This window comes from Rana temporaria, chromosome 8, assembly GCF_905171775.1.
Source record: "Rana temporaria chromosome 8, aRanTem1.1, whole genome shotgun sequence".
NCBI classification, from domain to species: Eukaryota; Metazoa; Chordata; class Amphibia; order Anura; family Ranidae; genus Rana; species Rana temporaria.
Genome location: NC_053496.1, coordinates 124,572,494 through 124,716,672, shown reverse-complemented (window position 1 = coordinate 124,716,672; position 144,179 = coordinate 124,572,494). Strand labels below are relative to the sequence as shown.

General features: G+C 44.2%; 2 protein-coding genes across 4 annotated transcripts in view; one reads left to right on the top strand and one right to left on the bottom strand.

Moving 5' to 3' along the window:
• The window catches only part of KAT6B (lysine acetyltransferase 6B), a 203,023-nt gene extending 168,849 nt beyond the window's left edge, over positions 1-34,174 (top strand). For both annotated transcript variants that reach the window (XM_040320659.1, XM_040320660.1), the window contains exons 13-17: positions 392-623; positions 2,959-3,118; positions 9,954-10,208; positions 13,125-13,374; positions 29,083-34,174. In XM_040320659.1, the coding sequence (XP_040176593.1) occupies positions 392-623; positions 2,959-3,118; positions 9,954-10,208; positions 13,125-13,374; positions 29,083-31,730 (3,545 nt within the window). In that variant the 3' untranslated portion in view covers positions 31,731-34,174. The remainder of the gene's footprint in view (positions 1-391; positions 624-2,958; positions 3,119-9,953; positions 10,209-13,124; positions 13,375-29,082) is intronic.
• Positions 34,175-35,098: 924 nt separating this feature from the next.
• On the bottom strand, positions 35,099-119,387 carry LOC120909042 (dual specificity phosphatase 29-like). Of its 2 annotated transcripts, none has more exons than XM_040320657.1 (4): positions 119,321-119,387; positions 54,648-54,867; positions 49,987-50,207; positions 35,099-37,921 (listed from the first exon to the last, which is right to left on the bottom strand). In XM_040320657.1, exons 2-4 carry the CDS (start codon positions 54,821-54,823, stop codon positions 37,680-37,682), a joined length of 639 nt encoding a protein of 212 aa, XP_040176591.1. In that variant the 5' UTR covers positions 54,824-54,867; positions 119,321-119,387; the 3' UTR covers positions 35,099-37,679. The 2 variants fall into 2 exon arrangements, with proteins under 2 accessions (XP_040176591.1, XP_040176590.1); XM_040320656.1 differs by having other exon boundaries at positions 119,204-119,363.
• Between the last annotated feature and the right edge of the window lie 24,792 nt (positions 119,388-144,179).

Below are 144,179 nucleotides of genomic sequence, written 5' to 3'. Positions count from 1 at the left end.
CTTTTGACCGTAGTGTACTACAGGCTGCCGTATAAAGTCTGGTATCTATTTTTTTTTTTTTGGCGGGGTGTCTCTCTACCCCTCCCCTCAAGACTACTGCTCTGGGGTGTCACAGTAAGTAAGAGAGAATTTGGCGCTTGCTTCAAAACTTAAGTAGTTCCTGTACTGTAATAGCCTAACTCTGTCTCGTGATGTACTCAAAAGGATTTCACAGGTAAGTATGACGAAAAAAATCCTATTTTTAGGATAAAATTTAAAAACAACCATATAAAGAAAATGTAATGGTTCTAATTCGGAACATGTCACATATATTATTTTTCAACATAAGTATGCCTAGCTAGTACCATATTTATATTATGAGTGTTCTAACCATCCTGAAATATGTTTGCAGGTTACTTGCTTTCACGGTGTGAGGGACAGGCGGGCTCTCCAGAAAAACCTTTGTCAGATTTGGGCCGTTTATCTTATTTCTCATACTGGAAAAGTGTTGTTATAAACTATCTGTCCACTCATCATGAGAAACAGATCAGTGTGAAAGGGCTTAGTCGAGCTACAGGAATGTGTCCTCATGACATTGCCACCACCTTGCAGCATCTCAACATGATAGACAAGAGAGGTGACAGGTGAGTGACAGACCAAGAAAGTAACATTTCACTGTAATAACCCTCTGCCATTTCCCATGATCCTTATGGAGAATTCTTTTCCATTGAAAATGTTGGTGTTCATATCCAATGACAGTGTGTCTGAGAGGTAGTCACCAAGGGTATATCTGTAGCCCTAACTTGACCATGCAGCTTCTGAAAGACACATCAACAATCTAAATGCGCATTAGAATTATTTTCTGATTTGATTACTGTATATAGTGCAGGCACATATGAACAAAGTGTTACAAGAGCATTTTGGATATTACTTAAGTAATTGTTTTAGAGCAAATTCAATTTTAAAAGTGGAATTACTTTTTAAATGCATGCCTTTTCTAAGGAGCCCTATCACATATTTCACCCTGGAGGCAACTGGTATGCTTGTTAGAGGCCACCACATAGTGGGTATTGAGACAACTGTGAAAGGGATTTCAATAAAGGACAAGTTCACCCTGCCTCCCTTAGTACACTAAACTGTGACACCAAACTCCTACAGGTCCATACTTGCCCTTAGACTTAAGTCTGGACCTACCTATACTGCAAGTGCAAGAGGGTAAATATGGACGGGGGGGGGGGGCATTGAAGGAGAGAGAAGGAAGAAATAGTGAAAACTGAATTGTCCTTTTAAGCAGTTAACTATTGCAAATTGTCCCTTGTAGTATACGTTTGTTACCTCTGCCAGTAGTTCAATACATTTTTCACTGCCTTTGACAGATTGACAAACACTGTTTGTTCGGCAATGAATTCTCAGCAATGTTGTTAACCTATAGACACAGTAGTTTAGATGGAAGTTAAAGTGAATTTCCTACCTAACATTAACTGTGTTTTAAAATATAGAAAAAAGAAGTGAGACCCCTTTTTCCGATAGGCCGAAAAGAGAAGACTCCCGATTGGCCGAGGGGGAGGGAGTAAAAGGAAACCTGTGGAGAGCAGGAAAACGGGAAGTTGCCGGGGGGGGGGGGTTGTGCGACCAGCCGGGGAGGGTGTAACCTTACGGCTTCATGCAGGGCACACTACTGTGTATGCGCGAGGCCTGTCAAAGAAGGGTATCATGTCCCCCTCCCCCGAAAGGTGCCAATTGTGGCACCTTTCGGGGGAGAGGAGACAAATGAGCGGAATTCCACTTTAAAGTAAAACTGAACCCCGGTTTGTTACACCATTTTCTTGCATAACCATAATTTCACCAGGATCCAGGGAACATGATATCCGTTTTATACTTTAACCACTTAAGCCCCGGACCTTTAGGCAGCTAAATGCCCAGGCCAGGTTTTGCGATTCGGCACTGCGTCGCTTTAACAGACAATTGCGTGGTCGTGCGACGTGGCTCCCAAACAAAATTGGCGTCCTTTTTTCCCCACAAATAGAGCTTTCTTTTGGTGGTATTTGATCACCTCTGCGGTTTTTATTTTTTGCGCTATAAACAAAAATAGAGCGACAATTTTGAAAAAAATGCAATATTTTTTACTTTTTGCTATAATAAATATCCCCCAAAAACATATATACATTTTTTTTTTCCTCAGTTTAGGCCGATATGTATTCTACCTATTTTTGGTAAAAAAAAAAATCGCAATAAGCGTTTATCGATTGGTTTGCGCAAAATTTATAGCGTTTACAAAATAGGGGATAGTTTTATTGCATTTTTATTTTTTTATTTTTTTACTACTATTGGCGGAGATCAGCGATTTTTTTCGTGACTGCAACATTATGGAGGACACTTCGGACAATTTTGACACATTTTTGGGACCATTGTCATTTTCACATAAAAAAATGCTGTAGGAGTTAGGATTCACCTAGTGTGTGTTTATAACTGTAGGGGGGTTTGGCTGTAGGACTGACGTCATCGATCGAGTCTCCCTTATATAAGGGATCACTCGATCGATACGCCGATTTTACATACGGCTCTCCCCGTTCTTCAGCACCGGGGAGCGATTGCGACGGAGCGGCTATAAACGAATAGCCTCGCTGTCATCCCAGATCGCTCCCCGAGGGAATCCGCCCGCCGCACGCAGCGGAGGGGGTCCCGATCGGACCCCCCACCCGCTAGAAGGCAGGGACGTATATATACGCCCATCTGCCTGTCCGTGCCATTTTGCGGACGTATATAGTCGTGCAGGGGGCATTAAGGGGTTAAAGTTTTACCTTTTTATAAGATTTTCAACCCTATTGTAATATCTGTGAATGACACGCTTTCAATGGCACAGTCTCCGGTAGGGCCTATTTTTTTGTTTGCCATTGTTAACCATTTAATTGTTACTGTATAAACTATGCCTCACAGTCTGCTTTTGACATGAAGGTGATGTTTTTGTACTTTTCGCAGGTTTGTTGTTGTTCGACGTGAAAAGTTATTGACAAGTTTTATGGCCAAAGTAAAAACTCGGGATCAGATAAATGAGGTTGACCCTGACTGTCTCAGGTGGACGCCAGTCATTTCGTCTAACTCTGCAGTGTCTGAAGATGAACATGATTCTGAAAAGGAGGTACACTAGCCTCTGAAAGATAACTTGGCCCAAACCCATGTCCGTTTACGTTCATGCTGCTTGATAGAATTAGTCACTGGCTACTGACATGTTTTAAGTGCTATTGCAAGGCAGTATTATGTTTTGCACTAGACTCTCTTTTATTTTACATTGTATAGAATTAGAAAAATTTTAGGATTTCTATTGGAGAGAAAAGTGTCAGCGCCACAGTCTTTTCAAATGGCCTTAATGATGATATTACTCCTTATTACCCATGGGGGGGGCTGCTAATGTATGTAGATCTGCTGCATATCTTAAGCTTGGGTCTCCACTAAGAAAACAATTTTATGGAATACAGACCCTCAAATCCAAGCACCTCGTCCCTTGTATAAAGAAACAATAATAGAGGGGGAAAAGGGTACCAAAAAACCCTTTTAAACGGCGCTAATCAAGTATAATGAACACAAGTAGTATAAGAATATAGAAAAATAATTTTATTTCATAACAATAAATATATAAAAAACATTGAACAGGTAATACTACAAAATATCAAGATACATGGGATGGAAACAATATAATATACTGTGCTGCTATATATGCACCCATTATTACTAATTCACGTTTTCATCCCCTGTATCCCCCTGTTTCTTGATATTTTGTAGTATTACCTGTTCAAGCTCCTGAAGAAGCTCAGTTTGGAGCGAAACATGTAGAGCGAGCAAATACTGCAACAGGTCTTCTTATACTCATGATTTGAAGTTAACAACTCAATACCCGTCGGATGTTTTTTATATATTTATTGTTAAGAAATAAAATTAATTTCTCTTCCGTTCATAGACAGACACAGCCTTCTTTGACATTAGGGTTATGCTTCTTCCTACCAGGCGAGTTTAGGCAGAATTTAACAGCACTTAAAGTGTTAAAACCTTTCCTCCGTGCCGCTCCTCCCAGGGGGCGTGGCTCCCCCAGGCATAACCCACACCCTGCTCTAGGAGCCTCAGTCTTTTTCTGCCTAACGACAGGAGAGGAGTCGGGCACTTCTGGAGTCCCTGTACTCTGGAGTTTTTTTCTTGCGATTTTTCTCGCTTTTATTATTTTGTTCCTGCATTTTTGAATCCTGTGATTCTTCTATCAACAGCCGACTGGGTGACAGGCTGGGTCTTGACTCTTGTAGTCCCCCCATGTTCGGCCATCGAGCGTGTGACGGCCCTTAGCTCAGCTTTGGGACGTCCACGACAGGCCCCGTTGCTCCAGGGGCGGCCAGGGAACTTTGGTTCTAGGGCACACATATGACCGGTCTCTATGGCTTTGTCACAGTGTGTCTGGCCGACAGCCATGCCGTTTACGGACGTTGGTTCTGTCTGGGATACCGGGTAGTCGCAGGACGGGTAAGTAGTGGCCCCTTACTCAGGTAAGTGGTCTGGCTGGTGTTTTCCCCGGGGAGGTCAACTGAGGGTCCGCCCTGCTTTCCTCTCTCCCCTTCCTCTCCCTCCTTCCCCTGACTGGGTAGTGGCTGTGAAGGGGGGCCTCCTGGGTTTTCTTTATTACCACCGGGGCCCTTTTGTTGTTGGGGGACTGTGTTGTTACTCTGGGGGGTGCTGCTGTGTGCTGCTGTGTTCTATGAGGTAATTTTTACCTCAGACGGTGGCCATCTTGGAAATCTCTTGGTCTCTTGTGACAGTTTTAGTGCTGTGAAACGCTGTGATTCTTCCCTGAGGTGACACACATCACAGCCAGCACATCAGAGCACACCTCAGGTTTTCAGATCTCTCTGCAGCTGGGTGGGGTGGTGAGTACCAGGGGCCCCCATGCTTTGCAATAGCAGCAAGGAGGTGACCAGTGGGAGTTTTTTGTCCTGCCTTGCAGGGTGGGTGACTCAGCGCTGACACTATGAAACCTGAGCCAGGTCTCCCTCTCCAGCTATGCCTGAGTTAACCCTTAACGCCCCTTCCCCTGCCACATCTGTTATGTTGGCTGTCCTGGGTTTCTTGCCGGGTTTGAAGCAGCTAGTGCCCGGATGGGGGTTAAAAGCGCCCCCTCCCTGAGCCTGCTTCTGGGGATGTCTCCGACACAGAATCGCTGTTTTTTTTCTGGTTCTGTTATGTCAGAGGCTGCGGGCTTAACCCTTATGGATAGTGAGGATGACTCTGCTGCAGTCAGTTGCTGGCAATAATTTGTTGGAGCTCTTGTTTGTGCAGTGCGTGAGACTCTAAAAGTTGAGGATGTGGCGGAGACACCTCCGTGTCAGTACCCTTTGGAGTTCCCCAGACCGTCACGCACCGCCGAAGTGTTTCCTTGGTTCCTTATTTGGACAATATGTTATACAAGGAATGGGATGCACCGCAAAAAGTTTGTCAAAAAACTTTGCAACCCGTTACCCCCTTGAGGGGGGCTTTAAAAAAAAAAAAAAAGTAGGTCTCTTCTCCGCCAGTGGACCCCCCTGTGTCCAGACTGCGCAAGGCCACCACGTTGCCTGTGGAAGGGGCTCCTGCATTTCAGGATCCCGCTGATAGGAGAGTGGAGGCCGTGGCCCGCTCCCTATTCACGGTGGTGGGTTCGGCGGTGAGGCCGGCTCTGGCCGGGGCCCTGGTCAGGCCCCGACTTAAAGGGCGAAGCTCCTGCTGCAGGAGCTGGAAGAAGGGGCTTCCGAATCCTCTAGGGACCTGGCTGAACAATTGGTTCAGGGTCAGAATTTTCTCTGCGAGGCAGCCATAGATACGATCCGGGGCTTCCGTCTATGCAGTAGTTCTGCGCCGCCTTGTGTGGCTGAAGAGCTGGTCTGCAGACTAGTCCTCTAAGGAGGCCTTGGTGATGGCCTTTAAGGGTAAACGGTCCTTTTGGGACTTCCCTGAATGGCATCATTGAGGATGCCACTGTTGGTAAGCACATGCTGTTCCCACAGGAAGGGCTAGGGACCTCGCCCTGTGCAAGGACCCTCCTTGCCTACCTCCGAGCGTTTTTTCGCCTGCCCTGTGCGGTGGGGGTAGGTCTACATGGTGCTTGAATCCCCGCTGTGGGGTAGCAGCGCACCTGATACCGCATGCCTAACAAGTCTGCGGACATGCCTGCTTCCGCCTGAAGGTCTGCTCCCGCCCGTGTCTCGGGTGGGAGACTGGCTTCGCATTGTGAAGTGTTTTCCTTGGGGTACAAGATTAAGTTTCTCTCTTGTCTGCCATACAGGTTTTCTCCCTCCAGCCTCTGGCCTCCTCCGGTTCGCCGGTTGGCTGTCAGGGGCTGTCCAGGATCTTCTGGTCAGGGGAGTGATTGTGCCAGTTCCCTCGTTGGAACGGTCTCGGGGTTTTACTCCATTCTGTTTGTGTCCCCACGGAGGATGGGGCCCGGTCAATCCTGGGCCTCAAGTCCCTTGTTTGTTTTGTCAAGGTGCAAACTTTTAGGTGGTGTCGATTCGCTTGGTAATAGCGGCACTCCATCAGGGGGATTTTCTGGCATCCTTGGATGTCATGAACGTGTACCTGCATGTTCGCATATCCTCAAAGCACCTAGAGATTGTGTGCTTTGCGGTCGGGGGGGACCATTTTCAATTGGTGTCCTTCCCATTCAGCGGGTTTTCGCCAAGGTACTCGTCCCGATACTGGCCCGGCTGTGACAGCGGGGGTTTGTTATCATGGGATGTCTGGACGACATTCTCCTACGAGCTTCTTCGAGCTCTGCATTGGTGGAGCCGTGTCTATCACGTGTCAGGCTCTCCGAGTGTTCGGCTGGTTTCTGGATTGTCCTGAAATCAGGGTTGATTCCGTCTCAGGGACTGGAATACCTGGGACTAGTCCTGGATTCCGCCGGGGCAGGAGTGTTTTTCTCCTAACGGAAAAACTTCAGACTCTGCTATCTGCTGTGCAGCAGTTGCCGACCCAGAAGCGGTCATCTCTGCGATTCTGCAGGAAGGTACTGGGTCCGTTGGTGGCCTCTTTCGAGGCGGTTCCGTATGTCCAATTCCACACCAGGGTACTACGGTGGGAATTGCTGTCACGTTGGGACAAGCTTCTGTCATCTCTGGATTACCAGATTTAATTGAGTCATCTGCTCATGTCTCCCCTGGTGTGGTGGCTGGTGTTTCCGGTGCTTTGGGCCGGAAAGTCGTTTTTCTGCAGGCCACTGGACAGTGGTCACGACGGATGCCAGCCTCTCCGGTTGGGGAGGGGGCACCCAGTCAGCCCAGGGGCACTGGACTCAGGTGGAGTCCTGCCTACTGATCAACGTTCTGGAGCTCCGAGCAATCAAGCTTTGCCTTGCCAGGTGGTCCCTGGATCGACAGGTTGGGATCCTGTCCGATGACGCCACGGCCGTGGCATAGGTTGATCATCAGGCACACGGAGTTCTGTTGCAGCGACGGGGGTCGCGCACATCCTTTCGGTGGGCCGAAGGGTCCGTTCCGGCTCTATCGGTCGGGTACATTCCGGGAATACGGAATTGGCTAGCCGACCTCCTAAGTCGCACTACACTGGGCCAAGGAGAGTGGTCTCTCCACCCGCAGGTGTTTCAGGGTCTGTGCCAAAAAGTGGGGCACTCTGGACGTGGACCTTCTAGCGTCCCGTCTCTATAGGTAGGTGCCACGGTTCGTGGCCAGGTTTAAGGACCCGTGGGCGGACGCGTCGGGCGCGTTGGTGGCTCCTTCGGGTCACTATCGTCTACTTTACACCTTCCCTCCTCGGAAGCTTCTTCCTCGCCTGCTGCGCAGAGTGGAAGCTGTAGGGATTCTATCAATCCTGATTGCCCCAGATTGGCCGCATCGCTCCTGGTACGCGGACCTGGTGCGTCTGGTGGCAGACGCCCCCTAGCATCTTCCCCTGGGAGTTGACCTTCTGTTACAGGGTCCGATCTTCCACCCTGTTTCACAGCCAATGGCTTTAGCGGCGTGGCTGTTGAGAGCCAGGGGCTGAAGGACCGAGGCCTATTGGGCTTGGTGGTCTCTACCGTGCTGCCTGCAGGGAAGTCTACCTCACGTTGGATTTACCATCATACATGGAAGGCCTACATCTCTGCGTGTGAGGAGATGAAATGGCACCCTCGTACATATGTGGTGTACAGGGTTCTGCTGTCTTTACAGCAGGGAGTGGTTCGGGCTCTCGCCTTAAGTACGGTTAGGAGCCAGATTTCTGCTCTGGCTGTTTTTTCTTGCAGCGACCCTTGGCGTAGCACTCCTGGGTGCGTACGTTGGGTCAGGGGGTCTGGCAGGTGGCCCCTCCGGTGCGCCCTCCATTACCCCCATGGGACTTGAATTTAGTCCTTTCGTTGCTTCGGGATGCTCCCTTTGAGGACATTCGGGAGGTTTTTTGTTTATTGTCACGAATGGTGATTATTTCTGGTAGCGATTACCTCGATCAGACGGGTGTCTGTCTGATCTGACGGCCTTGTCTTGCAAGGCTCCCTACTTGGTCATCCGTAAGGATGAGGTGGTGCCGCAGCCGTTTTTCTCCCTAAGGTCGTTTCGGCTTTTCACATTGATGGGGACATTGTTCTTCCATCCTTATGTCCTCGGCCAAATGCCAGGAGGAGGCCACTTTGCATCCTCTGGATGTGGTTCGGGCCCTTCGAGTGTACTTATATGTTACGGTTCCGTTCCGGAAGTCGGACTCACTGTTCGTGTCGGTGGCTGGCCCTACAAGAGGGCCTGGCAGTCTCGTCGGCCACCGTTCCTAGGTGGTTCCGACGGATGGTGCTTCAGGCCTATGCCCTAAAGGGGTGTGCGCCCCCCTTTCGGGTTATGGCGCATTCGACCAGGGCGGTCGGGGCCTCTTGGGCTTTCCGGCATCATGCCTCTCTGTTACAGCGGTGTTCGGATGCATCCTGGTCGTCAATCCACGCTTTTTCAAGGTTTTACGAGGTGGATGTGTGTGCATCTTTTGATGCCTCCTTCAGCCGCAGGTGTTGCGGGCGGCAGTTTATGATTGGAGTTTCTCAGTTGAGCAACTCCGGTTTTTGTTTGGGGTGTAACCTGGTTTGCTGTGTTGTTTTCCCACCCCTCGAATTGACACTGCTTGGGGACGTCCCTAATGTCAAAGAATGCTGTGTCCGTCTATGAACGGAAGAGAAAATAGGATTTTTGTACTCACCGTAAAATCCATTTCTCTGAGTTCATAGACAGACACAGCACCCACCCCTCCTTGGTTTGTACTGCTTGTTACGGACTGAGGCTCCTAGAGCAGGGTGTGGGTTATGCCTGGGGGAGCCACGCCCCCTGGGAGGAGCGGCACAAAGGAAAGGTTTTAACACTTTAAGTGCTGTTAAATTCTGCCTAAACTCTCCTGGTAGGAAGAAGCATAACCCTAATGTCAAAGAAGGCTGTGTCCGTCTATGAACTCAGAGAAATTTATTTTACGGTGAGTACAAAAATCCAATTTTTTTATGTTTTTATACTACTTGTGTTCATTACACTTGATTAGCGCCGTTTAAAAGTCCCCAGGGTTTTTTGGTACCCTTTTCCCCCTCTATTATTGGGTCTCCACTAGTTACTGCTGTCCTAACACCAGGCTTAGGTTAATCAATTTACCAAAGACTACCATGGTTGGTTTCCGGGCATTACCTTAGCATGATAACTGTGGTGATACTGTAATCATAAGGCTCAACTGCACACTTGGAATCATACTGCAAAAATATGTATTCATCCTGTCGGAGACATGGGCTTTCACATAGTATTTAGTGTATACCTGTCATAACCTAATTCTACACGAGTACATTTCTAACATATTGCAACATACAGCAACAGTATTTTTTTTTCAGAAAAATCTATAGATTTTCTTATTTAAATAGCAGTGCCTGAGCCTTAGCCACGTGATTTTTACAGTGTCTCTTTAAACTACATGTATTTATGTTTGAATATGTATGTGTATTGCTGCAGGCAGAACATCTCATGGAGCAAGAAAGCTGTAGGGAGCAAGAACACCAGCACTTTTACTCACAATCGCACTCAAAGCAGTCCCCATCACAGGATGAGGCTCTTAGCACCTGCTTGTTTCCCGCAGCAGAAGCCCCAGCAACTTTAGAGAAGGAAAAGACCATAAAGCACAACCAGAAAAGCTGCGAGGATGAAGAACCGCATCTAGAAGTTACACCAATGCTTACCAAACCACAGACACTTGCAGTGAAGAGAAAGGTAAATGATTCACAGGAAAAAAAAGATTTTAACGTTTGTACGTACAATTTTTTTTTCACATTGTACAAAGAACTGAAAATGGTAAATTATTTATAAAACATGCCAATCTGATATGATTTTGGCCAGTTATTGCCATCCTTATCCTCCATCCCAAGTATTTTGATGCTGCAGCAGTACATTTAGTCATTTGTTTGACTAGGACAGTTTTTTGTATAGTCCAGTGTTTTATAGATTGGGTACAAGTAGATGGTCATTTTCTGCTCATCTGTCTGAATACTGATTAACAGAAAAACTGCTTCACAGGCAGTATGACTATAAAGTGCCATATTTGCACTTCTGTGCAGTCCTGGGATCTACACAGACCTGGTGAAAAGTTATTTTTTTTGCCTGTCTGGTTACCTCACTGCCCCCAGCCTGTTACTGGACAATAAAGGAGCAGCAGGAGGCTGAGACAGGCCATCTCTATGCTCTTCTTCTTTTACAACATTCATTATCAGGGCATGTGCATTCAGCACCCATGACTGGCTCCCAATGCTGCTCCTCCCTATCTGCCTGCCTTTCACTGTATAGGGCATGCCAAGAGACTAATACAAAGTCAAAATTCAGGTATTTACACTAGTTGCATTTTGAGGTACTTACTTTTTTAAATGAATACATATGAACCATCACTTCTCCAGATAATGCACAGTACATTGTTTTATTAAATAAATAAAAGTAGATGTGATTGTCCATGACAGGATTACAAAAACATAGACTTTGGTACAGACTCGAAAGCCAGCTCTAGTGTATAATTGTAAAGTATACCTAGCATTTTTTTGGGGGAAACCGGTCAGCAAGGGTAGCCTACATTTCTTTTCTGTCAGGACTTGTTTACCTAGATCAGCACCTAGAGAATATCTGTGGCAACACCTGTATACATATCACGCAGGGAAAAAAAATTACTAATGCAACAAAAATACTGTATTTTGTGTGATTTGAAAAGATGTTACTATTGCAGTGTGTCCCATCAACTAGCCTACTATTGTTGACGACGCAGTTATCTGCAGTATATGATGTTTAACCCCTAAAACAGACATGAATAAGAGTTTTCAAAGCAGAACATTATTCCAATGCATTATTCAACAATCTTATAAGTACAAAATATAGAGGTGGAGTGGCATCTGAGCGTTGGTCCAGCCCTGGTTATGAAAGATCAAAACCAAATATTATGGTTGGGATAGTGAGCAGCAGCGTCTAAGCCCAAAGGTGCAATATAAAACTAGCAAAAAGACAGGGAGATAGAAATCAATCTCCATATCCCTTGGACACATAGTCAAAATGAAAATAAACCAAGAAAAATCTAAAAAAAATCTGGGAAAATAAAAAACATAGCAAAGAAAGAAAGAAAGAGAGGAAAGAAAATAAATAGATGGGAAAAACGACCCACAGGAATAGATGAGAGGAAGTAGAAAACAACCAAAAGAAGATCAAGAAAAGATCCCCTCATTTCGGTAAAGACATGAGACTGAAAAAACATGAGTCTGACTGAAAAGTGCTCAGTGTAAACAGGGGTATGAGGACTGGGATGGGATAAGTATAGTATGGCTACCGGTTCCCCGCTGTGCACAGGGCATGTGCGCCTGCTAAGCCTCTTAAAGAAGCCGATGTAACAGTAAATTGTTTTGCGCAGGGAGGCCGACGTATATGTACTTGTGTTGGTCGGAAAGTAGTTAACCACTAGCTGACTGCCAGAATGGCTCCCCTGCACGAATCGCTGTAGCTGTATGGTAGACGCTTTAAGGGGAGCCAAAGTGCGTACCTGGCGGCCGCGATGTCCGCTGGGCACCCGCGATCGCTTGTGACAGAGCAGGAATGAAGATCTGTGTGTGTGTGTGTGTGTGTGTGTGTGTAAACGCACAAATCCACAACCTGTCAGGAGAGGAGACAGATCGTGTGTTCCTAGTACAGTGATGGTGAACCTTGGCACCCCAGATGTTTTGGAACTACATTTCCCATGATGCTCATGCACTCTGCAGTGTCTTTGAGAATCATGGGAAATGTAGTTCCAAAACATATGGGGTGCCAAGGTTCGCCATCACTGTCCTAGTATATAGGAACACAGATTGGTCTCCTCCCCCAGTCAGTCCTACCCCCCCCCCCACAGTTGGAACACACAATGAGGGAACATGTTTAACCCTTGATAGCCCCCTAGTGTTTACCCCTTCCCTCCCAGTGACATTTATACAGTAATCAGTTTCTATTTATTGCACAGATCGCTGTATAAGTTTCAATGTTTTTAAAAAAGCCATGTTTGGAGGAGTAGGAATGCTGCCTATGACCACAGGTTTTCATTATGCACCATTACGACTTTCTAGACACTGGCATCCTAACAATCAATGACTTCATCCGTTAATAAGGAGGATGTCTGTTGTCTCCACAGCATCATTGTTTGACCCTCCTCTGCCCCTCTCCCTCTGCACTGGGGCAACATTAGCTGACTAATGGAGAGAAATTGAGGGAGAAGAGAAACCTTGGGATACTAGTCGGTACCACTGTGCAAAAGTGTATTTGCTTTGGAAGAATAAATCACCTTGAACGTTGGGAGTCCTACATGTGGATGTAGCTGCATTATGTAAAACTATTTAGAATATTTTTTTTTTTATATTTTAGAATGAGGTGCCTTGAGACTGTCCATAATTTTAAAGGGTGCCTTGACTGAAAAAGGTTGAGAAACACGTTTCTATATATTGTAATAAGGCATTATGACATTGATATTATTTGATATAAAAAAGGTATCTTCTGACCACATAATTTATTAAAGACCCTAAAGATTTATCTTGGATGTGTGCAACATTGAAACCATGATCAGAGTTTTTATTTAAATTGGTAACACTTCCTTGTTGCATAAATATACATTTTACTATTTATTTTGGACAGAATGCCTTCACCCCTAGAAGAAGACGTGGAAGGAAACGGCGTAGAATTAACAGTAGTGTCACTACAGAGACTATCTCTGAGACCACTGAAGTGCTAAATGAGCCATTTGAAGACTCTGACAGGAGCAGCCCTGAGCCGCAGCAAAAGGAAGTAAACCAGAAAGAAACCAATGATAGAAGAGCCAACCAACATCCGGTTCCCAACAGTACGACAACCAAAGGACGTAACAAAATGGAAGAGCCATGTGCAAGTATGTCTATGATTTTGTATGGTTTCTCTTTTTTTCTTTTATATTTTAGAAGAGATATGGCATATATAACAGGCTGCATTTCACCATTCACAGTGTTGTAGGAAAATCTGAAAATGGCTTGCCTGACATTTGTTGAGCTAAATAAACTGTTTGCATTAAAGCGGTACTAAAGTCATAGCTGAAAAAAATAAATAAAAAGAGGGTCCCTCCTGCAGGTTTGTCATAAATTATTATTTGTATGCTGTGCATTATAACACTTGCCTGCAAACGGAGCGATGTCACCGGTCCCCTGATATTTCCATCTCCGCCCACTGTTCCTTCTGGGTTGGTATCTTCAGCCGCTTGAATGTTCAGGCTGCTGCAACGTCACTCCCGTGCATGCACACAGATGTCACATCATTGCGGCATGTTGAGTGGGCTGTAAATGTGATCTGAGCTGCCCATGTGCTGCTCAAATTACATTACCTGCTGACAGGCAGAGGGGACATTTATGACAGAAGAGACCACTAGGGTCTCTTCTGTTATAAAATATTGTCAGTCAGATTTGAGCTAACATGACTTAAAGTGGTAGTATACTCTGTACTACCACTTTCACTTACAGGTAAGCCTATAATGAGCCTGTAAGTATAAAGAATATCTCCTAAACCTGTACGGTTTAGGAGATATTCCGCCCGCAATGCGCCGCTGACTGCAGCGGCGCATGCGCAGCGGGGATCTTCAGCTAAAGGCCCGGTAGCCGCCGTACAGAAGTCTCCTGCGACGCATGCGCAGGAGTGACGTCATCGCCGCTCCAGCCAATCACAGCGCTGGAGCGGCGATACCCGGAAGACACGCTGAGGAAAGATGACATCTCCCTCGGCGTGGACCAGGTAAGTTCCCCTAACCTCGTTCCAAGGTAAGTATTTCATAATGAGCTAGTATGCGGTGCATACTAGCTCATTATGGCTTTTGCTTTACAGGTATGAAAAAAAAAAACACCAGCGGCTTTACTACCGCTTTAATTTATTAAAGTGTACTATATATCGGGGCAAAATTTATAATAAAAATAATTGAATACATCTCTGCAATACATGCTTCTCTCCCCATGTTTTATCCCTTTACCTGCAAGTACAGAAAAATACCTGTTGATTCTTGAGAAAATTCACTGAGCTCCTAATATGTTTGAGCTGACAACGCAGTTTGCTGCACTAAAATTGCAAGGAATGGTGTCATCCATGCCCAGTTGTCCTCTACGAAACAACAGAACACTTTGGCGTCTCCTCATCTCTGAAATGTGGAATGCGTTCTGTAGGACAAGGAAGGCCGTGATCATAATTGTGCTTGAGATAAGACTGCACAGGACAGCACTGGATTTCTGGCAGTATCAGCAGGTATTTTTGGCACTTGTAGAACAGATATAAAAAAAATAAAACTTTCATTAGTATATTTAACCGACGGGAGCAAATAAATTTGTAAGGTTTTCATACACTTTTTGATCTATATTTAATGTTATTCTACAGGTAATATTGTATATGGTTCTTGGGGAGTAAAAGAAGATATGAACACTAAAGTCATGGGCTCATGTTGTCAGTTGATGTTTTCCTGTGTTTGAGGTGTATTTGATAAACACTAAAAACACAGGTCAGCAAACTTCTATGCCATTTATTTGAGCAGTACACATGGCAGTTGCAAGGCATTGTATGACCCGCTTTGCGTTGCGCTGTATCTTTGCAGCATGTTTTACTGAAATGCAATTAAACTGAAGACACCGCAAAGCAAACGCAACCCTTTGTCAAATGTTGCATTTACAAATGGCGCAAGCCTCCTCGACTTTGGCCCAAAAGACAAAACCCAATGGCTGAAGTACAGTTTCTTAGCCCATCGTTTAGAGCCCAAGGTTCTGGGGATATAAATCGCCTCTCCAGGGAACTCCCTGACAGTAGTACTCTCAGCTCTAGACCATCTGTCAGGTTTCTATTTGCATAAAAAGAATAAAAATCTTTACTAATTTGCTATGAATTCTTAAAAGCATATGACCTACAGTGGGGAAAACAATTATTTGATCCCCGGCAGAGTTTGTAAATTTACCCACTTACAAAGACATTAAGGATCTATAATTTTTATTATAGGTGTATTTTGAATGATAGAGACAGAATATATAAAAATGCATGATACAAATTAAGTTGCAGTTCAGTTCATAAAATAATTATTTGCTCCCTAAGCAATACATGACTTAGTACTTGGTTGAGAAACCCGTGTTGGCAAGCACAGAGGTAAGCCGTTCCTTGTAGTTGGTGACCAGGTTTGCACACATCTCAGGAGAGATTTTGGTCAATTCTTCTTTACAGGTTTCTTGCCTGGCTCTTGGCAACTCGAAGTTTCAGCTCTCTCCATAAATTGTCCATATGATTAAGGTATGGAGACTGGCTAGGCCACTCCCTTAATGTGCTTCTTCTTGAGCCACTCCTTTGTTGCCTTGGTGGAATGTTTTGGGTAATTTTTATGCTGAAAGACCCATCCATGAACCATCTTCAGAGGGAAAATGTCTCTCATCCAAGATTTCACAATACATGGCCCTGTCTATTGGCCCCTCAATGCGGCAAAATCGGTCTGTACCTTTAGCAGAGAAACCACCCCAAAGCATCATGCTTCCACCTCTGTGCTTGACTGTAGGGATTTTGTTCTTCGGGTCATAATCGGCATTTTCTTCCTCCAAACACGCCAAGTCCCCCTCCTCAAGAAGACATGGGTACAGTCATGCCAATGAACATCTAAAAAGATTCAGAGAAACATTGGGAGAAAGTGCTGTGATCAGATGAGTCCAAAATCGAGCTCTTTGGCATTAACTCGATTTGCCATGTTTGGAGGATGAAAAATGCGGACTATGACCCTAAGAACACCACCTATACAGTCAAGCATGGAGGTGGAAACATGATGCTTTGGGGCTGTTTCTCTGCTAAAGGTATAGGCCAACTTTGCCACATTGAAGGGCCATGCATTGTAAAATCTTGGATGAGAACCTTCTTCCATCAGCCAGAACACTGATGATGGGTCGTGTATGAGTCTTCCAGCATGACAATGACCCAAAACATACCACCAAGGCAACAAAGGTGTGAGTCAAGAAGAAGCATATTAAGGTCATGGAGTGACCTAGTCAGTCTCTCCAGACCTTAATCCTATAGAACATTTATGAGCTGAAACTTTGAGTTGCCAAGAGACAACCAAGAAACCTTAAGGATTTAGAGAAGAGCTGTAAAGAAGAGTGGACCAAAATCCCTCCTGAGATGTGTGCAAACCTGGTAACCAACTAGAAGAAACGTCTTTCCTCTGTGCTTGCCAACAAGGGTTTCTCCACCAAGTACTAAGTCATGTTTTGCTTGGGGCATCAAATACTTATTTTACTCACTGAACTGCAACTTAATTTATAGCATTTGTTTTATGTGGTGTTTGTTCTGGATTTTTGGTTGATATTAAATCTCTATCGTTTAAAATACACCTATGATCATATATATAGACCCTTCATTTTCTTGTAAGTGAGCAAACTTAAATCTGCAAGGGATCAAATTAATATTTTCCCCATTGTAAAGCCCATTTCAAAATTTGATCCCCAACATTCAATAAATTACATTAAAAGGAGCTTGTTGTTGTTAAACATGATTTATATAGTGCCAACAGTTTACACAGCGCTTTACAATGTAAAAGTGTGACCATACAGTTACAATACAATAAAATACAAGAGAATTAAGAGGGCCCTGTTCAGAAGAGCTTGCAATCTAATAGGTTGGGGCAAGTGGTACAAATGGCTGTAACTGTGGGGAATGGGGTGATGGGAGATTAGTTGGAGGCATGATGGGCTTCCCTGAAGAGATGAGTTTTCAGAGATAGCCAGACAGATTGAGGTAGAGTGTTCCATAGGGTGGGAGAGGCTCTGGCGAAGTCCTGGAGACGAGCATGGGCGGAGAGGAGACCAGGGAGCTTGAGAGCAGAAGATTGTTGTTTAAACTAAACTGCATTAATCACGTCAATACCGGGCACCTTTACCCCCTTCTTGCCCAGGCCAAGTCTTAGCTTTCAGTGCTGTCACACATTGAATGACAATTGCACGACGGTCATGCAACACTGTACCCATAAGAATATTTTTTCACACAAATAGAGCTTTCTTTGGTGCCATTTAATCACCCATAGCTTTTTTATTTTTTGTTAAAGTGGAGTTCCAGGCTTTTTATGTTTATTAAAAGTCAGCAGCTACAAAAAGTGTAGCTGCTGACTTTTAATAAACAGACACCCACCTGGTCCAGCGATGCGGCTGCCCGGAACGTCGTTTCTCTCCCCCTCCTCTCTGCCGGCACCTCCATTGACACTCTGGGCACCCGGCCGTGACCGCTTTCGGCTTCACGGCTGGGACCTCACTGCGCATGCGCGAGTCGCACTACGCTCTCGGAGTGGAAGGCGATCTTCTGGGACGTGTTCCAGAAGATCACCTAGAGGGAGGGGCTGCCTAGATGGTGGTGGAGTCGCCGCCTAGAAGTTGGACGCCCCAGTTTCCACTTTTTTTTTTTTTCTGTTATAAACTTTTGCAATTAAATAATAAGCTATAAGGGTTTTATAGCGTCCACAAACTATGGTATATGTATCTAAAAATCTATCAATACTGATGGCCTATTTCATTTCTTGAGGTTGTAAAATGTCAGGACAGTACACATACTCCCAAATTACACCTTTTTGGAAAGTAAATCTTCCTAAGGTATTAAGTAAGAGGCATGGCAAAAAAATTTATTTTTTTTAAATCAGAAGAAAATTTTATCTGAACACATTCAATCATACATGTTCCATAAACATAAAAGAATGCAAAGTTGTAATATACATAACCGTAGAAAACTAATAGGCAATTACAGATGCCAACTGCATAGAGCTCAATAAAGAACATAAAGCCCCACCTAGTGGCTGAAAACAGAAATGATAGTGCCAATAGATCATTAACCCTTTCAGGTATTGTACAGGTAGAGGGGGGAAGGAGAAGAGCGGATACACACCTGCTCTCCTCCCCTTCTTGCAGTGACCTGGAAAGCGACGTCTCTGGCTTCACTTCCGGGTCACATTCTTGGTGTCCCTGGCTTGATTTGCCCGTGTAGGATGTTTTTCAATGCGATCGGAATTGCAAAACAGTGGAGTACAGGGGGGGGGGGGGGGGGACATGCAGGGTCTTTTAGACCCTGCATATCTCAATAAAGAGAACCTGTCACGAAAAAAAAAGGTAATACAATTTTTGAGGCCCATCCCCACATATACACGTGCACGAATGTAAACGCAGGCGGTGGGGCACCTACACATAAAAATGACGATTGCAATACACATGTTGCATATCTCCGCATACGCCGGAGTGAGAGCAATAATTCTAGCGCCAGACCTCATCCATAAACACTAAACTGATACCTACAGCGGGCCTTTGAAGCATTGCCTATAGAAAATATATGGTACTGAAGTTTGACACACCAAAAAAATTCAAGGTTTGGCATGTTGGGTATCTATTTACTTGGCACAACCTCGTCTTTTATATATTACTTTGGGTCATTTATTGCATTTGTTTGCCCTAAAATTCACATTGGTGTGTTTATACTGAAATATTGCAGTAATATCATGTGACATAAAAAAGTGGAACTACCACGATTTTATTCTCTAGGGCAGAGATTTGCAATTAGCGGACCTCCAGCTGTTCCAAAACTACAAATCCCATCATGCCTCTGCCTTTGGGTGTCATGCTTGTTGCTGTCAGGGTCTTGATATGCCTCATGGGATTTGTAGTTCTGCAACAGCTGGAGGTCCGCTAATTGCTTATCCCTGCTCTAGGGTGTCTGCTTTCAGAAAATATATGTTTGGGGTTTTGTGCAGTCTTTAGGCCTAAAATTATTTTTTAAACGTGTGCAAAAAACGCAAAACTGGCTCTGAAGTCGTAATTTTGTCACAATTATTTTACACTTTTTTTTATTATTATATACTGTCACCAATGCAGTACAGCTGGGACACTGACCGGCGACCGTATGTAAAAATACATATATAATATTTATTTTTTCATATTCTATGTTCTTTTCCTTTTATTACAATTTGTTTTCCTAAAACAATGTGACGAGCTATACAGTGTTACCATAGTAACACTGTACTATGGGGAAGTGATCAGGAGATTTTTCTTTTTAACATATGATTGCTTATACCAATTAATTTCATTGGTATAAGCAACCATTTTTACTGAATGAAACTGATTCATTCAGTTTCTTTTGTTATTAGCTGTGATTGGCCATCACATGGTACAGATGGGCTGTGATTGGCCCTGTCTGTAGCATGTGATCACTGTGACCAATCACAGCTAGCAAAACAATTGTATACAATGGATGGCATGAAAGGAAGCCATCCATTGTTTACAATTGTCATGTGATCTGCTGTGATTGGTCACAGTGATCACATGGTATTGGCAGTGGGCCGGTACAGTGATCAGGCCCCAGGCTTGAAGCCCCAAAGGTAAGGAGGCTCTGTGCCTGAAAATAATTGGGGGGGGGGGGGTATAGAGACGTGGCATAGGAGGTTTTCATGCTTGCTTATGTTTTATAAAAAAAATTCTCTGGTGCATGTTAGGAGCTATGGCTCCAAGCGCTCTGATGCTTTACCACTAGAAAATTTGTTACAAAAGTATTTTGTCTGTGGCAGGCTCTGACCTTTTTTCCTTCATTAGGAGTTTTATGCGCTCTATGGAGGAGGATACGATTTCTTCCTTACGTTCCAGTAAAACTGCTCTCTGATGAGCCTTCCACATCACAAGCTGTTTCTCCTTCTAGTGAACGTGACTCTGTTTTTTTTTTTTTTTTTTTTTTTTTTTTTTTTTTTACTTTCTCTAAGTACTCACCTTGCTGACATTATGGCAGTGAGAAAAATCAGCTTGACTGTTAAGAACCAAAGTGGACATGTCTCCGCAGGCACGAATGGATGTATGAGAAGAGCTTTTGGTACTGTGCCTAGGTCCCAGGCTGGGAACAGAGATTTTCTTGGTGAATTCAACTTTATGGCCGCCTTTTAAAAAATTGTCTTATTAGTGGTTCGTCTGCCCATCTGTGCCCTGTGAAGCATGTTAAGGCTGACACTGAGCCCATTTTTAGAGCCAATTGTAAAAAGTCCAGCACTTGTGTGACATTTGGGTCCAATGGGGGGAAATTTTGTTGTAAAGCAAATGTGAATTTTCTCCAAATTCTGTTGTAAGTAACATTTGGTGGTGGCCTTCCTAGATTTCACTAAAATAGAGATTACCTCTTCTGAGATGCCTTGCGCCTGTAGTGTGGCTGATTCAGCAACCAGGCCGTCAATTGCAACCTGCCCGGATTGGGATGATACCACTGGCCCTGCTGCAGGAGATCTCTCTTCAGTGGCAGACGTATTGGGGGAACTGCCGTCATCTGTAGGAGCAGAGGGGACCATGGTCTCCGTGACCAAAAGGGTAAAATCCAGCCTCCGGGGCTGAGGGGCATGCGCCGCGACAGTTTTTCTGGTGCTGTCCACCATGCTAAGCCCTGGCGGATCCGTCTTGGTATGCGGACTTATTGGTGAAGTGATACGCCATCCCACTGGCTCAGAAAAGTCGCCTGGAATGCCCTTGTATGGAATCTTTCCCAGGGAACTGCTGGGATCGCTGCGGTGAACATTCCCAGAAGCGTCATACAGTCCCTTGCCGACAGCGATGAGGACTCCCTCAAGCTGTTTACACGGGCTACCAACTCGGCTGTTTTGCATCTTAGTAGCGACACATGGCCTTATGCTTGAATTGAAAACAAGCCCTAGGTATTCCATCTCCTGGGAGGGAATCAACTGGTTCTTGTACTTGTTGACAATCCAGCCGAACTCGGATAGAATCTTCCTCACCACCTCGCGTTGTGCTGTCCACTCCTCGCTTGCATGGGCCACTACCAAAACGTCATCTAGGTAGTGGAAGATCTTTATGCCCCACAAACGTATTATGGTGATGATAGCTGGCAAGATCTTGGAGATACTCGAGGTGCTGTGCTGATCCTGAAGGGTAGACATTTGAATTGGAAATGGTCTTCCCGTACCATGAATCGCCAGACCCCATGCGATGGGGTAAATGATCTTGGAGGTCTGCAATTGGGAAGGCTTCTCTCCCTCTGCAGTCCTGCCAGGTAAAGGAGATTGGCCCATGCGTTTATACCAGCATGATAGAAGATGCTTTGCCAAGCTCAGGGTGCATTTTGGGCCTGCATGTAGTCTGCAGTGGCAGAGAAATTATATTGCACAGGTTACCTCACAAGTATGTGGTTGTGCAAAATTCTAAGGCCTATTAAGGCAGCTATAACAGAACGTATGATGCCAAATACCCACGCAACAAGCAACACCCCTAACGATTGATCAAGCGTAAATCGCTCGTTCATGAAAGATGGTCCTTTGCCATAATGGCAGAGCGTAAATCGCTCGTTCATGAAGGATGGTCTCTTCCCATAATGGCAGAGCGCAAATCGCTCGTTCATGAAGGATGGTCTTTTCCCATACTGGCGGAGCGTAAATCGCTCGTTCATGAAGGATGGACCTTTGCCATACTGGCAGAGTGTAAATCGCTCATTCATGAAGGATGGTCTTTTCTCATACTGGCGGAGCGTAAATCGGTCGTTCATGAAGGATGGCCGTTTGCCATACTGGCAGAGCATAAATCGCTCATTCATGAAGGATGGTCTTTTTCCATACTGGCGGATTGTAAATCACTCGTTCATGAAGGATGGTCCTTTGCCATAATGGCATAGCGTAAATCGCTCGTTCATGAAGGATGGTCTCTTCCCATAATGGCAGAGCGTAAATCGCTCATTCATGAAGGATGGTCTTTTCCCATAGTGGCGGAGCGTAAATCGCTCGTTCATGAAGGATGGTCCTTTGCCATACTGGCAGAGTGTAAATCGCTCATTCATGAAGGATGGTCTTTTCTCATACTGGCGGAGCGTAAATCGCTCGTTCATGAAGGATGGCCGTTTGCCATACTGGCAGAGCATAAATCGCTCATTCATGAAGGATGGTCTTTTTCCATACTGGCGGATTGTAAATCACTCGTTCATGAAGGATGGTCCTTTGCCATAATGGCATAGCGTAAATCGCTCGTTCATGAAGGATGGTCTCTTCCCATAATGGCAGAGCGTAAATCGCTCATTCATGAAGGATGGTCTTTTCCCATAGTGGCGAAGCGTAAATCGCTCGTTCATGAAGGATGGTCCTTTGCCATACTGGCAGAGTGTAAATCGCTCGTTCATGAAGGATGGTCTCTTCCCATACTGGCGGAGCGTAAATCGCTTGTTCATGAAGGATGGTCTTTTCCCATACTGGCAGAGCGTAAATCGCTCGTTCATGAAGGATGTTTTTTTCCCATACTGGCAAGAGCGTAAATTGCTCGTTGATGAAGGCTGACCGATACCTCGTCAGAAGACCAATTTACAGCAACAAGTTCTCTGAACTTTATCCAAATAAGATGGCTGATGTATGTTTATGCATTGCACTTCTAGGGTGGATGCTTCCCTCTAGTGTCTGGGACAGCAAGTGTCTTCCAGAGATCCTATGGATAAAAAAAAATTGACTTGTTCACACCGGATGCAGTCCAGTGCGTTTTTTATTCTGCATCAAGAAACGCATAAACAGTGGCAACTTTGATTCCATTTACTTAGTTCACACCAGTACAGCTTATTCTAGTGTAGTCCACAAAAGTAGAATGTTTCCTTGTTTCTGTATGAAACACTTCTGGAAAGTGGCAAAAAACACATTGAAAATGCATCAAAAACACTCATGCAGAAACACATCTGGAACATAGTAATTGTGGCAATCTGGCCATCAGACTTAGGCTGAACCTCTACACAAGCCTTTGACATTTCTTATGATGGGAGGTTGTTTGGCCAAACACTGAACAAAGCGAATGACAGGAGGAAAAGTTCAGGCGGCGGTGGCCACAGACTAGTAAGAGGAAGCCGCCATCCTTCACTCAAGCCTACCGAACTTTAGAAGATGCAGGCTGCAGATTTAACAGATCACAGTGGAGAATTCCAAAGTTGACCACTTAATTCATCCACTTTTTGTTCACCAAATCTCCAGAAGATAAAAAAAAAAAAAAGTTTGCAAGATTTTCATACTGCTACAAGGCCATTATGACAGTGATGCCGGAAACATAGAATCATCTGTGGATCTGCGCATCAGAGTTTTCCAGGGGCAGATGGCGCTAAACATGCCCAGCAGCGGCCCTCGTCAGGACGGCATCTTGTCGTGTTTTGTTCTGCAGCCATCGCGGTCTGATCAGCTTTGCGGCCTGGACTGGCCATTGATTGGGATCTATGTACTATGCGTGACCCAGACGCATGCAGAGATTTTGAACGGTGGCGGGACTTTTTCTTCCGCAAATGTTTTGTTTTAGGGCTTCTGCTCCTATAAAGACAAAACACCTCCTGGTGTTGCACTCTTTTGTTTTGTGACCCCCGTAGACCCCTCCTACCTTTCTGACGATCTTCGTGCATTTTGGGGCTGTGGTGAGCTCATGCTGTGTTGATGAAAGACAGGACATAGCCAATAAGCTTCTTTTTTTTTTTTTCTTTTTTTTTTACCTTGCATTGGTAAAGGAATCTCTCGGGGTGGCAGTGGATTTGTGAGAATATGCCCTTGTTCACATTGATGCCACTTTGAAATCGCACTACTTCACTTGAAGTAGCGCGATTTCAAAGTAGCAAGGTCAGCGCGATTTCAGGTGCTACTTGATAGACATCTGTGTGGCTTCATACCCAGATGTCTATTAAAATCGCACCTGTAATTGGCAAAAGTAGTGCAGGAATTACTTTTGCAAATTGGTGCGGCGCTGCAAAATCGGTGTCGCACCGATTGGAACAGTGCCACTGCCGCCTAGAGGCTGCGACTTGTCATGCGATTTGATTTCTCGAATCGCATGACAAATCGCTCCAATGTGAACCTAGGCTATCTGTTTAGCAGGTGTGAACAAATGAGGTTAATCATTTAGTGGAGACAGCCTAGTGCACACTGAGACAGCCCAGCCACCCCTCCCTCTGTGAAGGAGACTCATCAGAAAAACTCTTCTTACTAGCTGTAGCAAACAGCACTGGATCCTCTGGCTCTCTGAGTTTTATATTCAGGCTATACCTGACACCCGCCCAATAGAAAAACACAGGGAAGGAAGCCAGCGCGCTCCTAAGGCGCGGATATTTAGAGAGCATGATAATACAGCAGTACCACAGCCCAGGAAATGGTAAGCTCTTTAAGCCTTAATCTGCCCACATAGCTCCTGCACATGGAGCGTCCAGTGTAATAAAAAGGAACTACCTTTATTGTTCCGGACCTTCCAGTCCCAGGAGAGGCTTGAACCTTGGTGTGTTGGTTCGGCAGGGTTTTTTTTTTTTTGTCTGCGGCTTCTTTCTTTCAGTGTGTCTGGTGGCCTGGAGTCCGACCAAAAAAAAGGAACCAGAGCAAGGGAGGAGGGGCCCCCTATTTATCAGCTAATAAGAAGGTGGTACTGGAGGACCGGAGGTAGGGATTAACCCATTGTGTGCTGACGTGAGGCTGGCCAGGAAAAGAGGCATGGAGGAGATCAGCTATGAGGAAAGATTAGGTAGGAAAGATGAGGAACTGAATTTATTTATTCTCTCTTGAGAAGAGGAGAATAAGGGGGAGATATGATCAACATGTATAAATACATAAGTGGTCCAAATACTGAACTTTGTGTTGACTTTTTCACTGTAAGGTCATCACAGAGGACAAGGGGCACTCTTTACGTCTGGAGGAAAGGAAATGTAATCTCTAAATACAGAAAGGCTTCTTTACAGTAAGAGCTGTGAAAATGTGGAATAGACTCCCTCGAGAGGTGGTTCTGGCCAGTTCAGTAGATTGCTTTAAAAAGGGCCTAAATTATTTCCTAAATGTACATAATATAACTGGATACTAACATTTTAGAGGTAAAGTTGATAGAGCGAATATCCAATTGCCTCTCGGGGGATCAGGAAGGAATTTTTTCCCCTGCTGGATCAAATTATTACATGCTTTGCTGGGGTTTCCTCTGGATTAAAAGTGGGTTAAGAATTGTATATATGGGATTGTATGATTTTTATTTTTTCCCTTGGTTGAACTAGATAGACTTTTGTGTATATTTTTTTTCAACCTGACTTACTGTGTAACTATAAGTGAGTAATAGCAACCAGCAGTTCATAATTCTATTAAAAACACAAGGGGAGGCGCCTCTGGGTGCTTGCATATCATAATTCTGTTCAACCTTTCCAAGTTGGTTTTTCCAAGCATTTCCCTTGTTTTCTTGGTTCCCAATCTGGAAAGAATTCTGGTTCTTGCTGTTTTTCAGCCTCCACAGAAGTTTTAATGTTTTGCTGAGACATCCTTTCAATTAAGTAATTAACTGGCAGTCTGAGAAATGTTCAATTGCTTGGCTTTTTGTAGGCTGTTTGTGAAACACAGGCAGTTTCCTGTCTCACTCGTTTGGGAATGTATTATGAGCAGAAATCAGAATGGCATGTAGCAATTCAGGCAGCTTCTACTGTATACATGGAAAGTATGAATACACTGGAGTGTTACTGTCTTGTAGGATGCTGTGATTCGTTTGCAGGCTTGTATGACAATGGATGCGCTATTTTAAAGCAGTAACAAAACTTTTTTTTAAAAAAGAAAAAAAAAACTGGTCCCCCTACAAGTTTAAATCATATTGTACTAGTATGCACTGCATACTAGCACATTATGATGGACTTGCTTGCTAACAGAGCCCTCCAGTGCAGCACTGTTAGTTTAATCTTCGTCGGGTTTCAGATCTTCAGCTGCTTGAATGACTGGGCTGCGACGACATCACCCCTGTGCATGTGCATGGGAGTCACATCACCGTGGTACACAGAGCTGGCCTTAAATCTGATCTAAGCTGCACATGTGCGGCTTAGATCACATTACCCACTGACAGGCAGGGTGGATGTTTGACAGATGAGACCAAGAGTTTTATAGCCACTTTTATGCTGCTGTATATCCAGAATCTATATCACATGTCACAGTATAAGCGTAAAAATAGTGCTGTAAAAAAAAAGTGCTCAGTGACAGGTACACTTAGCTGAGAGGCAATGAACCTAAGATCAATAAATAACGAATTCTAAAAAATGAATCCAGAGAAATGCTCGATAAATAATCAAATGCTTGGTAAATAAAATAATGATATCCGTATGGTGTATGAATGAAGTGAAGGAATGCTCAGTGAGGGGTGAAAAGAACAAGTTCCTATAAATGCATGCTAATTTTGTAGAGAAAATACATGTGCATAAATGTAATAAATGACTGATGATCAAACAAAGTAATGTCCATAAAATATAAAGTGCAGGATGAATAGGTGACTGTATAATAAGTGTCAAAAAATAAGGCATGAAGTGCTGATAACAGGTGATTTACTGACTTCTGTGCAACGTAGTGTGTGGATGTCCCCTTACCATACCGCTGTAAGGTAACAGTATGTGGGTATATCTTTCTATGGAACCAATGATATCTCCTGGCAAGCTCCCTGTCAGGCGTCTCCGGCTCCGCTGGTGTGTGTCTCCTATCTGGAATCAGAGTCCCCTTTTTTTATCCCTGGTGTGTCTGTATCAGGTAAGCATCACAGTGGGGCATGGGGGAATGTAAAGAGGGATGCACGATAGTGTAGTAGTTTCAAATATTTATTGGGTAACAGTAACAAATAAAACAGGATATTCACACTAGAAAGTATCAAACGGGCATGTAAATACGAGCAGCGAGCTTGCCCACGTCACTTCCAGTGCCTAATGTTCCTAACGCGTGTTCGTCACAGTCACGTGACTTCATCAGGGGTTAACTAGAGGCTTTTAGGAAGTGTATTTTTAAATGGATGTTAATTAGTATTTACAGCAGCCATTTTGCTGTAGTTTCGGTCGCCAGAAATGGAATAGCGGACTTTTTTTGTTGGTTCAGGTTGTCGGAAATAGAGCGGCAGCCATTTTTTGGGATGTTCAAACCAAAACCGTGACAACATTCGTTTGGTGGCCATTTTCTAGTGGCTCAAATACTGGAAGAGCACTGCTGGCCAGCAGTTATTATACAGTCACATTTATTCATCCTGCACTTTATATTTTATGGACATTACTTCATTTATTCATCAGTCATTTTATTACATTTATGCACATGTATTTTCTCTACAAGATGAGCATGTGACACGTTTTTCACTTTTTTATGATTTGTGATGCATTTATAGGAACTTGCTCTTTTCAGTGCACCCCTCACTGAGCATTGCTTCACTTTATTTATACACCATACGGATATCATTATTTTATTTACCAAGCATTTGATTGAGCATTTCTCTGGATGATTTTTTTAGAATTTGTTCTGTATTGATCTTGGGTTTAATGCCTCAGCTAAGTGTACCTGTCACTGAGCACTTTGCACTTTTTTTTTACAGCACAGCACTATTTTTACGCTTATACTTTATTTGGGTTCTGACATTACCTTCCGTGTTTGCAGCAGTACCTTTTATTTATAGATTTGGTTAGCGCGGAGATATCATTGTTTATCACATCACAGTATATTCCAGAGATTTTTTTTTTTTTTTGGACTGGAGCAACAATTTGTTTACATTTTGGCAAGAAAGCTGTAACTTTCAGTCTCAATAGAATTAGCAGAAAGTGACTCGATTCAAATGACATCTTGCAGATCCTAGAAAGCTTTAATCCAAGTTTGTAAAGATGATAACAAATTAATATCATATAGGTTAAAAAAAATCCTAGTATATCTAGCTGCAGCAGTATGCAGTACAAGTAGTGAATGGAGAATAAAGCACACTGAAAAGAGGGTGGAACTAGCTTTACTGAGCACCTCCTAGCTACAGAGTGAGGAAGAGACAAAATCATTAGACCGACAATACATGTGTAACATTTTATCCTGCATATTGGATATTCAATAGTATATTTTAAAAAGATTGTTTCTTCTATTCAGTATAATCTTTTAAGCATCACCTGGATACCGGATGAGCTATGAGACCAGCAATAGAATTTGTGTTTAAAAATGGAAGTGTAAGTTGTTTTTCTCTGCATAGTATAAATAAGTACCATATCCAAAACATACATATAGCAGCACCATCTTAGATGTATAGCATTTTTAGGGTGTGCCCCCCCAAGTATGTTTTTGTATATCCAAAACATAAGCACAAAGAAGGTTGTATTGTGTTGATCTTGCCCATATCCAGGAATTGACTACCAGAATCATTGTGGTGTTTTGTTACAAAAAGAACCTTTTAGCCTCCTCCAAATGTTATTTTTTTTGCTGCTGTGACCTGACTTCCTATCATAGAGGGTTTGTGTTCCCTCTGCTTGGTCCTACTGTATGTAGGAAAAAAGCCACACTTGCTTTTGTGTCACTGTACATTTAACTTTTAGTTTTTTTGCTTGAACTTCATTGCTATCACCAGGGAAGAAAAACATTCCTTGTGATAGCATGGGCTGAGACAAGTTCTCTTTATGGAGAGATTTTGGGTCTATTAGACTACAACGCTCTCCTCTGCCCTCCAAAGCAGCCTATTAAACAGATCTGTTTGATCGGCTGCTTTAGAAGACAGTAGCGGCTTGTTTTCTAATTTGTATTGGATTCTGCCTTGCCTTATAGAACTAATTGTAGGTGCTTTTATTTATTTCTAATTGCTGCATATTTGTTTCCACACAGATCATGTAGAAGAGCCCTTACCAGAGAATTTGGTTAACAATAAAGTTCCTGAAAAAAATGTGCGTCAGCCTGTACGAAAACAGGGGTGGCCTAAAGGAGTTAAGAGAGGCCCTTCTAAGAGAAAGCATAGTGTGGATAGAAAAGCTGGCTTTAAACTTAACCTCTATACGCCTCCGGAGACACCTATGGAGCCTGATTATCAGGTCCAAACTGAGGAGCCTAAAGAGGAGGCTGAAGTTGAACCTGAAGCTCATCACGCAGACCTCTTGCAAGCCGCTGAAGAAAATGAAACTCAAGTTGAAGAGGCAAGAGACTCTTTTGTAGAGCTACCAAGTCCAAGTAGCACCAGTCTGGAAAAAACAGATGAAGAAAAGAAAGACTTTGATGATATAAGACCAGAAGATAAAAAAGATAAAGAGGATCAAGAAAAAGACAAAGCGAACGATGAAAAGGTCAAAACAGTAGAGGAAGATGAAAAAGATGATGTAGAAGAAGGTGAAAAAGACAATTTAGAAGATGAAGATGAAAAAGATGAAGAGGAAGATGATAAAAAAGATGAGGCTGAAGAGGAAGATGAAAAAGATGATGCAGAAAAGGACATTCAGAAAGTAGAAGTAGATGGAATCCAGGGGGAGGAGGAAGAGATAAAGCAAGAGATAAAGCAGCCATGCATTGTGGAAGAAATATGTGAACCTTCTGGGACTGAGCAGAAAAAAGATGTTGCAACTGTAGAAGAGGAAGAAGATGAAGAGGCGCAGTCACACAATGAGGATCATGATGCAGATGATGAAGATGAAAGCCACTTTGATCCATCAAAGAAAGATGTAGAAGAGGAAGCTTTCCAAGCACCCTTGGGTGAACAGTCTTTTTTAGAGTTCGGTATAGAAAATAGTAACTCACCTCAGCCAGATGTATCAAACGGTACTCTAGTGAAGGTAGTAGAGCAGGATGAAAAGTCACCAGAAGAAAATGAACTTCCACAAGAAACACCAGAGCAGGTCATTGGTCCTGAGGATGTTCCCACAGAGGAAGTAGTGCCCGAGCTACCTCGTGAAGGCGGAGATGGATTGGATATTGACTCCGAAACTGCGCAAGCTGTTCAGTCTCTGACGCGTGAAAGTGAAGCAGAGGAGGATGCATACAGAGACTGTTCAGACTCCCAAGAAGCTTGTCATAGTCTGCAAACGTATGCCCATAGCCCAGCAGCAAGTGCAACAGAGGATTGCCATAAGTCTGATCACAGCAGCCCAGTGTCCTCTGTCCATTCACATCCAGGTCATTCTGTTAGGTCATCAAGTAGTCCAAGTGCCCCTGCTTTAGAGAATACTTATGCCCAGATCAGCCCTGATCAGACTGCTTTGCCTGTTCCATCTTTGCAGAATCTTGAGGCTAGTCCAATGATGGATGTACCTTCTGTATCTGACCACTCACAGCAGGTAGTGGACAGTGGATTCAGTGACCTGGGAAGTATTGAGAGCACCACTGAAACCTATGATAATCCAAACAGTTATGATTCTGGTATGGGAGGAAGTAATTTACCCTCGCAAAACAGCTGCACGTATAGCGGGGGAATGACACCCGCCAACTTAACGCAAAGTAGCTGTGCTGTAACACAACAAATATCTGGAATGAACAATAACTGCAGCATTATTGGGTCTCCCCCTCCTAACCCCCCTTGCAATGTTAAGTCTCCACAAGCTTGTGCAGTGGAAAGACCACCTAGTAGTGGCCAACAGCAGCAACTTACCCCTTGTGGAATGGCAGGAACAGGTTTCACTTTGCCAGATATCTCAGAAACTGGTGGAAGTGGACTTGGTGGGCTTTATGATAGAATGGGACAAGGGGACTTTGGATCTGGACACTACCCACAGCCCACTGCCACATTCAGCCTTGCCAAACTTCAGCAATTAACAAACACCTTAATGAATCACTCCCTGCCTTACAGCCATACCCAGGCCGTAACATCCTATGCAAATGGTGCCTCCCTTTCCTCTCCTCTGAGCAACATGGTGCAGCTTACCCAAAGTCCACACTCTGTTTCCCCACAGTCCCAAACATCAATGAATAATTCCCGAAATCTCACACCTCCCCCTATGAACTTGCCTCCACCACTCCTCCAGCGCAATATGTCCAATGGACAAATGGGGCTTTCACACGGTCAAAGGCTACAAACACAGATGGCAGGCAAAACTCACATGTCTATGCGGACCAAAGTATCTGCATTGCCACCTGGAGCCTCTTCTGGGCCCCACCCACCACAGCTGTATGGCCACCCCCCACCTCCACAGACTATGGCCATGCAGCCTCCTTCACGTTCTCTCACCATGCAGCGTGGAATGAATATGAGTGTCAATCTAATGCCAGCACCTGCTTACAATGTCAATCCGGTAAACACACTCAATGCCATGAGTGGCTACCGTGTATCTCAGTCCATGATGAACAGTGGCTATCATAGCAACCATGGATATATGAATCAGAGCCCTCAATACCCAATGCAAATGGGCATGATGGGTAGCCAGCCTTATGCACAGCAGTCGATGCAGGCCAGCCCTCATGGCAACATGATGTACTCAAGCCCAGGGCATCATGGGTACATGAACTCGCAGATGCCCAAACAGTCGCTTAACGGGTCATACATGAGGCGGTGAGCTGCCCTTACAGGTACCAGCATACCAAACCCCTTTTCCTTAACACTGCAGCAGCTGCATAATGGAATCTGCACTACAGAACCGAACACAGACTGAAAGCAGTCATTGGAGACAGACTTATTCCCTTGTCCTTGGTTTTTTACATAATTTCTTGTGCTTTTCATTCCACTCTGCCATTCATTCTCGATATGCCAGTGACAATTAGATATGTAATTATGTTTATTTTAATTTATTTTGGTTCATTTATGTTGCAGTGATGTTCAGGAACATTTGTTGGTGCATACAAAAAAATGTTTTAGGCAGACCTTCAACATCTGTAATCCATGTTGCTTCTTTCAGGAATACACACTTTAGGCTTCATTTCTTTTTTTTAATCACTCTTCTCCCTTCTAGATTTTTGAGACCTCATTTTATCTCTGCGTGCATGTGAATTTTTTTTTCTGGGCCCCATGCATTACCGTATATAACTTTTGTTCTCTCGTGATTTTTAAATCAGGTTTAAGTTATTGATAACGCAAATTGTGCTACAATTTTTTTGATAGTTTTCTTGCATTGTTGCACCCTTTTCAGGGTTATTTTTTTAATTACAGACTCTTAATGAGAAAATTGAGCAGTATAGATAGTTTCTAACCAAAATGTTGCCTCTGGAATAAACATCTGTTGTCACTGAAGTGGAATTAAAATCAAGATTTCTGGGCAAAATGAAAATGCAATTGGACATGGCTAATTATTTTTCTAAAGAAAAAAATCAAGAAGAATTTATAAAGGAGCTCACTCAGAAAAGCTGATGGGCAAGGGGCACAAACATAAGTATGTTATGTTTGTGTTATATTCAATTTAAAGTTTTGAAGAGGCTTTTATGAGCCATTCTAGGGATCATGAAGGAGCTGGGCAAGACCAGCCAGGCTAAATTTGCCATTTTTGTTTTTCAGTCTGTCCTTGAAGGAGCACAGTATGAGAAAGTATTATTGCAGTAATACTTCAGAATGCAAATTGATAACATTTGTTTAATTCTTTTTTTATTTTGAAAAAAATATACTTTTGAGGGTTTTTGTAGATAATGGCTACACTTGACACTTTATCAAGCAAAGATATGGAAATGTATAATTTTTTCCCCTCTTGCTTGCATTGTGTGTTTTTTTTTTTGTTTTTTTTTTTGTTCCCAATTTTCCTGCATTTTTTTTTTGCTTAGAGGTACCTGGACTCCAGGCCTGTTCTTGTGTTCATTCACTTTAGCATCTCCTTAGATATGTCTTGGAGAGATTTCAAAACCAGCAGCAAATGTAAAAATATTTAAATTAGTCACCTTTAGAAGAAAAAGTCCTTAACTGGCATTTTTTTTTTTTATCTTTCTCACTAGTTTTATATTGCACAAGTTGTCCTCTCACATTCAGCTTAAATAGTAGCTTTCAGCTTTTTTTGCCAGTCAAGAAGAAAAATGTTCCATCCACCTACAACATCCACACACATTTAAAAAACATTTATTTTTTTCTTCCGCCAACTCCATACAAAGATATTGTCATCAGTTGGGTTTCCTACCCAGTTGTCCCTTTCCTGTCCAAGTCTGTGTTTTGTTTTCATTTGTTTGCTGGAAGTAAGCCTTACAAAGCATGCTGCTTCTCTGTGGTGTGTGAGCTTTTTTTTTTTTTTACGTAGTATTGTTACAAGTCCTGTGCTAAACTGTAAAGCCATTGGTTAATATTTTGTTTTCTGATATTGGTCAGCCTTGTTTGAAAGTTAAAGGAAAAAAATGAAAATATATTTTTGTTAATTATGGAACTGTACAAAATATTATATTGTGTTATTTGCAGGGTTCTGTCACCTAGAGGGATCTCAAGTGTATATTTTCACACCCTATCTATGTATGTGACCTTTTTTGTGTCTTTGCAAGACATTCTTTTTTACTTGTGAAAAAGGTAAATCACAAAAAATATTGCTGGATACTGGAAATACTTTTCACCTCGTGTTTGCCAAGAAGTCATAAAATGGACATATGGTTAAACGCAGTTGAATTTGTTTTTGCGTTGCTATTTTTTTTTTTTTTTATGCCCTCTTTCAATATGAGGCCTCAATTACAAGTTTTCATTCCATCTCTAGATTTTCTATCTTTGTAACATACTGGAGTTATTTTTTAATAAAGTTTGAGAAAAAGAATAAATAAAAACCAAGAGCCGTAATATGGAAATTGTTACCAAGCACCATGACAAGATGCATGTATAATCTATATATATTTCCTAAAGGACAGAGTTGTGTCTAGATATTTTTGTTTTCTTATCATTGCCCCCTATTTTTGTGTTTGTGGACAGATGGACAGAAGCAGTTTATGATCTAGTAATAATTTTGGTGTTTTTGTTCGAAGTCTCTCATTTGAAAAAAGTCAAAGCTGACAGAACACAGCTGTACATTTTACTAAGAAAAATAAATTCTGAGGAGCCATATCTGAATTTTGTGCTTTTAAATTCTTCTTTTTCTGTTTTCAGTCATGTCATCGACATTGGCTTAAGCTACACACTGCTCTGATATAGTCACAATGGAATCCTATATGCACAATTTCATTTGTATAAATATATAGACTTGGGCCCCTTTCACACCAATGCGTTTTTAAAAATAGCACCTAAATACTGCCTGAAAAACTCCTGCCCTGCAGTCTTCAGTGTGAAAGCCCAAAGGCTTTCACACTGAAGCGGTGCACTAGCAGGACCACTCCAAAAGTCCTGCTAGCCGCATCCTTAAACTGCTCCTTCCCATTGAAAACAATGGGACACAGCAGTAATACCGCCTGCAATGCGCCTCTGCAGAGACGCATTGCGGAGCGGTATTAACCCTTTTTTGGCCGCTAGCGGGGGTTGAAACCTCACAGATAATAGCCGAATATCGCGGTAAAAACAACGGTATAACAACTGCCACCGCACCTCCTGCGCCCAGTGTGAAAGGGGCCTTAGAGAGGTGTTTGGTCAGCATTAGAACACCAAATACAAGTGAGAATTTTCCCGTTTTCCTTCCAATTTGACTTGGGCTTTAGCAAATATTTATTATGCGAAAATCATAAGATTATAGATAATATGTGGGTTAGCGTTTCACATGTTTACATCTAAATGTAGATTGTATTTTATACATTGGAACTTCAATAAATGCAGTATACACCTTGGTTACTCTTTAGTAGTACAGTACAGCGATTGACTATTTTATGACAAAGCAGGTTTATAGGTAGAACTGTCCTTCTTCAGCATTGATGTGGACTGCACAAACAGCCGCACAGGGGTTTATTGAAATATATTGCTTGGCAAGTATATGCAAATTCAAAAAAGTCAATTTTTTTTTGTATAGATGTTGTACTTAAAAGAACAAAATGAGTACTTACTAACAAGTATAGAATTGTTTTTCGATTTATTAAAACTTGTTCAAACATGTACCACCTGTAGGAAAATACAAAGGGTCTATATGATGACATCTATGCAAGTCCTTAAGTGATTATCTGTAGGTGATTGATTGTTAAATGGTCTATAAAAAGTTATAATATTTTGATTAGGTGTAAAACTGTCTAATCAAACATTCATTACTGCTAGTGCAACAATCCTAGGAGACACATATTTGTAAAGGCAAATCTACCTGTTGTTTCTTGGCAACAGAGCTAAACAATAGAGATACCCCAAAAACCCAAACATATCTTATGCCCAGCTGCATAGAAGTGGACTGTACTGGGCCCTGAGTGCCCATCCTCTACCTAGAAGGCCAAACAATCTAGAAAAGAACAAAATATAAAAGATGTTGGCATTGAGATTTGGCGTTTTTAGGCAAACGGCTGAGCTAATTGCGGGCTATAGAAATACATCTGCATATCACATTCTGTGTCCTAGTGCAATGCATAAATCACATATTTAACACTTAATTCCAATCTGAATTGAGATGGTTAAAATAAGACCACATAATGCAATTCCACATTTGTGATGTTGGTTTTATCCATATATCCATTGAATAGTTAAACTGTTAAATACATTGTATTTACCTATATTTTTTTTCTGGCCGTTTTAAACCCTTTAAAGACAAAGTAAAACAATTCTTAAGGAAATATACATTTCGATTTGAGACCATGCTGACTTTGAGATGCTAATATTTAACATGCTTTTAATTTTATTGTGACAAGTTTTCTTTGAGTGTCAGATCATGCGCTACGATGTGCCAAAAAAAAGCAGCAGCAGATGTTTTAACCCTTCCCAGAAAATTACATTTTCTGGCCTCAGTGATGATCTGTAATTATACTTTCTCATCCTATAACTTGATACAAGAAGTGCATGGAAGTCAGCAGTAAAAATATAGAAAGGTTCTAATCCTGCCCAACTCTATCCAATAAAATAGCTTGGAGTTGACTTTTAAATGTAGTTTAGTATAAAAATCCTCTAATCGCCTCCAAGCACACTAGGCCCTCTTGTATGGGACAAACTATGTACTGTACACGAGCTGCTTCCTGGGACAGCCCCAAAAAAGTTTGAGGGTCCAAATATTATATATATGGCTTTCCACAGGAGAATAAAACATTGACTAGGAAGTGACGCAGGTACGGGGGCTTAGTAAGAATTTGAGCTGTACTGGATGTCCAACTGTCTTCTGCTATCTATGACACCATAACTGGATATAGACCAACATGTCTTTAATGCTGAGCTGGAAGCCCATGGGGCTCCCAGGAAGACACTGGACAGCTCCTCTAATGCTAAAGTGTAACTTGATGTGCATTTAAGACTTTTTGATCCTGAGTTTATTGTTCAGGGAGGAAGTTTAGCTTTACGTATTCTTAATAAATAAAACCTAAAAATGTCAGCATTACTAAGTGATGTATGGAAGCTGGCATTACTGGCTTTTTTGAAAAATGCTGACATTGATTACTTTGATTTACTGACTTATAACAAGCATGCAACCAGTAAAGTCAGAACTCCTCCATACTTTAATGTACGTATTTTAAATCTTTTTTTTTTTTTTTTTTTTTTTTTTTTTTTTTTAGATAGAGAGAGGGATATTGGTGGCAATAAAATCCCGACCAAAGCTTTAACCCTTTCACACTACCCAGAACTAAATATGTTTTTTTGGAATTGGGCTTTAAAACAATTATATCCTAACCTAACACCCCCCCCCCCCCCAAATCCCAAGATGCATACGTCTCTCCATTTATCAGTCCTTATATGTTTACATCCAGGGCAGCAAGTATGCAGTGTGCTGGTCATGCCGGCAAATTACAATGATCAGAGACCTTTATGGGGCTGTTTTCTGAGCGTCTGGTGCAGTAGAAACCTATGATTTGCATTGATGTAAGTAAATGGTGCCACTTCATCTGTCAAATAGAGGTAAGTATGCATTTTAGGAGTAGAGGTGGGGGGAGGTCAGGGAAGTGGAGCTTGAAGGATAAGTGCACATATCCCTTAAGGACTATATATTTAGAAAATAAAATTAGCATTTCTATAATTTTGTGGTCTGACAAGCCTAATATATATTGATATTTAAAATCAACAACGTTGCAGCAGTATGTTGCACTGTAATGTAGATGTAATTTCACATCTCTTAAAGGATAAAAACAAAAAATAAAAATTTTGGTCGCTGTGGGTTGTTAATGTTTTGCACTTTAAACATGCCCCCTTCAGCCTATACATGAAATTATTTCAATATGTCTTCTGCTTTTATAAGTGTCTAGCACTATGTAACATTCTTGGCATTTTAACTATGGAAAGTTCTGTTTTGTACTGCACATTTTCAGAAAAAAGTAATTTAGTGATAAATGCATAAATAATCTGAACATATAAGCTAAGAGTTTTAGCAAAGCTATTCTTGCAAGGGTAATATAGGGCAAAAAGATGGTAATGGCATATTTAGGTAACTTAAGTCATGCCCTTTGCATTTGGAAGTTACCCCCCCATGTCTCTTTTGAGACCCCTAATATTCTGTCTATGATAACTTTTGTGTTCAGTGTTTCTGATTCTCCTCAGTCCCATTTGCGTTAGTGCGTAATGCTCGTCTCTCCAGTGCTAGCTGAATGTCCAGTTCTCTTAGCTGTTTAAGGAAGCCCCGGTTAGGAAGAATGCAACGATGCTTCAGGACTTGAGCTATGGCATCAACAATGGTCATCTTCTCATATATCATCAGATATGCAAGGACAAGAGAAGCAGAGCGACTGCGACCCATTGCACAGTGCACAAGCACCTTACCTGTGGAGAGAAAGGGGGAGTTACAAACTTTATTAGCGGCAAAACTTCCCAGTTCTATATCCATATGAATAACTAACCATGATTTCTAAGAGGGTTATTTTCCCTGGAGCCATTTTCACACATGTACATTTTGGTATGCATGTTAACATAACGTACCATTGGTGGTGCAGTGCATTCAGGCATTTTCTGACCGTGCATTGCGGTGCTGTGCTGTGCTAATCATTTTGAGTGGTACTCCATTACATATAGATAGGAACCATCTGTGGTGTGGTGCATTAAAAGTCTGGTGTTTACATGTCTCAGCCACATATTTTAAATGTATGGGCTGTTGGGGCAACACACCATAAATTAACTCCCATATGGAAATCTTTGAATGAAAACGTTGTTTTTGTTTGTTTTGAAAAGGTGATGTGAATCCGCGCCACGGAAATAACTTTAAAATATAGGCTACAGGAAGGATGGTGAAATAAGTGCAAATTAAAGAATGAAGAATGTCAGTTACAGTGGCTGCCCCTACAAATGTACCCCACCGAGGTGGGATATGGATATGAAAAAAGAGGGGTTAGTAGGTGATGGCGCCTGCTGTGTGAATAATACCATAAATGTCATAGTGCTAATTTAGTTACTTAAAGCGGGGGTTCACCCTGTTAAAAAAAAAAAAAAAAATTTTTATTAGACCATTACATTCGGCATCGTAGCGCGAGCTACGGTATGCCGGTCTTACATTTTTTATCCCCGTACTCACTGTGCTATCGATGATTGAAGAATCCGGGGAATGGGCGTTCCTATGGTGAGAGAAGGTGATTGACGGCCGGCCCTGGCACGTCACGCTTCTCCGGAAATAGGCTTGGCTATTCACGGCGCCTGCGCATAGCCTGTGCGCAGGCGCCGTGAATAGCCGAGACCTACTCCGGCTGTCTTCGGGGAGCGTGACGTGCCAGAGCCGGCCGTCAATCATCCTCCCTCTCCATAGGCACGCCCATTCCCCGCGGGAGTCGGATTCTTCAATCATCGATAGCACAGTGAGTACGGGGATTAAAAATTTAAGACCGGCATACCGTAGCTCGCGCTACGATGCCGAATGTAATGGTCTAATGATGTGAAGGAGGGTGAACCACCGCTTTAAGTGAGATATAAATACTTAGTGAAAATAAATTTGATTAAATTAGATTAAATGAATAAAAAACATGAATAAAATGGTTGATGATAAATAAATATGTCACATATAACATCTGATAATGCCCAATACATGCATAAAGTCCATGTAATATTTAACGTGCTGGATAGTTGATATTCTAAAACATAGTGCTGCAATATAAAGTGCTAACTAGTCCGTGCAAAGGTGCTGCATGCCACTCTTAATGAGATATTCTGGTGATTCACTCTGTGCACCCTTCCTCTGTGCTCAAGTATTTCCCGCACTCACCAGATTAAATCCCCCTCCTGGGGTAACAAGCATCCACAGTGTACGCCCTGTGCTGCGCTCTGGCAAATCTTTACTTGTCCCCCTGTATATGGCTTTGTTTCCAGAAACCATTTAAAAGAAGGAAAAAGGATGCTCAAATAGTGTGATACCGTTTTAAAAGAACTGATGTTTATTAATTAAAATCGCTGGGTACTCACATTTCACAAAAACAAATCAGGCGTTGTATGTACTCGTGGAAGTGTTGTAACAGCGTGCGTCCGCTCGACCGGTTTCGTTGTGATGACGTCATCTGGAGCGTGCAGGCTGTTACACCCACTTCCCTATTTATGTATTTTCACATTGCGTGTTAGCGGCCGCCATCTTGCCAGAGCTAAAGACAGAATCCCGGCCACTGGTATGACTATTGTCCAGCGTCATATTTGTGGAGGTTTTGCAGACCGTAGTCTGTATGTAACCTATGCCAATTATGCTCCTCAATGTCTGCACTTGCCGCAATGTGAAAGAGAAACATATAAATGCTAATTTACACATTTGCAGATATCAAAAACTTATATACATTAGATGTTTGTTATATACACAGGATGCACGAGCTGTTAAACGGGAAAGAATAATGATAAAGGAAGTATATATTTAAAAACGATCGCTAGTTGTCAGCAGTATATTAACTAATAGGTGATATGTTACACAGAGGTATACACCCTTACTGCTGCTGCGTGACTATAACAGTTCAAAAGGAGGTATTGAATATGAACAATAGTGATTGTATTAATGCATAATACCTATATAAATTTTGAAAACATTATATATTAAAAACCGAAATTAGAAAAACAGAAGAAAAAAAAAGTACAGTTTAAACAAGCCTACAATGTTAATTTCCCTTTACACTGTTACCCATTAGAAAGCATTGGGAAATATATGCCAAAATATTACTAATAGTGGTAGGGAAAAGCATGTTGTTGCACGTAAGTATAGATGTGGACATCATATGAAAGAAACATCCCTACGTGCTAGAATTAACCCATATAACATTCTAGCTATGAGCTGTGGGCCATTAGATATACATATAGCATTAATTTAGAAATATAGTGATGTTAAAATCGATTAAAAATTATTTTTTTTTTACAGTATTTTTAAAGAGACAGTATGTGAAAAATGCTATTTTAAAATACTAATTTAAAAAATGCAATTTTTAAAAAATTGGTCAGGAAACAGTTTAGGTCAAGATCTATGTTCATTACCAAGGGTTGGAGGGTATCAAGGTTAAAAATCCAACGGGTTTCATTTTGTGAAACTTTTATTGTTTTGTTTTCACCTCTCCAATGTTCTTTTATCTTGTCGATGGCATAAAAGGTCATACATCCAGGGTCTTTATTATGATAATCCCTGAAGTGTCTCGACACACTGTTTGTTGAACCCTTTCTTTATGTTGGCAATGTGTTCTCGGATTCTTACATGCAATTCCCTAGTAGTTCTTCCTACGTATTGTTTTTTACATGGACATTCGATGACATAAGTCACATGTGTACTATTGCGCAGTTGTTTGATCTGGTGTTCTGATCCGTTTGATGTAGAAGTGAACTCAGTTTTCTTCTTGTTGGTTTTCTTGCTGACCTGGCAGGGTAGACACCTCCCACATTTCTGAAATCCCTTGATATTTTTGAAAATTTTGATTTGCTTAGGGGGGTCCAGTGCATTATGTGCCAGTCTGTTCCTAAGGTTTGGTGCCCTCCGGTATATGAAAGCAGGTCTGTTGGGAATTATATTTTTCAAGACTTTGTCTGATTGTAGGATGGGCCAGTGCTTCTTAATAATCAACTCAATAGCTTTATGTTGTATATTGTACCCCATTAAGAAGGCCATATCTGCAACTTTTCTTTTTTGATGACTATGTTGTCACGAGGTCTCTGTTCATTTTCTTAACTTTTTCTTTAAGTCCCTCCAGTTCTTTCCTCTTATATGCTTTTTCTACAAAATTTTCAATGATGCAGGTTGCCTGGATTTCAAAATGAGTTGCATTACTGCAATTCCTGTAAATCCTCATTAGCTGCCCCTTGGGAATGTTACTAATCCATTGTCCGTGATGACAGCTTGTTGTAGGGATATAACCGTTTCTATCGTTTTTAAAAAAAAAAAAACGTTCTGGTGTTGATGTCATTCTCTTTAAATAATTGTAAATCTAGGTAATCAATCGTTTGCTTATTCCAAGTACCTGAGAATGTCATGCCATATGCATTATGGTTAATTTCGTCAAAAAAGGCTTGCAATTCAGTTTCTGTACCTCCCCATATGATTAATATATAATCTATGTACTGCCGGTACAATTTCAGATTCGGTCTTGGGGTGCCTTGTATTTGTTCTGCCTCCCAATGGTTTAGAAAGATATTAGCTACACTGGGGGCATATTTGGCCCCCATTGCCACTCCTTTGGTTTGGGTGAAAAATTCTCCTTTATGCCAGAAATAATTGTGGCTCATGGCCATTCTTAGACCCTCTATAATATATTGTATTTGTTCTTGCTTCATTTGTGTCTGATTATATAGAGCCCATTCCACACTTTGAATACCATCCTCTTGTACTATATTCGTGTACAACGAGTTCACATCAATGGTGACCAAGATATCATCAGCTTCTATCTTAATATGTTTTAATTCATTGATTAGCTGCCTGCTGTCTTTAAGATATGAAGGACCTTCCTTCACCAGTGGTTGTAGAAACTCGTCAATGTAGGCTCCTAATCTTGAGAACAGTGAGTCGATCCCACTTATGATCGGTCTGCCTAGTGGGTTGGCCTGATCCTTATGTATTTTTGGGACATAATAAATAACTGGAGTTTTTGCTGTTGCTGGAGTTAAATATTTGGCTTCTTTCTTAGTGAGTATGCCCATGTCTTTACCTTTTTTCTACTAAGGATCTCAATTTCTTCTCATATTCCCTTTTTGGATTTGACCTCAACTTTTTGTATGGAACATACAATAATTTATTCATTTCTGTTTCATAATCATGTTTGTTGAGGATGACCAGTCCTCCTCCAAAATCACAACAAAATTAAAGTCTAATAGTTTTTAGGAAAATGGTAGAGGAAGACATTAGGAATTTAAAAGTCAATAGGTCAAAACGGAATAATATATGGAAAACCATTAAAGAAATAGAGAAGAAGAAAAATATAATCGTTTTCCATATATTCCGTTTTGACCTATTGACTTTTAAATTCCTAATGTCTTCCTCTACCATTTTCCTAAAAACTATTAGACTTTAATTTTGTTGTGATTTTGGAGGAGGACTGGTCATCCTCAACAAACATGATTATGAAACAGAAATGAATAAATTATTGTATGTTCCACACACATACAAAAAGTTGAGGTCAAATCCAAAAAGGGAATATGAGAAGAAATTGAGATCCTTAGTAGAAAAAAGGTAAAGACATGGGCATACTCACTAAGAAAGAAGCCAAATATTTAACTCCAGCAACAGCAAAAACTCCAGTTATTTATTATGTCCCAAAAATACATAAGGATCAGGCCAACCCAACAGGCAGACCGATCATAAGTGGGATCGACTCACTGTTCTCAAGATTAGGAGCCTACATTGACGGGTTTCTACAACCACTGGTGAAGGAAGGTCCTTCATATCTTAAAGACAGCAGGCAGCTAACCAATGAATTAAAACATATTAAGATAGAAGCTGATGATATCTTGGTCACCATTGATATGAACTCGTTGTACACGAATATAGTACAAGAGGATGGTATTCAAAGTGTGCAATGGGCTCTATATAATCAGACACAAATGAAGCAAGAACAAATACAATATATTATAGAGGGTCTAAGAATGGCCATGAGCCACAATTATTTCTGGCATAAAGGAGAATTCTGCACCCAAACCAAAGGAGTGGCAATGGGGGCCAAATATGCCCCCAGTGTAGTTAATATCTTTCTAAACCATTGGGAGGCAGAACAAATACAAGGCACCCCAGGACCAAATCTGAAATTGTACCAGAAAGTTTTTTAAAAAAAACGATAGAAACTGTTATATCTCTACAACAAGCTGTCATCACGGACAATGGATTAGTAACATTCCTAAGGGGCAGCTAATGAGGATTTACGGGAATTGCAGTAATGCAACTGATTTTGAAATCCAGGCAACCTGCATCATTGAAAATTTTGTAGAAAAAGCATATAAGAGGAAAGAACTGGAGGGACTTAAAGAAAAAGTTTAGAAAATGAACAGAGACCTCATGACAACATAGTCGTCAAAAATGAAAAGAAAAGTTGGAGATATGGCCTTCTTAACGGGGTACAATATACAACATAAAGCTATTGAGTTGATTATTAAGAAGCACTGGCCCACCCTACAATCAGACAAAGTCTTGAAAAATATAATTCCCAACAGACCTGCTTTCATATACCGGAGGGCACCAAACCTTAGGAACAGACTGGCACATAATGCACTGGACCCCCCTAAGCAAATCAAAATTTTCAAAAATCTCAAGGGATTTCACAAATGTGGGAGGTGTCTACCCTGCCGGGTCAGCAAGAAAACCAACAAGAATAAAACTGAGTTCACTTCTACATCAAATGGATCAATACACCAGATCAAACAACTGATAACGCGCAATAGTACACATGTGACTTATGTCATCGAATGTCCATGTAAAAAACAATACGTAGGATGAACTACTAGGGAATTGCATGTAAGACCCTGAGAACACATTGCCAACATAAAGAAAGGGTTCAACACAGTGTCGAGACACTTCAGGGATCATAATAAAGACCCTGGATGTATGACCTTTTATGCCATCGACAAGATAAAAGAACATTGGAGAGGTGAAAACAAAACAATAAACGTTTCACAAAATGAAACCCGTTGGATTTTTGACCTTGATACCCTCCAACCCTTGGGAATGAACATAGACCTTGACCTGAACGGTTTCCTGACCAATTTTTTAAAAATAGCATTTTTTAAATTAGTATTTTAAAATAGCATTTTTCACATACTGTCTCTTTAAAAATACTGTAAAAATGTTTTTATTAATTTTTAATCGATTTTAACATCACTATATTTCTAAATTAATGCTATATGTATATCTAATGGCCCATAGCTAGAATGGTATATGGGTTAATTCTAGCACGTAGGGATGTTTCTTTCATATGATGTCCCCATCTATACTTACGTGCACAACATGCTTTTCCCCACCACTATTGGTAATATTTTGGCATATATTTCCCAATGCTTTCTAATAGGTAACAGTGTAAAGGGAAATTAATATTGTATGCTTATTTGTTTAAACTATTTTTTTCTTCTGTTTTTCTAATTTCGGTTTTTAATATATAATGTTTTCATATATATATATATATATATATATATATATATATATATATATATATATATATATATATATATATATATATATATAATGTGTGTGTATTATGCATTAATACAATCACTATTGTTCATATTCAATACCTCCCTTTGAACTGTTATAGTCACACAGCAGCAGTAAGGGTGTATACCTCTGTGTAACATATCACCCATTAGTTAATATACTGCTGACAACTAGCGATCGTTTTTAAACATATACTCCCTTTATCATTATTCTTTCCCGTTTAACAGCTTGTGCATCCTGTGTATATAACAAACATCTAATGTATATACGTTTTTGATATCTGCAAATGTGTAAATTAGCATTTATATGTTTCTCTTTCACATTGCGGCAAGTGCAGACATTGAGGAGCATAATTGGCATAGGTTACATACAGACTACGGTCTGCAAAACCTCCACAAATATGACGCTGGACAATAGTCATACCAGTGGCCGGGATTCTGTCTTTAGCTCTGGCAAGATGGCGGCCGCTAACACGCAATGTGAAAATACATAAATAGGGAAGTGGGTGTAACAGCCTGCACGCTCCAGATGACGTCATCACAACGAAACCGGTCGAGCGGACGCACGCTGTTACAACACTTCCACGAGTACATACAACGCCTGATTTGTTTTTGTGAAATGTGAGTACCCAGCGATTTTAATTAATAAACATCAGTTCTTTTAAAACGGTATCACACTATTTGAGCATCCTTTTTCCTTCTTTTAAATGGTTTCTGGAAACAAAGCCATATACAGGGGGACAAGTAAAGATTTGCCAGAGCGCAGCACAGGGCGTACACTGTGGATGCTTGCTACCCCAGGAGGGGGATTTAATCTGGTGAGTGCGGGAAATACTTGAGCACAGAGGAAGGGTGCACAGAGTGAATCACCAGAATATCTCATTAAGAGTGGCATGCAGCACCTTTGCACGGACTAGTTAGCACTTTATATTGCAGCACTATGTTTTAGAATATCAACTATCCAGCACGTTAAATATTACATGGACTTTATGCATGATTTGTTTTTATGAAATGTGAGTACCCAGCGATTTTAATTAATAAACATCAGTTCTTTTAAAACGGTATCACACTATTTGGGCATCCTTTTTCCTTTGTTTGCTTTTGCTTTGTTCGTTGGTTGATATTTTTACACCTTTAACATATATTTACTCGTTTCACCTTGATAAGAGCACAAGATTAAAAAAAAAAAGATATATAACTTTTCCATGCTTTGTACCATTGCCGATAGCTGAAGTATAAACAAAGCAGTTACGGTAGGTATCGGCGAGTACTAAACAAAAAAAAAGAAGTATTAGTACTCGTAAAAATAAAATGGTTTTGATGCATCCCTAATAAGTCTTTCGAAATAAAAACAAACAACCATATCCAAGTAATGGTCAGTACAGTAGTCTATTCTATACAAATCTGTTAAAATAATAGTCAAATTGTTTTTATTTTTAATGGCCTTAATGAATTTGGTTTACATTTTTTTTATAATTTTTATATCAGTTTGGCAGCTTTAAACTCCCACAATCTTTGCATGTGGTATATAGTGAAACCTTGGATTAAGAGCATAATCCGTTCCAGGAGAATGCTTGTAATCCAAAGCACTCGCATATCAAAGAGTTTCCCCATAGAATGGAAATTAAAATAATTAGTTCCACATTAACTTCGATGGCATGCAATACCGCATCTGGCCGGGGGGGGGGGGGACACGAGACACCAGAGAGACTTGGAAATACTTGGAGACCATGAGGCTGCATTCATAAACCCTTGGAAAGGCTCGGGAACAGAGTATTTTATAAGTGTTTCTGAATATTTACGATCGGCTCCAGCTCCCCCGCACCTCTGCCCAAATCTGGTACTGCATACCGCAGAGGCTTGAATCCTGTTCGTTTTGCGAGACAACACTTTCAAACCGAGTCAGGATTTAAAGAAAATTGCTCTTTTTGCGAAACGCTCCTTGACCGCGTTTACTTGCAAGCCGAGGTTCCACTGTATTGGGCCAGGAAGTGATGGGATGTCTCTCTGGATTTATTTAATAGGCATAGAGCAACTGTCAGGATTTTATTGGGGTCTCCCTGTTCATGTGGTAATTGCACATTTTAATAAATGTTCTTGGTGTCACAGAAAGTGAGAAGGAATCTTCCAGATAAGAACATATACAGCCGGTGTCCGTGACGTTACTGGATCTCTGACGGAACTCCCTGAAGGCCCAGAAGCCAGCGGAGAGGTGAGTACCAAGCAAAAGAATTTTAAAATCGATCAAAAAGATTTTGATCGATCAAAAAAATTAAAGATTAATCGATTAATTAAAAGTTAATTTGCACAGCCCTAGTTTTAACCCTTCCATAGTTTAAATTTTATAAGAGAAGAACATTTTTGTTGTAGTTGCACCAAGACGGCTGAAAACGAGTCCACTATTATGTGGATGTCATCTTGCATGTAATGCAGTTGTAAGTGGGCATTGCTCTCAGAGGATGTATTCCAACTCATGCTATGTTCTCATTCTATTCCTTTGTTTTATTATAAACTGGCTGTAATTCAGCTTTCCAACAAAGCCCCTTTTTTAGTTGTTCTTGGTGACCTAATTTTCTGCTTCTGCTCTAAAAGAGATACAAATGCCCCCTTCTCTGTGTTCTATTGGTAATTTACAGGATGAGTTCAATATTAGTATATTTTGGGAGGATAAGGCTTTTTTTTTCTTCTAAACATTGAGATCCCATTCACACAATACATTGCCTTATAGTGTATTTATAAGCAAAATGTTTTCCATTTTGGATGGAGTGTAGAAGGGTCTTTATCATTCATTAAGGTGCAGAAGAACAGATGTAATCAGAGTGTGGTGTTCTGCTGCCTTTGGGAGGATTTGGACACTAGCAAACAAGGCCTTTAGCCAATCAGATATAACCCCTCCCACTAAAAAAAAATCCTTGTTATCAAGAAACGTCTTTAATAATAATAGCTACACTGCTGAGCTGGACTCGGTAAAGCTATCTGAATATCTTTGGCACAACCTTGGAGGCCATACCCAGACCAAAGATTGCGGGGCCAGCCTGTAAAGTGACGTTCAGTCACTGGACTTTGCTTGTGCCCCTCTTCAAAAACCTAATGTACTGGTTCATTAGTCGCAGAGCACTTTACAAATCCACCCTCTGGTGTATATCAGTCTCTGAAGTCCCACTCTGTGAGTATGTCCACAGACACAGCAAACATCACCTGGAATGTGATCTTTGGGCACTGGGCTCTGCATGTGGTAATCTCAGTACTGTACTCAGTTACCTTCAGCGTGTTCTCCTGGTACACCACAGAGAAGTGTCTAAAGACTTGAGTGCCACCATCATTTTACCTATTCCAACAGTCTCCATGGAAAGGGTTAATATGCAGGAGATTTAAGTGCTGTGTACCCAAGGCTTGTTTTGTGCTGGTGCTCTATCCTCCCTGTTCCCTTCTTTCAGAGTAAGGGAGCTCTCGAATTTTGCAGAATTAGTTTAGTTTGGTTTATTTTCTAATGAATTCCACATTTTCAGAATGATTTGAATTAGAATCAGTCAAAAATTGACCGACCGCTTCAAATTCTGTGTGTTGAGCGGGCTGAGACGGCCGCCGTGTCCTTAACTGGTAATTCCTCGGCTGTCAGCGGGTTTCCCCACTGACGGCTGAATGCAAATAAAAGAATGGCCGCAATGAAAAATAAATGGCTCAAAACACCATGCTGAGGGCGTGTGGCCTGGTATGATTCAGGAGGCCGGGGTGCTCGCTCGCCCCCCTTTTCATGACCTGCCAGGCTGCATGCTCTGATAAGGGTTCGGGACCCCACAGGGTTTTTCTTCTTTTTTTTTTTTTTTTCATTTCTGGCATTCTTTTCACAATTTGTATGTATATCATGCAGGTGTGACATTCATGCTACTTTTGAAGGTTTACATTAAAGTCCTATGGCCCTCAAGTCACATGAAAGTTGGACCAGGGTAGTGCAGGAACTACTTTAAAGTCGCTGCAACTTTAAGTCACAGAGATATGAACAGTACTCATTGGGAAACATGGGGTGTGATTTGTCATGTGACTTTGGGTTCCAAAGTCACATGCCAAGTTGCACAAGTGTGAATGGGGCCTGGTTTAAACTTATCAAAGAGCACTTAAAAGCATCAGAAGGAAATCTCTCTTCATTGCTTGGAGGGGTTAGTCTACCTCAAAGCAACAGTGTCAGGACCTGGATTACCTGCTGGTGGCATGGTGGTTCCCAGAGCTTAAGGGCACACTTCCCGTTGCCACCAGCGGGTATCTCCCAGCAGATCCCAGTAATTAGGCCACACCTGCAGAATGCGTTTTGGGGTGTTATTCTAAGTTTGCCTTTGCTGTGTGTGAGTAATAGAAAAATGAAAAGAATCACAAAGTTGTCATTTTAACATGCTAAGAAAATTTTTGACAAATTACAGATTCCATAATCTCACCATGCATCTTGGTAAATACCTTGCACTGTTCACTTTCCAAAAAAAAGGGTTATTTGAACTATCCTGCCATTTAAGGCTTCCAAAAATGATTTAAAAAGAATGCACTTGGCAGACTTAAAGCGGTTGTATAGTCCATTTTTGTACTTTTGCCTACAGGTAGGCCTATAATAAGGCTGACTGCGGCGCATGCGCACAGGGGATTCTTGGCTTAAGACCCAGCAGACGCCAGACCTTGCCGAAAAGAAGTCTCCTGCGCGCATGTGCGGAAGTGACGACATCGCGGCTCCAGCCACTCACAGCGCTGGAGCCGCGATACCCGGAAGGCACGCCGAGGCAAGATGTCATCTTTCTCGGCGTGGACCAGGTAAGATAATGATGCCTCGTAAGGTAAGTATTTCATAATGAGCTAGTATGCGGTACATACTAGCTCATTATGCCTTTTGCCTTCCAGGTGATTAAAAAAAAAACTTTTGGGGACTATACAACCGCTTTAAGGGTACCCAAACCATTAAATATTAAAAACTTATAATTTTATTGTTGTACACTTTAAATTATCATTTAAAATGACAGCACATTTGCATTGAATATCCTAAGTACATTCAGCTCATCTAGAGGGGGTAGGTCCCATCCCCAGTACATGTAACTAGAAGAGAGGAAATCACCTCTTTGGAGTTGGAGACAAAACAAAACAGCTTTGTGATTGACAGTAAAATGAATATGGAGCAGCATAGCAATGCTCTCAATGGGAGGCAAGTAAATATATATGTTTTTCACAATGGTAAATAGCAGATGTTGCAGCACGACAAGGTGTGAGGTTTTCAGACTTACTGTTGGGGTTGCTCAGGGCCTTGTGGATGAATTCTGCTGCTGAGTAGAAGAACTGGCTAAGGTTAAAGCTGGGCAAGTCATCTGCTTCTACCCCATAATATTCAATAGGCATGTCACTGTAGTATTCTGCTCCAGTATCCACATTCCAGCGCCCATGTGCTGCGTTTACAATGTGTGTAAAGCCACTTTGTTCCAAGCCATAGCGGTCCAGAGCAGTTTTTCTATAAAACCATATTTAACATTTATACATTTTAGTAAAATGTTACATTATGTAGAACAAGTTTAACATTCTAATATAGTGTGTGTATAATATTGCGCAAACCACAATAACAACCTGAATCAGGCTGCCAACATACCAAAGTGGATGCTTCGCTTTCACATTAACATTCTAATATGCTAGCTTAGGTCTTAAAGTGATCCCATTGTTAGGATCACAAAATGTGGGCAGCGTCCATTCTTTTCTGGGCAGAGAACCATGCCCTATTGCTACCCGACACTTCAGGTTCAGTTCCCTACTGGGTGCCGCAGTTTCTCCCGCCAGTGCTGTATTACTGGAAAAGTGGAAAAAAGTGCGCTTATCTGTTACAATCAAAAAAACAGCTGCAAACTCAAGATGTTTATACAAACAAAAAATAGTATGAAAAAAAGGAGTGGAGTTGTGCTAATAAATGTTGGAATATATGTGACTTATCAAGTTATAAATAGTGAACACTATAAAGTCCCAAGGAAGAGAAGAAAATTCTTCTTAGACAAAAATAAACGGTGTTAAAGTTCTGTGAATAATTAAATTCCATATAGAATCACAACTGTGAAAAAAGATCTGGATCACTGCTCCCTGAAAATGCTGACCCTTACCGGATAATCAGATCCAAATGGATCAAGCCGAGCAAGTAGCCAAACACCTGGGCTGCACAGGAGATCTGAATCTTGATATGGTCTTCCCAGCAGTCCGTCAGTAGAACATCCAGAAAGCAAAAAAGAAAACTAGATAGTGTGATATTGTCTGGTATTCACACTCAAATTCTCCCCCTGTGACTGGCAAACGGACAGTGTGACATGCAAACCACCACCAAAAGTACACACTGACCCTTACCAGAGCCCTGGATCTAGATAGATCAAAAACCGCAAGGGGAATATAGGCAGCCAATGGAAAAGGATCTTCTCACAAGACAGTCCTCGGATTCACCAGGCAATCAACAGTTTATTTTTGTCTAAGAAGAATTTTCTTCTCTTCCTTGGGACTTTATAGTGTTCACTATTTATAACTTGATAAGTCACATATATTCCAACATTTATTAGCGCAACTCCACTCCTTTTTTTCAGTGCTGTATTACTACTGTGTCCTTTAAATGATGACACCCAGAAGAGGCCGATAGCAGCAGTGCATGTACCTCTGCAAGACAACAAAGAATGGACTGCGGCAGCACCCAAGAGCCAATGGAACATCGGCAGGCGTGCCAACACTGCTGAAATCCAGGACAGGCAAGTGTCCTAATGTTAATACTCAGCAGCTACAGTATTTGTAGTTGCTAACTACTTTGGGGGGGGCTGGACGACATCTTTAACTACTAGCTGCCTGCCCACCGTCATATGACTGCGTGACGACGCAGCTCTTGTTCTGGGCGGACGTCATATGACATCTTCGCCTTCCAAAGCCACTAGGGGGCACGTGCGCGCCCCCCCGTGTCACTGGGGACCCGATGTGCGTGTCCGCCGGGCACCCGCGATTGCCCGGTAACTGAGCAGGACTGTGGATCTGTGTCAGGGAGAGGAGACCGATGGTGTGTCCCTTGTACATAGGGATACTGATCGGTCAGCTCCCCCAGTCAGTCTCCTTCCCCCCCAGTTAGAATCACTCCATAGGGAACACATTTAACCCCTTCATCGCCACCTAGTGTTAACCCCTTCCCTGACAGTCACATGTATATAGTAATCAATGCATTTTTATAGCACAGATCGCTGTATTAATGTGAATTGTCCCAAAAATTTGTCAAGTGTCCGCCGCAATATAGCAGTCACGATAAAAAAAAAATCGCAGATCGCCGTCATTACTAGTAAAAAAAGGGCTATAAATGTATCCCCTATTTTGTAGCCGCTATAACTTTTGCGCAAACCAATCAATATACGCTTTATTGCGTTTTTTTTTTTTTTTTTTACCAAAAATATGTAGTATGTAGAATACAAATCGGCCTAAACTGAGGAAAAAATTTGTTTAATAAAAAAAATTGGATATTTATTATAGCAAAAAGTAAAAAAATATTGTTTTTTTCAAACTTGTCCCTTTTCTTTTGTTTTATAGCCCAATAAATAAAAAACGCAGATGTGATCAAATGCCACCAAAAGAAAGCACTATTTGTGGGGAAAAAATTATAAAAATTTAATTTAGGTACAGTGTTGCATGACCGCGCAATTGTCATTAAAAATGTGACAGCGCTGAAAGCAGAAAAATGGCTTGGGCAGGAAGAGGGTGAAAGTTCCCTGTATTGAGGTGGTTAAGTGGTTAACCACATAAGGACCAGGCCTATTCTGACACTTTGTTTATAAGTAAAAATCTTTTTTTTTTTTATGTCACACGGTATTTGTGCAGCCATTTTTCAAATGCAATTTTACTCTTGAATTTAAAGAACACCACAATATATATTCCAATTTTTTTGTAAAATATTTAAGATGTTATGCCGAGTAAATAGATACCTAATGTCATGCTGTAAAATTGCACACGCTTGTTATGTTTTAAAAGTATTTACAGGTTATCAGTTTAGAAGACCGTTTACATACATAGGAGTGACCTACATATGTGTTCGCCACTGGGCGCGAGCTCAGGGTAAAAAGGGTGCTTCAAACAAAAAAAAAGTTTGATCACCTTTATTGCTGTCACACGAAATGTAAACACCTCTTGTGACAATAAAGCAAGACGGGTCCTCTTTATAGAGAGATCTGGGGTCAGTAAGACCCCACATCTGTCCTCTACATTGGAAAGCATCTGATGAAAAAACATTGGTTTAATGCTTTTCAAAAAAAAAATTAAAATTTGTTTGCCTTGGTCGATAATCGGAAGTGACATCGCTCCGACCTTGCAGGCCATAGAGATAAGGCCATCTTTCCTCTGCTAATCTCTATGGCCAGCCACTGCTGGATCTGTTCCTGGTGAGCCAGAAAAACCAGAGAACGACCGGAAAACAACTTCTTAAAGTGATCCAGCGGCTAATGAGCTGCTGGGATCACTTTTAGTAGAAAGTGCAGTGGCTGAGAATTTTAATACTGGGGTTTTGGCATCTAACTGTCGCCTTAACCCCTAGTATTAAACATTAAAGTAATTATGTATTTTCTCAGTTAGGTGGTTAGCAAGTTGTTTTAATAGACATACAATTGGCATGCAAAAAATGTCCTCCGACAGTGCCCAAAGCCTGTTTTTTTTTTTTTTGGGGGGGGGGGGGCGCTGGGATAAATGTGGGGGCTACCATTATTGAAATAAATAAAATAAAAAAGCTAGTTAGCTAGCTTCAGTACATTCTAAGTCATGGACCTAGAACAAGCATAAAGCACAAACGACAACAAATTACATTTTCATAAGAAGTCAGCAATGGCTTTTTCTTCAGGTTCAAATAGCAATACTTTTATATACTCTACCGGGTTTCATAAAATCATAGATATAAGCTCCTAGAAGCTTTAAACAGTGATAATCCTTTCTCACTCTTTTCTGGTGAATATTTTTGATATGTTGTAACTTATTACTTATCTGAGGCTTTGTTATACCTTTATTATCCATTTTAGATTCCAGCCTCTATTGACTCAACTATAAAATGTTATTTACATCACTACACCTAGAACAGACTATGCAAAATAGGCTATTTTCAGTTATATTGTGGAGCAATAGTCGTTCATTATACCTTGACATGTAATGCCGCATACACGCGATCGGTCAAACCGATGAGAACAGTCTGATGGACCGTTTTCATTGGTTAACCGATGAAGCTGACTGATGGTCAGTCGTGCCTACACACCATTGGTTAAAAAAAACGATTGTGTCAGAACGCGTGATGTAAAACACAACGACGTGCTGAAAAAAGCAAAGTTCAATGCTTCCAAGCATGCGTCGACTTGATTCTGAGCATACCCGGATTTTTAACCGATGGACGTGCCTACAAACGATCGGTTTTGTTCTATCGGTTAGGTATCCATCAGTTCAATTTAAAACCAGATTCCTTTTTTTTTTAACCTATGGATAAATAACCGATGGGGCCCACACACGATCGGTTTGGTCCGATGAAAACGGTCCATCAGACCGTTCTCACCGGTTTGACCGTTCGTGTGTACGCGGCAATACTTTCTAGCACTGCTTTTGAACTTATCTTTGTGAATTGTTAAACTTTAATAAACAAATTTGACAAGGTCAACCTTAGGTTAACAACAACCAAAAAAAAAGTCAGCAATGGCAGCCATCACTTTTCCATAATGAGTCCTTTAAAGGGTGAATAGTCTACTTGCGGTTTGGTCACACTTGTGCAATCAAGTAAGGGTTATTGGCGTTTCTGAATATGTTCATTCTATTGTGCAACCAACTAGGATATACTAGTAAGCAGATCGATTTCAGATTCACAAATTTTTCATTCATTTAATACATGCTCTTCTCTTAATTTAGAATAAGTCACATTTATACTCACTCATCTCCAATGTGAAGATTGGTGAAAACTTCATTGACATGTGTGAATTTGGCTGCTCCTTGCCAAAACAGCCTCTCCAGCTCAAATGCTCCTGGGGTGCTGTACCCGGTGTCAGGATCTACAGCAACCGCAGCATAGGCATTGCGCTTCTTCTGGTTTGTGGCGTTTGCAGGCATCGTTACTTGAGCTACTTACTGCCTGGGAACTGTATCTGTGGTCCCTACACAGATGAAAAGGTGAGTATTAGTTATGAAAGAAGACACACATTTTTGGCACTTTGGCTGTCAATGTACAATGTTGTGTGCTGATTGTAAACCATCGTCTATATTATATTTCTTGGAGCCAACTCTCTGCTGTCTGCCAAATACTGCACACAATACCTCCTTCGAAAAACCAAATATTAAACACATCGTAGAACTTCCTAACCTGTTCCAGCTGGGGAAAAAAAACATTCCCCCAAAAATTCTGTACAAGTAATGTATAACAGGAGCAGACACTGTTCTGCATATGTTTGCAGGATGGTAGAGCACAATTTGCAAGCTGCCCTCCCCGTTCCACAACAGTGAGTGGCGGATTGTTTTTATTCCCCCTCATGAAGCTACACATAACTTGTATGTGTGTCTCAGGAAGATTTAAGCCACCCAATGTTTGTTGCCAATCTACACATATGGGACTTCCAGCAAAATGTTCTTTGCCCTTGCATGCACCAAAATATCCTTTAGCGTTCCTAAATATCTACGGACAACATCTATAGACTGTTACTGCGTTCCATTAATGCAGTCTGGGTCAGTGACTTGGAAGGTGTGGGTGCTATTGCATCAACATGAGAGTCTGGAAACTAGAACACAATCAGCAAGTTCTGGTCCCTATTTTTTGTACGGTAGAGCATCAAGTGTTATACAATTTGAAAGTAGTACAATCTAAATACATGATTTAGGGGGGAAAAAAAAAGTAAAGAACTCTGAAGATGCATGAAAAAAAAAAGTAACCTCTAGTAAGTGTGCATGTCTCTCTCTCTCTCTCTCTCTCTCTCTCTCTCTCTCCCTCTCTCTCTCTCTCTCTCTCTCTCCCTCTCTCTCCCTCTCTCTCTCTCTCTCTCTCTCTCCCTCTCTCTCTCTATCTATCTATCTATCTATCCATCTATCTATTCACCTTTTTCTCCATCAACCACTGTGTGGTCATTTTTTGCTCTGTGATTTGGGTCATTGTCATGTTGAAAGGTCCTACTGACAACTTCCTGGCAGAGGGCAGCAGATTTTCCTCAAGAATTTGATGGTATTTCCCCCCCCCCCCCCATTTATTTTCCTTTTAACCTGACAAGTGCCCCAGTCCCTGCTGCAGAGAAACACCCCCATAACAGGAGATTACTACCGCCATGCTTTACTGTAGAAATTGTGTTATTTTGGATGGTGAGCTGTATTCTATTTCTGCCAGACTTATTGTTTGGTGTTGAGGCCAAATCATTAAATTTTTGATCTCATCTGATCATAACACCCTTTTCCATGTGGTCTCAGAATGTTCAAGGTGCGTCATTTTGGTGCCATTGAGAAGGTGATTGCCTAGTAATTTTTTTCAACTCAGTGATTCTGTTTTTTATTACAATTTTCTCTGACATATTGGTGTTATATCTTTCACTTGGATGTTAAAGCGGGAGTTCACCCATTAATCTATTTTTTCAAACTATCCCCTTAGCTTCCTGCTCGTTTTGTCTAGGGGAATCGGCTAGTTGTTTTAAAATATGAGCCGTACTTACCGTTTTCGAGATGCATCTTCTCCGTCGCTTCCGGGTATGGGTCTTCGGGAGCGGGCGTTCCTTCTTGATTGACAGTCTTCCGAGAGGCTTCCGACGGTCGCATCCATCGCGTCACTCGTAGCCGAAAGTCGGTGCGGCTCTATACTGCGCATGCGCACCGACGTTCGGCTTCTTTCGGAAAATCGTGACGCGATGGATGTGACCGTCGGAAGCCTCTCGGAAGACTGTCAATCAAAATAGGAACGCCCAGTCCCGCAGCCCATACCCGGAAGCGACGGAGAGGATGCATCTCGTAAACCGTAAGTACAGCTCATATTTTAAAACAACTAGCCGATTCCCCTAGAGAAAACGAGCATCCATCTAAGGGGAAAAAGTATATTGTACGGGTGAACCTCCGCTTTAAGTTGTACTGAGGAAATACAGCTGAATAAAACAAAAGCTGTCTCATTTTCAGGCTGAAAAGCAACAAAATGTGATTATTTTAAAGGGGGTGATTCTTTTCTATACCCATTGTGTGTGTATGCACACACACATACACACACTCTTTTTTTGCCTTTAGTAAATAACCCCCAATGTGTGTGTGTGTGTGTTTGAGAATCCAGCAGCTAAATACCTTGTTTGCCATCGGCGTTGTATGTTCGCGTGCCCTCCTGGCTGAAGTCAGAGGGAAATCTCAGCCCCTCCAACTGTTGTGCATAGATCAGGGAAGGAGAGTGGGCCAGTCACGTGACCGCACATTGGTAATGTGAAAAAAAGGTATTTACCTGCCTTTTGTAATAATCTTATTATTACAGAGGGCCTGGCAGGAATTGGGATCCCTGGCTTTATAACCACTTTAAATAGTGTCCTGTACCAGAGTTTTGGCTAATTGTCTCATGAATACATCCACCATATTCCCTTTGGGTAACGTAGACGTGTTAATGGTGATTTGAATAATAGGATTATACCTCGAGCAGCGATTTAACATTTTAGCTATGATGGACTGACTTGGGAAGCTGGAGCTTCCCAAGCTGTCCAAATCTATTGGGGCAAGGCTTTTCTAAGAGAACAATGTCATTCCATTTTACAGAATCATGTGCTATAGGCAGGGGGTCAGGAATGAACACATTTTGCCTTTCCCTGAAATGGAGTATTTGTGTTTTTATTAGGATACAGTTGGGAAATATATATTTTCCAGCCTATTGAAGGTTTCCATAGCAATTTCCTGCTTAGGAAATGTTTGTATATTAGCATGACCTCATAGTTGGCCCAACTCACTTTATTTTGTACATTTTTTTCATTAGGTTCATATACGGTACATGTCATGACAACTATACATTCAATGTGGTTATTAGTCTGAGGTATTTGGCACGGTTCCCTGCGCTGGACACCTGTCTCAAATTCCCATTCAGTCATGAGATCATTCTCCTGTCTCAACAGCTTTGCAGAAGCTTTCTGAAGGTCCTGAACTGATTACTAAAGCGGTGTTTTCCCAGCCAAGTCCCACTTCACTTGGCATGTAAGTGCTGTCCTCAGCCATAAAATACTTGATCTGCTGTCATCCTAACCTCTTAGGGTATGCATACGCGTACTTCTCTGGCTGTAAATTACCAGCAAAGATGTTATTTTAAATAAAAGAAGGTAAAAACCCAGGCCTCACAGAAAGCAAGTCTAAACAGACAAAAATCACAAACAAAGGCAATTTTTTTTATTGAAAGCTTGTAAAAGCTAGAACTAGCCTAAAGCCTGTACAATGACTCAAGTAATTTACAAGGTTTGTTTATAGATAGAAATGCGTAATGTCATTAATATGGCCAACTGCACAACACAATCTCCTCCACTCACCCTTTCTCCTTGAAGACTCCCTTTTTAGGCTTGATTCACACTAATGTGTTTTTTAAAGCATTTTGCAGAAATGCAGGGAATTTTTTTAACATGCGTTCCTATAGAACACGTTCACGTCAATGCATCTTTTGTACCTCTGCATTTCTGGAAACGGTCGGGGACTTTTCTTCCCGCAAAAGGCAGCATTTTGCATGTAATGGACTTCAATCGACCAGGATCCTAAATGCAAATACAGAGTTTTTGCTGCGATTTGCGTTTTTTTTTTACATTCACTGTATTTAGCTGGTTGCTAAGGAGCGGGTTGGGAAGCCGGCCACCGTTTCCTTAACAACCGATGAGTCATCAGCTGTCAGTGGACTTCCCCGCTGACAGCTGAATGTAAAAATAAATAAATTATGAGACCATACCAGACCGAAGGATTTGAAGGGGACACCTCCACGACAATTTTTTTGTTTTTTAAATGGCATGGGGGTCCCCCCCCCCCCCCCCCCAAATCCATACCAGACTCTTAGCTGAGCATGTAGCCCGGTAGCATACAGAATGCTCTCCAACTTTCCAAATCCAGGGGGAGGCATCAGAGAGCTGTTTGTATGAGTCTTACCTACCTAACCGCTAGTTACCTGGACCCAATAAAAGACTCACAGGCTAGACATGTCAGAGTATTTTTTTTCCCACTCTAGTAGCATACACTAGAGCAGGGGTCTCAAACTGGCGGGCCTCCAGCTATTGCAAAGCTACATGTCCCATAAGGTATTGCAAGGCTGACAGTTACAATTTATATTTCACTTTGCAAAGGATACCCAAAAGCTTTTATGCTTACATATGATTGGATAATAGAAGTCCGCAAAACTTCACCTCATTTATTAGGCTCTCTGGTAAAATCCCTTGCAGAGTGAACAACCGATTTGCTTTTAGTAAATCAAACCCAAATGACTCAATAGGAATAGAATAGGAATTCTGACTTGCCCAGTCAGCATGCTTGTTCCAGGTCAGTGTCTTAACCACATGCCGACCAGCGCACAACGATAAATGTCGGTACAATGGCATGGCTGGGAAAATGGGCAAACAGGTACGTCTCCTTTAAATCGCGGCATTGTAGGCACGTGCGCCCGCCACATGCTCCGTGACCGTGGGACCTGCAGACTGTTGGCTGGATTTAGATACGGCGCCGCATCTTTAACCACTTAAGGACCGGACCAATATGCTGCTAAATGACCCAAGGGGTTTTTACAATTCGGCACGGCGAATAGAGCTTTCTTTTGGTGGTATTTGATCGCCTCTGCGATATTTTTTTTTGCGCTATATACAAAAATAGAGCGACATTTTTGAAAAAAAATCTATTTTTTACTTTTTGTTATAAGAAAAATCAAATAAACTAAATTTTAGTCAAACATTTAGGCCAAAATGTATTCAGCCACATGTCTTTAGTAAAAAAAAAAAAAAAATCGCAATAAAAAAAAATTGGCTACCTAGCGGAAACAGTGACACTAATACATCGATCAGAAAAATGATCGCTTAGTGACACTGGCAATAGGGAGTGAAAGGGTTAACTAGGGCGGTGATCAAGGGGTTAAAACTTTATTAGGGGGGGGGTACGGGGGCTACCCTGAACCTAACACTAACTGCCTGTCACACTGACACTAAATGCAGTGATCAGTACATATATGATCACTGCATTCAGTGACATTGTGACAGGGGGGTGTGATCGGGGGGGGGGGGGGTTAATGTGCCTATGTGTAGTGTGTGTCAGTGTAGTGTTGTGCAGACTTACTGTGTGATGCATTCTGTCCTCAGCGGTGGTTGAAAATACCGCCGAGAGGAGAGATCACATCACTTCCCCCTTCCTGTGTTTACACAGGAGGAGGAAGTGACACGCGGGGGAGTGGTCGCATTGGCTGTGAGCGATCCAGAGGGGGCGGACAAAAACGAACAGCCGCCCCCTCGTTCCGGATCGCTCCCGAAGCCACGGGAACCGCCGCATGTACCGGGGGGGTCCCTATTGGACCCCCGACCCACGTCTAGGCAGGGACGTACAGGTACGCCAATGTGCCTGTCCGTGCCATTCTGCCGACGCAAATGTACATGCGGCGGTCTGGAAGTGGTTAAGGCATCGTATTTAGAGAGGCAAGTACTGTATTCACAAAGTACTTGCCTCCTAACTTACGGCAACGTAGCGTAAATGTGACCGGCGTAAGTGCGCCTAATTCAAATGAGGATGGGGGGGGCGTGTTTTATGTTAATGTTTGGTGACCCGACGTGATTGACGTTTTTTACGAACGGCGCATGCGCCGTCCGTGTACATATCCCAGTGTGCATTGCTCCAAAGTACGCCGCAAGGACGTATTGGTTTCGACGTGAACGTAAATTACGTCCAGCCCTATTCACGGACGACTTACGCAAACTATGTAAAATGTTCAAATTTCGACGCGGGAACGACGGCCATACTTAACATTGACTAGGCCAGCTATTTGATGGAATAACTTTACGCCGGAAAACGTCTTACGTAAACGGCGTATCTTTACTGCGACGGGCGCACGTACGTTTGTGAATCGGCGTATCTATGCATTCACATATTCTACGCCAAACTCAACGGAAGCGCCACCTAGCGGCCAGCCTAAATATTGCACCCTAAGATACGACGGTGCAAGCTGTCGTATCTTAGCTAGGTTTAAGTGTATCTCAGTTTGAGAATACACTTAAACTTACGACGGCGCAGATTCATAGTTACGCCGACTTAGCTCTCTCTGAATCTGGCCATGTATGTCCGCCGGTGTCCCACGATCGTCTCATGGAGCTGCAGAACGGGGAGATGCCTATGTAAAAAAGGTATTTCCCTGTTCTGCCTAGTGACAGGACAGAGATCTACTGCTACCTGTGATTAAGAGCAGTAATCTATGTCATGTCTCTGGTAGCCCAGCCCCCCTACAGTTGGGATCACTCCCTAGGACACACTTAACCCCTTCATTGCCCCCTAGTGTTTAACCCCTTCCCTGCCAATGTCATTTACACAGTAATCGGTGCATTTTTATAGCACTGATCGCTGTATAAATGACAGTGGTCTGAAAATAGTGTCAAAAGTGTCCGATGTGTCGGCCATTGAGAGAGAGAGAGAGAGAGAGAGAGAGAGAGAGAGAGACTATTGTGTTCGGACAGGGGGACCGCTTCCCCACCAGAACACTTTGGTCAGCGCTCTTAGTTATTGGCTGAGAGCACTGATTAGATGCTGATCGGCAGATGTTTTTCGGTCATGCCCCCTGCGCCAGAAGCCAGACAGGTTACCGGTTTCTGTTGAACCGACCAATACTCGGCCGTGTGTATGGGGCTTTATCAAGAATTGAAGTGATAGACAACCAGGTATCTAGCTCTTTAGATAAAAGGGAAGATATGAGACGCACGCACGCAAAGCCTGTGTCCTCCTTACTCCCCATGTTCTTTTTACTCCCCCCTCCCCATATTCCTTTTACCCCCCCCCCCAATGTTCTTTTTACCCCCCCCAATGTTTTTTTACCCCCCCATTTTCTTTTTACTCCCCTCCCGGGCCCCCCTACCAGGTCAGTAGCGTGCGGCAGGACAGTCAGTTTCCTGTTCCTGGCCGGACTAAAAGGAAGTGAGCACTCAGTGTGCACTTCCTGTCAGTCTGGCCGGGAACAGGAAACAATCTCCTGTACCACACGGTACGCGGCCGGAGTCCGGACTGACAGGAGGAAGGAAGAGGAGCTAGGCCACGCTACAGAGAAGGGGAAGTGACAACTTGAGGCAGCAGTGCTGCAGGCTCTTTAGGCCCCATGCACACAGGACACCGGTGCACACTCTGGTAAACACACATTTTTAAAGGCTAAAACCGGCGTTTAAAAACGCCCGTTTTGCCGCGAATTTACCGCATTTGCGTTTATAAGCGTTTGGTTAAGAAACATCATAAGACCCTTCCTAAGCTCAATAAACAGTAATGTTTAACCATTTCAGACATTTTGTGAGACCAGAGTGAATAGCAGCTGAAAGAGCAGCAGTGTACTTGTATTTAGCGTGCCACATCACCTGCCACAAGCTGCGGATTGTCCATTTGCCACGTCACCTGCCACAAGTTGTGAATTGTCCATTTGCCAGGTCACCTGGCCACGCCACAAGTTGTGGATTGTTCACTTGCCACATCAACTGGCCACGTCACCTGCCATGTCACCTGGCCATGTCACCTGCCACAAGTTTTGGATTGTCCACTTGCCATGTCACCTGGCCACGTCACCTGTTCACCTGGCACATCACCTGGCCACAAGTTGTGGATTGTCCACTGGCCACGTCAACTGCCACAAGTTGTCGATTGTTCACTTGCCACATCACCTGGCCATGTCACCTGCCACAAGTTGTGGATTGTCCACTGGCCACGTCACCTGCCACAAGTTGTGGATTGTCCACTTGCCACGTCACCTGCCACAAGTTGTGGATTGTCCACAATGCAATGCAAGCAATTAAAGTTTTTTGTTTTTTAATTGTTTTTCATCATTTGCCATCATGAGATTTCTAATGTAAAAAAATAGGTCACCTTTAAAAACGCCTATAAACGAAATCGCGTCAAAATGCCGGTACCGCGTTTTGCGTCTGAAACGTGGAAAACTTTTGTGTCTGAACCCATTTTTTTGCTTCTGGAAAAACGAGGTTAACCACTTAAGACACGGACCTTCAGACAGCTAAAGGACCGGACAGTTTTTGCGAATTCGGCATTGCGTCACTTTAACTGACAATTGCGCGGTCGTGCGACGCAGCTCCTAAACACAATTGGCGTCCTTTTTTCCCCCACAAATAGAGCTTTCTTTTGGTGGTATTTGATCACCTCTGCAGTTTTTATTTTTTGCGCTATAAACAAAAATAAAGCGACAATTTTGAAAAAAATGCAATATTTTTTACTATAATAAATATCCCCCAAAAATATATCTAAAAAAAAAATTTCCTCAGTTTAGGCCGATACGTATTCTTCTACCTATTTTCGGTAAAAAAAAAAAATCGCAATAAGCGTTTATCGGTTGGTTTGCGCAAAATTTATAGCATTTACAAAATAGGGGATAGTTTTATTGCATCTTTATAAAAAAAATTTTTTTACTACTAATGGCGGCGATCAGCAATTTTTTTTCGTGACTGCGACATTATGGCGGACACTTCGGACAATTTTGGGACCATTGGCATTTTCACAGTTAAAAATGCATTGTTTACTGTGAAAATTACAATTGCAGTTTGGAAGTCAACCACAAGGGGGCGCTGAAGGGGTTTTGTGTGACCTCATGTCTGTTTCTAACTGTAGGGGGGTGTGGCTGTAGGTGTGACGTCATCGATTGTGTTTCCCTTTAAAAGGGAACACACGATCGATCACGGCGCCACAGTGACGAACAGGGAAGCTATGTTTACACACAGCTCTCCCCGTTCTTCAGCTCCGGGGACCGATCAGGGGACTCCAGCGGCGATTGGGTCAGCGAGTCCCGCGGCTTCAGACCGGGTCGCGGGCGACCCACGGCTGGGTACTAACAGAGGACGTACCTGTACGTGAATGTGGCCAGCCGTGCCATTCTGCAGACGTAAATGTGCAAGAGGCGGTCCTTAACCACTTACGGAGCCCCCACTGTATATATACGTCCTCTTTTTAAACATGGATATCTCAGTAACGGCAGCAGCTGCTGCCACAACTGAGATATCCATGTTTTCAGCTGGCGGCCGTGTAAACGATAACGGCGGTCTCCGCGGCGGATTCGCCGCGAGATCGCCGTTATCGGTGGCGGGAGAGGGGCCCCCCCCCTCCCGCCGCTTTTCCGCACCCTCCGCCGCTTACCGGAGCCGTCGGTAGCGGCGGAGGAGATCCGATGCTGCCGCCTGGAAAGTGAGGACTTGAGTGAGGGCAAGATGGCCCCCACCCGTCCTCATAGCTCTGCTGGGCGGAAGTGACGTCAAAACGTCAGTCCCGCCCAGCCTCTTAAAGAGACAATTTTTTTTCTGTCATTTTTTTAAATGACAAATTTTCCTTTTTTTTTTTTTTTTTTTTTTTGCATTTAAGCCTAAATATGAGATCTGAGGTCTTTTTGACCCCAGATCTCATATTTAAGAGGACCTGTCATGCTTTTTTCTATTACAAGGGATGTTTACATTCCTTGTAATAGGAATAAAAGTGATCATTTTTTTTTTTTTTATATTTTAGTGTAAAAAATAATAAAATCAATAAAATTTAATAAGAAAACAAAAAAAAAATTTTTTTAAAGCGCCCCGTCCTGACGAGCTCGCGCGCAGAAGCGAACGCATACGCGAGTAGCGCCCGCATATGAAAACGGTGTTCAAATCACACAAGTGAGGTATCGCCGCGATCGTTAGAGCGAGAGCAATAATTATAGCCCTAGAGCTACTCTGTAGCTCAAAAAATGCAACTTATAGAATTTTTTAAACGTCGCCTATCTAGATTTTTAAGGGTAAAAGTTTGACGCCATGCCACGAGCGGGCGCAATTTTAAAGCGTGACATGTTGGGTATCATTTTACTCGGCGTAACATTATCTTTCACAATATATCAAAAAATTGGGCCAAATTTATTGTTGTCTTATTTTTTAATTCAAAAAAGTGAATTTTTTCCAAAAAAAGTGCGCTTGTAAGACTGCTGCGCAAATACGGTGTGACAAAAAGTATTGCAATGACCGCCATTTTATTCTCTAGGGTGTTAGAAAAAAAAATATATAATGTTTGGGGGTTTTAAGTAATTTTCTAGCAGAAAAAAATGTTTTAGTCTTGCAAACACCAAATCTGAAAAACACCTGAGGTCTTTAAGTGGCTAAGCGGTTAAACGCAACTGCCGAAAAACGGCAATAAACGAGACTGTGTGCATGGACACATAGGATAACATTGAATGTGTTCAGGGGCAGTTGAAAAAGCTGTCCAACTGGCTCTGAACATGCGTTTACCAGCATCTCGTGTGCATGGGGCCTGTAGAGCGCTCAAGTGGCTGCAGCATCTAGGAAGTGCGGCAAGGGCCCTGCTTGGGGCCCCAGGCCAGCTCGGGGGCCCCAAGCAATTGCTTGCCTTGTCGTGACGGGCCTGATTAAGCCCATCAAGCAGGCGGGCAATGTAGATGAGCCACGTAATAAAGAGAGATTTATCCCAAACCAGGCTGTCTTTCAAAAGCACATATAGGATTTGATTTACTAAAGGCAAATCCACTTATCACGTTGCAAAAAATACCATGTGCACGGAAAATGTGAAAGAAGCAGCATTTTTGTTTGCACACGATTGGATGATGGAAGTTGGCAGAGTTTCACCATATTTACTAAACTATGGGAATAATTCCCTTGCAAAGTACAAATGCACCTAAAAAATGAATAGTCTATTTGTCTTTAGTAAATCAACCCCCATAGTGTAAAGGCTGTGATGCACCTTTCCTAAACACTCACTGTTCTCCTTTTAAACACCAAGTAGGGGAGAGCGCTTTGACAATATTCTAAAATGCTGATCCAAGGCCCATTAAACTAAAAAACGAGGCAGGCCATACATTTTACAATCTGATGTACAACATAGAAGCTCCTTTCAATTTGCCAATACTATAAGGCCCCATGCACACGAGACGCTGTTAAACACGGTTTCAGAGGCAGTTGGACACTTTTTTCAACGGCCCCTGAACACATTCAATATTATCCTATGTGTCCATGCACACAGTCTCGTTTATTGCCATTTTTAGGCAGTTTTTCCAGAAGCAACTTGTGGCAAGTGGACAATCCACAACTTGTGGCAGGTGTCGTGGCAAGTGATGTGGCCAGGTGACGTGGCAAGTGGACAATCCACAACTTGTGACAGGTGATGTGGCAGGTGACGTGGCCAGGTGACATAGCAAGTGGACAATCCACAACTTGTGGCAGGTAACATGGCCAGTGGACAATCCACAACTTGTGGCAGGTGACATGGCCAGTGGACAATCCACAATTGTGACAGGTGATGTGGCAGGTGACATGGCCGGGTGACGTGGCAAGTGGACAATCCACAACTTGTGGCAGGTGACGTGGCCAGGTGACGTGGTTAGGTCACATGGCAAGTGGACAATCCACAATTGTGACAGGTGATGTGGCAGGTGACATGGCCAGGTGACATGGCAAGTGGACAATTCACAACTTGTGGCAGGTGATTTGGCCAGGTGATGTGGCAAGTGGACAATCCACAACTTGTGGCAGGTGACATGGCCAGGTGACATGGCCAGTGGACAATCCACAACTTGTGACAGGTGACGTGGCCAGGTGACATGGCCAGTGGACAATCCACAACTTGTAAAAAAGAAAAAGTGCAGCGCTAAATATTCAGTGAAATGAATCAAAAAATATGGTAAATAATCAAAGTTCAGTGAAAAATCAAAGAAATTTAAAAAAACACAAAAGAGGGGGACACACCCCCAAGTAATGTGACAGGTAAATAACCTGAAAGGCAGCTAGAAAGTGAGATCTAGCTGGATAATGTGTAATGTGATCTAGCTGGATAATGTGTAATGTGAACACACCGTGATAAGTGAGGGAACACAAAAATAAATGATAATAAGAACCTCAAATGAAGTCCATGTAATTTAAACGTGTAACTCCAAAATGTAAATGTGATAGTCCAAGGTCAGAATGGCCTATACAGTCCAAAGAAATATATATATGCAATGTATTTCCTTTTTTGGAGTTGGTCAGAAGTTCTTTGTGGAAAAGACCAAATGACTGTAGAGGAATGGAAGATGTTGTGATCTTCTCAGGTATGGAACTCAGATGTTCTTAATAAGCAATTGGAACCTCATCGGCAGCCGGTGCCGTAGACCGACGCACCGGCTGCAGTATTGAGGACGGCTATGACGTTGCGTATGCCCCGCCTGGACACGCTCTGGGGACCAATGGACACTCGGATGTTCCACAGTCAACAGGTGGCTGTTCACTTACTACGTCCTTTGCTGATAGTAGTGGGCGGCACCTGAAGTCAGTGATTGTGATTGGTTAATTCCCCTGGCTTCTTTCAGCTGTTTGCAGGCACGCTGACATCATTGCTTATCCTACGTCCTTTGCTGACAGTAGTGGGCGGCACCTGAAGTCAGTGATTGTGATTGGCTAATTCCTCTGGCTTCCCTCAGCTGTTTGCAGGCACGCTGTCATCATTGCTTATTCTTATGTTATAAATAGATGGCGTTGGGCACTTGTATGGGTTATGCCCCAGTTGAAGAGCTCTACCGCTCGAAACATGTCGGGTACATAGCTCATATGCTACTTGCTCATTACGCCATATTTTACTTGTGATCACTTGTACTCGTCTTTCACTGGGCTTGTACTTTTTTATCTATTTTTTATATTTTTATCCAGTTTTTTGTCTATTTTGGCTTTTATTTTCTATGCCTAATAAAGGCTTGTTTTGGGATTAACCGCACTATGTGAGTACGTTTTCCCTTACATGGTTTCTACGTTTGGCCTGCATATTACACTCTTTCATCTGAGAACCACACCTGCACGAGCTGTCTCCTCTCATTGGATTGGACCCGTCCTGGCGGATTAAAGGCTGGCACATCAAACAGCTTCCCCACTGACATCACGGCTGCCTAGGAGCTCGTACATGCGTGTTTGACATACCGTCGCTGACGTGTATGTCCACACTTTCCGGTAAGAGTACCCATCTTTATACTTGTTTATTTGGATACTATTATGGATTGCCGATGAGGTTCCAATTGCTTATTAAGAACATCTGAGTTCCATACCTGAGAAGATCACAACATCTTCCATTCCTCTACAGTCATTTGGTCTTTTCCACAAAGAACTTCTGACCAACTCCAAAAAAGGAAATACATTGCATATATATATTTCTTTGGACTGTATAGGCCATTCTGACCTTGGACTATCACATTTACATTTTGGAGTTACACGTTTAAATTACATGGACTTCATTTGAGGTTCTTATTATCATTTATTTTTGTGTTCCCTCACTTATCACGGTGTGTTCACATTACACATTATCCAGCTAGATCTCACTTTCTAGCTGCCTTTCAGGTTATTTACCTGTCACATTACTTGGGGGTGTGTCCCCCTCTTTTGTGTTTTTTTAAATTTCTTTGATTTTTCACTGAACTTTGATTATTTACCATATTTTTTGATTCATTTCACTGAATATTTAGCGCTGCACTTTTTCTTTTTTATTCTTTGTACACAATATTGTCTTTTGTTGGTGCTAGCTGCTACTGGTTTACAATATTTACAGTTAGCGCAACTTTTTTTCCTCATTTTATCTTTTTCCACGTGACACCATTGTTGCAGCTCACTAAATAGTCCTTCATCATTTACTATACATTATCAATTATGGATGTATTTGACTATAGGTCCTCTCGCTCTTTAAACACTGAAGGTATTTTCACGGTCACTGGTACCAGCGTGGAAATCAGCGGTGTTTTCATGAGATTGAAAAATCTCATGACCACAGAAATCCATCTACAATGGGACATAGCCTTTTTGGAACAATACCAGAAGGAAAAACTGGTCCCGAGAGGATTAAGGTGGGATATCCACCCACAACAAGGGGATGATGATTTACAGGCTTGGTCTCGTTACTTTAACGAAGCAGGCTTAAGTCTTCTCGAATTCCTTACAGGGAGAAAAAAGTCTAAATTAAAGGCTATTGACTCAGAGATTAAAACCCTTCGAGAGCAACTTCTCCCACATAAAACATCTCCAGAATATATCTCCCTTTCCTCTAATCTCCAGGGCATACTGGAAAAGGAAGAAAGAGACCAACGTTTTAAAAAACAAAAAAAATATATCCGAGACACTAATGACTATCAAACGGGTCTGGTTTACAAATGGCAAAAAAAAGAGTCACTTATACCATCCAGTGAGGTAATTCCCACACAAATGGATACTACGGCTCCCTTGGCCAATGTCTCGAGAATTTTGGTTCCCGCGACCACCCCCCAAGTTCCTTCAATGAAAACAACAGATCCTCCAAGTAAATTCCCCATCCCCAATAACCACATTAAGGGGCAACCCAGGGGGAGGGGGGGACGAGGTAAAGGAAGGGGTAACCACCAGGTTTCTAATGACCATAGTACTGTCTATTACCATAGTCGGGATAGATCCCCCCGGGATTCATACACCAGGGATAGATCACCCCACTACTCTCATGGTAGAGATAGATCTCCTCATGAATTTTATGACAGTCGAGGAGGTGGTCACTATGATCGACCTCGTGGAGATCATACCCCGGTACATACCCACAATAGGTTTCTTCCATTGAGGGACACTAGGGGTTACTATCCCTATACGGAGGGTGATCAGGATTCTTACAATAGGTCTCCTTATTCTTATAATCGCTCACATCATGAGCCCCCCCATGAAGGGGATTTTCCCAGGGCTCGCACGGGTTCCAAAAGGGGCATAGAACAAAACGGGGCACCCGAGGGGGGAGGAGGGCAAGGAAAAAGAGGCAGACTGTAAAAGGTAGTGGCATTTTCAATCTGAGCAAGGTTGAATTTTCCAAGGCTGAGATTACCACCTTAGACAAGGGTTTAAAATTCGTTCCATCGAAACAATTGAATAAATTCGACACTTTTGTCGATATTCATAAGTTTACCCGAAAATTAAATATTCAGAGATATTTTTTGTCTAACCCTTATCAGTCCAAAACTTCTTATGCCTCCTTAGGAGATGTAATCCATTCAGGGATGTCCAATCCATCATTGTTCAACCCTCCTACCGCCACAGCATCATCCATCAAGGTCTTTCGAGACTTGGTACTCAAAGATCTTGAAGCCATACCCAAAAAACGTACCTACGACCATCCTGACATCAAATTGGGTCTTAAATCTTTGTGTGAGAGAAAAGACCTAATAATTCGGCCAGCCGATAAGGGAGGTGGTTTGGTCATCATGGATAAGGCGGATTATCATTTAGAGATGTGCCGCATCCTTGATGACACAAGCACCTATGCCCCATTGACGTCTGATCCAACAAAGACGCTAAAGAAGTCTCTTTTGGGTTTGATCAATAGGGGTTTTTCTGACGGAATTCTGGATAAAAAAGAAAAGGATTATCTTATACCTACCGTCCCTCGCATTCCAGTTATGTACTTCCTCCCTAAGATCCACAAAAGTGTCACCAATCCCCCGGGCAGACCCATCGTGAGCGGGATAGACTCGGTGACCTCTCGTATTGGGAGGTACATCGATTTCTTCCTACAACCCCTGGTGCGGGCTGTTCCGTCTTTCTTAAAAGACACTGGTGACACGATACGCAAATTACAAGCAGTGGATCTTCCTGAGGGATGTCTATTGGTAACCGCCGATGTTACATCTCTGTATACGTGCATACCACACAAATTGGGGTTCAAATCTGTGGAACTGTCCCTTTCTAGGGACGGCACACTCCCCATTGCACAACAGAGATTCATCATGGACTTGCTCAAATTTGCCACACAGGGCAATTATTTTTGGTATGACCAACGTTTTTTTCTTCAAACAAAGGGTGTCGCGATGGGGGCCAAGTTTGCCCCCAGCCTGGCGAACCTTTACATGGCCCATTGGGAGGAGGATGTCGTCTATGCCCTCCATCGTCCAGAGATCTTGCTGTGGGCCAGGTACATAGACGACATCCTCCTCCTGTGGCATGGGGATGAAGAATCTCTCCATGACTTTATGGTCACTTTGAATGACAACGAGATGGGCATTATCCTCACTTATGATCTCAGCCACACCCTTATACATTTTCTCGACCTTGAGATTTCAGTGGACAATAATCAGTTGGTTACTAGAACATTTTTTAAGCCAACAGACAGAAACGGGTACATTCCCACGGACAGCTGTCATTACAGTTCTTGGCTGAAATCTATACCTTTCAGCCAGTTGCTCCGCATTAGAAGGAATTGTACAAACGCCTCTGATTTTGTCATACAAGCGGAATCCCTCAAGGCCAAATTTGTTGAGAAGGGGTACTCACCGGGAAAAGTGGATGAGGATATTGAGCGTGTTCGCAAGATCGATAGAGATTCCCTTACTGTAGAGAAACCAAAACGTCCCCCTGATACAAAATTCAAATGGGCATTTACTACTCAGTATTCTGTCCAGCATAAACGTATCAAAAGCATACTCAATCAGCATTGGAACGTTTTGAAAAGTGACTCCCTTTTGGGCCCGGTACTCCCTGATAGACCTGGAGTTGTATTTAGGGGGGCCATGGCACTCAGGAATAAGCTTGCCCCTAACGTATCAGACCCTCCTACCAAACCGTCTTTCTTTCCTGAGATGAAGGGATTCCATGCATGCAGGAGATGTAATGTCTGTCTTTTAAACGCGCTTACCAACAGAAAGATTACCAGTTTTACATCTACAGTGACATCCAGTATTTACCATGTGAGGGATTTTGTAACCTGCGACACCCGTTATGTTGTCTATTTGCTTACTTGTCCGTGCAAAAAACAATACGTTGGCAGGACCATACGTACGTTCTCAATCAGGGTAAATGAACACATAGCTCGGATCAGATTGGGTAAAACTAATCACAGTGTGCCCAAACACTACCTGGAACATCATCACAAAAATCCAGAGGGGACAAGTTTCCAGATCATTGGCAAATTTACCCCCCATTGGAGGGGCGAGTCCAAGATCAGAGGCGTGTCCCAACTTGAGATGTTCTGGATATACCAGCTTCGCTGTTTTTTCCCTCATGGACTCAATATAGAGTGGGATATTAACGCCTTTATTAACAAATCCTAGCGATTGTATGACGTTTATGTCCTTCTCTTATTGTGCTTTCCTTAATTTGGGATTTTTGTTAGGCATTCTTATAAGCATATCATTATGGCCATTTTCTCCATTTCTCACATGTATTCAAAGTATAGCATTGTTATTTTTATATGCAGGCATATTCATTATTATTTTTCAGGTATTTTGTTTATTGATTGTATATGTATCAATGTATATTTTTTGTTTACAATAGCAATGATGCCACACAGCCCTGTATACACTGTCCACACCATCATTGGGTATTCCTAAATGTTACTCCCCTTGCATTCCAGGTCAGTGTCCATATTCCTCACTGATTCGTATGTGCGAGTCATTAGAATACTTGGAACGCATTGTGAGGGCGCAGCGTGATGACATCATGACGCTGACCTGGGTTCACAATACACTGACTCTTCCCTGTGATTGGCCCTTTTGCGTTCCAGGGTGGGACGCACGCGCGCCGCGTATATTACACGTCAGTGTCCCTGCGGCTCCCGTAGGGACCCTCGTGTCCACCGTGGCTGCGCTTGCGCATATGTCAAGAGCCTGACCGCCCCCAGCCCCCAGATTGGCAGCAGTTGTAGGTGCCGTAGACCGACGCACCGGCTGCAGTATTGAGGACGGCTATGACGTTGCGTATGCCCCGCCTGGACACGCTCTGGGGACCAATGGACACTCGGATGTTCCACAGTCAACAGGTGGCTGTTCACTTACTACGTCCTTTGCTGATAGTAGTGGGCGGCACCTGAAGTCAGTGATTGTGATTGGTTAATTCCCCTGGCTTCTTTCAGCTGTTTGCAGGCACGCTGACATCATTGCTTATCCTACGTCCTTTGCTGACAGTAGTGGGCGGCACCTGAAGTCAGTGATTGTGATTGGCTAATTCCTCTGGCTTCCCTCAGCTGTTTGCAGGCACGCTGTCATCATTGCTTATTCTTATGTTATAAATAGATGGCGTTGGGCACTTGTATGGGTTATGCCCCAGTTGAAGAGCTCTACCGCTCGAAACATGTCGGGTACATAGCTCATATGCTACTTGCTCATTACGCCATATTTTACTTGTGATCACTTGTACTCGTCTTTCACTGGGCTTGTACTTTTTTATCTATTTTTTATATTTTTATCCAGTTTTTTGTCTATTTTGGCTTTTATTTTCTATGCCTAATAAAGGCTTGTTTTGGGATTAACCGCACTATGTGAGTACGTTTTCCCTTACATGGTTTCTACGTTTGGCCTGCATATTACACTCTTTCATCTGAGAACCACACCTGCACGAGCTGTCTCCTCTCATTGGATTGGACCCGTCCTGGCGGATTAAAGGCTGGCACATCAAACAGCTTCCCCACTGACATCACGGCTGCCTAGGAGCTCGTACATGCGTGTTTGACATACCGTCGCTGACGTGTATGTCCACACTTTCCGGTAAGAGTACCCATCTTTATACTTGTTTATTTGGATACTATTATGGATTGCCGATGAGGTTCCAATTGCTTATTAAGAACATCTGAGTTCCATACCTGAGAAGATCACAACATCTTCCATTCCTCTACAGTCATTTGGTCTTTTCCACAAAGAACTTCTGACCAACTCCAAAAAAGGAAATACATTGCATATATATATTTCTTTGGACTGTATAGGCCATTCTGACCTTGGACTATCACATTTACATTTTGGAGTTACACGTTTAAATTACATGGACTTCATTTGAGGTTCTTATTATCATTTATTTTTGTGTTCCCTCACTTATCACGGTGTGTTCACATTACACATTATCCAGCTAGATCTCACTTTCTAGCTGCCTTTCAGGTTATTTACCTGTCACATTACTTGGGGGTGTGTCCCCCTCTTTTGTGTTTTTTTAAATTTCTTTGATTTTTCACTGAACTTTGATTATTTACCATATTTTTTGATTCATTTCACTGAATATTTAGCGCTGCACTTTTTCTTTTTTATTCTTTGTACACAATATTGTCTTTTGTTGGTGCTAGCTGCTACTGGTTTACAATATTTACAGTTAGCGCAACTTTTTTTCCTCATTTTATCTTAATCCACAACTTGTGGCAGGTGATGTGGCCAGGTGACATGGCCAGTGGACAATCCACAACTTGTGGCAGGTGACATGGCCAGTGGATAATCCACAATTGTGACAGGTGATGTGGCAGGTGACGTGGCAAGTGGACAATCCACAACTTAGGGCAGGTGACGTGACCAGGTGACAATCCACAATTTGTGGCAGGTGGCGTGGCCAGGTGACATGGCAAGTGGACAATTCACAACTTGTGGCAGGTGACGTGGCAAGTAACACGCTAAATACAAGTACACTGCTGATCTCTCAGCTACTCACTCTGGTCTCACAAAATGGCTGAAATGGTTAAATAATACTGTTTTTTTTTAGCTTAGGGAGGGTCTTATGATGTTTCTTAACTACACGCTTATAAACGCAGCGAAAATTGCGGCAAAACAGGCGTTTCTAAACGCCAGTTTTAGCCTTTAAAAAAAACTTGTGTTCAGCGGAGTTTGCATCGGCATCCCGTGTGCATGGGGCCTAAAATCGGAGGAACTGTCTAACCAATCCACTCATGTTGTATCCAATCAGAAAGGCCTTTGCACAAGATTGATGTTGGTAGAGATAACAAAAAAAATTTTTACTTGATTAGCGCCATTAAATATATTTAAAAGTGATCTATTTTGTAATTTTATGCCATCTCCTATTTTGTTTTTAATCAGTCAATTTATAGAGTATTATATCTCATTAACAGCTGCTTAGTGGAGTAGTGCCGTGAGCAGCTATGTCTGTGGTTACTAGATCTGCTCACAGACTCTGTTAACTCCTTATTCTGCTGATCACCAAATACCTTGTTGAGAGTTTTGTCAAGTGAGCAGAGACACATTGGACAAGACCTTGGAGTGTAATTTCAGTCTTTACAAGCAATAGAAACTTGGTGCTCCCCTCTCTGACCAGCTGTGTGACCCTGCACAACTTATTTTACAACAGCCACATTTAACTTTGACAATCCATCTTTATCTTACGGTAACAGTTGTCTACACAGGACGCAACTTGCTAAATTTTTTCAAATGTGGATTCCATGGGACATTTCAGGCACTTTATGCAACCAAGTTAGAAATCTCTTCCTAATATATGAAAACTATCAGTGACCAAATTATCTAGCAAGGTAGTTATTAAAACATGAACAAGGAATGTATAATGCTGTCTGGGGAGACCAAATCTGTATAGCTTTACACAACTTATGTGTACTACAAAAATATTGATAGCTACTGTGACGGGAAGTCAGGTAAATCTGTGGGTGTTGTCACGGACGGGACATACATTTCTGCCTTGTTAGACAATACACTAATTGTTATTGGGCGTCGGCTGAAAAATGTAGCCAGGAAAGGTTTAAGGCCGTTGAAAAACTTCAGCTGTTCAGAATGAGGCAATTAAGGCCTCTATAAGTAGCCCAGAGGATTACCACTAATTTGCTGCATCATTCCTAAGGCTTTGTGAGTAGGAGAGCAGCGTACTGAAAGTCTCCTGAGGAGGTGAGGAGACCATTGATTTTTCTGTGTGATAAAAATCAAAAGACTATTGTTTGTGCTGTATGACCAGCACTGTCTGCCCAGTCAGACTCCATAGATAGGTTCCTGTGTGGAAGGTAGATGCCCAGAGTGGCTAGGGTTTATTTTATGTTTGATTTTGTTTATGCTGTTTGGATGCTTGCAATTGTTTTCCAGCAAGATGGAAAAATAAACCAAAAACTTTGTTTTCAACCGTCTTCGACTGCCAGTCTGTATAAATTCAGTGTGTGGTGAACCCATCCAAGGGGTCACACACCCCGCTACCGAGCTAACCCCCTCACACTACATACATAACTACTCATGGTCACTCAGGTTCTTGTATTGATAAGTACCAAGAGTACTGACCATAGGCAACTGTGAAACACTACTGGAATATGTGACTAGTGTATAATTATAAGTCTGACGTCAACGAATGCAATAAACAATCTAAGGCACAGGTGTCAAACACAAGGCCCATGGGCCAAATCCGCTGCAGGAGAGCTCCAGACCCCCATTTTTGCTTTTCAAGCAATGCATCCAGCTTCTTCCCAGCAGCAGCATAAGGAAAGGGGATGCACTGTGATGTAAGGGAGAGTGGAGGACTCAACTTCTGATGGTGGGGTGGCTCTTGACATCTAATATAAGGGGAGGGGATGCGCTGGACCAGTGTTTCTCAACTCCAGTCCTCAAGGCGCCCCAACAGGTCATGTTTTCAGGCTTTCCATTATTTTGCACAGGTGATTTGATCAGTTTCACTGCCTTAGTAATTATCACAGCCATTTAATCTGAGGGAAATCCTGAAAACATGACCTGTTGGGGCGCCTTGAGGACTGGAGTTGAGAAACACTGCGCTGGACATCTAATCCTACAGATACAACCGGCCCTTTTGAGGACAATCATAATGCTGATGCAGCCCACGATGAAATGGAGTTTGACACCCCTGATCTAAGGGTAATCTATCTTGCTTATAGCAGAAATTGTCTCACTAAGAAATTCATATTCACCAGTTTAACTTTGCAGTAGTTCAAAGGGATGTATTCTGAAATACACGAGTTTGCTTCAGTTTGGTCTGTGTACCGTTCTATAGAAGGGTAGAATTTCAAATGAAAGTTAAAGAATGTTCTAAGAAAGTTTGTTAATTTTTTTCTAATCATTAGTGTGTCAAATCGTTTTCAACTGTAGTAACAAAAAATGTTTTAAGAAGCAGGATGGAAATTTCTTTTTGAATGAATTTCTAAAATTGTATGTGGCTTTTGTTCGGTAAAGTCCATCCATTCCAAAGTCAAATATTAGAATCTTTGGAACGACATTTAAGTGATCTGAGAATTTTTTGTACAAATATTCCTAGAAATTTTAATTAAAACTTCTATCTTTCTATGGCCAGCTTTAGAGATAAATATTTATATAGGATATCATGGGAATCTGAGCAATGGGAGGCCATGCTTGGGAGAAAACTCCAAATATGTAATATATGTTCATAACAATATCGTTGTGTAGTATTGTGCAGAATTAACACCATGACTACCAGTGTCTTAAACTGGTTAGAGAGAAGTGCACACCCATTGACAATACAGATAATAAACATATAGGCACAGAAATAGTTATATCTCATGTCAGATGTACAGTTTGTCCATTTGTGGCTTCTCTCTCTCTCTCTTTCTCATGTTTTTCTTTGTGTTATCCTCTCTAATTGATAAAGTTTTTTTTTGGGAAGGCATATAAACATTACAGGACTTTAGCTCAATAATGGGCTTCACTACCAGACCACGCGCATTTTACTGTCTAATAGTTGTCAGTTCCCAAAGCTCCTCGCCAGACTGGACAGCTGTTCTTCTGTCCTCCTCTAGTGACAGCCATGCCATAACACAAAGAAAAGTCTAACATTTGAGACAGTCAAAACAAATGGGTTTTATTTGCCTTTCAGTTAAGACAGTTGTCTGCAGCCATCCTTCAGCGACTGTCTGACCTTCACTTGGTAATGACTGCATCATTGTGAAATCACTGGATGACAAGGTCAATAACCTGAGATTCACCCATGCCTGAAAGGTCTTGCCCGCTCTGACATAAAATGTCTATGAATGTAAACCAACATCTTTGTTAAGTATTCCCCCTATGGTCATCAGAATGTATTGTAGACCTTTGTTCAGGTTGTGTTGCTGCAGTGCAAGTTCTCCTTCATTTTGTCTGAAAAGGTGAACATACATTTTAAAATGATCCATCCCCAACCTCTCTAGCTGCTTGTACTGATCCTCAAAAATACAAAAACAATAAAGACTCCAAAATCAGGTTGCAAAAACATTGCATCAACACTCAATCAAATGTCTCCACAATGCCTATACCTACAGGGGTGAAGAGTTTATTTTGAAGCACTTTTAATGCTTATTCAGAGTATGCAAATACTTGCAAAGTATGCAAAGTTTACTTTAAAACACATCTGTCATCAGTGTCAGGAAAGAATTATGTAGACTGCCATTATTAATCTCCTTCTGAAAATGCTAGTTCCTTGGCTGTTCTCCTCAACCACTGGCTTTAATATTTTGATACGTCAAGTTCTGAAAGAAGCATGCATACTAGGAATGACAGACAAAAGCGAAAAGTCTATATATTTGAGACAGTAACTCAATGTACTGAAGGGTCATCATGACAGCCAAACAACTAGCATTAGTAGAATCATACATTGGGGGTACAAGGGTGAATATAAAATAAATAAAAAATGTGATAAGCACTCCAAACAATAGTGCAAACTACTACAATGCATGTTCACAGCAAACGCTCATAGCATATCCATCAATAGCATAACCATTCAGTGAGCCTAATGCAAAGTGAAACTATACAGTGATACAACACAATACATCTAAATCACAAAGTGACAGTGAATCCAACAATGGATACAAAATAAATAAATGGTGTCTAGAAAAAAATGTAGAATGTCCTAAAGCTGAGGTGTATGATGGTCTCAATAGACTAGTGAGGCGGTCTTCTCAAAAGTGGCTGATGGTTAAACAGTGTAAAAAATCACCCTCAATGATCAGTCTCCCAGAACTCGCACCTTGTTGCTACTATATAATGGCATGTAGCGTGGGTGTATGCGTATCCGGGGTATAAATCTCACTCCTTCCCAATGGTATCCTCTATAGCCGCTTCTTCCACCTGTTGCTGGTACCAATTTCAAATGAATAATGGACCTGTAAGGGTGCTCAATGCTCCATATGAGTCAGGGGGAGAGGGAAAAGAACGGATGCCGCCAATGGTGAAGTACAGTAAAAAAGGGGGGGGGTACTTTATTAATGTATAAAAATTGACTCTTACATCAATAAATAAATAGTAATGCAAAAAATGTATAGGACGCGGCGTTCACAGCGCCGTCTTACGTCTCTCTCCTGGCCTCCAGCTTGACACCTGCGTAAGCCGGAGGCCAGCAGAGAGACTTAAGATGGCTCTGTGAACGCCGCGTCCTATACATTTTTTGCATTACTATTTATTTATTGATGTAAGAGTCCATTTTTATACATTAATAAAGTACCCCCCCCTTTTTTTACTGTACTTCACCATTGGAGGCATCCGTTCTTTTCTCTCTCCCCCTGACTCATATGGAGCATTGAGCACCCTTACAGGTCCATTATTCATTTGAAATTGGTACCAGCAACAGGTGGAAGAAGTGGCTATAGAGGATACCATTGGGAAGGAGTGAGATTTATACCCCGGATACGCATACATCCACTCTACATGTCCTTATATAGTAGCAACAAGGTGCGAGTTCTGGAAGACGGATTATGGATGCTTTTTTACACTGTTTAACCATCAGCCACTTTTGAGAAGACCGCCTCACTAGTCTATTGAGACCATCATACACCTCAGCTTTAGGACATTCTACATTTTTTTCTAGACACCATTTATTTATTTTGTATCCATTGTTGGATCCACTGTCACTTTGTGATTTCGATTTATTGTGTTGTATCACTGTATAGTTTCACTTTGCATTAGGCTCACTGAATGGTTATGCTATTGATGGATATGCTATGAGCGTTTGCTGTGGACACGCATTGTAGTAGTTTGCACTATTGTTTGGAGTGCTTATCACATTTTTTATTTCATTCATTATTTGTGTATTGTGAACACTTTTAGATAAAGTGATATGGGTGTATATAATGACGTTCAGAGCAGCTATAACACTGTTTCACTCACAGTAGCGCAAGAGATTTTTCTTCCTCACAAGGGTGAATATATTGTGAGAAGTCCAGATGCCAGTTGAATATAAGTATGTAGACGAAGACAGGGAGTCATGAGAAATCTCTCCAATGTGTACAAAAGGCAGAAACACTTTTTTTGTTACTGTGAGAAAGGATTCAACATCTGCTGATGTTTTTTGCTGTCTGCGTCTTTCTGTTCCAATAGCGTTACAATTCTTGCACAAGTCGCATGGACAGGAAATAAGGGGAAATCTCCCCATTGGGGCCACAGACACAAATAAAAGTTTGCTTCCCCATCACTCTGTCCAAAAACAACAAAATATTTCAGATGGAGTTGAGCTAAAAGTTTAAAGCACATCTGGAAATTATTGGCCTAGAAGCTACATGAACTTGGAGCTATAGACACCGAAGAGAATATCTTACTGAGCCCAGAAAGTATCATTAAATGTAGACAATAAGGATTTAGAAGAAATATGTTATTTGTCTTATGTTTTAACTGCCAAACACTGTCCTGTTGTCAGGACCCTTCCTGTAATAAAGACACAGTAAACATGACGTCTCATTTTCTAGTGAACAGTATGTTTGCCAAAGTATGTCTATTGGGAAGTAGTAACAAATTACTGGGGACTATGAATGAATAGTCTACTAGACTATGGAGCTGGCTGTTGGATACATGCAAGGCATTTTTTTTTTTTGTTAAATGAGAACCATTTAAACTTGTAAGGTAAGATTTTCAGTTTCATATGAACTGTATTGTTTTCCTCATTTGAATAGATTGATAGACTTGAACCGAAAATGAAGAGGTAAAGTACAGCCTCCATGTGGCTAGTCTCACCAAAACCCAAGCTGCATTTTCAACAAGCAAAATGTTAAAAGAGAAGTTTTTTTTTTTAAATCATACTTATCTAGGTTGAGGCAGCATCGGTCCCCCACCAGCTCTAAAACTGAGAACAGAGCGATCAAAGGCCACTCATTGCTTGGTTCTCAGAGCTACCACCACCCCCCTGCACTCACTGGAGTACTGCGCTGTGGAGGGGGCAAGAGCAGCTGGCTCAGCCTCTCAACGGCTTGCTGGGAGGCTAAGCCAGGTGTCCGTCCACGGTTTTCGGCAGATCCTGACTTTATTGTCACTATCTAGCCCCAGCCTGGACCATGCATGTTTGTGTAATGACTTGGATCCTTCACATAACAGCACCCCCTCTCTTTCAAGGATATGTTCACATCTCTGTGGCTGGGGAACATGTGCGAAATTGCATGCGTTCCCAACCCACAAAGAAATGCACTGCACTTTAGCAGATGTGTGGGGGTGCCATTAATTCTTAATAGCACCTTTACACATTGGAACCTACAGCACATTTTCACGCCCACCAAACCACATGGTGCTGCAGCACTGTTCAGCTTGATGCGGTGTGATTAAAAAGAAAAAGGTTTGGGACTTCTTTCACTACATTAAAATGAATGGGCTGCCCTACTCACAATATACATGTGCAAACTACTCGCATGCACAGATCTGAATCGAGCCTCATATCCCAATCCTATTCTTACATCAGCATCCTCAGTCCCCCCCTTAACATCACAGTCACCCTCCTTTACATTACTGTCCTCAGCCCCCCCTTTCATTATTGCCCTTAGCCCCCCATTACTGTGCTCCGCTACCCCCCTTACAGTCCTCAGTGACGTCAATGTTATGAGCACCCCATTACTGTCCTGAGCTCCCCAATACTGTCCTCAGTCCCTTACCCGCCGACGCATTGCTCGGGACCCGGTGCGCGTGCCCGGCGGCCACGATGTCCGATGAAACAAAAAGCATTTTCCATCCTTAAAAAAAATAGAACATGTTTTAAATTTTTCTACGGATAAAAAAACGATCGAAAAATCCGATAGTTTGTGTGGAACTCCATCAGGATCAAGTCGACGCATGCTCGGAAGCATTGAACTTCATTTTTTTCGGCTCGTAGTAGTGTTGTACGTCACCGCGTTTTGTCACGGTTGGATTTTTGATTGATGGTGTGTAGGCAAGACTGATGAAAGTCAGCTTCATCGGATATCCGACGAAAAAATCCATCGGATTAGATTCCATCAGATATCCGATCGTGTGTACAGGGCTTAATAGTCACTCTTAGTTTTACCTTCCAACCACAAACTGCTTAATGAGTATATCTATTGCATAAAACTTTTATAGAACAGAACCCAAGAGTGTTTAGAAGTTGTAGTTGCTCTGCTGCAGCAGCCCCTCTCTCTAGTACTGTCAAGGAGGGGGGTTTGGGAGTGGGAGGGAGGCAATTTGAGGGGGGCGTTTTTTGTTGTAAAGTGGTGTTATATTCCTTCTAAACCCTGACATTCTGTGCCTTGCGCATGCCCGAACCCTGCCAACCTGTGCCTAGCGCACACCTGTACCCTCGCACACTCCTGAACCATGCCACCCCTGTGCCCAGCACACTCCTGAACCATGCTACTTTGTGCTAAATGCACTCCTGGTTTACAATGCCCCTTTAAGACCTTTCCACTGTAATGAAATTAGGGCAATAGGGGAAATTGTCATAGCACGCAGTGATTAGGGTGTCCCCAAGAACACCTGGCACACCTCCTGCGCACACCTATGTTTGTTCACCTTTTGAAAAAAAAAACATTAAATGCACATTTTTTGCAGGAAAAATAAAAAAAGTGAATTTTTTTCTCAGGAGCCTGCAGAGCATTGCTCCCTCAATCAGCATATCGCAGGTGAAATATCCTAACTGCTCAACAGTCCTGGGTCTTATTTGTCGTATTTTTGAGTGTTGAGCAGTTAAAACCCTATATCAGGCAAGAACGGAACAACATTCCAACCCTATATCAGGCAAGTCATAGATGGTGCAAATTTGCACAATTCCCCTATCAACACACACGTTGGGAGAAGACAGTGATTATTGCTAGCGGCTATAGTATACCAAGTATACCTGATATTTGATGTGGATTCTGCACTTGACAAGAATGCCCTGGCAGCCCTTAGGATTTCTGAACAAAAATGAACTTGGCCAAGACAGAAACCTGCACAGTCAGCACATCCATGGATAACTGTGCTCTAAACTGTAATCAGCCATTTAAAAGCACAGTGGCCATGTGCGTGTTTTTAGAAGTGCCATTTATAAACAGCAATTCACACATTCAACATTTGGCATTTTTAAATCCTGTCTTTATAAGACACAGATCACAGACACAGTGTACTGTACAGAGCCAATCTGAGTGGTTCAATACCTTGTGATCTCTGTGTTTACTTCTGAGAGCCTGCCCCTTCCTCTCACAAGATAGGGGAGGCAGTGAGAATGTGTGAATAAAGATTTCTGTATGAAGAGATCAGCAGCAGCAGATTCCTGGTGAGGAGTTGTAATTGATTGTGGGATTTTTTCTTCTTCAACTTTTTCACCTCTCTACCCTCTCTCCCTCTTTACATCTCATTGCTGTTTCCATACACATAGATTGATGGATATATACTAGACCTGCACGATTCTGGCCAAAATGAGTCTCACGATTTTTTTGCTTCGAATAAAGATCACCATTCTCGCGGCGTAAAATCTTTCACGTTTTTTTAAATTCATTAAAGTAATTTTTTCACAAAAAATTGCATTTGAAAGACCGCTGCGCAAATACAGTGCAACATAAAATATTGCAACCACCATTTTATTCTCTAGGGTCTATACAAAAAAAAATATTATATATATATATATATATATATATATATATATATATATATATATATATATATATATATATATATATATATAAAAAAAATTAATTTCTAGCAAAAAAAAAATGATTTTAACTTGAAAACAACAACTGTCAGAAAAAGGTTTGGTGTTTAAGTGGTTAAACATTCCTAATTTACATACAGAAGTATATTCCTTTGATGTAAAAGACAAATTGATACAATGTTTAGAATTAACATCCCACCAATAGATTGTTTAAAAAAACTTAGCAGACTGCCCAGACTTGGCAGACTGCCCAGATTTTGACTTTTGAAGGCTGAGAGCAGAGAGAACATTCTCTGCATACCAAAGATCATAGTTACATAGTTAGTCAGGTTGAAAAAAAGACACAAGTCCATCCAGTTCAACCACAAAAAAAATAAACAAAATAAAAAACACAGTACAATACCATACACCCAACTCCATACCCACAGTTGAAGATCAGGAAGATCGGAAAACCCTTTGTCAAGATCACAACAGGGGCAGGGTGGCAAACACCCTCTGGGCCACTCTGATGCCCGAAAAAGGCTGCAGACATGCCCCCCAGGCACCTGTGCAGTTCTGGACACGTCCCACCGGGCTCACATGACTGACCAGCTCCCTCGTTCTCTTCCCTCTCACCTCCTTGTCCATGACGGAGAGACCTGTTCATTAATCTCTAGACTTAAAGTGGAGGTTCACCCTATAAAAAATTTCTAACACTGCATCCAGCCCAGTTGTGCATATAAAATGACACTGACCTTTTTTTTTTCTTTTCCGTAGATAGCGTTTAGCCGTGGAATTCACCGCGGCTTCCGGGTAGGGAATCCCGCGGGAGTGGGCGTTCCTATTGACATGCCAATTGATTGACATGCTAAACGACGGCGCACACAGCGCGTCACGACTTCCCGAAAGAAGCTCGGCTCGGCTCTATTCGGCGCCGGTGCGCAGGCGCCGAATAGAGCCGAGCCAACCCGAGCTTCCTTAAGGGAAGTCGTGACGCGCTGTGTGCGCCGTCGTTTAGCATGTCAATCAATTGGCATGTCAATAGGAACGCCCACTCCGCGGGATTCCCTACCCGGAAGCCGCTGTGAATTCCACGGCTAAACGCTATCTACGGAAAAGAAAAAAAAAAGGTCAGTGTCATTTTATATGCACAACTGGGCTTTATGCAGTGTTAGAAATTTTTTATAGGGTGAACCTCCACTTTAAGAGAGTAGATGGAGCTACCTGCTGTCAGCCTGAAGGTACCTGGATCTGGGGTTATTCGTTTTTTTTGTACTGTCCTGGCATTTAAGTTGATATGTTTTAAAAACAGAAAAGTAAGAGAAACATTTTTCACAACATTTTGGTCTTACTCCTTACTATAACATTATAAAAAAAAAAAAACAGTGGCTATTTAATACCCTTAAAGTAAGTAAAGCTCTATCAGTATAAAAATGATATATAATTAATCTGCATTCAGTGTTTTATGACCACGTAGATTTCAGTCAAACTATCACAGCACTGAAAACTGGCCTGCTAATGAAAGCCTGGTACTCAAGTGGTTAAGGTTAGAGGTCAGCTGAAGTATGAATCCTGTAACTTCGTGTGTGATACCATTATGGGCACTTCTGAGGCCGCGTACACACGGTCGGTCCAAACCGATGAAAACGGACTGAAGTTCAGTTTCATCGGTTTAAACCGACCGTGTGTACGGCCCATCGGTCTGTTGTCCTTCAGTCCAAAAAAAGAGAACTTGCTTTAAAATTGAACCGATGGACGGCTGACCGATAGGTCAAAACCGATGGTTAGGACGCAAAAGCATCGTTTCAAAACCCGCGCATGCTCAGAATCAAGTCGACGCATGCTTGGAAGCATTGAACTTTTTTCAGCACGTCGTGTGCTTTACGTCACCGTGTTCTGACCCGATCGGTTTTGGAAACAATGGTGTGTACGCACATCAGACCATCAGTCTGCTTCAGCGGTGAACCGATGAAAACGGTCCGTCTGACCATTCTCATCGGATGGATCGACCGTGTGTACGCGGCCTAAGAGCTGCAAAACAGCATGTGTTGAGACAATAATCAGAGCAGCAACTGTCGGACCACAGCATGCCCTCTGGTGTTCCAAGACTTCCTTTGACAAAATTAAGTAAAGCTAAATAAGGGATTAAACAAAAAACATTTTATATGAAAGCTAGCAGAATAACAATAAAAATAAATAATAATAAAAGACTATCTGTACTCTGGATTCAGATAGAATATTGTGGTGTATGACAAATAATTTCAGTTTGTGACAGCGCTAATGTAGATATTTTTCACTGTTCAGTGTTCACACGTCTTCAGTTTGTAGTAGCTCAAATCTGTATGGGGGCCAAATATAGAAGCTGCCATAGAGAACTTTTTTTTAAAATGACATGATCCAAGACATTCTTACTGGGGATGATCTTACGGTTCGTTGGCTGTTCAGGCATTTGGACAAGCTTCCCGCTGTCAATGTCTGTAGGGAATTCCTGAACAACCAGTGATTCACTTACATATCCATGAAGCCCCAGCTGTAAGCAAAGCAGTGGGGGGGCAGTTAAAAAAAAAAAAAAAATAGTATGCCCCTCCATGCAAAGCTCAAGAAAGGCATAGTCCCCCCCCCCAAAAAAAAATCCATACTAGAACCTTTCCTAGCAGGTAAGGAAAGGGGGGGGGACTAATGTGTGCCCCTCACTCCTCCTAAACCATACCAGTTCACATGCCCTTAACATGGCAGATGCACGCCTGATAAAAATAAAAAAAACACTTTGCCCCATGTTGATGAGGCTAAAAGGCCTATTGCCCACAACCTGGCCCAGTCATTGTGAGGGGTCTGTGGGGCCATGGGCTTATCAGGATCAGGAAGCCCACTTTTGAAAATAAGCCCCTCTCATGGGAATGAGGAAGGGATACAAAATAAAAAATGCTAAAGACCGGCAGGAAAACTGCGAGGAGAGCTTTTGGTCAGGAATCCCGGCCGTGTGTATGCTCCTCGCAGTTTTTCCGCCGGGAAAACTCCCCAAAAACCGCCAGACAAAAAAAAGAGAACCAGCTTTCTTTTTTCCGCTGGGAAAACTGGCGGACTTTTGCCTGGCGGTTTTTGGCAGTTTTCCTATGGGAAAAACTGCAATTAAGCATACACACGGCCGGGATTCCCGACCAAAGCTCCATCGCGGTTTTCTTGTTGGAAAAACCTTTTGTGTGTACGGGGGGGGGGGGGGGTGGGCGGACTGACAAGGTTCCCCTTCCCCTTGGGAAACCCTTACGTGTGTATGAGGCTTAAAGGGGTTGTAAAGGTTCATTTTTTATTTTCTAAATAGGTTCCTTTAAGCTAGTGCATTGTTGGTTCACTTACCTTTTCCTTCGATTTCCCTTCTAAATGTTTTTTTTTCTCTTTGTCTGAATTTCTCACTTCCCGTTCCTCCTCAGCTGTTCAGTAAGCTGTTCTGGCTGACTATCCACCGCTTGGATGACGGTGGAAAGCTTATATACAGGCTCACCCCCCCCCCCCCCCTTATTTTCTGATCAGTCAAGCTACATGTTGGATACATGACTGGTATGGATATTTGTTCCTGGTTTTTGTGTGTGGTTCGCTCCTAAAGAGGAACTACAGTCTGCTCACATCTTTAAAACATCTTTGCCATCCATAAAGCTTCCCTCCAACCACTTTGCATATTATTTTATATATACTGTGATTCTGTACCTGCCAAATACGCTACCAAATATGCTGCAGAAATCTCCCTCCACCGAGTCTGGCTGCATCCATTTTAACTGTGGGCAGCTGAAGCTGTGATGGAGTTGATAAAATTACTATATTATATCTATGTTGTGTCTCTCTCTCTTCTAACCACTCAAATATTATTTATTTTCTTTCTTGTTGCGATATGTGTACAATATATATATATGGCGACTGAATGCTTGCCTCGTGGCCAGGAACAGATGTAACAAGAGAAGACCATATGTGGATAAACCAATCAGATGCACCCATATGTGATGACGTTTGCTTATGTCACTTAAGGCTCATACACACGGTAGGACATCCAACAAAATTTCCCTTGGAGTTTTGTCCTAATTGATTTGTCCTGCCACACCCATAGCATACACACAGTCAGACTTTTCTGCAAACTTTTCTAAAAGTTTCCTAACATCACGTGTTTTTTTTTGCTCTTTTCTGCTCTTTACCGCCACCCTTTGGTTAACTTCTGCTATTGTTTGTTGCTTTTAACATAGGTTCTGAGCATGCGTATTTGCACTTTGTCCAAAAGTTGGTTGGATTGCTGTACACACGGTCACACAAAGCACCATCAGACTTTTGTTGCCGAAAAGTTGGTCTGTTTGCAGACCCAACTTTTTGTTGGATGAAACCCGAAAAAGTTGGTCCGATGGAGTGTACACACGGTCAGACAAATTAGAAAAGTTGCAGATTTTGAAGTTGGTTGGCAAAAAGTGTGACCGTGTGTATGGGGCTTTAGTTTATAGAAGGGGCTGTGATCCTGAATAAAGGCCCATTGGAGTTGATAGAGACTGAAGCAGTGTGATTTCTTATACATGCATGTATGCTCACATCATCATGAATTTGGCTCAGTGGAAGAATAGAACATACAAAATACCACGCTGCTGATCTGCGTACATTCAAGTCACTTGATAATGAACATGTAAGGTAGTGTGTAATCACTGCTGTTGTACAATACCCGGAAGCCGCCCTTGATGATGCATGCACAGCGCTGGAGAAATCCTTCCTGGATACAGGTGTCAGAGCGATGAAACACACTCCTCACTCAAAATACTTCCTGGTTACACTGTTGTAGCCATGCCCTGATGCGTTTCGTCACTTTCAACTTCGCTAGAGGGCATGGCTACTCAGCGTCATTGCGAAGCTTATAACATCCCCAATCTGCCGCAATTGGCTTAGACGGAACGCCCCCTCCGCTCCCATTGGTGCGCGACCAGAATGGAAGTAAGACAGGACGTCAGCCGCATGTCTGTATCTGATGCGGCTGACGTTCCGTCCTACTTCCGTAGTAAGTTTATTCTTCTACATATTTTTGGTTAATAAATTGCAATAAGCGTAAATTGATTGGTTTGCGCAAAAGTTATAGCATCTACAAAATAGAGGATAGAATTATGGCATTTTTATTATTTCTTTTTTTTTACTAGTATTGGCGGCAATTAGTGATTTTTAGCAGGACTGTGACATTGTGGTGGACAGAGCGGACACCTAACTGACATTTTTGACACTTTTTTGGGAGCCAGTGACATTATTACAGTAATCAGTGCTAAAAGTTATTGTACTAATGACACTGGCAGGAAAGGGGTTAACACTAGGGGTGATCGAGGGGTTAAATGTGTTCCCTCAGTGTGCTTACTAACTGTATGGGGGACTGTGTGATTGGGGAAATACACAGAGCCATCTTCATGCATAGCAGAAAGACAGGATCTGTGTGATCTCCCCTGTCAGAACGGAGATTTTCTCTGTTTACACAGGCAAATCCTCGTTCTGTCACTGTGGGGAACAATCTTGGGTGGCCACAAATCGTTGTGAACGAGCAGCCGTACAATGGCAACGATTTGCGGTCCTTAACCGCTTGCCGACCGCCGCATGAACTTATACGTCGACAAAATGGCACCGACAGGCAAATGGGCGTACATGTACATCCCTTTAAATTTGCTGCCGTGTGGTCGCACGCTCCGAGATCGTGTCTGCGGGACCCGCGGACTCAATATATGCTGGTGTCCCGCGATCGGGTCATGGAACTGAAGAACGGGGAGATGTCAGTGTAAACACAACATCTCCCCGTTCTTTCTAGTGACAGGTCACTGATCGTCAGTTCCTTCTCATCGGGAGCAGCGATCAATGACATGTCACTCATAGCCACGCCCCCTAATCACTCCCTAGGACACACTTAAGCCCTTCCTAGCCACTTAGTGGTTAACCCCTTCACTGCCAGTCACATTTATACAGTAATCAGTGCATTTTTACAGCACTAATCGCTGTATATGGTGCATGGTCCCAAAATAGCGCCAAAAGTGTACGCCATAATGTTGCAGTGACGATAAAAATCGCTGATCACCGCCATTACTAGTAAGTAGTTTTGTAGACGCTATAACTTTTGTGCAAACCAATCAATAAACACTTATTGTGATTTATTTTACCAAAAATATGTAGAAGAATACGTATCGGCCTAAACTGAGGATTTTTTTTTTTTTTTGGGGGGGATATTTATTATAGCAAAAAGTAAAAAATATTGCTTTTTTTCCCCCAAAATTGACGCTTTATTTTTGTGCATAGCGCAAAAAATAAAAACCGCAGAGGTGATCAAATACCATCAAAAATAAACTATTTGTGGAAAAAAAAAACGACCGTGCAAATGTCAGTTAAAGAGGCGCAAAAAGTGCTCTGGTCTTTGGCCAGCCAAATGGTCCAGGGCTGAAGTGGTTTTTAAGAGGTTAATCAATGAATAGGACAGAAGAAAAGAAAATACGCACCACGATGACAAAGCTCTTAAGATGTAAGAAAGGCACAAAGCACAACAAAGAAAGCAGAGCCTGTTTTTGCTGTAAAAGGACCGGTCACTTATAAAATGACTGTTCTATCTGGAAAGCCGAGCAGCAAAAGCTAGAGCTATTTACAAAAGAAAGAGTCAAAGCAATCACAAAGGAAACTGAAGACACATCATGGAGTGGCACCTTAAGGCCTCGTACACACGATAGGTTAACCAGAGGACAACGGTCTGATGGACCGTTTTCATCGGTCCAAACCGATCGTGTGTAGGCCCCATAGGTTATTTAACCTTAGGTTAAAAAAAAGCCAACTTGCTTTAAAATTAACCTATGGATTCCTAACCGATGGGAAAGAAAACAATCGTTAGTAGGCACGCCCATCGGTTAAAAATCCACGCATGCTCAGAATCAAGTCGACGCATGCTTGGAAGCATTGAACTTTGTTTTTTTCAACGCGTCGTCGTGTTTTACGTCACCGCGTTCTGACACGATCGTTTTTTTAACTGATGGTGTGTAGGCACGACAGACTATCAGTCAGCTTCATAGGTTAACCTAACGTATGTACGAGGCCTTAAAGTGACACCGAACAGAAAGCCACAAGGCTGGTGCATAGACTCAGGTGCGACAAGCCACATGACTAGCTATGAGCCCTTTTTCGCAAACATTGATTACATTGCAAAAGACAAATTTTTCCTAGCAAACGGCAAAAGTATCACGGCAGAAGGTAAAGTCTAGGGCTTCCTGAACTGCATTACACCACAAGGGAAGCAGAGCATCCTTGTAAAGAAAGTGCTGTATGTTCCAGAAGTAGAAGGCAGCCTTCTATCAGTGAAAAGTCTTGCAAACAACTGTCTCACTGTTAAAGCGGAGGTTCACCCTAAAAAACAACTTTGTACCATGCCATCCAGCATACTAGCGTCAGCTACAGTATGCCTTTATTTTTTTTTTTTGCGCTGTACTTACAGTTTAATCCTTTAGTTTCGTTTCAGACTCCCGCGGGGAAAAGCGTTCCTATGAAGAGGGGAACATGATTGACGGCCGGCTGTGGCGCGTCACACGTTCCGAAAATAGCCAGAGTAGGACTCGGCTCTTCGCGGCGCTATACGGCACCTGCGCACAGACTAGGAGCTGACTGCGCAGGCGCCGTATAGATCCGAGTCCTATTTCGGCTATTTTTGGAACGCGTGACGCGCCATAGCCGGCCGTCAATCATGTTCCCCTCGTCATAGGAACGCCTACTCCCCACGGGAGTCTGAAACTAAACTAAAAGGATTAAACTGTAAGTACAGCGCAAAAAAATCAAATAAAGGCATACTGTAGCTGACGATAGTATGCTGGATGGCATGGTAGACCAAGAAAAAATTATTTTTAGGGTGAACCCCCGCTTTAAGTACCAGGGTGATGAATGCACAATTCACAATGATAAGCGATTCCTCGCAAAAGGAAAACTAGATGATCACCACGTGTCCCGGATTGACCGGGACAGTCCTGCATTTTGCAGGTCTGTCCCAGGCACATTCATTCCAGGACAATACAATGTCCCGGAATGAAACCGACACAGCCACCCCCCGGGCCAATCTGATGCCCCCAAAAAAGGCTGCCACATCACCACTTTACTCAATGACAGTACTTGTCCTGGCCGGGAATGCTGGAGGAGCACAATCCCCGCCCCCTTCTTGTGATTGGAGAAATCATAAATCCTGCCTCTTGTGACCAATCACTGTGCTGTGATTCGTTACAGCACAAGTTGATTTTTGGGAAGAGAGGGTGTCCCTGAATGGTAGTTTTGAAATGTGGTCACCCTAATGATCACCCATTCAGGCTCACCACCAAAGACCAGCAAGCCAATGTAGTCTCTAATGACCTACACAACAAATGTAGTCACTTATGGCACAGGCAGCTGGGGCACAGAAGTCCAGAAGCTATACAGGACATGTTAAAGAGCGGTTTATCAGAAGATTTGACAATAATGCCTTGCAAAGTGCTCAGGAAATGCAAGTGTTGTATTGAAACAAAAGCCACATGTGCTGCCCTTACACAGGCATCTGTTTTTAACATTGGTGACCCTAGACCTGTCCAAAATCATGGTAAAAAACACCGCGACGAATCACGGCAAAGCGTGGTAAAAAACGCAGCAAAATCACGGCAAAATGCTACGCTCAGGTGTGAATGCAGCCTAAAGGTTCGTCTTTTATTTTGTTGGTTCACTTACCTTTTCCTTTGATTTCCCTTCTAAATGTTTTTTTACTTGTTTGGATTTCTCACTTCCTGTTTCTCCTCAGTAAGCTTTCCACCATCATCCGAGCGTTGGAAAGTCATTTAGAACAGCTTACTGAAGACTTTACTGAGGAGGAACAGGAAGTGAGAAATTCAGACAAAGAAAACAAAGAAAAAAACATTTAGAAGGGAAATCGAAGGAAAAGGTAAGTGAACCAACAATACACAAGCTTAATATAACCTATTTAGAAAATAAAAACAAACCTTTACAACCCCTTTAAGAGACAAGGAATAGACAAGGAATAGTACACGAGACAACCACGCCATACACTCCTGAACAAAACAGTGTAGCAGAAAAAAAAAAATCTAACTTATAGAAATGGCCAGATGCACGTTGTCGGATGCCAACCTACCTCACAAGTACATTTAACAAGTAAAAAGGTGCAATGCTCAGATACCTCAATATGACAATATATTGTCCATAATAGTCCAGAGGCAAGTATCAAGGAAGAAATAGGTGGGTCTGTCAGGGCTGCCACCAGGGAGACCAGAAGCAAGTTCCAGTAAAACTAGGAAAAAAACAAGGAAAGGTGCACCTCTGAGTATATATCAAACAATTTAGTATAAAAACAATATCCTCTCACATGGAAAGAAGTAAAGTTGAATTTGGGTGCATCTCTGGGCTGAGGAGGTGGGACTACAGGTCACAGTGAGTCCGCTTCTGACTTGAAAGATGCAGCACATCAGATCCCAGGGAGGGTGTAGTTCCACCTTATCCTCCCTGGGATCGGATGTGCTGCATCCTCCAAGTTAGAAGCGGACTCACTTTTCCTCGTTTTTTACCTCACAAGTACTGGGGAGAAGCATCTGTGACTGCAACCTACCTACAGGACAGACTACCCTCAAGAGCCATTAAAAGTGCTCCATTGGAAATGTGGCATGAATCAAAGCCTAGCATATGGCACATCAGAGTGTTTGGATGTAAAGCAGGCCTCAACAAAATCCGGGCGCCAGGTCGCATTTGTTAAATTGTTACCTGGCGCCTAGGGAAGCTTAGGGCTGCAGAAGGCCGCAAAGCACAGCCTCAATTACCGGCCGGGGCGGGAGGCACGTTCGTGGCGGGCCCGCGCCCACCAGTAATTGAGGCCATGGCTTTGCGGCCTTCAGAGAAGGAAGCAGAGGCCTGCAGAAGGAATGTAGGAGTGGCCATCTTGTGGTGGCCGTTGGCATTACAGGTTACATTACATTACAAGAAGCAAAAAACAGCAGTTCTAATGTGTTTTTTCACTACCATCTCCTTCCCTTTAATTAGAACCCCCAAACATTATATATATATTCTAACACCCTAGAGAATAAAATGGCGGTCGTTGCAATACTTTCTGTCACACCGTATTTGCGCAGTGGTCTTACAAGCGCACTTTTTTAGGGAAAAAATACACTTTTTTTAATTAAAAAATAAGACAACAGTAAAGTTAGCCCAATTTTTTTTTATATTGTGAAAGATAATGTTACGCCGAGTAAATTCATACCCAACACGTTCGTGGAATGTCGACAAACTTTTATTCTTTACAATCTCCAAAAAATTCTACAGGTTGCGTGTTTTGAGTTACAGAGGAGGTCTAGGGCTAGAATTATTGCTCTTGCTCTACCAATCGCGGCGATACCTCACATGTGTGGTTTGAATACCGTTTACATATGCGGGCGCTACTCACGTATGTGTTCGCTTCTGCGCGCAAGCTTGGTGGGACGGGGTGCGTTTTTTGGCTCCTAACTTTTTTAGCTGGCTCCTATATTCCAAGCAAATTTGTCAAACCATGATGTAAAGCATATGCCAATATTCCAAGTAAAAAGTGATCCAAGCTGCAGAACAGAGCCATAGAGGGCATTCTGGTAGGCCAACTAAGGCTTACAGAATCCTACACCCAAAGACTGACAAAGTGACAATCAGCCGTAGTGTTTATTTTGATATTTTGACAGCTCATCACCAACAACACCGATCCCTGAAAGCTGTGAAGTGAATATGCCAAGCAAACCAGAAGAAAAGATCAACCAAAGCGAACCTGTGCAGGAGTCAGAACAAGACTCACATCGCCTAAATCAAGTTCCTTACCAGATCCTGCTGAACTGCCTAAAGTCAGAAGATCCACTTGGACTACAGACGAGGCCAGTGCTACCACTAGGCAAAATAGGCAGCCGTCTAGGGCGCACTGCTGCCTAGGGCGCCCAGCCACTGTTGTTCCTACTCTCTTCTCTCTGCAGCAGGCAATTAAGTATCAGCATCAGCAGGCAGCCGCCGCTCCATTTGCACATAGTCAGAGGTGCAGCGACTGTGTCTGTGTCCCAACTCCCAAACAAATGGAAGCAAGCAAACATGCATTGATGGGTGCTGGTAGGCTGCATTGATGGGCACTGGTGAGGCTGCATTGATGGGCACTGGTGAGGCTGCATTGATGGGCGTTGGTGAGGTTGCATTTGATGGGCGCTGGTGAGGCTGCATTTGATGGGCGCTGGTGAGGCTGCATTTGATGGGCGCTGGCAGGGCCGGACTGGCCAACCGGGAGACCGGGAAAATTCCCGGTAGGCCGGCCGCCAGCTCTTGCCTGCTGTCACTGCAGTCTGCCTGTCAGTCAAATGTACAGTAATCAGCGGCGGGCCGCAGCCGCGGCCGCCGCTCTTTTCACTTGTGCATGGGTGGACGGCTGCTGTTCCCTGGGGCTGCTTTTACATACCTGCAGACTGCGGTAGTTAAAAGCAGCCGCAGGCCGGCGGGTTGCGGCTGCCATGCTCGGCGCCGCACTTGCCTTCTTGAACTAGTCCTGACGTTTTGTTTTTCTCCTGCTCGGCTCCTCCCCTTAGACACATTAACAGTGATGCTGCTCACTGATTAGCTAGGCTACCTAGCTAATCAGTGAGCAGCATCACTGATCATGTGTCTAAGGGGAGGAGCCGAGCAGGAGAAACAAAACGTCAGGACTAGTTCCATCGTCCCGTGCGGCGCCAAAACAGCCTACAATGTCTCTGCACGGTCACGAGTGAGCCGCAGGGCAGAAGAGGATGCCCCCACCGCCCCAGTCGCCACTCTGCCTTGGAGCACAAGGTGAAAAAAAAACATTTTAATGCAATTTATAAAACGAATCTCTCTCTTACCATATCTGCACCCCCTCCGCCCCCCCCTTCTCTCTCTGTCACCTACCTTTGGTGCCCCTGCAATAAAATTGAAATCTGTATAATAATCTCAGAGAGGAGGGGGGGGTGCACCGTGCAATGCCTTGTGAGAGAGATTATTATACAGGTTTAGGTTACAATTTGCACCCCCCCCCCCTCTCTGTCACCTTTGCTGCCCCTGCAAATTGTAATTAAAAAAACAGCCAAAAAAATTCCCACCTGTCCTCCTGCGGCTGCCTCGCGCACTATAGCCCCAGCGGTACGGCACTTTACCTGAAAAATTCTGTTACTTAGCTGTTGGCAGTATGGAGGAGTGTGACAGGCACCCCCCATGCTCATTTACGAGTGTGACCGGCCACTCGGCCAGATTGTCATTTGTTTTACTGGAGGAGGCTCCACCTAAAGCTCCACCTACCCTCCTATGCGCTCTTCCTTAATCTTTTCCCCGAGCGAGCGGGTCGGTGAGTGTCGTCACCCGTCACGTGAGGTTGTTTCTTAGGCTACTTTCACACTGGGGCATTGTGCCGTCGGCAGTAAAGTGTCAGTATTTTAGCAGCGCTTTACTGTCATTTTTGTGGCGCTATTCAGCCGCTAGCTGGGCGCCTCATAGATTTTTTTTTTTTATAAATTCTGTTTATTAAAGGTTTTTGTTCATATACAAAAAAAACACAACATTTCTTGGCACACCGCCAAGCTTAACTCTCGGCCAACATGACCGGGAACACAAACACTGTGCCATCGCAGATGGCATATTTAATACAACCCCTCCTCAGATTCCCCCCCCCCCCCCCCCTACTCAGTTCCCATCTCCAACCATCCTTAAATCAGGACACCTTTAGTATCAATACTCCCCTCTGTGGCATGCCACCGACAGCTACCCCGAAACACCTGGAACAGGAGCACTACCTCACTTATATATCTAGTTGATCATATATCAGCCTCTTTTCTCCTCACCCAGCCGTGTGGTCTGATTCATACCAGGCCCTCCACACCTTTTCAAATTTTCCGACACATCCCCGGGATAGGTATGTTGCCTTGTAGTAAGGCATCATAGCGTTCACCAAACCCTTCCAAAAAGCAATCTCAGGAGCCCCTGTATTCTTCCATTTAAGCAAAATGGCCTTCTTTCCATAAAACAACAAGATACTCAATAATGTTCTATGGGCTCTGGACGGCACCATCTCCTCCACCAATCCCAGTAAGCAAACATTAATTTCCCGTGGGATCGGTACCCCCAGCACTTCTGCAATACAGGCCGTGACCCCAGTCCAGAACTGTTGGATCTGAGGGCAAGTCCAGAACACGTGTTGCGCGTCAGCAGGAGAAAACGTGCACCTCCAGCATTCAGCAGGTACCGATGGATAAATCGATGCCAACCTGGCCGGAGTATAGTATACTCTATGTAAAAATTTAAACTGAATCAGCCTGTCTCTCGCTGCCACTAGATATTTAAATGGACGGTCCCACATTTCATCCCAATCCTCTCCCTGTACACCCGTCACCTCTGCTCCCCATTTCTCCCTGCACTTCAGCAACGCTTTGGGGCTGGCCTTAAAAAGCTCTTTGTAGGTCACATACAAGGTCTTGGGCAGCTCCTCCATCATAAGTAAGTCTTCCAACCTAGAGGGGAAAGATTCCACTTTCCGCGATCCAAACGGAGACTGAAATGCATGTCTCAGGCTTAGATAGCGAAAAAACTGAGTGTTCGGAAGGTCATGTTTGGCCTTCAGCTGATCAAATGTTAAGAGTTCACCATCCCGAGTAACATCCCTGAGTAGTTTAACCCCTCTAGCCGCCCATCCGGGTGCACCCTCTAGTTTGTAGAAATGATGGAGTTTAGGGTTCATCCACAACGGTGTTGAGGGGGAAATTCCTGTATAGCTCGGAGAGGCGAGTTTCTCTACCTCCTCCCAGGCTTTGATCGTAGCTTTCATGGAATGAGTAAGGGGAAGGTCCCTGCCTGTACCTCTATGAATGGCCAATCGCAGAGACTCGTACGATCCGAGATGGGCAGCCTCAAGCACTGTGGCTGAATCCCCCGCATCTGAGCTCAGCCACCTATGAACAAACACCAACTGTCCAGCCAAGTAGTACCTGCGCCAGTCAGGAAGCGCCAGTCCCCCCTGACCCCATGGTTCCTGTAGGACCTTCAACCCCACCCTAGGCATTTTTGGAGCCCAGAGAAACGAGCTTGTAAGACTATCCAGTTTCCGAAAGAAGGACTTCGGTATCCATACCGGAGCGTTCCTCAGAAAGTATAGAATAACCGGGAGAATTTTCATTTTCAAGAGGTTAATTCTACCAATCAATGATAGCGGAAGTTTTTGCCAAACCAATGCTTTTTGTTTAAAGAACGTCAAAAGTGGCAGTAAGTTGAGGGACATGTAGTCCATCACACTCGCCATGACCTTCACTCCCAGATACGTTATTTGTTTGACCCATTGAAGAGGCAGGTCGGGATTCGCTTTTGCCCTAGCCCCCTCCTCTAACGGGAGTATAGATGACTTCCCCCAGTTGACTTTCAAGCCCGAAAATTTAGTAAATCTGTCCATAATATCCAACGCAGTGTTCAGTGACTCCACGGGATCCCTCAAAAACAAAAGAAGGTCATCAGCATATAGTGCCAAGCCCTCATCTATACTTCCCACCCTGATGGCCTTCACTTCCTCCGATCCTCTCAATGCCACCGCCAGGGGCTCCATCATAAGGGCAAATAAAAAGGGTGACAGGGGGCATCCCTGCCTCGTCCCTCTCCCTATCGTGAAGAACTCAGACGTTGACCCTCCCATGCGAATAGCCGTCCTAGGTTTACTGTAGAGCAATTTGATCCACTGCCTAAACCCCAGGCCAAAGCCCATTGTCTCGAGGACTGTGTGCATAAAATGCCAGTCCACCGAGTCAAAGGCCTTTTCTATATCTATGGAAACTATTATTCTACAGGACGCGTCTAAATTGGGAAGCTGTAAGTGCGTAAAAAGTCTTCTCAGGTTTGTGTCAGTGGACTTACCCTGCATGAAGCCCGTCTGATCCACATCCACTAGTGATGATATGACCAGAGCAAGCCTTTTTGCTAGTACCTTTGTCAGAATTTTGAGGTCCATGTTAAGAAGGGCAATAGGTCTATACGACGAACATTCCTGCAAATTTTTACCTGGCTTAGGTAATAGGATAATGTATGCCTCGAGCATCGACGCCGGAAGCGTTTTATGTTCTAAGCAACAGGCAAATAAAGTCACAAGCCTGGGAGCCAATTGCTCCGCATACAACTTGTAGAAATCCGCCGGGAATCCATCCGGACCCGGTGCTTTATTAGGTGGAAAATCAAAAATTGCCGCCTCCACTTCTTTTTTAGTGATTTTTGCGTCTAGAGTCAGGCATTCCTCAACAGTAAGTTTGGGGAGAGTCAGGCCCCCCAGTAAATCTCTCAGCTCCTCATGGTCATATGATGGGATAGGAGCCTCATAGATTTTTTTGAGCGTCCTGCCAGCGCAATGCTAGCGGCCCAAAAGGATAAAAAAAACGTCCGCAAAGCGCCGCTGCAGCAGCGCTTTGCTGGCGGTTCAGCGCCGCTGCCCATTGATTTCAATGGGCAGGGGCGCTTTAGAAGCAGTGTAAAGATGCGGCTAGCAGGACTTTTTTGCGCATCCTGCCAGCGCACCGCTCCAGTGTGAAAGCTCTCGCATTGGAGTGAGAAGAGAGGCTCTTTCAGGGCATTTTGCAGGCGCTATTTTGTAGCGCCTGCAAAGCACCTCAGTGTGAAAGTAGTCTAAGACCCCTTTCACACTGAGGCGCTTTGCAGGCGCTATAACACAAAAAATAGCCTCTGCAGAGCGCCCTGAAAGAGTGGTTCCATTCACTCCAGTGTGAAAGCCCAAGTGCTTTCACACTGGAGCAGTGCGCTGGCAGGACATTAAAAAATTTCCTGCAAGCAGCATCTTTGAGGCGCCCATTGGAATTAAAGTGACAATTTGCGGCCATTAAAAGCACCCCACTAGCGGCTGAATAGTGCCGCTAAAAATAGCGGCGCTTTACTGCCGATGCCCCCACCGCCCCAGTGTGAAAGAGGCCTTAAAGTCATCATCATGTGTGATTGTGCGTGTGTGCTAAGCAGACAGAGCCACTGGTGATCCTACTCCCTCTCTCCCCCTGTACAGTGTCAGAGGCACTGGCGCAGCATTGGCAGAGGACTGTATCCATTACAAGGAAACACCCCCTGCACTGCTGCGTGTCCCTGACCATCACAGTGCCACTGCCAGTGAGTGTGACCTGTATGTGTACCACTGCGCGCAGTCACTGTCTGATGTTCCATTCCACTCTGCCTTTCTGCCCAGTGCTGTGCCCATGATACACTGCACGATTCCTCTGCATTTATGGGTGCTGATATTGCCACATTTATGGGTGCTGTTACCACATTTATGGGTGCTGATATTGCCACATTTATGGGTGCTGTTACCACATTTATGGGTGCTGATATTACTGCATTTATGGGTGCTGTTACCACATTTAAGGGTGCTGATATTGCTGAATTTAAGGGTGCTGATTTTTCTGCATTTAAGGGTGCTGGTAAGGCCATATTTATGGGTAATGGTAAGGCCGCAATTATGGGTGCTGATGTTACTGCAATTATGGGTGCTGATGTTACTGCAATTATGGGTGCTGATATTACTGTATTTATGGGTGCTGGTAAGGCCGCTTTTATGGGTGCTGATATTACTGCATTACTGTTTTTTTGTAATGGTTATCTGAAAGATGGGTTTCAAATGTTTTGACAGGGGCGCAGTTTCAGTGCTTGCCATAGGCGCCATTTTCACTAGAAATGCCTCTGCTCTCGCCGTTGCACCCTCTCTCTCTCGCGCCGTTGCACTCTCTCTCTCTCTCGCGCGCGCGCGCGCACCGTTGCACTCTCTCTCTCATCGTTGCACCCCTCTCTCTCACCATTGCAGCCTGGCCCCTCTATGGCTCTCTCATGGATTTCTCTTTTTTTTTTTGGGCTGGTATATTAATGCTGTGGGGCTGGTATGAAATTATTTCCAGGGCTGGTTTTCATTCCCAGTCCGGCCCTGGGCGCTGGTGAGGCTGCATTTGATGGGCGCTGGTCAGGGCTGCATTTGATGGGCGCTGGTGAGGCTGCATTTGATGGGCGCTTCATTAAAAAGGTATGGTATACATGGGCAGGGAAAATAGGGTGGGGTCAGGGGTGGTGCCAAGGGGGCAGCAAAATTAGGTTTCGCCTAAGGTATCAAAGATTCCTGCACCAGCCCTGGCTACAGAGGGGATACTACCCTGCAAGCTGTCATACACTGTCAAAACACACAGCATACTTGAACCAACATCCTGGAAAAACATAGAAAAACTGCCAAAACATGAAGCCAATAAATGGAGAAAAGCAGCAGAAGAAAAATTATCTTTTCAAGAAAATAAAACCTGGACACTCACATCGCTCCCTCCTAACCGCAAAACTGTAGGAAGTAAGGGGATTTTCAAATTACAGTCAGACACAGAATGGAAATTCCACAAATACAAAGCCAGACTAGTTGCCAGGGGTTACTCCCAGAAATTTGGTGAAGATTAGGATGAAACATTCGCTCACATCATTAAAAAAACTCCACAATCAGAGCACTTCTTAGCATTGCAGCCGGGAAAGGTTATGCAAGTCAAACACCAAGATGCAGGGCCGGTGCAAGGATTTTTGCCAACTCAGGCAAAAGGTGCATTTTGTCGTCCACCCCCCCCCCCCCCCCCCGGCACGCACATGCGCACACATACCATACATATATGTATATATCAGACCCCCCTCCACTAACTACAGACCCCCGTCCCACAGTCTGGATCCCCCTCACTAAGAACAGACCCCCCTTCCTCAGTACAGACCACCCTCCGTTAGTATAGACCCCACACTAAGTACAGACCACCCTCCGTTAGTATAGACCCCCTCAGTGTAGAATCCCCCCTCTTCGTTCAGACACCCCACCTTTAGTGCAAACCCCCCCATCAGTATAGATTTCCCCCCTTTAGTGCAGACCCCCCATCAGTATAGATGTCCCCCCCTTTGGTGCAGACCCCCCACTAGTATAGAATCCCCCTTAGTGCAGACCCCCACAGTATAGACACCCCCATCAGTATAGACATCCCCCCTTAGTACAGACCCCTCCCTCCAATACCCCCATGGCAGCCGACAGGGGGTATCACAGGGCACCAGCACACAGGGGGGTCCGGGCAGCAGGTGGTTCGGAGTGGGGGCAATTAAAGAGGAGGGGGGACAATTACAGAGATTGGGGTGCAAATACAGAGGAGGGGGTGCTAATACAGAGATAAGGGGGCAATTAAAGGAGGGAGGTAAAAATACAGAGGAGGGGGAAATTACGGAGGAGGGGGGTGAAAATACAGAGGAGGGGGGGACAATTACAGAAGAGGGGGGTGAAAATACAGAAGAGGGGGGACAATTAAAGAAGAGGGGGGTGAAAATACAGAGGAGGGGGGAATACAGAAGACGAGGGTGAAAATACAGAGGAGGGGGGAATACAGAAGACGAGGGTGAAAATACAGAGGAGGGGGGGAATACAGAGGAGGGGGGTGAAAATACAGAGGAGGGGGAATACAGAGGAGGGGGGGGGGGGGCAAATACAGTAGAGGGGGGGTAAAAATACAGAGGAGGGGGTGAAAATACAGAGGAGGGGGTGAAAATACAGAGGGGGGGGGCAAATACAGAAGAGGAGGGTGAAAATAGAGGATGGGGACAATTACAGAGGAGGGGGGTGAAAATACAGAGGAGGGGGGAATACAGAGGAGTCCAAACATAAGGGAGAGAGAGAGGTGACAGGCAGCTGCTGGTGCGGAAGTTTTTAATAAAATAAATGCTTAAATACAATCCACTCACTCTTCATGTCAGAGCTGTAGCCATGTCAGTCTGTGAAGTCAGCTGTCCCATTCTCCCCTCCAATCCACGCTGCTGTTATCACTGAATCACTGGAGGAAACAGAGCCGCGGGAAACTCATGTGAACTGTCAGCCTCTGATGATGGAGGCGTGGTTAAGCCTCGAACACTCTGATTGGTCACAGCAATCCCAGGCTGACAGCACACTGCAGTTTCCCCGCGGCTCTGTATCCTTGGCTTCCTCCAGTGATTCAGTGATAACAGCAGCGTGGATCGGAGGGGAGAATGGGACAGCTGACTTCACAGACTGACATGGCTACAGCTCTGACATGAAGAGTGAGTGGATTGTATTTAAAGGGTTTATAAAGAAAAAAAATTTTTTATCTTAATAGCTTCCTTTACCTTAATGCAGTGCTGTTTTCATGTCCTCATTGTTCGTTTTTGATCTCAAGTTGCTGTAATTCTTCTCTGATCTCCACACTTCCTGGTTGTCTGTTTCCTGATAACCACAGTGCTGGGAGCTTTCTCTCTGTGGTCACTAATCAAGGAGGTGCGATCACTGTGTGTCCAAAACCCCTCAGCACCAATCAGTTTCGTTTTCCAAACTATCACTGCCCTGTATTGGCTCTGTGGCTCTGTACAGCAGAGAGGCAGGAAACAACATGCAAAAACGAAACTAGAAACTACAGGTACATTATTAGATTGATTTTTAATCGTTTTTTTAAAAGGAATCCGTTAACTATTATGTCTCTATACCCTGTAAACAGTCATTTCAGCATAACAATTTTTTTTTATTTACAACTCCTTTAACCACTTGCTTACTGGGCACTTAAACACCCTTCCTGCCCAGACCAATTTTCAGCTTTCAGCGCTCTCACAATTTGAATGACAATTACTCAGTCATGCAACACTGTACCCAAATGATTTTTTTGTCATTTTTTTCATACAAATAGAGCTTTCTTTTGGTGGTATTTGATCACCTCTGGGTTTTTTATTTTTTGCGCTATTAATGAAAAACGACCGAAAATTTTGAAGAAAAAAAAAGATTTTTTTCTTAGTTTCTGTGATAAAATTTTGCAAATTATTAAGATTTCTTCATAAATTTTGGCCACAATTTATACTGCTACATGTCTTTGATAAAAATAACCCAACATTTTTGGAAATTATTTGGTCTGTGTAAAAGTTTTAGAGTCTACAAGCTATAGTGCAAATCATAAAAAATTATCACATCTGATCAGACCTGATGTACTGAAGGCCTATCTCATTTCTTGGGACCCTAACAAGCCAGGAAAGTACAAATGCCCCCCAAATAACCCCTTTTTGGAAAGTAGACATTCCAATGTATTTATTAAGAGGCATGGTGAGTTATTTGAAGTTGTATTTTTTCCCCACAATACTTTGCAAAATTAAGATTTTTATTTTCTATTTAAAAAATTTCTCAAAAAATTGTCATTGTAATAGCTTATTTCTCTCACATGGCATGTGCATACCACAAATGACACCCCAAAATACATTCTGCTACTCCTCCTGAGTAAAACGATACCCCACGTGAGAGACTTTTTCACTGCCTGGTCACATACAGAGGCCCAACAAACAGGAAGCGCCATCAGGGGTTTTAGGAGCATAAATTGCACATCTAACTAGTTGACTACCTATTACACTTTTGAAGGCCCTGGAACACCTGGACAATGGATTTACCCACAAAGTGACCCCATTTTGGAAAGCTAATACCCCAACGTATACTCTATGAGGCATAATGAGTCTTTTGAACGGTTTATTTTTTTCCAGCAGTTTTTGGAACATGTGAAAAAAAAATGAAAACGCATTTTTTTTTTACACAAAGTTGTCCGTTTCTAAGATATTTCCAACACATAGCATTTAGATAGCAAAAATTACACCCCAAAATACATTCTGCTACTCCTCCTGAGTACAACAATACCACATGTGTGAGACTTCTACACAGCCTGACCACATACAGAGATCCAACATGCAAGGAACACCGTCAGGTGTTCCAGAGACACATAGCATGCACATACCAAGAATTACACCCCAAAATACATTATGCTGAGCAAAGCGTAAACAAAAGATTACCTGTGGTAATAGTAGCGCAGTTCTACAAAGCAGGATAGCACTGGTCCAGGCAGCAGGCAGGGACTTGGTCAGCAACGTCCAGGCAGGGATACTGTCCCGTCAGGATTAGTGCAGGTGGTCAGTTCATGCAACAGGCAGAGGCATGATGGCATAGGTCCTACAGGCAGCAGGCAGAAGTAGGGCCTCGTTCAGGACAGAATGGGGACAGGGGTAGAGGCTTCTCCCACCCAAATCTCTTTGAAGCCTCGGGCAACCAGACCCTAATCTAGGATGAGAAAACAAAAAAGTTTTCTTCATCCAGAAAAACTTTTCTGGAGCCCCTCACATATGTGAGACCCCTGTGTTGAATCCCACTAGTCCAGTAGCAGGGTACAAGATCAGTCCATGAGGCAGGCAAAAACATGGTCAAACAGTCCAAGGTCAGTTCCAGATCAGGCAGAGGCATTACAGAATCGTTAGGCAGAATCGTGGTCAAAAAACAAGCCGGGGTCAGTTCCAGATCAGGCAGAGGTATTACAAAATCATTAGGCAGAATCGTGGTCAAAAAACAAGCCGGGGTCAGTTACAGAGCAGGCAGTGGCATAAGGGGTGTGAAGGTGTGTGAAGGCAGGAACGGAGGATTAATACTTTAGTTTGGTATGGTAACGACGAAAACAGTCAGTTACACAGAGGCCTGGTTGGGAAGGACAATCAGCACAATGGTAAGCTGTGTCTCGTCTGACTCCTTCACTGGCGCATACCTTACATTGTTTTTGACGTCGTCGGCCTGTTTCTGTGGGAGGGACTTTATCGGGAAAATGACGCTCGGCGAGACGACTTAATACATCAGATCGGATGGTTTGGGGTGCATTGTTCGGGAAAATAAGGGCAGTGATAAGGTCCTCTAGGTAGCCAAGGAAGCGTTTGGGGTTTTGGGTGGAGTTGCGGTATATTACAAAAGAATTATATATGGCCAATTGAAAAAAATAAATGGCAACTTTTTTGTACCAATGGTACGTCCGCCTTGTGGCAAGATAGGGTTCAAGCATCTGGTCATTGAAGTCGACCCCCCCATAAACAAATTGTAGTCCTGGATGCAAGTGGGCTTTCGGATGGTGGTGCCACGCCTTCTGCGAATTTCAACGACGGTATCATTGTGGATGGTAAATAACATGTACACATCCCTGGCGTCTGCTTCCGGTGCAGGTTGTGGAACAGGGGAAGAGAGGTGTAAAAGTTGTCCACGTATAGATGGTATCCTTTTTCTAATATGGGGGTTAATGAGTTCCCAAACAATTTTGCCACTTGATTCCCAGTAGTCTGGGCAATTAGGGGGATTCAGCTGGGTGTCCTTGCCTTCATACACTCTGTAGGCATACAAGTATCCTGTGACTCGGTCACACAATTTGTACACCTTCACACCATAGCAGGCTCTTTTGCTGGGTATAAATTGTTTAATTTATAGTCTGCCACTAAATTTGATAAGGGACTCATCCACACAGATGTGTTGGTCCGGGGTATACAATTGGGGGAATTTCTCAGAAAAATAATTCAGTAAGGGTCGAAGTTTGAAAAGCCTGTCATGATCTGGGTGATTTCGGGGATGGCACTGGGTATTGTCGTTAAAATGTAGGAATCTCATGATGGCGAAGTATCGGGATCTGGGCATTACGCTGGAGAAGATGGGCATGTGGTAGATCGGGTTTTTGGACAAAAAGGAACGTGAATCGTTTTTTGGGTTGAGTCCCATACATAATGTGAGGCCTAAAAAAAAAAATTTGAACTCCTCCACCGTAAGGTCTCTCCACTGGAAGGGACGGGCATAATATGAGGTGGGATTGTTTGCAATAAATTGCTGTGCAAATAGGTTGCACTGGGCCACAATTCCGGATAGCATGTCCTCTGTGAACATTAGGTTGAAATAATCAATTGGGGTAAAATTCTCTGTGTCCACCTGGATTCCTGGCTGGGCAGTAAAAGGGAAGTAGGAGGAAGCCACAAGGGGTTCTGAAGGGCATAGGGAAGGCTGGCATGGGTCCTTGAAGTTTGTTACCGAGGCACTGCGGTGCTGGCAGATGGCACTGCGGTGCTGGCAGATGGCACTGCGGTGCTGGTGGATGGCACTGCCTCCTCACCAGAACGCATTCGTTTAGCCGGCCGGCTATCTTCCTCCTCTGAGTCACTCAGTGTTGCGCTACTGATGGCTGGCTCATAAGTGACGTCAAACTCCGAATCAGAATTGGAAATAGAAATGGAGTCTGAAAGAGAGAGCTCCACGTTGCTCTCGTCGAGCGTCGAAAGGATTTGGTATGCCTCCTCGGCGGAATATGATCTTTTTGACATTTTGCTGGTGTGCGCTAAGCCTTCACTGATGGGCACTGATGAGGTGGAGCAGGCGGGCACTGATTGGCGGCACAGGCGGGCACTGATTGGCGGCACAGGCGAGCACAGATGAGGCGGCACAGGCGGGCACTGATTGGCAGCACAGGCGGGCACTGATTGGCCGCACAGGCGGGCACTGATTGGCCGCACAGGCGGGCACTGATTGGCCGCACAGGCGGGCACTGATTGGCGGCACAGGCGGGCACTGATTGGCGGCACAGGCGGGCACTGATTGGCGGCACAGCAGGCACTGATTGGCGGCACAGCAGGCACTGATTGGCGGCACAGGCGTGCACTAATTGGTGGCACAGGTGGGCACTGATTGGCGGCACAGGGGACTGGGATGGCACTGGGATGGTACTGGGATCGCACTGTAAAACACTGTAACACTTTTTGATTCACTTTGTATCACTTACAGATCTTCTCCCTCCTCACACGCTGTCTCTGTGTGAGGAGGGAGAGGCGGCAATGAGAGATGATCTCATATGTTTACATTTGAGATCATCTCTCATTGGCCGCACAGATCGCATCGCAAACGGCTACTCTGATTGGCCGTTCGCGGCGATCTGTAATTGGCTGTGTCCAAGGGACACGGCCAACACAGAATTTCCCCGCTGCGCGCTCGGGAGCGTGCGCAGGGAACGAGCAAAGGGGCGGACGTCAATTGACGTCCACTTGGATTTTCAGATCCGGCTATAGCGCGGGTCCCAAGCGGTTAAGCGTTTATTTTATTAAAAATGTCCGCACCAGCAGCTGCCTGTCGCCTCGCTCTCTCCCTTTTGATTGCTCTGTAATTGCTTCCCCCGCCCGCCGCTCCGATCCCCCTGCTGTCCGGGTCCCCCTCTGTGCTGGGGCTTAAAAGGAGGGCGACTGTCGTGGTCAATTTTCCGCTCTGGGCGGCGCTGGCGTTGTAAGACAAGTGCACATGTTGCCTTGCGCTAGCGCCGGCCCTGCCTAGATGTTAAAACTGCTTTTCTATATGGAGAAATTAAGGAAGATCTCTACATGGAGCAACCACCAGGGTGTGAGCAAGGAGACAACCTTGGGCCAGATTCAGGTAGATCCGCGCAATATTTGCGTGGGCAAAGGGCAACGATGTTTGCTCTGCGCCCACGCAAATATTTCGATTTGCCCGCGATTCACGGAGCAGTAGCTCCGTAAATTGCGCGGGCGCTATGCTAATTAGCCCGGCGTAAGGGCGTCTAATGTAAATGATCCCGCCGGGGGCGGGAATCATTTAAATTAGGCGCGCTCCCGCGCCGAGCGAACAGCGCATGCTCCGTCGGGAAACTTTCCCGACGTGCATTGCGGCAAATGACGTCGCAAGGACGTCATTTGCTTCTAAGTGAACGTGAATGGCGTCCAGCGCCATTCACGAATCACTTACGTAAACGACGTGAAATTTAAATTTCACGAGCGGGAAGGGCGGCTATACTTTAGCATTGGCTGCCCCTGCTATCAGCAGGAGCAACCTTGCGCTAAAGTCGCCGTACGGAAACTCCGTACCTTGCGTGCGCAGGGCCCGCGCAACTTTTGTGAATCGGTGGTAGTATGCAATTTGCATACTATACGCCGATCACAATGGCCGCGCCCCCTAGCGGACAACGCAAGAATGCAGCCTGAGATATGAAGGCATAAGGAGGCTTATGCCTGTCATATCCTAGGCTGCAGTCCGCGTAGCGATGTTCCTGAATCAGGGGCATTCGCTACGCGGGAGCAAAACAGCTATTGCGCCGCGCAACCTATGGTTGCGCGGGCGCAATAGCCTCTTGAATCTGGGCCCTTGTGTGTAAACTTCAGAAGAGCATCTACGGTCTTAAGCAATCTGTAAGGATGTGGAATGAGAAAGTGAACAAAGTACCAGAGAGGGATTCTCAAGGAGTAAAGCAGACCCTTGTCTCTACTCCAAGTATCAATGAGACAGATGGATATACATCCTTATCTATGTTGATGACATTATAACTTGTTTTGAACAATAAGGGGATTATAATCAGATTTCACAAGCTGAAATACAATTTTGAAATCAAAGAGCTTGGGAACTTTAGCTACTATCTGGGAATTCAAATAGAGAGAGGGATGGAAGTTATCTTCTCAACCAATCTCAGAAAATCCCTGAAATCTTGGAACAATTTGATATGCAAGATGCAAAGGAAGTGAAAAAACTGGAACCAGGCTATCTAAAGAGCAATGAAGCAGAAAACGTGCTACCCATCAATGACATGTATTGCAGAGTAATCAAAAAGCTGCTAGGTTACCACTGTGACAAGAGCAGACATAGCAGTGAGCCTACTATGCAGGAAAGTCTCAGCTCCCTGTCAGCGTGACTGCAATGCAGATGGTCATCAGTCATCTTTATGACCGTCGGAGGCCCGGGAGCGATGTGATGACGTCACGCCCGGGTACCCGCAAGTAAACAAAGCCGCGATTGCGGCTAGTAAGCATGAGATCGGTGAATTTTTTTCACAATCTCTCCTCCAGGCTGGAAAGCATGAGATGTGGGGTCTTATTGACCCCGCATTTCTCCATAAAGAGGACCTGTCACACACTATTCCTATCACAAGGGATGTTTACAACCCCCCCCCCCCCCCTGTCACAGGAGCAGCGGATCGGCTCTCCTCTACTCGCGTCTGACAGACGCGAGTGAGGAAAAGCCGATTACCGTCTTTTCCTGTTTACATCGTGATCAGTCATGATTGGACACGGCTGATCCTGTGGTAAAGAGTCTCCGTGAGAGACTCTTTACCTTGATCGGTGTTGCGTGGGTGTCAGACTGACACCCTGCAACAACGATCGCCACGATGCGCGCCCCCGGGGGCGCGCAGTGGCTCAGAATCCTGAGGACGTCATATGACGTCCAGTCAGGATTCTACAACCACTTTGCCACCGTCAATTTGTCATTGGCGGGCGGCAAGTGGTTAAAGAAAAATTCAAGTTAGGCTTACCGGTAACTTGTTTTCCAGAAGTCTTTCAGGACAGCACCTTGAGATATCATGATCCTCCCACTCCATCAGGAAACACCTTCTTTCATCCTTTTAAAAGGAGGCCCCTCCTTGCACTCCTCAGTTGTTATAGAGAAAACCTCCGGCCCCGGCTGGAACACACAAGCATATATGTTAGTCACAGCATAGTACATCACAAACAATAGGGCGGGTCGTTGCTGTCCTGAAAGACTTCTGGAAAACAAGTTACCGGTAAGCCTAACTTGAATTTTCCCGAGGCGTCTTTCAGGACAGCACCTTGAGAGGACCACAGAGACTTACTACTTTAGGGCGGGACGACAGCTTGTAGGACCTTCCTGCCAAAAGCCTGATCACTAGCTGAGGCGAGGTCCAACCTATAGTGTCGCACGAAAGTGTGGAAACTTGACCACGTCGCTGCCCTGCAGATTTGCTCCGGCGTGGCACCAGCTCTTTCTGCCCATGAAGTTGCGAGAGCTCTGGTCGAATGGGCACGGATACCTTCTGGCGGAGTCAGGCCTGACTGTAAATAAGCCTCCCTGATAGCCAGCTTCAGCCATCTAGCTAGTGTTCCCCTAGATGCCTGCTGACCCCTTTTGTTACCCCCAAAAAGGACAAATAAAGAATCCGAGCGTCTAAACGGGTTTGTTATTTCTAAATAATACAACAAGACCCGTTTGACATCCAACATATGAAAAAATAATTCTTTTTCACCCGAAGGGTTGGAACAAAAAGTGGGAAGTACAATGTCCTGTACACGATTCCTGTTAGAAGCCACTTTGGGCAAAAACTTAGGGTCAGTTTTAAGCACTACCCTATCTGAAAATATACATAAATAAGGCTCCTTCACTGACAGGGCCTGCAACTCGCTGATCCTACGTGCTGAGGTAATAGCGATTAAAAATAAAGTTTTAAAGGTAAGGTTCCTAACTGAAGCTTCCCCTAAGGGCTCAAAAGGCTTGCTTGCCAAAGATCTCAAGACCACTGAGAGTTCCCACTTCGGGAAACCCTTTAACCTTGGTGGTCTAGACCTCAAAAGAGATCTAAAAAATCTCACCACCAATGGTTCTATGGCTACAGATCTTTCCAAAAAAACTGAAAGTGCGGATACCTGTACCTTAAGGGTGCTAACAGCCAAGCCCTTATCAGCCCCCTCCTGTAAAAATTCCAGGATAGATTTTAGTTCCCTAGGGTCCTGACTCGAAGAGCTACACCAAGAGGAAAAAACTTTCCAAACCTTGGTGTAAATGGCTCGGGTTACTTTCTTCCTGCTGTTGAGTAAGGTGAAAAACCAAGCGGTCGGAGAACCCCTTTCCACTCAGGATTTCCCTTTCAGAAGCCACGCGGTCAAGGACAGCCGTGCCACATCTGGGTGAGAAATTGGACCCTGAACTAGGAGGTCCTGCCTGAGGGGCAGGTGCCAGTAAGGCCTGGTTGACAAGGCTAGAAGCGTTGCAAACCATGCCCTCTTGGGCCAGAATGGGGCGATGAGAATGACCGGCACACCTTCTCTCTGAACTTTCCTCAGAACTAGGGGAATTAGCTGAAACGGGGGAAAGGCAAAGCAGAGGCGGAAATCCCAGGGATGCGACAGAGCGTCTACCCCTAGGGACCCATCCCCCCCGACTCAGCGAAAAGTATTTTCCTACCTGGGAGTTCTCCCTCGAGGCAAATAAGTCTACCTCTGGGAGACCCCACCTGCTGGTGATCTCTGAGAAGACCTCCGCATTCAGGGACCACTCTGACTCCCGAATCTGGTGTCTGCTTAAGAAATCCGCCACCGTATTGAGGGACCCCTTTAGGTGTAGGGCTGTCAAGGAGAGCAAATTGCTCTCTACCCAGGAGAGAATCTCTGTGGCCAGGGACAGAAGCGAAGGGCTTCTTGTACCCCCCTGCCTGTTCAAGTATGCTACTGTTGTAGCGTTGTCCGATAGGACCTGAACATGATGGCCTCTGAGAAATGGAGCAAACTCCACTAGTGCCAGGGCCACCGTCCTTAGTTCCCTCCAATTTGAGGAATGCAGGGCTTCCTCCCTTGACCACCTCCCCTGTGAGAATTTCTCTTCTAGATGCGCTCCCCATCCCCAGGCGCTGGCATCCGTGGTGAGCCTCAGTCCCACGGGGAAGGACCACTCCAGACCCTCTGCAAGCACCCGCTGGTTTTTCCACCAGTAAAGGGATCTTACTACCCGGGCCGGAATTTTTACCCGGGTGTCTAGAGAACTGGTTTTCCGATCCCATGTCTTTAAAAGAAAAGCCTGCAGGGGCCTGAAATGTAACCTCGCCCATTGGACCGCCGGCATGGTGGAGGTCAAAATTCCTAGGGATGCCATTACCTGTCTGACCGTCAAAGACTGATGGGACTGAAGCAACCGAACAGTGTCCAAGACCTTGGATGCTTTTTCTGGGGGGAGAAAAATTCTCTGGTTCCGCGAATCCACCCGGTATCCCAGAAAACGAATCTTCTGAGAAGGAACCAGGGCGGATTTTTGAAGGTTTAAAATCCATCCTAGGGATTCCAAATGGGTTCGCGCCAGAGAAAGATCCTTCAACAATTTTTCCTCTGAGGGAGCAAAGAAGAGGAGGTCGTCCAAGTAAGGGATGACTGCTATTCCTTGTAGCCGCAGCGGGGCTAAGGCTTCCGCCAGCACCTTCGTAAAGATCCGAGGTGATGATGACAGCCCGAAGGGGAGGGCCCTGTACTGGAAGTGCTGGACTTGACCCCCCATCTCTACCGCCAGTCTGAGAAACGTCTGGGACTGAGGAGAGATAGGTACGTGAAGGTACGCATCCCTCAGGTCTATCGACGCCATGTAGCAATCTGGCGTCAGTAGATTCCGGATTGAGAATATTGAATCCATTTTGAATCTCCTGTACAGGACACATCTGTTTAAGGGCTTTAAGTTTAATATCAGCCTGAACTTCCCCGTAGGTTTCCTTACTAGGAATACATGGGAATAGAACCCTCTGCCCTGTTCTACTAGGGGAACCCTGACCAACACCCCCTGCTGTTGAAGTTCCAACAACGAGGACTTTAGCGCTACGTACTTCACTGGATCCCTTGGGGCCTGGGTGACCAGGAATCTCTTTGGCGGGGTTTCTGAGAATTCTATAGCGTATCCCTGAGCTAGAGTGGTCAGTATGTACTGGTTGTTTGATACAGCTGACCACTGCGGAAGGAACCCCTGTAACCTCCCGCCTACCCTTAGGGTCGAGTCATTGCGGCTTATTGGCAGGCGCAGGAGGATGGAAAAGGACTCCCTTTCCTTTGCCCTTCTGTGCTGCCCAGTTCCTTTTTCCTTGCGGTCTTTTTCCCTTATCCTGCTGCTTAAAGGCCCGAAAAAAACGCTTGGGAGGGGGGTTCTTATTTTTGACCGGGAAGGCCTTCTTCTTGTCGGCCGTCCTGTCCAGGATACTATCCAGTTCAGGGCCGAAGAGAAGATCCCCAGAAAACGGGATTCCACACAGCTTGCTTTTGGAGGCTGTGTCACCAGGCCAGGTCTTGAGCCATAAAGCCCTTCTGGCTGAGTTGGCTAAAGCAGCGGATCTAGCGGACATTTTGATCGCCTCGGCCGAGGCATCTGCCATATAGGCTACGGCTGCAGAAATGGTAGAAAAAGAGTCCAAAATGTCCTGTTTTGGGGAGTCTGCCTCAATATGAGCTTTGAGTTTGTCTAACCAGAACTCTAAGTTGCGTGCCACACAGGTGGTAGCCATGGCAGGCTTGAGGTTAACCATAATAGACTGCCAGGCTTTTTTAAGGAGAAGATCCATTCGTTTATCCATCGGGTCCTTCAGGATCCCCATATCCTCAAAGGATAAATCTGTGGACCTAGACACCTGGGAAAAAGCTGCGTCGAGTTTAGGAATTTTGTTCCACACGACTGATGGATCTTCTCCAAAGGGAAACCTCCTTTTGTGGGATTTTGAAAAAAATGGTTTCTTTTCTGGGTCCTGCCATTCCCGCAAGATTGTTTCGGAGATGACCGGGTGAACTGGAAATGTACGCCCCTTGGGCTCGCAGAGACCGGCATACATGCGATCGTGCAGGCTTAAGTCCCTCTTTTCCTCACTGAGACCTAAAGTGGCATAAATAGCCCTGAGGAGGCCATCCACATCCTCCAGGGACAGCTTAAATTTTGAGGGAGGCTCTATTTCTTCCTCATTTTCTGAGTCCTCACTAGAGGGGGCCTGAGGCTGACTATCCCTGGACCCCTCGTTATCAGAGGGCCTAGGAGCCCACCCTGTCTCCTGCGAAGACTGTGATGTGGAGGGCTGAGAAATAGTGACAGGAGCTAATGACTCTCTCATAGTCTGAAAGGTGGCCAAAAGCTCATCTTTGACAGAAGCCATCAATTCCTCTCTGACTGAGGCTGACTCTTTCTGTACTAAGGCTGCTATACATGCCTTACACCATGGCTTCTTCCAACTTTCCCCCATTTTCTCCTTACAAGAAGGACATCTCTTTTTTTCAGGCTTGACCTAAAAAAAGGAACAGGGAGAGAAGAAAAAATATAGGGGGATCCAGCATGAGACCCGGTCTCAATAAACGAACATGACCCCCCCTCACCTAGGTGCACTTAGGAACAAAAGGTGTCCACCCGTGCCCTGACAGGCCCCCATGCCACTGGAGGGAAAAAAGTGAAGAGACCGAGAGAGAAATCCCAAAAAAAGGAGAGAACCCTCACCCCTGGGGAAAAACAGACTTACGTTGCTGCTTCCCGCCGAGGTCCTGCTGGTGCCCGTGCCTGTCTCCACCGCTGATGCATCTGCAGTCTCCATCGCAGGAATCAGCGTTCTCTGTGGCATCCACGGCGCTTCCCGGACTCCAATAGCGCCGCTGCGCCGGACCAGGAAGCGGAAGTAGGCTCCAGCGTCCGCCCTACCCCTCCTCCTGGCGCGCCGGAAATGACGCGCCTCTCCGGCGACCAGGCTACGCCAAAATGGCGACGCCCCGCAAAAACGAGGCACCTCACGATCGCCGAAGGCTGGCTCCACTGAGCACCGGGAGAGAGAGGAGCCCGACTACCATCACCGCCGCGCGGGTGGCACGGGAGAGCGGACAGTCCCTGAAAAAAAGGTAAGGGGAAAAGGTCCGTTTTTCAGGCAGCACCTGAGACATCAGACCCTTCCCAAGAAGATGCTCCCTCCGGAGGAGGAAACACAAAAACTGAGGAGTGCAAGGAGGGGCCTCCTTTTAAAAGGATGAAAGAAGGTGTTTCCTGATGGAGTGGGAGGATCATGATATCTCAAGGTGCTGTCCTGAAAGACGCCTCGGGAAAATGGAGATATTTATTATAGCAAAAAGTACAAAATATTGCTCTTTTTTTTATTTTTTTTATTGTCGCTCTATTTTTGTTTATAGAGCAAAAAATAAAAACCGCAGAGACCATCAAATACCATCTGTAACGCAACCCCGAATGGGACAGGGGTTAAAGCCGTTAAGGATATTCCTTTCCCGCACACATAGGCAGCTATCGAAACTCCACAATCCGGCGAACGCGACCCATACAAATTCCCCCATTAACGAGACACACGCAGCTCTCTATGAAGTTCAAGCAGGTCTGACAATCTTTATTGAGAAATACAGCTCTTATATACACAAAAAGAATACTGCAGTAATCAAATGAACAATGACCCAACTCCACCCACAACATCATACAATGCTTACCTAATGAGCCCCAATACACATCTTTTGGTCAGACATTCTGACTCCGGCTCTGACCTAATTTACACAAGCTAATTAACTACAGCTGGTGCTTCATACACCTGATCTTTAGGCTGTCTGTTAACTATCAATACACACATTATCATCAATAGAGTTTCACACAATACAGGGTTAATTAGCACAAGCCACAATGAAAGATCCTCAGAAGCCATCCTAGATTCATTTACATCACAACAGACAGACAGGTGGCTGGAGTTGATGACATTAACACCCAACAGTATGTGTCCCCACATTATGAATGAGTCACTCTTTCAATTAACCTGGTGAGTTCAGAATCAGCAAACGGCAACCAGTTCTCCACAGATATATTGTGGATAATAATTATGTAATAGTCCCATCTCAGGTAGTCCAAGATATATTCTGACTGTCCATTATTTTCCTGCTCATGCTTTCTAAGAGCTTATGGGTCCCACGGGCCCTCCCATTACACCATCAAAAGACAGCTCTATTTGTGGGGAAAAAAGGACGTCAATTTTGTTTGGGAGCCACGTCGCACGACTGCGCAATTGTCAGTTAAAGCAACGCAGTGCCGAATCACGAAAAATGGCCTGGTCTTTGGCCAGCCAAATGGTCCGGGGCTTAAGTGGTTAAGTAGGGTATTTCTCCATCTGCCAAGACATACAGAGTAAAAGGGAAGGGGTGAGACAGCTGATAGTGAAAAGTGGCCAACCTAGCACAACCCCTGGCCCATTTTCTTCTTTCAACAAGTTCTCAGTCATGTTTGATGTATTACAGAAACAGAATCCATGTAAACAGATTGCCAGCATTGTGTAGGCTGGGATGTGAGAATAAACGTTTGAATGCAATAATGATATTCCAACAAAACAATGTTTCAGACTTTGTATATAAATTGAAACTTCACATGTCCTATAACAGTGCTGTTTTTTTACGTATGTACCGCAAATGTTATACCTTGGTTTTTATAATATGCTTAATCTTTGTAGATTTTAAATACAACAGTCACTAGTTATAAATATCATGCCAAACGGCCAGCTGGACCATTTAAGGAGGACATGTCAAAGCCCAGGTTCACACTGGGTGCGATTTCATTCGATTTGAGATGCGATTTCACATGTGAAATCGCATCTCAAATGCCTCCAATTGTCGGCAATGGCGCCGTCCTAATCGGTGCGACGCCGCATCCGCGGCGCTGCACCGATTTCAAAAAGTAGTTCTTGTACTACTTTTTGCGATTTCGGGCCGCGATTTACATAGACATCTGTGCAGAAACCTGCACAGATGTCTCTTAAATCGCGGCCGAAATCGGGACTGCCGGCGGGAGTGAAATCGTGCGAGTTCAGCTGAACTCGCACGGCTTCACTCCCGCAGCCCAGTGTGAACCAGGGCAAAAGGTGAAATGCCCTTCTCTATCAGACCTTATGGGTAAAATGCTAGCAGTAATACTAAAAAATAGAATACAGTGGGTGTCATTTATTAATTAGTCCCGTTCTGTTGTGCCTTTAAGGCCCCTTTCACACTTGGGCGTTTTTCGAGCAAAGCCTCATCTGCAATCCCAATGTGCTGGTAAAGCACCGCTAAGACCCTAACGTTTTAGGGTGTTTTTGCAGCGCCTCAGTGTGAAAGGGTAAGGCGTTTTTACAGAGCTTTCAATTCATTTCTATGGAGAGGGACGTTTTTGGAGCTTTTTTTTCAGCGCCCAAAACTGCTCCAAAGATGCTGCTTGCAGGACTTTTCTCAACGCCCCGCCAGTGCAACGCCTCAGTGTGAAAGGGTAAGGCGTTTTTACAGCGCTTTCAATTCATTTCTATGGAGAGGGGCGTTTTTGGAGCCATTTTTTTCAGCGCCCAAAAGCTGCTCAATAGATGCTGCTTGCAGGACTCAGTGTGAAAGGGTCCATTGAGATGCATGTAGAGCGTTTTATGAGCAATTTAATAGCGCTATTTTTAACGCTAAAATGCTGTAAAACCGCTACAGTGTGAAAGGGGTCTAAGTGAGTCTTTACACCTAGTGGGTGGGACGCACAGCCTGATCAAGTGACTACTATGAGTGACTGTCACAATAGTCATGTCATCTCAGAAGCCTATCCCACCAGCTCCTGATCATTACTAGAGACCGGGAACTGTCTATGAACTTGGTCACATATGTGCAACGAGTAGACATTTGCCACCACACATATGCATTACATAGGTGGCAAGAAGTTCATATTTCTATAGTGCTTTTCTGCTCAAAACACTTATCAAATCAGTGTGATGCCTCATACACACGACCGGTTTTCCCATCGGGAACACTGCCATGACAGCTTTTGGCCGGGAAAACTGGCCGTGTGTATGCTCCATGGCATTTTTTCCCGACAGGTCAGGTTTCTACTGCTGTTTGTGTCCCCTGCTAGAAACAGTCACTCTCTCGATTTTTTCTGTTGATTACTGTTGCTGTGAGCAGAAGTTTGAGAAATCAAAAAACTTTTGAATTGTTTCCTGAACATGAATAGAGAGGAAATCCTCCAGTGGGCACACAGTGATTACTGTTTTTGGCATGGGCATTTTGCCCTAGACCTAGTGGGAATGGCAGCGGCAGGAGTCTGCTGATTCCTGCTGTTGTTTATGAGACCTGTGATCGGCTGGCCCTGTATATTTTAATGACAGCTACTTGCGGCTGTTTTCTGGTGATCGCTGCTAGACGCACACACATGGTCCTAATGAGAGGAATCAAATGGATTCCTCTATCCACACTCAACAGCATGGATAGAGGAATCTCTGCCGTCTTCTATTGCATTCAAGCAGCTGTAACACCTGTGGTTGCCTGTGCACCTGTGCTGACCGGGTTATTGACGGCTTGAATTTCAACTGATTCAGCAGGAATAAGATGTAATCTGAACCAATCATGGCCAGCTAAAGAGGGGTATCCCTCACATTGGAGGTATTTCCTCCCACCCTCTGTTGTGTGTACAGAAGGGGAAGGGAAATCCCTCCGAAGGGACACAGACAGCATGGATTTAAACCATTCTCAATCCAAAGAAAAATTGTCTTTACTGCAACAATCACTGAAAATACACTATTCTTCCCCTTTAGGGGCTCATTCAAGCGCTGGACAGCCTTCCCCAAAGCAATACAATGCAAAAAGCCATGTTCCCTATACTCTCAGTTCACACCACTGCGTACGCAGAATAGAAATACGGAATGCGGTACTCTTTTCAGTGCAGCGGGTTTGGACGCAAACAACCATATCACAACACTACTATGTGCATAAAACCCTAATGAAATATCACTTTGACTTTTAAATAAAGTTAGTAAAATAAAAAAGGTAAAACGGTGCTCGAAATTGTGTATTGCCACTGTTCATGCCAGTTCACACCAGCAGCCATGCAATCGGTGTGACTGGTGTGCAGCAGCCATGCGATCGGTGTGACTGGTGTGAACAAGCCCTTAGATGTAAAGTATTCTAGAAATTGCATATTTTTTGTATAACACGGAAATCACCCAGGTTTCAGCCCCCCACCCCACACAATGGGGGCTATTTACTAAAGGCAAATCCACATTGCACTACAAGTGCAAGCTACAAGTGCAAAGTGCACTTGGAAGTGCAGTCGCTGTAGATCCAAAGGGGGTCATGCAAGGAAAATAAAAAACAACATTTTAGCTTGCACATGATTTGATAATAAAATCAGCAGAGCTTCCCCTCAGATTTACAGCAACTGCACTTCCAAGTGCAATTTCAAGTGCACTTGTAGTGCAAAGTGGACTTGCCTTTAGTAAATAACCCCCATTGTTATACTAAGCATGCTCACAAATACCTACAACAAGCACATGGCTCCATCTATTTCTTGTACCACAGCTGTGCTCATGACAGATTTCTCTGCTCCTCAGTGTACTAATTAATTCTTATCATTACCTTCCCCAGGAATGCCATTGCTACACTAAATAACCCTCGGTGACAACGTATGACTTACAGTTGACAAGCAGAGACCATAACACAGACTATGGAAACTTGGGTCTTCCAGCCTCTCCAGGCCCCGCTCTTCCCACCTGTATTCCTCTATCACCCCTTCATGGAGACCATGATGTACCTGAGTGCTCGGCAGACCCTCGTCTGACTGAACTACTCTGTGAAAACGCTCACTTGCTGTGAACAGAGCTATTTTTAGGGTGGGATTTGCTGACTCTGACCTTGTCAGTGGGGTGGAGCAGGCTGCATACACGGGGGTCAAGGCTTTTAATGTGCTGGTGACACTAAACTATAAGGGACCAGCACTGTCTGACTGCACAGCATTCAAAGTGTTAAGGCGCCTGTAACCGGCTCATCAGTATTACAGAGGATTACATGTGTTCTCTTCCACAGAACATACAAGAGAGTGTATATGCACAGCCAACCTATGCAAGTCAATGAAAACTTGCAGAATTGTCAGTCACCACTAAGTAGGACTTCATCCAGCTCACTATCCCAGGCCTGTCACACCAATGTTTCAGTAGTCACAGGCAGCCCCCTCACTCCTTTTCTATGGCCTTTAGTAGTTTAAAGCGGAGCTCCACCCTAAAGTGGAACTCCCGCTGATCGGAACCCTCCCCCCTCCGGTGTCACATTTGACACCTTTCAGGGGGAGGGGGGTGCAGATACCTGTCTAAAGACAGGTATTTGCACCCACTTCCGGCCACACAGTCTCGGGCAGACTGCGGGCATGACGTCACCTCCCGTCCCCGTCCCCCCTTGTGTTCTGGGAACACTCGGCTCCCAGTACACAGCGGGAGCCAATGGGCAGGCATATCGCGACTCGCGCATGCGCCGTAGGGAACCGGACAGTGAAGCCGGAGCGCCTCACTTCCTGGTTCCCTCACAGTGGTTGGCGGGGGGGGCAGCAGAGTGACGAGCGATCGCTCGTCCTCTGCTGCGGACGGCGCTGGACTCCAGGACGGGTAAGTGTCCTAATATTAAAAGTCAGAAGCTGCAGTATTTATAGCTGCTGGCTTTTAATATTTTGTTTTTCAGTGGAGCTCCGCTTTAAGATTTAGGAAAAAGACACCAGATTGATACACGACACATCCTTATGTCATTTTGCACATAAATAACATACAAAATGCTGGCTCATTTTCCTGGCATTAAAGCGAAACTCTACCCAAAAGTGGATGCTTCACTTGTTTGCAAACCCCCCCCCGCCCACATTTGACACTTTTTGTGGGGAGCAGGTACTGGTCAAAACTAGGGTTGTCCCGATACCACTTTTTTAGGACCGAGTACAAGTACCGATACTTTTTATCAAGTATTCGCCGATACCAATTACCGATACTTTTTTTAAATCTCATTTGACAGTGGCACATGTGTCAGTATTTTTATTTATTTTTTACAATTTTTTTATTTTTATTTTTTTAAAAAAAATTACAATTTGTTTATTTTTTATTTATTTTTACAAGGCTTTCTTTCTTTTTTTAAGGGGGGTGGGGGGGAATGGACAGTGTCAGTGTGTTTTTTTATTGAATTTTTTATTTTTTACGATTATTTTTTTATTTATTGCAATTCCTTTTTTTTTTTTGTATCAGTCCTGTTGGGGGGCTTTGGTGAGATATCAGGGGTCTTAACAGACCTCTGACATCTCCCCTCTGAGAGAAGGAAATGGACTAGGGACACAGATTCCCCAGTCCCTTTCTCAGCAGCCTCAGCTGTGCTGAAAATGAAAGGAGAGAAGACAGCGGCTTCTCTCCATAAACTGAAACATTGTAAACACAGTTTACATGTGAATGGACAGAGTCAGTGATCACTGACTCTGTACATTCGGAAAAAGTAGGAGCCGGGTTTACCAGCTCCTACCTCCGCTCTCTATCCTGACAGATCAAGGAGGACACGGCGGCAGCACGGAGATGGGGGACACGACTGCAGCACAGAGAAAGAGATGGCAGCACAGAGACAGGGGACACGGCGGCAGCACAGAGACGGGGGACACGGCGGCAGCACAGAGAAAGAGATGGCAACATGGAGGGGGTACACGGCAGCAGCACAGAGGGGGGACACGGAGGGGTTCAGCAGCAGAATGGAGGAGGATACGAGGACAGTCAGCGGTGATCGGTTCTTGTAACTCCCCCACCGCACTGATCACCGCTGACTGTCCAGGTATCGGGTGAAGCATCTGAGCTTTTGAGTACAAGTATCGGTATCGGGACAACCCTAGTCAAAATCAGTTACCCGCTCCCACTTCTGGGTAAGATCGCTGCACAACGCTGTGGTGATCTACAAAATCCCCCCCCCCCTGCTGCCTTCTGGGAGACACACAGGTCCCAGAAGACAGCGGGACCCTTCAGAAAGGAGCCGGCGAGAGGAAACAGGCTGTAAAGCCGCAAGGCTTCACTTCCTGATTCCCTTAGTAAGGATGCCAGTGCCTGCACCTGAAGCTGATGGATAAGTGTCCTTATATTAAAAGTCAGCAGCTACAGTTGTGCTGTCACGCAGCTTTTACTGTATAGCAGTTATTACATGTTATGTTATTATGTTATTTGGTATGATCCTTACCCCCCTGCTGTTCTGGTTAGTTTGGTTGCTCCCACCCACCATTTCCTGCTCTAAACCCCATCTTTGCTTAGTTGCTTGAAAAGTCTGCAGTGTGGGAGCTGTGTATCTTCATTGGAAATTTACCTATGGAAAAGCCTCTATGTTTATATCCTTGTTACCTTGAAGCATAAAGAAGCATTGGAAAACACCTCTGGAGTCTTTATTCATTGAGTAAGCTGTCTGTTAAGGTCATCATTCAACCTGCTGCATACATCCTTACAGACTGGGTCTACAAGAAGCTTGTCACCGGTACAACCGATGCTGATACAGAACAGTAAATTTCCAGAAGAATCCATCACACAGCTATCTCTGCAGCTTCAGAAATGTGAGTAACCACATGTGTGTGTGAAGAACAAACATCCTAACACAGGATACCATCTGCAGGCTGTGCACTGAGAGTTAGGCCTGTGTGTGACTCCTGCAGCCACCATTACTGTCATGAATATGCATCAAGTCTGTCTGCTTACCTGATCTCCATGTCTTCATTAGAGGCTGACCCTGTTCTGGTTTCCCTTTTTATCACTTCCTCTTCCTGTATGGCTCCACCCTAGTCCATCCCAGGAAGCCTATATTAACCGTTGCTCTACAGGTCTGCAGTGCTGTTCAACAGTGTTCCAATGCTCAGTTCCTGTCTGCAGTGTATTGCTAGTTCCTGGTTGCAGAGTGCTACGATCATCTTCCGTGTACCGTTTTGGCTTGTCCCCGACTTCCCTGTCTGCCTGTGCCCCTGACTATTTGCATGTTCCACGGTTATCCTTGTCTGCCTGTTGCCCTGACCTCGGCCTGTCCATCACCACTGTTTGCTGGCTGCTTCCCCCTTCTCCCTGCGGAGTGTGACCTGAGGAATCCCGGGAACGCGACCTGGACCCAGTTGCGGCCAAGACCATCCCTACCACCAAGGGCTCTGGTGAATACAAAACTGGGTCTTAGACTCCGCGCCCTGGGTGATCTTGGGTCACGCTTCCTCCCTGCCAGCAGTAGTCGGCTATAGGGTTCACTTCCCTGCGGTGCATCCCTGACCCCTACAGGGTGCACTTGTCACCTGGCCACAGGTGACCTGACAGTTTGAACAGCCATGAACCCGACCGACGTGCCGCTTCCTGCAGATGATCCATTACAGTGCATTGTTCGCAGACTCGAGACGCATGAAGCTAATCAGGATCAGGTGATGCGTTTCCTTCAGGATCTGGCTTCCCGCTTTGATCAGCTTCAGACCTCGCTGGGAACCCCGAATCCGCAACCCCAAGTACAACCAGCAGCTGCACCTGTTGCACCAGTCGCAGAGTCGCATTCACTGAAGTTATCACCTCCAATCCGCTTTTCTGGAGACTCCAAAGCCTGCAGGGGATTCCTTAGCCAATGCACTATTCATTTTGAGCTCCTGCCCCAGTACTTCTTGTCTGATCGGGCCAAGATAGCCTATATCATTTCTCTCCTCTCCGGGGAAGCCTTAGCCTGGGCTGCCCCTCTGTGGGAATTGAATGATCCTGTGGTTTCTAGCCTGCCTGTTTTCTTGAAACTTTTTCGGAATATCTTTGAAGAACCGGCTCGTGTCTCTTCAGCAGCCAGCGCCCTTTTACGTCTCCGCCAAGAATCCCGTTCAGTGGGACAATATTCTCTTCAGTTCCGTATCCACTCAGCTGATTTGAGCTGGAACAATGAGGCCTTAGTCGCAACCTTTTTGCATGGCCTATCTGATAGAGTGAAGGATGAACTAGCAGGAAGAACCATCCCCACTGATCTGGACGGAGTGATCTCCTTGTGTAATCAGATCGATATTCGCTTTCAGGAAAGGACCCTAGAAAAGCGACGCCAACATCCCTTGGCCCTTAGTCAGCCTGAGTTCCCCTCTCTTCGACCCGTGGAGCATCCCTTGCCAACTGAGGAACCCATGCAGCTGGGTCGGACCAGGCTATCCCCTGAGGAACGTGCCAGGCGCAGAACTCTAGGCCTGTGTCTATACTGTGGGGGCAAAAGTCATTTTCGTGACACTTGCCCTCTTCGCCCCGAGAAACGCTCGGGTTCAATACATCTGGAAGGTGGAGTATTGGATCCAGAAGTATCTCCTTCACCTTCTCGTCTTTTTCTTCCTGTGTCCCTTCATTTTGGTGCTTCTTCTCTTTCAGTCTCGGCATATCTGGATTCCGGAGCCGCTGGCAATTTCATAGACTGGGAAATCGCATCGTCCATGAGACTTACCCTTTTGCCCCTCACCACACCATTGGTGGTCTCGGCGATTGATGGCACTGTTCTCCCGGGGGGTCCTATTCGCTTCCAGACAGTCCCTGTTAAGATGTCAGTAGGCACACTTCACCAGGAGTGGATATCCTTCCTTGTTCTACCTAAGACCTCAGCTCCTATCGTTTTGGGTCTTCCTTGGTTAAGACTCCATTCTCCTCACATTGACTGGACTGCCGGACAGATCCTGGCTTGGGGTCCCTCCTGTTCCACGTCTTGCCTACCCAAGGTTGCCCCAAAAGAGAAACTTCCTGTTGCCACCATTCCAGAATCTTTTGCTCGTCCTACCACATGTAGCGGTGTCCGGAATGTGTCCTGCAATAGTCAGGCTGATGCACTTTCTAGCCAATGTAGCACTCTGGATGAGGAGCCCGTCTGTGAACCTGAGCCGATCATTCACTCCAGTTTACCGTTGACTGTCCCTAAAACGCACAGCCAGGCTAACTTGTCTGCGAGTTCTGCAGTCACTACGCCTTGTGATGCGATTCGGGTAATCACTACACCTGACTATGCTATTCGATCGGCCTCTGCATCAGCTATGCCAGGTCAGCCCATGCCCAGTGAGCCTCCTACCTTTTCTTGTTCAGGTCCTCCTGCAACCTGTCTAAGGGGCTCAATCCATCCTTTGGATAGATTGCCTCATTCGGCCAAATGGGGTTTCCTACCTTGTTTTCAGGGCTCTCTGCATTCTGCTGGTTTCCCTACTATCCAGCTTGACTCCTGTGCCCTGTCACCTTCTAACCAATCTGACTTCAGGGTTCCTCTGACCTCTGCCCAGTCTGATGGTCCTGTGCTTAATCCCCAGTTCATCTTTAAGGGTCTGCTTGATCCTCCTCGGATTCCTGTTGACCCTCTCATGCCCTTACTTATTCCTAAAAGGCCTTTGGTCCTCAATAAATCCTCTCCTCCTGTCCCTACTTCGGTTCTGGTCAATGAGGATACTCAAGTTCTGGATTCTCGTCTCCGCAGAGGCGTTCTTCAGTACCTTGTGCTTTGGAGAGGATTTGGTCCTGAGGAGGCGTCTTGGATTTCTGCATCTGAGATCTTTGCGCCCCATTTGTCGAGGAGGTTTCTTCTGGGATTCCCCTTTAGCCCTGGCTCCAGGCTGGGGAGGGGGAGGGGCCTTAAGAGGGAGGGTACTGTCATGAATATGCATCAAGTCTGTCTGCTTACCTGATCTCCATGTCTTCATTAGAGGCTGACCCTGTTCTGGTTTCCCTTTTTATCACTTCCTCTTCCTGTATGGCTCCACCCTAGTCCATCCCAGGAAGCCTATATTAACCGTTGCTCTACAGGTCTGCAGTGCTGTTCAACAGTGTTCCAATGCTCAGTTCCTGTCTGCAGTGTATTGCTAGTTCCTGGTTGCAGAGTGCTACGATCATCTTCCGTGTACCGTTTTGGCTTGTCCCCGACTTCCCTGTCTGCCTGTGCCCCTGACTATTTGCATGTTCCACGGTTATCCTTGTCTGCCTGTTGCCCTGACCTCGGCCTGTCCATCACCACTGTTTGCTGGCTGCTTCCCCCTTCTCCCTGCGGAGTGTGACCTGAGGAATCCCGGGAACGCGACCTGGACCCAGTTGCGGCCAAGACCATCCCTACCACCAAGGGCTCTGGTGAATACAAAACTGGGTCTTAGACTCCGCGCCCTGGGTGATCTTGGGTCACGCTTCCTCCCTGCCAGCAGTAGTCGGCTATAGGGTTCACTTCCCTGCGGTGCATCCCTGACCCCTACAGGGTGCACTTGTCACCTGGCCACAGGTGACCTGACAATTACTCTGTGTATGAAGCCAGCCTCCTACTGAATGCTCCATAACTGTTCACTGCCAGGGATTTTGCCTTTATTGGAGAGCAATAAGTACCTTTTGAACTGCTCAAAGACTGTGTATCATAGCTTCATCAAGTCCCTAGGATTTATCATTGTCAAGCTGTTTTTGGTTGTGAATCCAATACCTGAATCTACTGAAATAACTGTGTATTCCTGCCTGTATAAAGTGATAGTGAGCTGAGCCATCCAGTCTGAAACAGTTGCAGCACTAGATGTCACAAATATCCAGCTCCTCAGTTCAATCTGCCTAATATCAGAAGGCACTACAGAGCTCAGCTCTGGCAGATTTGTAACAAGACACCAAAACTACAGCACTTGTCATTATGTCTGACAGAGATCCCACAGAGTCACCTGCATTTAACCAAGATAAAGCAGACTCCTTACTTCATTCTGCTCATCCCGCTAGAGGCCCTCATCCATCCCTGAAGGCAAGAGAGGTTTATGAAGAAAGTAAGGAAGAAACATCTAGTAACCTGACTGCATTATGGCATAAGACTTTAAGTTGTATAAAAACCGCTAATGAAACTAGCAACAATCCTGAGCAATTGAACACTGCTCTCTCAAGGGTTAAGAAGGCATTTGAGAATTATAAAAGACTTTCTGAAAAGTTCTATTCCCTATTGTCACATTACAGCATGGAGGAAGCCGCAGTGGAATTAAAGGACTTTACTTCTACTGACCAGCAGAGGCATAGCACATATCTTGAAGCAAAGGCACAGATAGAAGGTAGATTAGCACAGCTATATGAAACTACATCCTGTAAATCTGCTTCTTCCAGACACTCAGGAAAATCTTCTAGATCTGCCCGCTCCTATCATAAATCCTCTTCTAAGTCACTGCGGTCCTGCTCTGTAAGGTCAACACTGAGCGACCAAATAGTCAAAGCTCGCCAGAAGGTCGCAGCAGCCCAGGTTCAAGCCGCCTGCTCTGAAAGAGAAGCAGCCATCAAAGCAGAAGCTAAACGCATTCAAGCAGAAACAGAGGCTCAGCTAGAAATCCTTCAGAAGAGTAAAGAAAAGGAAGTAGCATTGGCAGAATTATCCGTCTTGGAACAAGCCCTATTGGAAGAAGAAGGAGCAGCTTGTCCCAGCTTGGCTGCTTGTCAAGACCCCATTGAAAGGACCCTACAGTTTGTCTTAAGCCAGAACCACGACATCACAGTCCCACCTACAGTTGGAGATTTTTCTCATAATCATCCAGCATGTGGACCAGAAGGCAACGTGTCACAAAATCAAGCTGGTCAACTAGACACACCTGCTAACAGAGACACCCCGCAACTACCGCATGTCACAAAATCAAGTGAGTCAACCTACGCGGCTCACGTGCCACCGCAACCCTATGCGAATAGAGATTACAAGGGTACAGCAAAAGACTACAGGATGAACTCTATGACCCCTGTGATACAGTTCTCTTCAACTTCAAATGCTCAGAGACCTTCAGACATCAGACCCTTACCTAGATTGAACCCATCTGCAACACCTTTCGCTCCACCAACCAGCCAACTTCAGATACCAACCATGGCTCAAGTCGGCGCACCATCAGTATCCCCGGTGGCTATAAAAACTGAAAGCATCAACGCTACGGAGCTCAGCAAGAGTATGGCTTTACAAGAATTGATCACAACTGGACTGTATAAATTTGATGACCGCCCAGAGAACTACAGGAGTTGGAGATCTACATTTAAGGCGGTAATCAAGAGCTTGCCCGTTGAACCTCAAGCAGAACTCGATTTACTAATAAGGTATTCGGGGCGACAATCTTCAGAACAAGTAAAGAGACTTAAATCTGTTTACATCTATAACTTTAACGCAGGCCTTGATGCTGCCTGGGAACGTCTAGATCAAGACTATGGGAGTCCCGAAGTCATTGAATCTGCCTTATTCCAGAGACTAAACGACTTTCCTAAGATCTCTGTTAAGGACAATCATAAGCTTAGAGAGTTAGGTGACCTCCTTCATGAACTTGAAATTGCTAAGTTAGATCCTAGTTTACCAGGTCTTAGCTATTTAGACACTGCTCAGGGCGTGAATCCTATTGTAGCAAGGTTGCCTAGTTATCTTCGGGGAAAGTGGACTAGTGTAGGATCAAAATATAAGTATGAACATCATGTTTCCTTCCCTCCCTTTTCTTATTTTGCAGAGTTTGTGCGGAAGGTTGCAAAATCCAAGAATGACCCAAGCTTCTTCTATCCAGATACAACCACCACTCCTTTAACCACTTCAAGGGGTATTGCCACCAACAGTAAGTTCAAGGATTTAAAGTATCCTATTGCCGTGAGGAAGACAGAGGTAGCATCCAATGTCTTGGCTACAGGCATTAAGGCAAGCAATCTCAATCAACAGTGTCCTATCCATAATGTGCCACATTCTCTCTCCAAATGCCGTGCATTTAAGGATAAGCCTATTGAAGAACGCAAGTCATTTCTCAAAGAGCATAATATCTGTTTCAAGTGTTGTGCATCCTCCGATCATTTAGCAAGAGACTGTAAGATCACCATCAGATGTTCTCTGTGTAACAGTGCCAAACATGTGGACGCTCTTCATTCAGACCTGTTCAAAAGGAAACCTTCACCCGACAGCAACCCCAAGCCTACATCAGATGATGGCGGGGAGAGAACTGAGCAACATGCCAACCCCGTAACCACAAGGTGTACAGAGGTATGTGGAGAAGGGCTTCATAGCAAGTCTTGTAGCAAGATATGTCTTGTAAGGGTTTTTCCTGAAGGATGCCCACAAAATTCCATAAAAATTTATGCCATACTCGACGATCAGAGCAATCGCTCATTGGCCAGTCCAGAATTCTTTGACCTATTCAACATTCATGGAGAGGCCTGGTCCTATACCTTGCAGACATGTGCAGGAAAGATCAATACTTCTGGAAGAAGAGCCCATGGCTTCATAGTGGCATCAGAATATGAGGACATAGAGTTTCCTCTTCCGACTCTAATCGAATGTGATCAGCTACCGAACAACAGAGAAGAAATCCCCACACCAGAGGCTGCACGTCAATACCCCCATTTAAGCCACATTGCTGACTACATTCCACCACTTAACAAGGATGTTAAGATCTTGATTCTACTAGGGAGAGACGTTCCTAGAGTCCATAAAATAAGAGAGTTATGTAACGGTCCAGACGATGCTCCTCAGGCCCAGAAACTTGAACTTGGATGGGTGATAATAGGAGAAGTCTGTTTAGATCAACCTCACAAGCTCTTGGATGTAGCTTCCTACAAAACCAATGTTGCCTATCGGTCAATAGAATGTCCATCGACTTATGATGTGAAGAAAAGACTTGAATTTAAAAACGAAGTTCCATATCAAGCACTCCAAGGTATAAACTGCAAGCTCACTTCTCAGAAGGACCTTGGTGATTCAGTGTACCAGACTACTTGCGATGACAACAAGATTGCCCCTTCAGTCGAAGACAAGGAGTTCATCAAGATTATGGATGAAGAGTTCTTCAAGGACAATTCCAAAAGTTGGGTAGCTCCATTACCCTTCCGAGTACCAAGGCTTACTCTCCCTAACAATCGAGGACAAGCTTTAACCAGATTTGCTGCACTTAAGAAAACTCTCTGTAACAAACCTGAAATGCAAGAGCATTTTCTAGCATTTGTGCAGAAGATTTTAGATAACCTTCACGCTGAACCAGCACCAGACCTATTGCCTAAATGGGAGAGATGGAGAAACTCCATTAAAGTGCTGAAAGAACTTAATATCCCGCGCTGCTATTCACCCACTTCAACTTCAAGAAGTCTGAGGAAAGAGATTCACGTCTTTTGCGATGCATCTACCGAGGCTATAGCGGCCGTGGCTTATCTCAAGATCATAGATCCCTCCGGGAGATCCTATGTCAGTTTTCTACTAGGAAGAGCCAAGTTAGCTCCAAAACCTGCTCACACTATTCCAAGATTAGAATTGTGTGGCGCAACCCTAGCCGTCGAAGTCGCAGAATTCCTGCAAAATGAAATGGATGCTGAAATTGATCAGGTTAAGTACTACACCGACAGCAAGGTCGTACTTGGCTACATATGCAACAGCGTAAGGAGGTTCTATGTGTACGTGGCTAACAGGGTAGAACGAATAAGAAAAGTCAGTAGACCTGAACAATGGAACTATGTCCCAACTGGTTTGAATCCCGCAGACATTGCAACAAGGTCAGTGTCAGCAGTTGTCCTCACGCAAACCATTTGGTTTTCAGGATCCAAGTTTTTATCGGACCAGTCTTCTACAAACTCAAAAGAAGATATCGATTTCCACCTGGTGGATCCAGATACTGATCCAGAAATCCGCCCTGAAGTGATAACATTGAGTTCCAACATCTGCTCAAGAAGAAACTTGGAAGCGAGACGCTTTAAACATTTCTCTTCTTGGAAAAGATTGGTCAAGACTATAGCAAGATTGAGACATATTGCACAGACTTTCCGCAAGCCCAATCAGACATCGTCTTGTCATGGATGGCACACTTGCAAGGAGTCACCCAATGCGTTAGAGTACGAGAACGCAGAATTGTTCGTCATACGTCTTGTGCAAGAAGAAGTCTTTGCAGAAGAGATTAAATGCTTGGGAGGCAATAGACCAGTCTCAAAGAGTAGCCCACTACTCAAACTGAACCCAATAATCAACAACGAAGGCATGCTTCGAGTCGGAAGACGACTAAATAAGTCAAACCTGCTAAAGACCAGCAAGCTCACCGTATCCAGTGGCCAGTTGGACTTATTACAAAGGCCATCACCAGTGATGATGGAAGAGTCCGAAGTGTGGAAGTCAGGATCGTTAAGGATGGGGCTTCAAAAACCTTCCTGTGACCAGTCACAGAGACAGTCCTAATAATGCCTGCTTCCAAAAATTCTGATTCAGTGTTATGTGAAGGAGCCACTTAGGACCTTTAATATAGCTAGCTTATAGACTTGAGAAGGCTAGATAGCATGTTACTGTATGCAATGTTAATAATATGTAAAAGAAAACAGAGTATAGTGGTATCTCACGATACCAGGCGGGGAGTGTGCTGTCACGCAGCTTTTACTGTATAGCAGTTATTACATGTTATGTTATTATGTTATTTGGTATGATCCTTACCCCCCTGCTGTTCTGGTTAGTTTGGTTGCTCCCACCCACCATTTCCTGCTCTAAACCCCATCTTTGCTTAGTTGCTTGAAAAGTCTGCAGAGTGTGGGAGCTGTGTATCTTCATTGGAAATTTACCTATGGAAAAGCCTCTATGTTTATATCCTTGTTACCTTGAAGCATAAAGAAGCATTGGAAAACACCTCTGGAGTCTTTATTCATTGAGTAAGCTGTCTGTTAAGGTCATCATTCAACCTGCTGCATACATCCTTACAGACTGGGTCTACAAGAAGCTTGTCACAGGTACAATCGATGCTGATACAGAACAACAGTATTTGTATTTTTAAATACAGGCTGGAACTTCACTTCAAGTGACATTAACTCCTTCTCCATGAGGGGACGGTGACTTCATAAGGGGTGTTCATAAGGGGTGGGCCCCCGCCCCATGCCTATATAAGTCGACACAACATTACAGCGGGAGAGAGCGTTGAGTCAACATCGGAGGAAGAATGAAGGGAAGAGGACAACGGAGAAGACCGGGCAAGAGCGAACAAAAGAGCAGGCAAAAAAGCAGAAGACAGCGGGAGAAGAACCAGAGAGAGCCGAGAAGAGGCCGGAGAAGTCAGAAGAGACCCCTGAAGTCGGAAGAGACCCCCAGAGATGCCAAATAAATTACTTTAAAAACCTGTGTTGTGTGTTTTATTTGTGACACTTTTTATTCCAGGTGAATGGGTAGGGGTACGATGTACCCCATACTCATTCACATAGGGTGGGGGGCCCTTAAAGGGGGCTCCCAGATTCCAATAAGCCCCCCGCCGGCAGACCCCGACAACCAACGGCCAGGGTTGTCGGGGAGGGGCCCTTGTCCTCATCAACATGCCCCCCTGCCCCAAAGCACCCAGCCCCCATGTTGAAGGCATGCGACCTGGCACGGTGCAGGAGGGGGGGGGGTCACTCACTATTCCCCACCCCCTTTCCTGACCTGCCAGAATGTGTGCTTGGATAAGGGTCTGGTATGGATTTTGGGGGGACCAAAGGGCCTGGTATGCTCATGAAGGGGAACCCATGCAGTTAAAAAAAAAAAAAAATTGGCGTGGAGTTCCCCTTAAAGGAACACTAAAGGTACAATTTAAAAAAAAAAAAAAATAACATACATGTTATACTTACCTCCACTGTGCAGATCGTTTTGCACAGAGTGACCCGGATCTGTGTCTTCTGGGGTCCCTCGGCGGCTGTCTCGGCTCCTCCTCGCAAAAGCTTTCCACGTTCATGCGAGCTCCCTCGCATGGTGGAAAGCTTTTGCGAGCGCGCTCCCGTGATACAGCAGCGGCCATAGCCGCCGACTGTATCACTCGGCCCCGCCCCCCGGCGCGCCGCGTCATCCGCTGTGATTGACAGCAGTGCAAGCCAATGGCTGCGCTGCTATCAATCCGCCCAGCCTAGCCAATCAACGGCCAGGCTGGGAACCGAGCAAGATGACAAGCACGCGCCCGGGACTTTCGAACGGTGAGGTAAGTAAAACGGGGGCTCGGGGGGGGGCGGTGCTGTCAGATGTTTTTTTACCTTAAAGCGGATCTCCACCCTCAATACCACAGCAGCTCCATATTCATACTGCTCCTAAACAATGATGAATCGGATATTTACAATAAATTTAGTATTAGTGTACCTTATTAGTTAGCCAGGCTTCCGGTCTGCCCCCCCCTCGGGTTTCCGACGGGTTTTCTCCAGTTTCCTGTGCCGCGCTGTGTCTGCTGGGAGACAGTCTCAGAGCTCCCTAATTACAATATTCTAGATGGGGATGTCAGTCAGGCAGTTCGGCCAATCAGTACTGTGAAGGGCGGGGTTTATTGTAGAGTGCTGGAGGAGCATCTCTGTTAGAAAACATTGCGCGACTTCGCTCACACCGCCAGTCACCATAGCCAGTGCGAATGCACGAGATCGAGCGGTGGATGCTGGGACAGCATCCACCGCAAATAGGAAGTGCCTGCCTATGGAAATCCAATGCCCATAGCTAAGATGGCAACAGCAGGAAAACACCGATTATAACTATTTATTGGGGACAATATTACAGCGGAGCGGCGGGGGAACACCAGAAACGTGAGTTTAGCACAGCAGTGCTATTACACATTTAAAAATACCATTTAAAAAAAAACGTTTTGGCGTGGGAGATCCGCTTTAATGCATAGGATGCATTAAGGTAAAAAAACTTTTACCTTTACAACCCCTTTAATTATAGGGGGATCAAAGTCGCATCCCTGGTCATTGAAGCCGTACTTAAAGCGGGGGTTCACCCTTAGAGGGCACTTTTTCCCCTTAGATTCATGCTCATTTTGTCTAGGGGAATCGGCTATTTATTTTAAAATATGTGCAGTACTTACCCGTTTACGAGATGCATCCTCTCCGTCGCTTCCGGGTATGGGCTGCGGGACTGGGCGTTCCTTCTTGATTGACAGGCTTCCGAGAGGCTTCCGACGGTCGCATCCATCGCGTCACGATTTTCCGAAAGAAGCCGAACGTCGGTGCGCAGGCGCAGTATACGAGTGACGCGATGGATGCGACCGTCGGAAGCCTCTCGGAAGGCTGTCAATCAAGAAGGAACGCCCGCTCCCGAAGACCCATACCCGGAAGCGACGGAAGAAGATGCAGCTCGAAAACGGGTAAGTACTGCTCATATTTTAATACAAATAGCCGATTCCCCTAGACCGAACGAGCAGGAAGCTAAGGGGAGAAAACATTTTTTTTTACAAATGGGTGAACTCCCGCTTTAAGTCGTAGGACAAAGTCGGATCCACAGTCGTATGACTTTGGAGTAGCATAAGTGTGAAAGGGGCCTAAAACACACTGACACTAACTGACACTGATACTAAAAAAATCCTCTTAAGAAAAAAAAAAACTGACCCTGACTTTTGATTGTGACCTTGACCCAAACACTAACCCAGGGCAGTGGAACCTTGGATTGCGAGTAACACGGTTAATGAGCGTTTTGTAATACAAGCACTGTATTTAAAAAAATTAAAAATAAATCGGCACCGAGTAGGGGGGCGCCAGAGCCAAGCGGAGCCAAACAGCGCCGATCAGAAATGCACGGGAAGGCCCTTCGGAGTCCTTCCAAGGTTTGCTGAGGTCAGCCGAGGTGTCCTCGGGACTTGCCGGAAGTTTCCGAGGGGCTCTACGACGCCCCCCACCTCTGGCCGCATGCGGTATTGTATGCCATTTAAGTCAATGCGGAACAAATTATTTTCGTTTCCATTGACTTCAATTGGGAAACTCGCTTTCATATGCAAGTTTTTTGGATTACGAGCATTCTCCTTGAACGGATTATGCTCGTAATCCGAGGTTCCACTGTATTCTTAACTCAAAATGTCTCTTCTATTGCTCTCAGCCTCCTCCAAATTCCTTTATTTTGCTGCTATGATATGACTTCCTGGCTATGTTTGTTCTTCTTGGTTCCACTGTATTTAGAAAGAGATCAACCCTCTCTTGCTCACTTCTGAGATGGACTAGGGACAATGGGATTTGTAGCATAAATAGAGCAGTGCACATGACCACAAATAGCACGCACTGCTCCTTCCAAACAAACGAAAGGGAGTGGGGAAAAGGAGAGGTTTGGTAGCTTAGGTAGAACTTTACAATGAGGCAGAAAAAACACAGTAAGAAACTATTTGATGACAAATAGATTACAGTGTCATTGAGTATTGGGTTTGTATAGGTTTTGACGATGCATGTAGGGAGGCCACACTGCAACGTAAGCGACAAACTCTCTGTTGGGAACAGTCACTGCACAAAGTCTTGTGTCTTCTCAGGACAGGGCCCATGTGACAAGGGGGCCCAGGTCACTTGCTGCGTGCTACATGGAGGGGGTCTGCTGTTCATCGACAAGAGGGTGATTTTGTCTCCTAACCACCACCAGTTCAAACCAGACCAGGTTTGTGTCACACTTACCCCTAACACGAGTGGTCAGGCATCATCAGGCTATTCTTCACATATAGCAGCCCCTTTTCCCATAAAGCAAGCAGGTCTACCGGTACTCAGTTGCCCCTAGGTCTTATACAGAATGCTATAGTGCCTGGCCCCCATGCCAAAGCAGCCGCAAACTGAGCACAGCAAACAGGTACTTGCGGTTGTCAGACAGGCAAAGTAGTTCAATGACAGTCCAGGTACAAGGCAGGCAAGGTTCAGAATAGTCAGGGTCAAAACCGCAGTCAAAAGGCATGCAGAGTTCAGAGAATATGCATTCCGAGGTCGTCAAGAGGGAAGCCAGACAGCAGAGCAGACAAACAGGGCGCTTAAGGAAAAGACTGCAGGCTTGGCTGGCTTAAATCGAGTTTGGTCTCCACAAACCAGAGACTGGCTACATCAATGGCCTTGCAGGTGGACAAACCGGCAGGGAGAATGTATCACATCCAAAACCAAGATGCTGGGATGAGACCAGCAGCTATCAAGGATCAGGAGTGATACACCCTTCTGACAGTTAGCACCACTAGTTCAAATCCGGGCCCTGTACTGCACCGGTCCAGTGTTGTGGCCTAAGGCTGCATTCACACCTGAACGCGGCGTTTGCACCGCGTTTTGTCCTGCGATTTGCGGCAACAAAATGTGTCGTTTTTAGCCTACAATACGCCGAAAGCCGCCTGAAAAAAAAGGGTCCGGGACTTGTTTTGAGCTTCAGGCGTACGGCGTTTCGGCATTCGGCGTGGAGATGTGAACCATCTCCATAGCCGACAATGTTAAATCACCCCTCCAGCGTATTGCAGGCTGCAATAGCGTCAGGTGTCGGGCGTAAAAACGCCTAGGTGTGAATGGAGCCTAATTGTACTGCCCCAACTTACACTTTCAGACACCAGGAACACAGTTGAATCACCAAACTTTAGGCACAGTCCAACTCTTTCTATTGAAGAGCCTTGAAATAGCTATTACATCGTAACAGAGAGAACATTTGTTGCCTAATCAGTAGTGTACCTCAGTCGTAACTCATGGAGCCCACCCTAACGTCAGAAAGACCAAGGACTAAACCTTACATTTCCATGTCCATATCCTGGCAGCTCCACACACTCCCATCCGCCAACTCCTCCCCTAAACTCCATCCACATTTATATGGTCCTGCCAGAAAAGGAAGTGACTTCACCTCACTTCCTGGAGGATTTAAGCCAGGAACCTGCTTTGGGGGCAATAAGTTAGACCCTGCCTATATGTAGCCCTGTTGATGTGTATCATTCTTTCATTTGGGGTTGACATGCCTGAAATAACCTGAATTAAATAAAAGAGCTGCTATTAGCTGAATTGTGATCGATATAAAACCTCAGCTGTAATTTAGGTTAGTTTATGCCCCATCATGTGAAGCTCTTATCTAGCCAATTGCCATAACAATCATGATTTCAGCAAAGCCGTTTTAAAAAAAATATCAGTTCTCCCTCAAAGGGTTCAGCTTTACCAAAAAAAATGCCTTTGCAGATAAAGGGCATCTGTAGATAATGCATCTTTCACTGAGCCCAGGTTCACACTGGGTACGATTTGGTAAGATTTGAGATGCGATTTCACATGTCAAATCGCATCTCAAATCGGTGGCATTTGCCGGCAATTGTCGGCAATGGCACCGTCCTAATCGGTGGGACGCCGCATCTGCAGCGCTGCACCGATTTCAAAAATTAGTTCCTGTATTACTTTTTACGATTTTGGGCCGCGATTTACATTGAACCCTGCACAGATGTCTCTTAAATCGCAGCCGAAATCGCGGTAAAATCGCGTTTTTACCGCGATTTTGAATTTGCAGTAGTGTGAACCTAGCCTAAAGTTGAATAATGTCCTTGCTATAAGTATAGGCCAGTGGTCACCAACCCTGCCCTCAGGGCCCACCAACAGGCCAGGTTTGCAAGATAACTGAAATACATCACAGGTGATATCATTTGCTGCTCAGTGATTGCAGTATTCTAGTCTGCATCTCCCCAAGGTAATACATAAAACCTGGCCTGTTAGTGGGTCCTGAGGACAGGGTTGATGACCACTGGTATAGGCCATTCATGTACCCAATGAAGACCGACCTGAAAACTCCAAGGATGTTGCCAAGTGAGGCTCAGCTATGACTGTTCACCATAGGTGTGCGCAGCCTATTGCATTAGGGTGTGCACCCCAAAGCTCAAACACACATGCGTGTATATGTGTATATATAATATGACAGTAGGGCAATGAACAGTGTCGGTAGAGCAGTAGACGATGTCAGTAGGGTAGAAGTTGGTGTCAGTAGAGCAGTGGACAGTGTCAGAAAAGCATTGGGGGGACTTTGGTGAAATATCAGGGGTCTAAACAGACCCCTGATGTCTCACTTTGAGACACAGAAATGGACTGAGGACAGATATTCCCCAGTCTCTTTATATGCATCCAAGCAGCAGGGGGAATCTGCCCAGCACAGGGTGATTAGGGTGTGCCCAGACACACGCCTATGCTGTTCACCTACACCTTAACAGGAGCGAGCGCTCAAAGGCTGGGCTCGGAGCTACTGCATCAGAGAAAAGAGCATGTGAGGAGGTTTGAACGAGAAAAAGAGCTCACTCATGTGATGGTATGCCCTGTAGACACGATCGGAATTTCCGATGAAAAAAGTCAGGACGGAATTTTTTCATTGGATATTCCGACCGTATGCGCACCCCATCTGACCTTTTTAGTCGGAGTTTAGAAATAGAACATATTTTATTTTTTTCCAATGGAAAAAATTCCTAGCGGAAATTCCTATCATCTGTGTGGAACTCCGACAGAGAAAAAAACACGCATGCTCAGAATCAAGTCGATGCATGCTCGGAAGCATTGGACTTAATTTTTCTCGGCTCATCGTAGTGTTTTACGCCACCGGGTTTTGGACGGTCTGACAGTGTGTATGCAGGAACAGATGCTTAAATGGAATTCAGACGAAAAATTGGATCGGATTTTAGGCCATCGGAAATTCCGATCGTGTGTACAGGGCATGATGGATGGGCCTCGCTTAGCAACATCCTAGCCATGTCCTGGAAGTTATCAGGTGTACATGAGGCCTATATGAACCCGAATCAGAGCAAGATCAGGTCCACTCCCCTCCCAGGCAAGACTGGGCTGTGTGGCAGAGCTGGCTAAATCACAGGACTGGATTGACAGAAATACAGATCTTGTCGGAAGGAAAATAGCTCTTGTATACAGTATGTACATCATCTGTGTATTTAGCCGTTTGCTTCCTTTAAGGTTTACATCTACTTTAATAACATGTTTTTCTTTCCCTTTCATTCCACCAACAACATGGCATCATCACAATGCATTTTCAGTTAAAAGACTTGAACAGTTTGACATGACGGGCTCCAACCTCATCAATCAAATGAGATTCGTGGGTAACCACAGCATCAATCCAATGGTCATAACGTTGATGCTTCAGTCTCTCATTCTCACTAGAAGTCATACAAAGGGTAGGTACTATTGGGAACATTATGGGGAAAAATGCAGAATATGTATAGAATTTTTATATAATAAAAAATAAACATTGATCTCTGCTTGTTGGCTTTTTAAATATAGTCCGAAGAACATCACATGTATAGTCACCAGATACAATGTAACCCTACACCTTCCATTGTGTAATCTATATGCTGCTTCCTAAATATCTGTGCTAAAAATACACAGTACTTGTGTATATACTGTTATGCAACATACACATGTACATATCTGTCTTTAGTTTGTGTCAGCAAGAGGCTCACTTTGAATATAGACGTAGAGTTAAAGTGTTACTAAACCTAGGACCCTGAATTCACTATATCTGGTCTCCCACAGTACACAGAACATGGAAATGCAATTAAATACCTTTTCTCATCAGCAGTATATACATAGCAGTCTTATGACTTCTATCAGTGTCTGGTTAAAGCTTGTAGGAGGAGTTTTCATTCACCTTTGACTGTCTTAAGAGGACACGTTGCCCCTGATCATTTGTCTGGACAGCGCTGATTGGCCCTGTGGTGATCACATGCACCCTCCCATGAAAAAAAACCTCTCTAGCAATACACACCAAACTGAGCATGTGCAGAGTGCCCCCAAGGCTCTGTACTATCAGGAGATGGATTGGGGACAATAAAAGAAGGGGAGTCAAGAGAAGACAGGATCAAACAGCCTGTTTACACAATGTGCTGGATTAACCCCCTTAGGTTCCACAGTGAGTATAACAAGCATGCTTTACTGTATGTATTCACTGATTTTACTGTTGTGGGTTTAGTAACACTTTAACCACTTGCCGACCGCGCTATAGCAAAAATTCTGCTACAGCGCGGTCGAGTTACTGTGACAGGACGTCCCTGGGACGTCCTCATGCACTTCCGCGTTTGCGCGTCCCCTGGGGCGCGCTCGCGGAAGTGTCCGTGCTCGCCGGGTCTAGAAGACCCGGCGTATCACGGATCACGGTAAATTGCCGCTAATCGCGGCCGTTTACCACGTGATCGCTCCGTCAAATGACGGAGCGATCACTTGTAAACAAACCGGCGTCATTTGATGACGCCGGTTCCTCCCTCTCCTCTCTGTACCATTCGGTACAGTGCGAGAGGAGAGGAGGGGGGGCGCGGGGTGTCAGCAGTGCTGTGGCTGGATCTGTGACAACTGCAGTCACAGATCCAGCCATCCATCCCAGCTCAGCTATCCCTGCGCAATACTCTGCCATGCCCCATACTCTGCCATGCCCCATACTCTGCAATACCTCGATACTCTGCCATACCCCGATACTCTGCAATACCCCATACTCTGCAATACCCCCAATACTCTGCAATACCCCCAATACTCTGCAATACCCCCAATACTCTGCAATACCCCCAATACTCTGCAATACCCCCAATACTCTGCAATACCCCCAATACTCTGCAATACCCCCAATACCCCCAATACTCCGCAATACCCAAATACTCCGCAATACCCAAATACTCCGCAATACCCAAATACTCCGCAATACCCAAATACTCCGCATATATAATGTTTTGGGGTTCTATGTAATTTTCTAGCAAATAAATTGTGATTTTTCCATGTAGGAGAGAAATGTCAGAATTGGCCTGGGTGCTCCAGAACGCCTGATGGCGCTCCCTGCATGTTGGGCCTCTGTATGTGGCCACGCTGTGTAAAAGTTGCACACATGGGGTATCGCCATACTCGGGAGGAATAGCAGAATGTTTTTTGGGGTGTCATTCGTGGTATGCATATGCTGTGTGTGAGAAATAACCTGCGAATATGACAGAAACAAGTTTTTTTTTTTTACAGAATTTTCTGTCGTTTTTCTTTTATAGCGCAAAAAATAAAAAAAACAGAGGTGATCTAATACCACCAAAAGAAAGCTCTATTTGTGTGAAAAAAGGACAACAATTTCAAATGGGTACAATGTTGTATGACTGAGTAATTGTCATTCAAATTGTGAGAGCACCGAAAAGCTGAAAATTGGTCTGGTCAGGAAGGGGGTTGAAGTGCCCGGTGGTCAAGTGGTTAAAGTATACTGTTGCCTGTTCTTTTTTTTAATTCTTCCCCTCTTACTTTTTATTTATTCAGCCTGTTGATCCTTCCAGGTACAGCTTGTCTTTTTACATCCAGTGTTAGGCTTGATTCACACTAATGCGTTTTTTGGTGCATTTTGCAGAAAAGCAGGGACATTTTTAAACAAGGGTTCCTATATGGAATATGTTAACATCGATGCTTTTTTGTGCCTCTGCATTTTTGGAAAGGGTCGGGGACTTTTTTCCTGCAAAAAGCAGCGTTTTGCATGTAATAGAATTCAATGGACCCGCATCCAAAACGCAAGTCCCGCGTTTTTACTGGGATTTTGCCGCGATTTGCGTTTTTTTTACCTGTTATTAGCTGGTTAAATGAAATGTAAAAAAAATAAAATTGATGATTGAGGTTAAAAAAAATTAAAACGCAAATCGCGGCAAAATCGCAAGTCAAAAAACGCAGCAAGCGCCGCAAAAAGCACTGCAAAAACGCTCAAAAGCAACATGCATAGGTGTGAATGAAGCCTAAGGCTTTTTTTGATGCATTTTGCAGAAATGCAGGGAAATTTTTTAACATGGTTGCCTCTGTGTTTTTGGAAAGGGTCAGGGACTTGTTTTGCATGTAATAGAATTCAATGGACCCGCATCCATTTTTTAACCAGTTTATAGCCGATTGTTAAAGGAAATGTAAAAAAAAAAAAATTGATGTAAAAAAAATGAAAAACGCGAATCGCGGTAAAATCGCAGTAAAAACGCACGTCAAAAAATGCAGCAAGCATCGCAAAAAGCACTGCAAAAATGCTAAAAAGCAACATGCATAGGTGTGAATCAAGCCTAAGGCCCCTTTCACATTGGACCTGTAGCCGCGGTGGCGGTATATCGCCGCTAAAAATAGCGGCACTATACCGCCGCGGATTGCCACGGGAATCGCCCGCTAGCGGTGCGGTATTAACCACCGCTAGCGGCCGAAAAAAGGGTTAATACGGCCCGCAATGCGCCTCTATAGAGGTGCATTGCGGGGCGGTATTGCCGCGGTTTCCCATTGTTTTCAATGTGAAGGACCGGTATACACGCCGCTTCTCTCACCGCTCCAAAGATGCTGCTGACAGGAGATTTTTTTGTCTCCCGCCAGCGCATCGCCTCAGTGTGAAAGCCCTCAGGCTTTCACATTGAGGTAGCTGGGCAGGAGTTTTTCAGGCGGTATAGCAGCGCTATTTTTAGCGCTGTACCGTTTGAAAAACTCCTCAATGTGAAAGGGGTCTTAGGGAGTCAATTCTACCAAGCGGCTCCCTATGGAGGAGAAGTGTTGACACCTTCCTGTCGTGCACTCCCCCAGGGTACATACCAACTGACCTGCCATCACATGTTGCATCAGCTTGTTAACGAGGACTACAATGCAATTTCACCTGGCTCTCATGTACAGTATGTTCATACTTTCTTGCTTATTCTCTATATACATTAGCTGTAGGGCAGACCAACAAAAACAAGATTGCTGAGGAGCATGCCCACACTAGACAAGCCATGTGTTGCTCTTCATGTCCCTGATGTAGAATATACACCCTCATTTATCCTGCAGGTGCACAAAGTGGAGCTACAATTTCTGAAGTGAGAATACACTGATTAGTGCTGCAGCTCATTGGCTGCAAGTTGCTGACTGAACGTTTCCAGCAGTCCTGTCCAAGAGAAGCTGATCTAATGATTGGCTTCTGTTTTACAGGGAAGGCTACACATAAATTGTAATATATCCAGTCCCTTGTGAACTAGACAAATCTTAAAGCGGTTGTATACCCCAAAGTTATTTTTTTTTAACTTGCAAGGCAAAGGCATAATGAGCTAGTATGACTAGCATACTAGCTCATTATCAATTACTTACCTTAGAAGTCCCCGCAGCGGTCCTCAGACACGTCCTCCTCCACCGCCGCCATGATACCCGGAGTGACTTTGGGGTATCGCCGCTCCGGCGCTGTGACTGGCCGGAGCGGCGATGACATCACTCCCGCGCATGCGCGCAGAACGGCATGATCCCCGCGCAATGCGCACATTTCCGGCAGGCTCGCATTCAAGAGCCGCCGCGCTCAGTGCGCCTGTGCCGTAGGCATCGATGCCCACTTTTTTGCAAATATCTCCTTAACCATGTATTGCAAGCACCTACAGGTAAGCCTTAATGTAGGCTTGTAAAATTGAATTCCGCGCCAAAAAGCTACAATTAATTAATATATGTGAAACACTACAAATTACTGAGCTGCTCCCCTGGTGATGAAGAGTATATCTTCTATCTGGAGCCTCAAGCAGGTGGAACGCACGCCGCCGCGGAGGATCCTGTGCTATCCCTTACGAGTCTGCAGCCCCAGTGCCGGGATGGGCACGATCCTGTTAAGCGCTTGTGATCTTTTCTTAGTCTGGTAAGCACATTCCCCTTCTGCGCACTTTGGGTGTCGTATCTACAGTGTTTGGTGAAGGAATACGTTTGCACTTTCTGGACAACAAGTTTACTGCAGCAAGATTTCTCTTGTTGGTGGATGGCCTTTGGAATTCAACCACTTTTTGTTTTTTCATTTTCACATTATTGGGACTTTATTTGATCTTGGACTGTTTCAATTATTGCCAATTGGTCAAATTCATGATCAATCATTAAGATTTTTTTTGATACACATTTTTTATTCACTGGGGGGATTATTTGATGTTTATTTATATTTAGTTTACTATTAGTGTTTTTTCATTATTCACATTAATAATTTAGCGCCCCCATCACTTATTACTTAATGTAGGCTTACCTGCAGGTGCAATTATGACAAGAGGGTATACAACCACTTTAATCTATGTGTCCTCAGCTTTACCATATTCCATGCTGTTAATGTCTCTTTATGGTATGTGATGATGTCCCGGCTTTGAGTGAAGAAAGAGAGCTTGGAATCAGGTAAGTGAAGGAGGATATCCCCCTCCCCCACAAGCAAGGATGGACTTTTTTTTTTTTTTTTAACATAAAACTTTAATCAATGAACTAAGCATAGAGAATACATTTGTAAAACAGTGAGGTGTGCGATACATCAAGCCAGCAGGTATACAGACAGTCCTATGCACATGGCTGGTCAAAACAAAAACAAACATGACCGCATAGGAGTTAACCACTTGAGACCCGCGCTGTAGACGAAAGACGTCCACAGCGTGGCTCTCAACTGCCGGGTGGACGTCCTTTTATGTGCATTCCCTGCGCGCGTCGCTGGTAGGGTGACCACGTGTCCCGGACTGCCCGGGATTGTCCCGTAATTGATATTTTTGTTCCTGGTCCCGGCCACCTTCGTTCCAGGACAATACAGTGTCCCGGAATTGCTCCCTTGGCCGATCTGATGCCCCCTAAAAATTGCCACCGCATTGCCGCTGTCCCTCACTGCCATGTGCTAGTTCTGTCCAGCGAGACCCCTTGATTTTCCCCTCAGACGCTGCCTGGCTCACTGCCAAAACAACTGGTTGCTAGGCATAGCCCGACTGGCGTCTAACAACCAGTGACGTCACGATGAGGAGGAGAGTGGAGCCCCAGCATTCCGAGCAAGCCGGTGGAGGATTCAGCCTCGCGCCTAAGCTCCGCCCCTGACTCCGCCTCTTCCCTGATGGCTGTTCCTGCGCTGGGAAAAAGGTAAGCTAAATGCTCCCTGCACTGCCCTGACTCTGACTGACTCATGGTCACTCTGCTCCCACCCATACACTGCACCCCTCCAGTCATGCTGTACTGTCCTTCACTACTACCCCCTCCCATCATACTGCCCTTCCTCCCATCATACTGTCCTTCACTACTACCCCC

Coding starts and splice junctions, on each gene's coding strand:
- LOC120909042 (XM_040320657.1), bottom strand. CDS start 54,823: ATGCCTGCAAACGCCACAAACCAGAAGAAGCGCAATGCCTATGCTGCG. Junction 50,208..54,647: donor AATCTTCACATTGGAGATGA/GTGAGTATAAAT, acceptor ATGGTTTTATAG/AAAAACTGCTCTGGACCGCT. Junction 37,922..49,986: donor GGCCCTGAGCAACCCCAACA/GTAAGTCTGAAA, acceptor TTCTCTCCACAG/GTAAGGTGCTTGTGCACTGT.